The sequence below is a fragment of the Mugil cephalus genome, chromosome 8 (assembly GCF_022458985.1).
Source record: "Mugil cephalus isolate CIBA_MC_2020 chromosome 8, CIBA_Mcephalus_1.1, whole genome shotgun sequence".
NCBI classification, from domain to species: Eukaryota; Metazoa; Chordata; class Actinopteri; order Mugiliformes; family Mugilidae; genus Mugil; species Mugil cephalus.
In genome coordinates, this window is record NC_061777.1 from 15,412,555 (window position 1) to 15,556,733 (window position 144,179).

Sequence of the window (144,179 nt, forward strand, 5' to 3'; positions counted from 1 at the left end):
TAGTAGCGCTGTACCAGTTATCAGACAAAAGACTAATTGGTTAGCCTACTAGGTAGCACACATGGCAAACAGAATGCATAACTAAAATATAAATGACAACACCAGCACATCCAAAAAAGCGTTGAATAAGGTCAGCTGGACTTGTAGAATTTCTTGAAGACATTTCTTCGGATGAGTGGCGAAACGTCTTCAAGAAATTCTACAAGTCCAGCTGACCTTATTCAACGCTTTTTTGGATTACCATGACATGGATGACTGAGAACCTTCACAGACATAACACCAGCACAGCTAAACACCAGTCTGTTAACATACACATATAGAGACACACTGAAAGAGTCCGTCAGCCAAGTCACAGCAGCATGTTTAACACGGCCTCAGCATGCTAACTTAGCCACGTGGGGCATGCTATCTTGGGGCCCCAAATTGGGCAGCCAGACTGTAGACATTCATACGTTGTGGGTGATGTATGGCCTCCTATCCATCAGCGTAGCTGAACCTTTGCAAGACTGCAATATCTTTTTAATCTGACCTTTACTAAATCCTGATTGTGATGTGAAAAAATTGTACACCCTCATACTTTAAAATGCTGCCATCAACAAAATATACTTGTTTGCTTCTTTGCTTTTGGCTTTTCTTTCAGTTTATTTTTCGCCTAAGGCACAACTAGCACGCCTACTTACACAAACATGCAGTTTCAAACGCATGAGGTGCTATTTGGAAATTAGCGAGATATTCCTCCAGTGTTTTGCAGTAGTATGGATTATGGCCTCTTCAATTCTAACGACTCAAGGTCAAGGTGCTTGCACTGACAAAGAGGTATTCTTGTATGGCTGGCCTTTGTGTTTCTGCACTGTCATTTTTACCAAGCCCTATTGAGAGAAGAAATGCAGCAGAGAATGTGTTAGTGGCAATAAAGTAGCGTATAGGATGGTTTTGGAGACAAAGACAACTGGTATTTGTCCTCATACTCCTCATCATAGGTGCAGGATGAAGGCACACTTGTGTTCATATATCATACAGAAAGATCTCATTTCACAGGTCTGTCGGCATGTACTATGACATATATACGGGTACCTATAAAGGATGAGCAGAAAACCACTAGTTCGTGAAAATGGAGCCCTTGGTCTCTCGACAAGAATAATAATTTATTTCCTACTCTTCTTCCATCCTCTGGATGAAAATCAATGGATGGTGAAGTCAATAATCTCTGAGCCCTTTGCTGAAATATACCCCTGTTTCCCACCTCTTCTTAACTACCAGCTGTGAGTAAGTTTTGGAGGAACATCCGCAAATCACGGGATGTCAATCTGACACCTGGAATGACACGCCTCCTCTCTCCTCCTCCTTTCCATGTAATTGCTTGGCTGTGACTGACAGGCGAAGGGTACACCTGCACCCTCGAGTGTCTCCTTCCTGATTGGATGGATTCACCAGAGTTTCACATTGTAAAGGAAGTTAGAACAGGTTTACAGCTCCAACTGTATCTAAGGTGGACATGGATGGATGTATGGATGGATGGATGGATGGATGGATGGATGGATGGGATTTTTTAACACATAATATGCATGAAGCATTAAGTAAATAAAGTCAAAGGAACACAAATCTGACAGTAAACGTGATTAGTCTGATTAAACTGTGCCTCATTCAGCCATATTTTTCCTTCTCTTGTTGCATACATTTGCAATTAATATTATATATATATTAAAAAATGATTGCGATGCAAATTATTTCATGGCAAAGGTGTAATCACAAAGGTCTAATCTGCCCTGGGGATTTTTTGTAAACACAGGCATTTACCTTCATGGATCACAGTACATTATGCTAAACGGCGCTCCATAAAATATTTAAATTGATCACGACTGCCAAGACATTCTCCTGAAATTCACAGAAACTAATAGCGCTACATCTGAATATGGTAATTCGGGGAAAGAGAAGATGGAGAGACGTTGCCGGCCGCTTTTCTCTCCTTTTTCATTAGGAATGTAATTATTGCCAGTGTAGATGGATATGCTGATTAAATGATGTTATAGAGCTGGATTTCAGGAGCAGAGTGTAGCGCCTGCTGCATGGGAAAAGCTGACATGAATATTTTCTCTCGCGAGGAATGAACACATGCAGCAAAAATGTGTATGTTAAGGTTTTAATTTGAAATTAACCATTTTGTATCAGCCAATAATTTACTTAAAAAAATAGGCAATCATCCTGTACAAATAATTATTTCATGCAACACAGTTAAAATTTGCACAGTGCTACTTTGAATATATCTTATATTTTTTTATGGTGATGGTGAAGGAGCAATGCAAGAGGAAATTACAAACCCTAAAACACCATGTGGAATATGAACAGAATAAAAAGTCGGAGCTGTGTGCACACAGTTTCCAACAAATATTTCAGCCATTTATTGTGGTCGGTGTGCATGCTGAGCAGAGAAATCATGTATTTGAACGATGTAGAAGATTTGAGCATTCATTCCCTAATGTGTTCTTTTTTCAATCTGAGTCAGACTTTCCAAGTGAATTAAGCCTCGCAAAATAAATAATATGTGGCGTGACTAAACCCACGGTTAACTTATAATGAGTACAGTGCTTCTTTGCTCTCCACTCCTTCATGGTAAATGTATCGGAGCTTTGCATCTCAGTATAAATCCACCACAGGCGCTGTCTCTGAGAAAATCGTGTGATTATCTTTTGCTAAACTTGTCAACTTTCCACTAATCAGTAGCCAACACGCTGGAGCAATGTGCACAATGGCTGATGTTTACTTATTCAGTGCAATCACACCATCTGCCTGCAAACCAAGCTTGACCTTCTAACCGCAGGGTATCATCAACCGAACGCTTTTTTTTTTCTTCCAATGTTGTTTCCTTGGCAACAGACATTTGATATCCATGAACCCAAAGGATTTGAAGTTTGTTGGCTCGAGCTAATTGGCATCAGAAATCAACAGGTGTAAAAAAAAAGGAATCACGCTGTGAGCAGCGAGAGGTGAGAGTCACATGGCAGCTGGCATTTTCTTTCATCGTCCCCAGTTTGTACCGCTGCCCCTACTGACCGCGCAGCAGAAACATGTTTATGTGCAGCCTACATGTCAGCAAGTGCCACATTACCTGCTGATAATATGATCTGGATCTGGTTTGCAGTGAAACAGGCCCCAACGTGCTTTTTATGGAATAAGGAACGAGGCAAATGAAATGAAGGACAGTTCTTCCTTTGCGAGCAGGTGCATAATGCTCAGTCAGAACTATACTGCACTATAAGAAGGTCATTAATAATCCTCGTTGCCAGCCTGTTGACAGCAGCTGGTACGGATGACACTGGGGCTGGTAGGCTTAGTTTTGTTGAATGTGCAACTCTGCGTGTGGTCTCCGCATTTGACACGCTATTCTTAGAAATCTTGTCCTGTTTTGAAAACGGAATCGCGTGTGATTCAGGGGAGTCTCCTTCACTGGTGCGTCAGTTGCTGCCTGACAGGTTGGACAGAGCATCATTGGCTTGGTCTGAAGCAAGAAGAGGAAAAGCCACTCAGTGTAAACTATGTTTGACGCTGACCAGTCAAATAAACTGGAAGTCATTTAATGCTCCAATACACAGAGTGACATTAGATGAACATACATAAATTAGTTCAGCGTTACAACAACACATTCAAAAAACTATTTGTTGAATTTGCTTAATTATATTTATGTCAATAGTCTATCCTCCCATGCGTAAAATGTCTAACCCAACACCAGATTTAAAAACACTGTATACAGTGAAATACAGAGAGATTTACCGGGTGGTGATGGTCTTAATCGGCATTGTGTAAACTCGTCTGGCAAAGGCTTGAATGCATCTAATTATATGTAAAAGTTACACACTAAACCTTTAAGAAGCTCCCAAAGCAAAATGAAAATAGTTGAATACGCAGTTATTTGTTATTGTAAAGTGAAACCTTAGGAACTTTAAAAAAAAAAAAAAAAGATGAACCATCTACATGAATAGGTTGAACAAATGTTTTGTCAAGTAAAAATACTTAAGAAAGAAAAACAGTAGTCCACCACATTCAGTAAGGAATGGACATTTTCAACAACAGTGCCAAATCTTATGAAGTCGAAGTTAGTAATGATCCACACTGTCAGCAAATGTTGCTCATTTGTTTCTCTCATCCTCCTTTGCTACAACTCAATATTCGCCCGTCACTCTCCATTTCACACTGTTGAGCTCCCCTTCTGCAACAGACACATTTAAAAACACTCCATTTGTGTGGTTTTTTTTCTGCTATTTTCTCTTCCTTTTGTAGCATTTTTAAACATTCAGTGCATCCACTCTTCACAAACAGTTTAAACATGCAGAGCAGTTTTCTGCAAGAATCTGCCCTCCAAGTTTGCTGTGCTGCCCGGGAGCAAAACACTTGTCTAAAATGTTTTAGATGCTTTGGCACTTGGGCCTTCGTTGAGAGTTTGTTGCTAGCGTTAACCCTTGTGCCCTATCTAGCGCCATCACAAGTTTTTCAAATGTGCACCTCTGGTTTGTTGGATAGCTCAAGTCCAGTGAGTGCATGAGGCCAAACTAAATAGCGAGCGCATTTGCAGTGTTACCAAATTCATTGATTAGCTCTTCGATGATGATTCCAGCATCTGCCAGGCCGCCCGTGGGCTCTGCACCGTCTGTCCCCTCTAGATTCCCTGGACTGTCTGGTTCATAGCCTCCTGATTGTCTTCAACATCCTGAAAAGCAAAACAAATAAACCTTCAGTTACAACAAACACACCAGGAAAAAAATAAAAATTTCTCACTTATCTAACCATCAATTTTCTATCCTTCCAAGACTACATTTAATATTGTGTAATTGGAAGGATGGAAGCGTGGTCTGAATCTTACTGTCTGAACTAAAGTAAGCAGGAGGGCTGTGTTACTTTGTCAGGCAATCTGATGCATAGAAAGATGGATGTTGTTTGACGAAAGCAGATGTTAAGACCTTGACCTCAAGCACATTCAACACCAATCTGCGCCAATGGCACCACAAAATAGAGTTCGCACAATCGGCTTCTGAGGATGCACGATGCCCTTCCAGGACATTCTTAATGAATAGAGACGTGATTGTGCGATTCATTCAACAGTGTTATGTTGTGTTTACTTGTGCTGGCTTGATTTGCTTGAAAACGCTTTCATTTTAAGTTAATTAAGTGGACTATGTTTTCAAACCAAACACAGAAATGTTAAATTTAATATAGGTCCATTTTGTTTTTGATTCAGCAACTCACACAGTTCACGTTTTCGAGCGCGTGCTGAGACATTTGACTCTGTGACTCACAACCTGCCATCGCCTGCAGTGTTCGTGAGCAATTCAAATTTTAGTGTAGCTGCCAAGTGACTCACCACCCTCGCACACAACATGCCAGAGAACGAACGGAAAACTTCTCTATCTACATCACAAGTTTGGGCTCGTGTGTTTGAAAGGACTGTCCACTGACATAAAGCTCCTTACCCTAACCATCGCCTCTTAGTGTGGAAAGATGGCCACACAACATTCGAGTTCAGCTCATGCAACTTATACAACAAAGTGTAGCAGAAGGGATGCATCACTGTCTGTCTGTTCAGGTTTGTTGCTGTATTTTTTTCTTTTATTAAGTTGCTTACTGAGCTCTTCCCTGACTCTGACTCACATGTACTCCTAGCTCCAGTTTTTTGCGCATAACTTTCTTGCTGTGTTCGGCTATCGCCCGCATCCCTGTGGTGGTGGTATGAACTTTTCTGGTGTGACTGTTCCTAACTTTATGTTTTTTTTTGTTCTTTTTTAAATAGCTGTATAATGTCTCATTTAGTTTAGTTTCAGTTTCTTTATATTGTGTTGCTTATTTCTTCTTTAATTGCCTTCTTGTATTGATTTTGCGTACTTCTGCTAGCATTTTTTTATGGGATTACATAAGTAGGCAAGCTTTTATCTTATATAAAAAGTGTTCTTTTCCATTTGTTTTTCAGTGTGAGTTCCCATTGAATCTTTTATCTTGTGTTTCAGAAGCTGAGAGCTTCAAGTGGTGGTGGTTGGGCCTCCGTGGTGGCGGCGGCATCTCCTTCACCATGTGCTCACCGTTCGCATTCGTTTTTTTCCGTTTGCTGTGCACTGAACCCACTTAACACCTCGCCACATAATTCGAACTCCTATAAACAAGGACAGACGCGTACACCCGCCCTAACCACAGCCATAATCACTACTTACCTAACCATGAGGCTTGAATTAGGGGCATTAGCTGTCCCCACGACATGAGCAATACAAGCAGTGACACACAGCGTGGTGCTGATTGACTATTCAGAAGCGTTTTGTTAGAACTGGCACTACTCTGCCTCCACACGGGAACTTGATGACTTTGATGCTTCTGTCAGAAATCAAATGCATGACAAGTCCATCACCACTGGTGTAAAGACACAATGACACAACAGGACCTCTTATTTACAGGTGAATGAAAGATGACGTGGGCAAGCCAACGCGTGTAAACGCAATAAATTTACACCTGCTGTACATGCACGCAAACCTCCAAAACCACAAAGGCCCATATAGGTAACAATTTGCGATGTACTGTGGGTGTGCCCGTAACATGGCACCAGATCATGATGTGGCATCAGAAAATAGGAGTGCTTCATCCAGCAAGAATGAGTGCATCTCAATATTTAAATGAATAAGAGAAGACAGCACTATCATCCATATAGTAGATGAATATCCTTATACCTTTTATTAAATATCCTCCTCTGCTCCTAAAAACTCATTCAAAGGTCACAGGCAAGGCAAATTCACAACAAAGTAAAGATTCACAGAGATGTGAGGATGCAAAGGGAAATGCCGCAGGAAGAACCAGGAATTAAATGAACTAATAGAAAGACGTGCTGTTGTCAAATGAGTTCGTTAAAATATTGCAGAAGTAGCCAAGAATGATTGTACCATGCTTGTTAATTAGGAGGTTCAATTGATGCATTTACTATCATCATGGGGCATCGTTCAGAATGAGACAGCCGACTGAATCAAACTTCAAACTAAATTTTCCAAAGGCTTCAGAGTTTAAATTATGAATTCAATAAAGACCACAAAAACACACACAAGGAGGGAGAAATACGGTTCCTCTGTGAAGCTAATCTTACAAAGGACAAATCTAAAGAAAAGATAACTAAAACTCTTGGAAAGGTGTGGAAGGAAAGGGTGCTCGGAGGGAGGGCAGGCTTTAAATAAAGTGTGATCAGGTGTACTCAAAGGTGAGAACAAAAGCCAGCCAGAGATGAAGAAAGGACATGGGGTAAAGGAAGTGGCATAAGTGAGGAAGAGAATGAGAAAATGAAAGAAAATAAGGATCTTTACTAATATGGACAGCCTTAACTCACAGGTGTTTCCAAGTACGTTAATTACGTTAGCATGGCTCTACCCAAGACATACAAGATTAAGGGTCTAACCAGCTTGATATTTCTGTGTACATACTATACTATATCGTACTATTGGTAATAGAGCAGCAGTGTACAGTTCACATAGAGGTCAGTGTCATGTAATATGTAACAAATGGACAGTAAAAGGATGAGGCCATTAAGAATAGCAACATTTTTCCTGGGTATGTGATGAAATAAGGAAAGAAAGTGTCATCAAACACGTAATATTAGTGAATTTGAATAAGAGCTTTAGTGTTTACCACAAGATGAGGTTGTTTCCACAGACTATTAGATATTGAAGGCAGCAAGTGTAACAAGTAATATGGTTTCGGTAACATGGTGACAACAAAACACATTTTCAAGTTTCGTCGCAAAAATATCAAACTTTTCTTGTACATAATTTTATTTTTTATTTCATGAAAATCACACATATTTGCTTACAAAATCATCACATTTTAGAATTGCGTGAGTCTGACACGTAATGATGCAACAGCAGTGACGGTTAGGGAGTGAGTGAATGATTTTGGACATGGGAATACCTTTGTCATTTTCACAAATACAATGAGGGTTCAGCATCTTGGGACCTACCACAAACGCAAGGTCAATGACGGCTAATCACTGTTGAACACGAAGAATAAGTGGGTTGCTGGAAACAGGCTAACTGGTCTCACAGTGGGTTTGTCCTGAAATCAACCACGCTGATACCGACAAAGCATAACAAGCTCCATCACTTTTTGTGAGCTCCAGTGGAGTTTCAGTCAGGTTTCATCTTACTTAACTGACCATATACGCAACATGTAAACTCTGACTTCATTAGCCAGAATTTAGCCAAACTCCGTGAGCACTGTGTGATCTGAGGCTTTGAGTCGTTCTTCGGGATCACAGAGCGGTCCGGATAATAGTTTTAAACCCGTCCGAGACCAAAGTAAATCAACCTTGTAATGTGAAAGGAAAGTACAGAAATCTGGAATAAAATGGAGGGCAGAGTCATTTTGACCTTGGGTCTCTTGGGGCACTCGGTACTGCTTCTCTGTTATCACATCTGCGGGGCAAACCGGTACATATGGCCGTGGTGATTACAGTAAAAGATGCATGGAGGTCACGTGAAGGTTCTCTAATGAATCATTGATGAGAAAGTGCTGCAGGTTAATATGAATTCAAAAAGAAGCTGAACTAGGCAGATTTGATCTGATTTCTAAGGATAGTACATGAGAAATTTCCGGTATGTGGCAAGTGATGGGAGAATATTTCCCCCCAGGTATATACGGTGTGACACAGACGGCGTTGATGCAGATAGCGCTCCGCTGGTTTTTAATACATTTTGCTTGACAAATTCAAATAGACTGCGCCTGTGACAGGCTGTTCTCATTGGCCTCAAAGAGCTCAAAGAAGCCTATCACAGTCATCCCCCGGCTGGCTCTCGTTGATCTTTCTCAGTTTGCTAAGCAGTCAGGTTTGACAACATCTTTACATTTTGACAACTGCATTCTCTGAACTCAAATGGAGAATTGAAAATGAACATTGCGCTCCACATCTGAGCGCCTCTGCGTGCATCTCTGGTTCAGCGAAGCATCTGTCTGTCACAATCACACTGACAAAGGGAAACAGACAAGGATTTATTTATTTTTTTTCTATTTTTCTCAATACGTCCCAGACCCCGCCGGTGTGAAAGTGAATGTGAAAAGTTTGTCCGCGCAGTAGAACAAAACATATCTGTCGGAGTTACTCGCAAGCTAAATTTTGTTCACCCACTCAAATGGAAAGAAGGTGCGAGTTATCTGATTTCAGCAACGGCATGTTTTTCTTTTCCAGTTATAAAATGCTATCTTCATGGGTGTCTGGGGAGAACATTATTATTATTATTATTGCTGACATAATGACAAAAAGAGTGAAAGCCATTCAGGAAATGGAGGCATCCAAGGGGACAAACAGGTCAGCGGGTGTTTTGTATACTTGCTTCACTGTATCGCCGTGCACAGCAGGTGACATATACCCGCTATTTAACTTGAATATTGGAGGACACAACAGAGTGCGGCGTGTTTAAAGTCCAACCTCACTGGCCTCATCGCTTAATGGCTCTTTGAAAATAGAAACACATTGATGGCTGCGATGATTTCCACTCTTTGGAAATACCATTCTCATATCCTCCCACTTGGCCGGCTTAGCCGGGTGACTCATCACCGCCTAAAGACCCATTTCCTTCCATTAATCTTGGTGAAAAGATGATTACAAGGAGACACGGCATATGAAGATTATGTCCTCCTGTTTCCTAAATGTCACAGAGTAATAAGGACTGATGACCATCATGCATTTGTCTGATTTCTTTTTGGGAAAAAAAAAAAACCTGGCTGCTTACACATTAATGAGGAATCAAGACGTGGACAGTTTTTCAATCTATGGATTAGTTTATAGAGACTGGATTTCAGCCATCAAAAAAGGAGAAATTATACATTTTTTTCCTTTACCAAAATAAGATTATCAGCGAACGTTGTTGTGGACTTTTTTGTAATCAATTAAATTTGATAAGAGATAAGGGATGCCATGCACAGCCAGGAAACATGTGATCTAGGAGTTGTGTTATTCGACCTGGTCTACCAGTGAAGCCATTGTTCTTTTTTCCTCTGCACCAAACTCTGCACAACTGACCTGCATGCGGACTCTGCTGAGATTAGAAGAGTTGGATCAGTCTGCAAAATAATACATAAAATATTAATATCATAAAACGTGGACATAGAATTACAAGCCTAATATAGATGTCACGTTATTTCATACTATTAAACTTTTATTGCTGTGTAACTATAAACTATTTATCTCGAAAAAAAAATCTAATTGTTTGATAATGTTGCTCAAGGCATGTATATAATAAAAAGTTTTATTATTTTTTTGAGTTTTTTAGTATTACACCATTTCCTCCTTTCTTTCATTTCATATGCATCACATAAAATAGCTCCAATGTAAATGACAGAAAAGCTCCTGACTGACGTGAGTGGCACCGAAAGACTACACAGAACGCATTCATGAACAACATGTAAATACAGTATATCTGCTTTCTTATTCCACACGAAACAACACGTTAAAAGATCATCAAGCATTGGCTGCAGTTTAGAGCATTAACTAAATCGTTTCTAATCTGAGCCCCCTCTCTACTCGCCGACTATGTGTGTTTGTGTTTTTTTGCACAGCTCTGCCCTTAAGAACAAAAATCCAACGCAACAGTTACCTTATTAAATATTTAGGTTCAAATGTCGTAAGAGATGTGTGAAACATGCCCCAGCAGTGAAGGAATTATCATTGTTATTTTCTACCTTCAGAATCAATCTGGTTCCAAGCTATTGGATTGCACAGTTAAGGCATAGTGTGTCGCCTAACTGCCAACTGTAAATTAGGCTGCTGAAGAAAAACTGCTCTATTTTCTAATAGGAATTTCTCACAGTGCCTGGAATAAGGGGATCTATTTCTCCGGGGACTGATTTTTCACTTTGAATTACTCCTGCGGTCCATTTATCTCCCAGCCAATAAAGTCTAAGATCCTTCAGACGCCTTGTCATCTTGAAGATTTGGTGTCAGTCCTGATAAATTCCATTTCACCTCTCTGTTAACATGTTTTCGATGCAAGCAGCAGGCTGAGGCTGAACATAAAAGAAGTACAGAATGACCAAAGGTCAAGGGGAATTCACAGCATATAACCAGGGATGCGGTGATGGAACAGGAGAAAAGCACTGACTAATACGTCCGTTTAATTGTTTTAACTTCAGGGCAGAACTTACATTTGAATATTTTAAATAGGGTTATTTCTCTTTGCAGGGTGAATCGATCTTGGGTGTTTTGGAGCAAATGAAAGTCATTTGCTGACATAGGGTAATGCAAACTGCATTGCATATGCTCCTGATTTGTGACTGTAGTAAGAAATCCATCATAATGAAAGTTTCCTCTAGATGACTACATAGGTTATCACCTACTGAATACAATAACTGGGGGCAGTCTTCTATAGTGCAGTATATCCATATATTCATAGTATATCGCATACAGTTACTGTATATAGTAAACAAAAATTGCATTTTCAGGAGCGGATTACTGCTGTCGAACTGTTGACCATGTACCTCCGGAGTTAGTTTCTATCTGCTCTGCTACACCTCACTTACCCAATGGGCCAACAGCAACTTATGAGCACCGGCCCCTGCAGCTGTCGGACTTTCCTTGTCGAAGAACAAGATTACAGACTTTCCAGCTTGTTTCTGTTTCCCCAAAGATGTTAGTTTCAGCAGGGGGAAACCAACCAAACAGACCCAAAGGGGGGGAGGCGGGAGACAGCAACTCAGCCATAAAGTTGAAAAACAAATAAAAAGCCGGAAAGTTTTGGTTGTGACCAGGAGAGGATTTTTGTTAACAAGGTTAAGAGTGGTGTCAATACAAATTAAAAGCTAGATCTAATTAAACTGTTTAGGCTTGGATAGTACCTAAAACTGATTAGGACTGAAGCTTTTTTTTTTTTAAAACAAATCTGTGCAGCCTATTCACACCCAGCAAAGCTTACATTTTTGAGGAAGAGCATTGTAGCTTTCTGGGCTTTTTTGTACTGTTGTGTGTCTGTTATTCTACAGACATAATGTGTTTTTTTTTTTTTGTTTTTTTACTTGATTCTCCCCACCACCTTTCAGATTGTAATCATTACATTAATTAGCGCCGCTCATTCCAAGTGTTACGTTACTCTATAACTAACAGTCTTTACAGATTTTGAAAACAAAAACTAACAGACTGGCTTCTGCAGATTTTTGTATGACGACTGAAAGACTAGGGATCGCACACTTGACAACTGCGTCTGATGAGGGATCACAGAGTATGTGAATCGTCAACCCAACGCCTCAGGTGAGCGCATCAAACTCTTGCGAGGGCGACAGCTGCGATATGCACTGCAACCAACATTATAGTAGGTTTCCTTGCTGTTCCCGCTACTTCCCGTCGTATTTCTGGCTCCATGTCCTTTGTCCCACCCCCTGTTTTCCATTGGCTGTTGGTAACAGGTGTTCGCAGTTGGGTCAGTAGTCAGTTCATGTGGCCCGATTGTGTTCAGATTTGTCTCAGAACCTTCTAACATGTTTGAATGACTAAGACTGACTGATCAGGTCGCTCACACACTTGCAGATTTGTCCAACTGGGAACTGTGGGTAAATTATTGTAGCGCAGTCAACAATCATTGGAGTTCATAGGTTGCCAGTGATTTTGTGTAACTTTTCATCTATTTTTTGACTGGACCTACAGTTTTGATATCCAAATTGTCATTACAGAGTCAGAGTCAACAGTTCAGTTGTACAGTAAAGGCATGCATGCCTCAAGGCTGCGTGCACTTGCTGCTGTGCTAGTTTTGTTTATTAGTCTCTCTCAAGTTCTCCCATGCAGTCCCCAGAGATATCAACATTAAATTGCTTTTTGGTTCAGAAGCTACTCAGTTGCATTAGAACTTGTAATGGACTTTGCCTTGGTGAAGGCGTCAGGCGGCGTATTGATTGTGCCTTATGGGTACAGCTGAAACTGCTTCACACCTCTGAATAATTCATGTCTCTATTACAATTATTGTCCTAATTGTAACAATGTTTGGATGGCGAGCTGCGAGAAAAGAGAAAGAATTTATTTTGTCTTTCTCTGCCTCCCTCATATTATTGGAAAATGTGAGTAGTAATGTGATCATTTTTCATATAACGTTATGATCTTATCCATTATGAAGATGATAACTTGTGTTGCCTGAAAGGCAAACAAAGTTGTAGACGGATCACGCCTCTTAGTTTTAATTAAAAATCACAGACAGCTTAATTGCGGTTCAGTTGTGCTCTGCTGGCCCGTGATTGCTTCAGAAACTGAAAGCGAGATTCTGAGGGGGACTTCTGCTGATATTGCTCAGGAGTTCTTGCCCCAGTGCCCCTCCCTCGCTAAAGTGTGGACTTTACAAAGTTCCCCTATAAGTTCCTTATCACAGTGTAATGAAGTCGCAAAGACTTTGAGAAGAATTCTTTAAATTGGTGTTTGATAGGTGAAAACTACTGGGACAAAATGTCACTTGAACTCATTCTGTTTGCAGCTAAAAGTCAAGTGAGCCACTTAACGCTCATCCGCTCCTTGAGACTCTTTTGTCATATTTGCATCTCATGAAGCAAGCTGCTTCTGAAATGTACCTCAGCAGAATTATGGATTTCTGAATTAATAATGCTGATCTGTATTTCACTGCAGGCCCTCAACAATATCTAAGATGCCATACATATTTATGAAAATCTCAGCCCCTGGCTTCCATTCAGCTGATTGTGCATTTCCACATGCGGTCTGGTTTGGTCATAATCCATCATTATGTCTTGAAGTGGAGGCTGCCACAGCCCCTCACAAACCCCCACCTCCCCTCACCACATCCAGGGTGAATTGAATTAACACTGAACTTTATTGCAACATTAAAGGTTTGGGCAATTATGAGATGAGCTTATGAGTGAAACTTTCCTGAATGGGTTTAAATGTTGCTGCAACATTCAATACTGGACCTCATCTCGCAATAGTGAGTTTAACCGCAGCTGGCGAATGGAGTTTAATTTGTCCCAAAGAGATGTGAGTGATCCGGCAGGTTGAAAGCAGGTTGCAATCAAAAGTATCTCCTAAAACCAAACATACCTAAAGTAGTGTTAACTAGGGTGACCAGATTTGAGTTTGTGAAAAAAGGACCCTAAGGCGGGGGGACGCACACAGAGAAATGCGACACAAATTTGATGCAAACATGTTTGAGGCTCTAGTAGAACAAGTTTGAAATTGTTTCCAAGTCTTTAGGTCTCAAAAAGAGGACATGTCCGGGAAAAGGAGGACGTCTGTTCACCCTAGTGTTAGCATCAGCGCACACAAAGGCGAAATCCATTTGTTCATCAGTAACTTCACAGATTGCGCTGTTATTTGATACCGATGAAAAACAACATTTGGAAGCAAGCATTATCAGATTGCCTCAGTTCATGCGCATTTCATTGGGAAAAAATAAGCTGTTTAGAGCGACTCCAGCGTTTTTGAGCTAAGATTAAAAACGCGTATTGATTTCTCCATAACACCTCTGTTTTTTGCCCAGCCTGACGTCCCCTCAGAGCAATTTAGGACCAAATGTTGCCAGAGTATAATTTCCTTAAATGTCTTTGTCATCGACCGTAAAACAACCGCACAGTGACACAGCAACACTCCACTACTCTCAATGATATTCCAACCCCAGTGCTGTGACTTTAATATAATTGGCAGAGTGAAAATGCCCAGTGCGTTCATAACAACTCGGATAATATGATGTTTAGAAAATATTATGAAATCGATTAAGTCTCTTTCAGCTGATTTGCCTAGTAATACTTAATGGATTACTTTTAATAATGTGCGGTTGACATGGTGAAGCATCTTGAATGCCTGCTGCTTGGGCTTCATTGTCAGCACGCTTTTCCGTCTCTACGTTTGTCTCGCCTGTCCGCCTTCTCACCTCCCAGCAACTCTCCCCATTTATGATTAACAAGTGTTTTTATGAACGTGTCCAATTTAGAGTGTCTATTGACTTTAATAAATTTTAAAAGTGCTCATGTGAGTCACACTTGGCGTCCGTGGAATGCATGCAAAATTAATTTCAACAAAAATCCCGCGCACACACACTGCTTGATCATGTGAAAATATTGTCCACAGTTCAATGGCAAATCGGAAGCCCGTTGGTTTTAACTTCACCTATATGTGCACTGGTCCTGTTTGCTCTCACTTGCTCTTTTTGCCGTCGTCATCCTGCTCTTGCTCCTTCCCTTTCTCTCCGTCTTTGTGCTGTCATCCACAAGGTAAACATAGCAACCAAACACAATTTACTACCCAATAAAAGGCATAAATGGATCCATATAAACTGCCGGTCGACCAACATAAAACGTAATGTCATTGACTTCCTCTCACCTGAATATGGCTAATCTTGTGCAAATATACATAAGCAAACGCTTTAAGCATCACAAAACTGACATTTTCAGGAACTCGGGGGATGTCTCAGCATTTCAGTCGTCTATCTATAAATGTACGGCCACGGAGCCATATTCAGTCGGAATAAGAAGCTGTCACAAACTAAAATAATGATGGACATCAGTAGCTCTGTGGCTGCAGGCTGCAGACTGACATCTCAGAAAGCTAACATTAGCTGATGAATCCTAGAGACCAATCGCCAACTGGTGTTTTTCACTTTATTTTGAGGCCAAATACGCCCGAGCAACAAGTAACAGTGATGACGCCAAGTTATCCTTCAACACGTTCGCCTCGAACCTTTCATGTAATGTTTTAAAGCTGCACCACTGATTTAAAAGAACACAATTTGTGGCATGAAATTACCTCTTCTCCTTTCTACTGCGAGCAACACAAGTAATTCAAGGCTCTCCATGGCGCGTGTGAATGCACAATACTTGAGGAGCATGTCTAAAAACTGTCTGAACTTGCCTCTGGTCAGAAATATCCTCCAAATCCTATAATAACACCCCAGTCCACTGGTGTTGTCCTAATCTACATACTGTTCTGTTGTGTTTATTTGTAGGTCTTCAAGTTGGTGAATACAATGTCTCCATTCAAAACCAAACTGGAAGTGTGGTCACAGTAATTGGACGGCAGCGTATTTTCCCCAACATTGTATGGGAGGCTGGAGCGTGCTTATCCCAGCTGTCTTGTTGCTGGATATATACGTGTACGGGTATATACCAACTGGAGTTATACATTAAACAAGTCTGTGATTTCGATCTAAGCAAAATGAGTCAGGCATACTCGTATGCAGTCAACCTGGCAGAGACGAGTGACCTTGTTGTGGGAAAATAACACCTTTCAGCAGCGCAACACTATTTTCCTTTCGAGAACAGAAAAATGGCCCCAGCATTACTGTATAAAACTTGCTTTCCAGCATGTGGAAATTCCACAAGCGTCAAAATACTGTATGTCAAACCTGAGGAAACATCTACAGCTAAGTTAATGTAAGCTCCTGACTGTTATGAGTAATAGAAATATGCAACATTTTAATAGGATAACTGCCATCATCGTCTCTCATCTAATGCATAAACCTTCCTGACACTCCACACTGCATCAGTTAAAGCACAGGGCTGATCATTAAAACCAACCATCAGCTGTTACAGTATTGATTTGGATCATGGGTGAATCTTCAGATATGACATCAGTGACCTAGCATCCATCCAGTAGTTGATGTGTATATCCAGTTTGACCTTATATGTCATTATATGCACGTCAGCAAACTCAGTCGATTAAGACCCCCCAGCACATCAGTGTGCACACACCTGGTACATCTGGTTATCGCTCCTCGGGGCTGGAGCAGAAGCTGAACTGTAAAGCTGAGCCTGTGGCAGCTGCAGAAACACAAAGTGAGACTAAATTAGCATGGGGTCAGCTGTTTGTCTTTGAGTAAAATGCTGCTAAAAATGGGCGAAAACTTTAGGTCGGGTTCGTGCGCCGTTAATGAATTCCATGTCGGTGGATTTGTATAAACATGAGGCAGACAAGATGACTTAGAGTGCCAGCATAACAAGGTCAAGTCACTCGCCAGTTGAGGGCAGACTCTTATGCAACTTTATACGAGGTGAGGCTATTAGACATATAAAAGTGGAAACTACTTGCTTCAGCTATTTACTGTATATAGGCAACAGCAATTCTATGTGTTTATCCCATTTGACAAACTGAAAAGTCCAAGTCGTGAAAACTCCACACAACAACTAAGGGGTGTTTAAAAAATAATGACAGTAACCTGATTTCTTAAGGTAGAAAGTGCAAGCACACACGGTAAAGTCGGTACGTCGGAAGCTTTGAATTGTCATTGTGAGGATTAATAAGGAATGAGCTTCTTTAATGTTCCGCCTGAGTGAGCTCATAAAAGCCGACACGTAGTGAAGGAAGAGATGGAATACAAATAAACCAGGGCCCCATAAATGTCACTACTTTCCTTTTGTGTTTGCGAGACATGCAGGAAACGGGAAGCTTTGGTGTCCGGGATAGGAAGACAGGAGAAAGAGGCAGGGAAACAAATTTTTTTACAAGCCTGGCAAAGGGCATTGTAAAAGTCTCTCAATTTGTCAAACACAATTGACTGCATGCTTTCAGAGAGACGAGGGGAGAAAAAAGGAGAGTTTTCGTGTAACATCTGTGCTTCGTCTGATTCCACCTCATTGCTGAAAGCTCAGCGAGAATCCAGTTGCAGAATTGCCAGAGCGAGCTTTTTGTAAATGTGCAAAACACTTCCTAGATTCAGAGCACATTTGGTCTTTGTATGGCTTTTCTTTCTGCTAAACCCCACCTTCACCGCTGAGTTATTCACATATTCTGATTTGCAGTCTTGTACGCTTTGCTGATTCCATTCACTCTTGAGGCAGTTCTGCAACTATCTAGTGTCCAGGCTCAATAAGATTCTAATTGAAGAGCATACTTTTTACTTTTTTTTTTTTTTTGAACAAGGACATTTATAATTGTGCGTTTTCTGGTTCAGGTGAGGAGCCCACGAGAAAGAGTTGTCCAACTAGCAGCTGATTTTGAAAAGGCTAGTCGGTGTGATGAATAAAGTCTCCAATCTTGTTATGTAAAATTGGTTTGCAGAGCAGTTTTGTGGCCCGTGAGGGGGGTGGTGGTCAACCAAGTGCAGCGAAACCTGGTTCACACAGATTCCCTCCACATTTCCCTCCATATGAGCTGGGTTCTGCTCAAGGTTTCTTCCTGTTAAAAGGGAGTTTTTCCTTGCCACCGTCGCCCTCATGCTTGCTCTGGAGGTTGCAGGCTGGTTTTTGTGAAGCGTCTTGAGACGATTTGTATTGTTGACGCTATATAAATAAAACTGAATTGAAATGAAGTGAATTGAATTTCTGCAGTTATGTACCGGTTATTTGTTAATTTATTATGGATCCCCATTGGTCCTCATCACGGTGAAGGCTATTCTCACTGGCGTCCAAATACTCACACTTAAAACATAATACAATGAGATGCAATCATCACAATTCAAACATAACTACATCAAACTAAAATGATCAGAGAAACAAAAATATTTCATTTTACACACTCAGAATAGACCAATTAACTAAAACTTCCTTTCTGAAGCTTGCTTTGTTGTCTATCATAGTTAACTATGGTGGAAGTGTATGTTACTGCTATATCCTCATCTGACATAGCCATGTATAGTATTGGTGGGTCTTAATTATTACGTTTACCAATATCCCAAATGTTAAACAAAAGTGTCACCAGGCTACATGTCAGCCTTTGGTCAACTTTTATCCAAGGCAGTGTGACATGCATCCACTTGCTTACAGACCAACTCATAACTCGAGATACTGGAACTGAGCTGGAGTTGAGAAACTAGTCTAGTATGACTGGTTTGTTTCGCACAAAGCCATTTTATATTCACTTAACAGTTTCTGTGTAATGTATACAGTTATTTGCTGACAGAAATGAAAAGTTTCTCATACAAAATTGCGGTCCCTGTCCTACAGATTCTGCAGATACCCATCAGGCATGATATTATGACTACCATCTCAGTATGATATAGGTCTTCCTTGTGCCTCCCCTTAACCCATAGGGGGGTCCTATGGGTTAAGGGGAGGGGCCTCTGTGGATCAGGCTTGTTCCAGTGCATCCAACAGATACTTGATCAGTTTGGGATCTAGTGAATTTGGAGGCCAGGTCAACATTTTTTTATTTTTTTTTTAGTTGTTCCTAAACCGTTTTTGTGCATGACCCTGTGTCAGGCTGCATCCTGGGGTGGGAGTATCTAGACTGGCTTATGTTGGTGGTACATGTCTAAGTAACATCCATGCCAGGTCCAAACACTTCCCAAAAGAACATTGTGCTGTCTCAATACGGTCAGTGTTATTTATTTCACCTGGTCCTAATGTTGTGGCATGATCATGTATCTGTTCACAGAAATGAATGACGAAAAAAACATATTTTGGAAAAACACAAGTATATGGAAGCTTCTAGAAAGGTTTGTGAGCCATGCTATCTCTGCTATCAGTTTTGTACAGAAATTCGTGCCCGAGGCCAAGTAACTTTGTGATTTTTGTGAATCGTCTTGATAGCTTCATGAATCACTGTGGAATTTGCAGAGTGATGAACAGTAATGATTTTAGTGTCCTTGACTTTTCTCCAGCTCTATGAGCATGCACCATGACAACATCCTCTAAATAGTTTAGAGTATGTTCCCAGACTCCTAATGACTTAACTGATTCCACCAGTCACATTTGCGCTTTTCAGTGAAATGTCTCAGTAATTATTGCGCAGACTGCCATACAATGTCATGCATACATAGATAGATTTATTCATTTTGTATTTTTACTTCACTTTTACCACTTTTTGGCAAATTATTTTTCATCTAATGCCATCACCAGAGCAATCTCTCTGTTCTTTGGTTCTTGGTGAGCAGTAGCGTTAACATCATATAGTGCCTTCATCTAAATGCATCAATGTGTGCAGCTGCTAGCATTGCTGTTTTGTGTAGCCTTAGAAATTTGCAAGCTTTGTGAAGCACACATAAAGGTTAATCTGCATTTAGTGAAGGCCTTGTTAAACTATCAGCCCGCCCATGCTTTTCATATCCATTGTGTCTTTGAGTCAAAGCCAACAGCTTGTTGAAAAGAAATAGCTAAACTGTTAATAATGTGACACACACACACACATATATGCAGTGTTTCTCATTCTATCAAGTCTCTTCCCCAAAGGCAGGGACCATCAGAGAAACAGAAGACACACAGAGCCCTTGAGCTGCAAGGGCCCTGGGCCAAAAAGCAACTTAAATCAATTCCATTTGATTAGGTGCCACGGCATACACTACATCATTATAATTCCATTAACGCAGGGATGGATTTTCAATGAATGTAACTGCAGGCAAATGGTTGGGCATAATTGTGTGAAATGAAATACAGCATAGGTTAGGAATATGGGTGTGAATTTCTTTCTTTTCTCCTTTTACTCCACCCCGTTTCCAGATAAGGACTTTTCCCTCATCCTAATTCTGTGGTCTTTATCCGTTCCTTTTTGCAAATCGGCCTTTTCACCGCGGTGTCTTCAATGCTCAGTCCAAACTATTTCACACGTTATTGTGTCAGCTTTGGCTCAGACGGCCGGGGTAAGACCGCCGTGGAATTACCTGATTTAACCCTGAAAACTGATAAAGACTTTATCTTTGCCTCGTATGTATGTCACAGCAGAAAGATGGTAATCATTCAGGTTAAGTTGGTTCACTACTACTACTTCTACACACAACTACTTTATCAGTATTAGATTAGATACATTACAGCTACATTTATTGAGGGTTGGATAGCTTTTTAATGTAATTACACATATCACCCACGAAGCCAAGTGGCTGGTCCTTAGAGAACATCCTAGCATGAGTGGGGTGATGGTGTGATTTTAAAGACTCTGTAAAATATCTAAAAGGCAGTCAGTAAAAACTGACTGATTTACTGCATGACTGCTGCAATTTTATGCCTCAATAATCAACCTTTACCATATAGCAGGTTACATTAGGGATAGTGGGACTTGTGTTTAATGGCATTGGCAACTGTACGCTTAGGTCTTCTGAAACCAGAAAAAAGAATCTCAATGATTGCTTGGTACGTACATGCTTATTTTTATTGTCTAGTGCAGTGGGCAAACCCCAACTTGCACTTGGCATTTGAGTTGTTTGCGCGAATGTTAACCTCGGCTTTGGTATTTTGTTTTTGCGACTGCTGATCACACTCAGCTCAGAGTAAACCTTAAGCTGCTGCAGAGTTTGCTTCGGACACGCCAGTGCATGTATAATACAGTACTAGCTGGGGAGCTCATCAAATATTTGCGTCTCTCCCAGTCAAGCATCACAGTGCTTATGCTGGCTGAATGACTCAATGTCCCCTTGTCCCCTCACGGAAAAGTTGCACTGCGCTGAATGGATTCTGCAGACATCTGCAGTGACAGAAAGTCACTGATGAAGGTCAACAATCCATCACACCCTAAGGATGGAAAAAAACTAGCCCGGGCCACTGGATGAACATTTGAAATTATTAATCGATGTAGCAGATGAACATAAATCCCACAATAAATGCTGACCTTTTTTTTTTTTTGTAACATCAATATGCCTATACGTCACACAAATGTAATAAGCTGGACCATACTGTATGTGTTATATAAAATAATAATACACTGAATTTGTCTAACTTTGCAAAGTAAGTAAACAAGACTTGCATGCCTGTGCAAGAGAATTAATTATCAAAGTGCTTTGGCTGAAATCCGTTTCAACATGATTTGTTGGGGCACATTTGGCGAATGTTTGCAGCTGAGGATTTTCTTTTTGTCCCGAAAGCTACCAATTCACTCCTAGTCTCATGTTCTCACCAGGACAGGCGAATAAAACTGCAAATCCACTTGATTGGATCTCCGAATTATTCAACATTACAATAACAGATGAGCAAAACCGTACTGTAGTTTCACCACGGTTCGATATTTAGCTGTGAGGCAGCGGCTCTTGCCAGTGAGGGAACGGAACAACAGTACTGTGCCAGTTTATGTCGAGCAAGGGGAAATCAAGGGGAGATTTATGAGCATAATAATGAATCCTATGCCTGCCTCAATTACAACAATCCTGGTCTCTTTGAAGTCGGCTGTTGCAGCTGGAAATCATTTGCCTTGTGTCTGAGTCCTTTGCACTGAACAGATAAACATGGATCAAGTATTAAATTTGCATGTTGCTGTGCATTTTTAAATAATTTCCTCATATTTGTCGGCATCAGTGTTAACAAACTGCAGGAAAAGGAGCTTAATTGCCAGCCCTGCTTACATGTGTTACACAGAGAAAATCTGGGATTCACTTTGAGTTTCATTGTCTATTAGCGAAATCAAAACTGAACGGGGAGCTTAACTGGGTTTGTGAGATACATTATGCCATTAGCACCCCGTGAGTCACGAGCGTGGATGATTTCCTGAATGAATTTTGAATGTCAACCAAGCATCATCGAAAGGATGCAAGAGGAGCCACGCGCAGATGCTTTTCATCCTTGCCGTCTCCGACGCACCTGTCCCCACCGTATGTCAAGTGCTCCAGCAATTGCAGGCCGACCCAAACGAGGCAAATTGATCGAAATCAGTGCCAAAGCAGGTGTGTGACAGTTCCACCTGTGTTTCAGCAGGCACTCGCTTCTCTTTCTCGCGCCCAGATAAAGAGTCTGATCTCTGGCAGAATGAAAACGATCTGTCAGCTCCTGGCAGGAAAGAATCTAAAACACCCACCTGCTCTCCCTAGGTAATCCTCGGCTGATAACAGTTGTTTCTGATGCTACATTTGCCAGGAATTTTCATATTTTCACTCTTAGCTTTCCTCCAGTCGAAATTAGAAACTCCAGTCTGGAGAGGCATGTTGTCTTCTTTGCTTTAATGTCTTGTCCCAATCAAATGCTAGTGTTTGCTCAGTTTTTTATTTTAATAGTCGTTTCTCTTATATGCCTTTTGATTGTTCTCCAGTTTTCATACTGATTGGCTATAATCCTTCATCCTCAAAGAAATCATGTTGAAGTGTACACTACATAAAAGGTGCTTAAGGCAAACATGGACCCACTTTGAGTTCCAGCAAGAGCTTGGCATCAGCAAGGTGGGTTTGAGAAAGGAAGAAGTAAAGTGGATGAAAAAATATCAGTCAGGTTGGTGTGCAGATTTGAGATTTGAGGAATCAAATCTGCAAAAGTGTAGAAAAAAGAGCAGAGCAACCTTGTCTGGCCTTGGCTGCAATCAGGGGCGATTGTAGGGTCAAAGTTTTAGAGGTGGTTTAATGTCAAACTACTATGTCACAAAGCTAAATCTAACCTGTACCTCCTGAGTTATTGCCCCATTTAAACGAGAAGATGAAGTAAGTAATAAGTGCAAAACCAACTTAAAGATATGAAGGTGAATAAAGATAGACAACGCTTCCTAAGAGAAGGTCGTGACGGTGTGTGAAATGCCTGTTTGGCTGTGGTACATTGTGTGTGGTGACTTTGTATATTGATTGCTGTGTATTGGTTGTGTGCCATTCATGCCACAAGTGGTGCATTGTGTTGTTATTGTCGTCATGTTATTGTTTCGATCTTGAGTATTTGATATAGTGAGATCTTGAACATGGCTGTTTGGTGGCGCTATTGACATGATAATATCAAAGCAGCTCTGGATAATATATGTTTGCATTGTTTGTGTGATGGCATTATTCCGCTGCAATTTTGTTGCCACCTGTTTGTTGGCAGGTGCTGTGATCCCCTCTCACTTGCTACTGTGTTTTTTTTGTGAGGGTATTGATTATGACATTTTTGGATTGCATTATAAGATTTTCCTGCATGGACCTACCAGAATTTCCAAGTCAAAATCACTGCTGTAAAACAGTATCATGCTGAATCTGGAAAAATATGCTCTAAGAGCTTTTCAGAATCACATTAGTGACTCATCTGTGATGTTTAATTCATTCATGGTATATCCATATTTTTTTCCCAAAGAGAAATATTTAAGATAGATCTTTAAAAGTAGTTCATGCTAAAATAATGTTTTTAGCTGAAATGATTAAGCAAAGTTCATAGTACAAACAAACCAACTCAACAAATCTCAATACTGCAGAAAACTGGACGTGCAACATTTGGTGCATCTATTATGACATCTCTACCTCATCTCTACCTCATACGCACACCACATCTGCACATACATTCTGCTTAGGATTCTCAGTGTCTGCCTGACATGTGGGAACATATCTGCTGACTCACACTATAAAATCTTGGCACATACAATAACATCCTCGCACACACCGTCTGACAGCGAGGCTCCGCATACAGCTACCCGCACAGTGAAGATAAGCGGTGAATAGCGTGACCTTCAGCTCAGTTCATTACCTGCAAAATGTACACGCTGCCTCGTGGATGTAATTCTTAACGCTGTCAAATAGTAATCGAAATATCTGACCTCATTTATTTTCAGAGCATCTCCAAATGTCTCCACTTTGAAAATATCCAAAAAAAATGGAAATTCTCTTTATTACCACAGCATTTTTGAGGGGGAAATTAAATTAAACATAGTGGGGGAAATCCTAATTATGGTAGGATTTTTTTCCTTGGCATTCAGAAGTTGGATGATTTAGTTTTTATTTTATTTATTTAATTTGGACAACATGTGCCCAAGCCAAATATTTGTCTACTGGCTCAGCATGGGAGACTGCCTTGAGTCCAGAATTTAAAAAAAAATCATCATAATTTTGAAGTCAACAAAGTGAGATTAGATTTTTTTCCCCACTTGTATCTAAAGGGTTTCCTTGTTAATATTTGAGTAGACCATCAAATAAACAGTGTAAATTCCATTAAAGCCACTATTAAAAAAATCATGGTGTTATTAATACGCTTATTTTATATGCAAATGCTGTCTGTGCAAATTAACTCAGTCCTGGAGGTGTTACCACCATTAGAAGACAAGTGGATTTGCATGTAATAAATTTGGTTAAATTTCATATCTTTCTTCTTCTAAAAGGAGAAATGTCAAAACGTAGCCCCTGTGAACATGATTTCTTTATCCCCCCTTGTGCAGAAAGTGCAAGCAACTTTTCAGCGAACACCCTAAAGTGGACTCTTGTTTTTCCCAATTTATTTTTTTGTGTTTGTTTGTTTGTGAGTGTGCGAGTGTTTTTTTTTTTTTTCCTCTTGCCAGGAAGATTTTGTTGTTGCGGAACAAGGTCAGAGCCCCAGAACACTGCAGAGGGAAACATGTTAAGTGAGCTGAGAGGAGCCAGAGTGAGCTTGATGGATGCTTGGCAGGTTTAGAGTGGAGCGCCTTAAGACCTCTTAGACACACAAACTCTCTCTCTCTCATATGCACACACACACACACGTACACACTATCTACCACTGACTGGTGTGTGCTGTTCTTTTCAGGTGGCACAGGGTTGCATGGTTTGGCACGTGGCATCGATCAAGAACGCTCATGTAAAATTAGCGGAGCTGCAGGGAATTAGATTTTTTTTTTTTTTTTTTCTCAAATGGATTTTCTCTGGGATAAATTCGTTGTTAGATCTTTCTGGGCTTATTTAATGCTGTTAAAGTGGAGGGAAACTTCAATTACAGTCACTGAGCAACACTGGCCTCTATTGGCAGCCAGTGCAACAGCTCTTAACATGAGAAACAGCACATGAAAAGCCTAACTACATTATTAAAAATAACAAATCTCTTTCTTCTCCTCCTCTTTTTTATCCTTTTATATGTGCATCTCTGTTTGTATCCTTTGTGTGTCTTGTGTGCCTTTTTTTTTATTTGTTTGTGAACATGTCAGTGCATTTTTTTTGCTGCTGGTACACATCTGTTCCCTTTGTGGCTGCGTTTGTTAACGTCACTCAAGACAGCCAAATTGAAGGTGCCATTGTTGGTGCCGGAGGGCAACTGGGGTGCATTCGACAGCTTGACAGCTCTCATTAGCGTATTAGACACAAACAGTGGCACAGATGCTCCCGGTCAGTCCTTGGTCAGCCTAGAGGTTTGCTTAACGGACCACTGACAGGTGGCTTTGTGGCACTCTGTCTCTTGGTTGACAGGGTGGCAAAGCAGGAGCTCATCTTGAGTAGACTGCGGGGATCACCAAGGACGGAAGATAAATCGCACATATGAATACTGGGGGACTATAATTAAATGAGTCGTGAAGGTTTTACAAATACTGATAAAGTGTACAGAAAAAAAAGAAAGGAAAAAAGAAAAGGGAGAGCTTCTGTGGCTGTTCATGCATTTTTGTCTTTCATAAAATCTATGTCTGCAAGAGCAGCTGAATGATTTTGCCTTCAAGAAGATCTCTGTTGTTTGATAAGTCTATTACGACGCATCATCATCATAGCACACTGACAAGAAAACATTCATATATTTGTGCTCAGTGAAGTCAGTCCCAGGCATACGTACAAATATTGAAAGCGCTCTGGTCTAGTGGTTTGCTTCGGAGTCCGATTTTGCTTTTTACTGTTGCTGTTGTCATTTGTTATGGCACAAAGCTCAAAAGTTCCGTTCTCGCTTTCACTCCTCGGCAGCTGAAAAAAAAAAAAGAAAAAGAAAAAAGAAAATCGATGCCAGAGGCACAAAAGTTCTGTTAAACTGAAAGTTAAATGATTTTTTCCAACACACCTTTTGAAGTTTGTGTGCGATGCCTCAGGGGTAAAATAGCACAGGGCTTACGAGTAATACAGTGAGTGATAATCCTGTGCTGGCAAACAGCTTGAAAAAAAAAAAAAAAAGAAATAAGTGAAAGTGGACAAAATGTGGCAAAAGAGTGAATGCAGTTAAACAATGAGAAAGTGTAGCCTAGTGAGGAAAGTTTTTCTTTTTTCTTTTACTTTTCTTTCTGTATAATATTTGCACTTATAAAAAGCCTGCTCTGTGACCGTAATATAATTGAATAATAAAATAAAAAATTCTGAGATTGTTAAGATGGTTGAAATTATCAATCAAAGCAAAGTGGAAAAAATATTTGAATCTAAATTTACTGAGACACATTATCATTTTATCACATCGTGGAAAAAAAAGGGAAATTCAAGGAAGGATGCTGTTTCATGCCTCAAAATTTAACCTTCAAAAATGGACCTCATAAAATGCTTGTAATGATAGGGACTGGTGCAAGCTGGGGGCTACGGAAAAAGAATGATGAAAATTTGTTATGTTTACCTCTAGTCTCCAGAATAATTCTCCATCTAATTCTCTTTCCAGCCCAGCAGGTTTAATATAGAATCCAATCATCAGTGTCCATTTGATTTCAGAAGAACGGCGATGATGAAGACAGCGGGGAATAGGGAACGAACGCCTGTTTGGGGCATATTAAAATATCACCGCGCTTTGGAGGAACAGTGATGTCGCATGAACACAAATCTTACTAAGGGTGTTTGTTAGTTTGGAGGCCTTACCTTGAATGTATAAGGGCGTGTGTTAGTCATCATAAGGAGGCTAGGTCAGCTGCAGGTCTGTGCAGTTCCCTCTTAATCCACAAGAAAGATTTATGTCAAATGATAATGCTTTGAACTTCTATAGTGACCTAGCTGGAGGTTGTGTGCAGGTTGCAGGCTGCACACGTACACTTACCGGCCACTTCAATAGGTACACCTTGCTAGTGAAAGGTTGAACCCCCTTTTGCCTTCAGAACTGCCTTAATTCTTTGTGGCATACTTTCAACAAGGTGTTGGAAACATTCCTCAGAGATTTCAGTCCATATTGACATGATAGCATCACGCAGTTGCTGCAGATTTGTCGGCTGCACATCTATGATGCAAGTCTCCGCATCTGAAGGGTGCTCTATTGGATTGAGATCTGGTGACTGCCATCCGAATGTCGCAGCTGAAATCGAAACTCGTCAAATCAGGTAACGTTTTTACCAATCTTCTATTGTCCAATTTTGGTAGGTCTCAGTTTCCTGTTCTTAGCTGACAGGAGTGGCACCCGTGGTCTTCTGCTGCTGTAGCCCATCTTCTTCAAGGTTGGACGTGTTGTGCGTTCATAGATGGTAATCCTGCATTCCCTGGTTGTAACAAGTGGTTATTTGAGTTACTGTTGCCTTTCTATCATCTCAAACCAGTCTGTCCATTCTCCTCTGACCTCTCACATCAACAAGGCATTTTCGTCCGCACTACTGCCGGTCACTGGATATTTTCTCTTTTCTCGGACCATTCTCTTTAAACCCTAGAGATAGTTGTGCCAGTAGATCAGCAGTTTTGTGAAATACTCAGACCAGCTCATCTGGCACCAACAACCATACCATGTTCAGTCACCTAAATCCCCTTTCTTCCCTATTATGATGCTCGAACTTCAGCAAGTTGTCTTGATCCCCTCTACATGCTTACTGTAAATGCATTGAATTACAGCCATGTGATTGGCTGATTAGCTATTTGTGTTTACAAGCAATTGAACGGGTACAATTGAACGGTTGTACCTAATAAAGTGGCACCTAAGTGCGATCCCTTTACACCTTCTGGCCGTATCGTATCAAACAGAGTCACAAATTTAGAGAAATAAACAACAAAAGAAGTGGAAGTGAGGCGCACAGCCTTGAAGAGGAGATGAAGCCAACCAGATCAAACTGAGACAGACCAACATCTCCCACGGCGTTCCTTTGTTGCCACATGTGAACCAGAAATTGAATCGCATTTCAGTATAATGAAGAATTTCACTTTTCAGCCTCACGGTCAGCACTAAATGTAGCAGTGAAAAACAGCTCATTGTTTAATACCTATTTACTCTCCAAATAGGTGGAGCAGCATTGCAACTCTGGACAAGGAGAGAGATGCTGTTTACCTTGGCCGTCTGGCCTGGTATTCATCATGTGCTGTGGTTGATCGGTTAATAGCTACGAATGGCGAACCCTTTTGAAATTCAGCCATACATTAACTGCATTATGCGTCTATATTATTATGCATGCTCATGTACGCGGCTGATTAAAGGTTTGCTTACAGATACGACTGAGCCTCGGTCTCACTGAATGCTAATTGGCAGACTTAAAATGAGATCGTGAGTTATTATTTAGCACCGCCGTTCCGAGTATTTGTGTATACAGTATGTTTGCTCTGCTTTTCACACTAAGGGTCTCGCATGTCTATTGACAGAACACTCTGAGTAGAAAAAAAAAGAAAGAAAAGAAAACAGCTTTGCTCATAAGCCGGGGCAAAGTCAATAGCAGGGCATTAAGAAAGTCAACAAAAACAACAAACAGAAGACTGGCAGGATGGATGAACCGGAGTGGCGGGATGGATTTCAGGCTCGTGCCCTCAACTTTGCACGACAAGTACTGTATGTAATAGCATCAATATTTATGGCGGGGCCTGATGACAGTGTTTGTGGTGGGCACCAGGCCGCGGAATGATTCCCAATCCTTTGTTGCTTTTTAACAGATTGTGCTGACAAAGAGAGGGCAGATTCGTGGCAGCAGGCCAGGTGATGACCCCGCACTGATGGATGTGGTAGCTACGAGGGAACACACAACACCGAGGGATCATTCGCTTGGACTGATCTACTTACTGTGATACTAACACACTATATAACCAAAAAAAAAAAAAAAGATTTCACTCCATATCAATGTCAGATTCTGCAGGAAACTCTTCCTTCAGTCTGTTTTATAATACTTATGGTGAATGCCTAGATGAAGATCATTGTTTTTCCACAGGAGGAGACCTACTTCACTCTCTAGTCAAAATATTCAAGAATTTAAAAAGTATTCCCAAGGTGGACGTGAACAAACTCAAAGGATTTCATTTTGTTAACATCTATTGTAAGCGGCTCCGCAGTGAATCATGTATTTTTCAGCTCATTCATTACGCAGAGCGCTCCTCTCCGCTCTCCGCAATAAACGTCTGTCTGCATTTAGAAAGCGTTTTCAGGCCACCAATTGTGGGAGAGAGAGAGAGAAAAAAAATGTTTAAGTGATTCATACATAAAATTTATATAAATAGTCTGTGGCAATCTGGAGCGTGGAAGGCTTTGTGAAACTGATTTATTCCAAGTGATCCGGGAAAGAAAAAGAAAAAAAATGCGTCCTTACTGTCAATCTAAAATGGCCTCGTTGCTGGTAATGAATCACAAATTTTGAGAATTGTAGAGATAATCATTCTCATAACTTTTTTCCAGCTCAAGGCCTTTGCTAACTTTGACGGAAATTACAGTTTTTAAAAATTAAATAAATAAAAATAAAACAGATGCTTGTGTGTCTGTTTATATTCGCACTGTATCACTTATTGTCACGTCCTTCAATTTAAATACTAATCTACACGGTACAAGTGAGTGAAATCCTTTTGCTGAAAAAGACACCATTCTGAACTCTGAGAAGGCAGGGCTGTTTACTTTACAGTAGTGAAGGATGAATGTACTTATTTGCTAATGAAGAGATCGATACCGCACCCGTGTCTGTATATGCATCATTGTGTCAACACTGAGCAAATGTGACGCCTCACTTGATGTCTGAGACATAAGTAATTTGACAGCAGAAATTGTCTGTGTTACAGATCTGATGAGGGACAGAACATAAAACTGCTGGTTTGTATAACCTCCGGAGACCCAAGCATTTGTTTGGAATGCATCCTAATTTCTTTAAGACATTCTTTAGGTTTTGGGGATTAATAGGAACTAAAAAGTACATAAAAAAAAAATCAATCAAGCAGAATAAACTGGCACAAACCTAAGACATAATGTCCCCACACGAGGACACCGGGTCTCAGGAGGTTAAAGATCGTCTTTGAAGCAGAACTGCACATGTGCCATGTTTCTATATAAGAAATATATAAGAAATACTGTGAATGGTAGACGGGTAAAGTATATAAGTTCTTCTTCTCTTTAAAGTCAGTTCATGACTGCGAGTGTAGACCCGCACATAAATCAATGCACTGGAAACACACACACAGATACCCTTGCCTGGAGGTTGCAGTGTATTTCTAGCTCTAGTTAGGCATAGGCCCCTTTGGAAAACTTAAAACTATAAACACAGGTGTTCATCTACATTAATTATAAATAAATTCACTGAGCATGCTACAAAACATCAAGAAGCATGAAGCATTAATCAGTATGGAGGTAGTTACTAGTTTAAAGGACATTGTGATGTCCTCTCTCTCTTTCTCTAGGTATTTTGTCCTTAGCAGCGGCTTCTTTGCGATCAAGGCTAAAAATGTGAAAAATGCGGATAGCTTACTGAGCAATTATTTTTCTTTCTCCAGTGAACCTTACAAGCACACACATACATAATCAAGTCAAAATACCAGGTTTATGTTCAGATCTGTGTTTTCCAATGGGACAAGGCGATATTAGCCGGCTTGACTTCTTGGCCCCTATAAATTTTAAAAGAGGAGTTTGAAAATAAATCACCACAAAACACTGTCAATCACATATAGGGCAACAGATGTGGCCCGCAGTCCTTACTCATCATGTTTCCACATCGCAACAGGAGAAAAGGGGGGCCTTTGTTTCCTGACTGTCAGAGTCTGCCAAGGATAACATTAATTATACATTTAGCCTTGTGTAAGTGAAGGAATTTTCGCACACAGTGTGGGGCAGTTTTCTCCCAGGGCTGAAAGACCTCTAAGGTGATTGTGGTGTAAAATAAAAAATAAATGTTACACAGGCATTGTGTCCTATACGCAAATGCAATGAAAATGAGAAGATTTTTAAGATTATTGTTTTAACACGTACAACACGTCAAATTTAAACCTATGTCACTAATTAACACCTGATATATTCTTTGTGTTAACAAAACTCGCCCAGTAGCTTCCTCGACTGTATGTGGACTACATTTCCCACAAGCTATAGCTTCCTTTTCCTCCCCCATAATCCCTTGCGCTGCCCTACCGCTCATCACACATAACGAAGAAGGTCGCACGTAGTTTTGGTGCTGAGTCCCAGAAGAAACCGGGCTGCAATCATGCTAGGACAAGCTGTGAGACGATTCGCGACGTCTGCCGTTCGCTCTTCACACTACGCTGAAGGGCCAGGAAAGGTGCGTTTGTGTCTTTGAAGCAGCTCGACCTTTTAAATGTGATATTTGGCTGCGCGGCCTTGTCTGTATCCACAGCCTGACGTTAGCTAGCCATACTTGGAGGTCATGTCCTGCAGTTTGACTTGAACGTGATTGTATTGGTAGCAAAGTTAGCCACACACAGAGTTACATATATTTTTCACATAATAGTGGAATTAAACATTTTAATATGAGGACAAATCTATGGCAGCAAGTGGTTGTTTGTTAGCGGAAGTCCGGCATCGCGTTAGCTGAGCTGAGCTAGTAAGTTATTAGCCAATATTATATGAAGCTACTTTGCTGGTTTGCAAGCAACTTCAGAGATTACACATGTTTTAAACATGCAATACGGATGAATTAAGATAGTTGTACACCTACTGACGAACTCATTTCTAAAATTAGGTTATTTAACGGACTGTCCTCTAACTCGAGGTCAGCTTTATCTGAGGTGGAGGAGAATCCGGATACAGGTGCTGCTAATGTTGTTGTATTTCTTCCGGTGAACTATACGTTTGTAGTAATTTAACACAATCACGCGTGGATATCGGTGATAAACGGTCACGCATGTCCAAATACAAGCAGGGGCAAGTCCAGATGCCCTGGGTTTTTTGGATCTTCCACTAGATCGAATTTCACAACAGATGTTGTTTCTACGTTGGATTTTAATGTTAAGTACGAGACCTCATCCTAATTCAACTGCATTTATTTTTAATGTTTATTTTTGGTCACCATATTGTTAAATGTGATTAAGTGCCCTAGGCTGGTGCCATAATGTGAACTTGTTCTGACATGTAAATGTTACATACGTTTAGATCCACTTTACATTTTGACATCTTTTGCAAGTTAAAAGTTTGAGTTATAGTTTCACAGACACTTTAAATTTAGTATTTTAACGTGAAGCCAGCCTGAATTTCCCTCATATTTATACAGAAGTCCTGCATGTTGTTCACAAGTTTAAAGTCATCTGTTCATTGTGGGACACTAGTTCAAATGTTTTGCACATCGTGCAGTAGAAATAGTTGTGACTTTTCGGCTTATCCGGCGGACCAAATGACATTTCTTAATTCAGATTGCCCATGTTTCCTTTCAGTTTCACTTCATTCACTCTTTTCTTTGTGCAGAACCTGCCGTTTTCGGTGGAGAACAAGTGGCGTCTGCTGGGTATGATGGTGCTGTTCTTTGGCAGTGGCTTTGCATTCCCCTTCATTGTCGTCAGACATCAGATCCTGAAGAAGTAAAATGGCCCAGAGCTGTTAACTCAGCCTTCAAGGTAATTACACATGCCATTTTTATCTGGCATGTCTGCTTTTATTAAAATGTCAGGGTGATGTGACATTTACTTCAGCCTCAGTTTGTATAGTGACCTCAGACAATCAGTCCTTTACAGCAACTCTTTAGCCTTTTTTCCTCTGTGGCATATCTTAAATAAATTACCTGTGTGTCTGAGAGTGACGGTTACAAATGTCATGTTGGTTCATATTGCCTCCGCGTTGTGTAGATAAGCTTGCACTTTAGCAAGTTAATGCGACAGTTTATTGCAGTCATAGATGTGTATCAGTTGGGAGCAGGTCAGAATTGTTGTTGTCACATTTATCTTCGCTGGTGTTTACTCAGACATTTCATTTCTGACATCCGATGTGTGCAAGTCATCTCATTACATTCTGCCCTATTTTCCTGTCCTTCCTGCAGGTGTTCAGCTGGAACATGTTTATCCATCAGCGTTGTGACCGTGCAGAAGAATGGGAATCACTTAATTTGTCTTTGTAAATAAAGTCTCCTCAAATATAAACGTGCCTTTTCTTATTTCTTACACTAGCTGTTTATTTTCTGCATAAAAAAAAATCAAATATATTTATTAAAAGAAAGAAATTCCTCCATGGGAAAAATGTGCAGGTCTAAGCCATTGAAGCGTTTTATTCTATCGTATTGACTAAATCTTTTTGTATTTAATTGCTGTCTGAATATAGCTTACAGTGGTCGGCGTGTTTTCGTTTTGTCCCATATGGTGTCACAGAGAGTTGCTCTGCTCCAGATCTATAAATGCTGCTGCTGCTGCCAGTCTAAAAGTAGGATATATGCAACATTACACGGGGAGATTCATAAAATGTGCAGGAGTGTGTCTGCCCTCCCTGACAAAAGACTACAAGTTATAAAAGTTAATGGTAAACCTATAGCTGTTTAAATTGAGTCCCATTGTAGCGGTCCCTCACAGCCAATGAATGAAGGGGTAAATTGAAAATCGGTGGAAGACGACTTGCAGTGATGAAGCCAGTCCTCATCCGATTGTTCCCTCACTCTATAGTTTCGGCTCTTTTAGTTGAACTCCACTGAATAACCTTTTCAGTTCAATTAACCCTGTTCTTCTGGCCGTAATTATTAACGGATGAAGTACTTAATATATAAATAAATAAAAAATAATGATAGTGTGGCTGCTCCATTGATGGGGAGGGGGAGTTTAAAAGTTAAAAAGGTTTTCCATGCCCATCTATTGAAGGCAGCCCTAGCGACTCAAGTCTTTTTTTAGATTTGGCTGAGGTTTTAGTCATTGTAGAAAATATATGGGACTGGCTATAAGTGTGAGAAACAACCTGCTGTGTACTCTCAGTAACCCCGGCGCTGATTTCCGTGCGCACACCACTCAAAGGGACTTGTAAACCTGTCAGGTGGTTTTGTGTTCTCTTGCATTTGTAATGATGTTATACCGTAGGTGCCTTTGGGCTTCCTGGGTGGAATAGCATTCAGGTCGTGCAGCTCTTGCTAGGCGGTGATAAAGACATTTAATGGGGCCAGCAAGCGGGAGCCGATATTTCATAGGTGTTTTGTATTTTTGACACTTACAGACTGACCCTTGTTAGTAGCTTAAGGATAGAGAGAGACACCTGGTTCCTTCTCCGTTCATCTGTGAACGTTTCTTACTGAAAAATACAATTAACATGCAGACAAACATGCTCCTCCAGCAGTCTGATTAACACATAAAAATACCTTGAAGTGATAATGCAACTAAATACTGGAGGTCAGGGATGTTATTGTCTGTCATACCACAATGATGTTTGCCAATTACAGTGGTGTTTAGCATTTAATGAGTGGATAACGTCACTAATTGATCTCCTTCAGCCGCTGACATAAGGCGTGCTTCATGCCGACTCCTTCTGAGTGCATCTCAAACATCGTTCTGTTCTGCTCGCAAAGAAAGAATGAGCTTTCAAGTGGCATTACAGACAAATAGCCCTCACTGAAGTGATACTCCATCCCAAAGTCTTTCTTTCGAGGATCAAACGCTCTCCCCGGGCTCAAGGCGCAGGCTTTTTTTTTTTTTTTTTTAAAAAGTCAACTTCATCTTTCCTCGCATCCAGCAAGTTTCAGGGACTTATTTATGTCCTTAGAAAGCAGATCATTTTGCCCACTCAGTCACTCGTTTCCATCTCAATGCAGCAGTAAACATTTGAAAGGTCCACTTTCCTGCTCTGAACTCTTGACAGTGTGGCATTGATTGAATAGAGCTGCCAGAAGTGGCTTTAAATTTTCAGAAATGGTTCACTTCAGAGCAACGGTGCGCCCCGGCACTCAGAGTGCTAATTTGGGACTGTCCCCACCATTTGGACCCTTTAACAAAAAAGAAAAGAGATTACAAAGGGACGTGTACTTGCTCCCACTGAGAGTACAAATTTAGACTGGCACTGACACTTACAGTGATCAGATCTGAGAGGAGTGCTGCATTATCTGGGCATCCGAGAGTGAAAGACATGCACTAGGCACTAAGGGTTCTTTTTTTTTTCTACATAGTCATAAATGATCTATCTTCTTCCATTATGTGCTCTAACCGAAGCTTTTAAGATTCCTCCTTGATGCCAGGTTCCAACAGTGGGGACCAATTAGACACAATGGTGTTATCTGGACGGGGACCAAGCTGCAGTGCAGCACTGGCGACTTATGAAAAGTACGTGAGGGTTTGCTGGCACTGGGGTATATTGCAGGAGGGGTCCGATGGCGCGCGCAGAAGTCTGCATCACACATTTTTTTTAGACGGGCCGGCCACATCTCCAGTGCGTGGCGCTTTTGAGTGGCTGCAGGAAGGAAGCGGGGGGGAGACGGAGAAAGAATACATTACAGGAGGATTACGAGCCAAGCATGCCAAGTCTCTCGCAGGAGTTTGTCATGCCGCATTTAGTATGTTAAGTGCAGGGTGGGATGGAGGAGACAGGGGCTGCTGGTGTGTTTGCTGCTGTGAATTTACACCTTCATTATGGCCAATATCTGGTAAAGTCATTGCTATAGTAGTTGTCTTTAACTGCTTCACATTCCCCTGGCCCACGTTCACTAATTAAAACAAAGTGTGGCCATTAAAGGTGGAGTCCATACGGGCTTATCACCGCTCAGTGAACGTTCAACGTCACGCAGATGGCTGCTAATAAAATGAACAGGTTAACTGGAAATACTGAATCACAAACTACGAGAAAAAAAAAGCAAGGCCACTGCATTACAGCACCACTGTCTCCCCCCTCCATCCGACAACCCTATATACTTTCACGTGTTCTTGCAGATATGCAAATCGCCCTATTTGCAGTATTTGTGACGGGTCATCGCGGCCTCCGTAGACCGTTCTGCATCTCACGTATGGAATCTAATTATAGACTCATTTGCACTTCAGAGGAGGAGAAAGTAGGCTTTGCTCGGCGTAAAGCAGCCATCTAATGAAAGGGCTCGGCGTTTTATTGAATCCCCTCAGTGCGAGTCAAATTTCTCTCTCAGCCGCAGTATTAAACCATTATGTTTGCAACTAGTAGGTCGGCGTGATCGGACTCGGCGGCGAGTGGCGCTTATGCAAACATTTACTAAGTGAGAATGGGAGTGGGTGCTCGTCAAATATACTCCGCAGACTAAATTAGCCCTCTCCGTGAGGTGGATGAGTTCTAATCAGCGCTCACAAACACCGAGCCCAGCGGCGTTTTCATTATATCACCAATCACTGGGTTACGCAGGGACGCTCTCGATGCGGCCCACCCATCATATCAGCGTGATGGCAGTGAGAGGTGAAGGCAGCTGCCTCCAGTCCCCGAGCAACAACCTGACGCTGCGCTGTCACTCAGGCAAAGTTTCAAGGACGCGGTGAACCCGAGCCCACCCTCTCCACGAAGTTTCCCCCCCTCTTTCCTTACCTACCCACCTCCCCTGTTTACTGCTCGTCACCTCAAAGATGCTGACTTGCGGAGAAGCGAGGAACTGTGAGAGCGGGGAGATGAAGTGTGCATGCGCCTCCCACTTCGCGAGAGTACGTCTCCACCGCCCCAGCCAGGAGCTCCACACAATTAGTCCAGGACCTCCAGGGGATGGTTGCTCACAGGAGATGAATGCTCACGAGATACAGAGTAAGCTCACACTATGTGTTTTTTTTTTTTTTTTCCGTGAGATCGTATGTCACTGTAGTGTACGAGAGAGGAGATATGAAAGCTTCCCCAATCCCGGAGAGATATCAAAAAGGAAAATATCAGACGTTCACGTTGTTGCACAACATCCTGCCATTGCGCTCGGCGGCGCCTTACGTTCATTAGTGTGCCACATAAATGCGTGCTACCAACTTAAGGAGAACAGTTCCCTTTATTCCAACAGGGACAAAGCCGAAAGTGAGAGAAATATGTCATGTGCCAGATTTTTTATTTTTTTTTCTGAAACTAGTGGGTGCAGGGCTCCAGGTCGAGATCTGACACTGGTATAATCTCTACATTCCCTCCAGCCCATTTTAGATCTCAGAACAGGCTTCAGTTCAATAATGTAATGCTACACACTGCTTCAGTTAATAGTAGCAAGTTTTTTCGGTGGGCCGAAAACGTTTGAAATAATCATGCACCCTTCAGTCCATGCTCTCCGGCTTCCAGCCTTTCATTAATGGCTCTTAAGAGCATAAGGTGCTTTTTTATTTAATGTAACATAGAGTGCATTGTTAATTTAACTCTATTCCCTCTAAAAATAATTTTGTTTTTAGTTTCCATTTTACCGTAAGTCTTTTATTGCTTTTAATTTTTTAATTTTTTTTTTGGCATTCGCATCGACAAAGGCTTTTTGAGATCTGCGAGTGTGTATTTTGTTCTGTCCAAGGCCATGTGACTGAACACTGCATGATTTGGATGCGAAGGTCCTTCGTCTTTCTTTTCCTGCGAGTGCTATTAGAGCATGTTTAATTCAATTAGCAGAAACCAGATTGGGCAAATCTAAGTCCAGCTGTTTAAGTTTCCCAAAAACACCCTGTCCTCTGTCACCAGTACTCACCATAATATCAAATTCCATATAGTTTAGCTTGTCGTGCCCGCTCAGTAGTGTTCTATTTTAGACTTAAAGCAGTGCACGACGTCCCCCATATGAATGCATCGGCGGTTTTTCACACTCACTGTAAGCCCCCTTCAGCTTGCCTGGGTTCAATGCGATCTACACGCGCAGAAAAACTAACAGTGAAAGACATGTTTGATTTGAATGAAGCCCCTCAAGAGATTTCATCTGAGATGGAACCGTGTAAATGTAATGCGGGAATACGGTCTGACAGTGTGAGAGCGCTGGAAATGGAGAGTGGGAGGGATGGCAGGGTGAAAGAAAAAAAAAGTAAGGAGGCTCGGCTGATCATTTGTTGTTGTTTTCTCTGCAATGGGTTTCTTTCCTCCCACAGACGGAGAGAAAGTATTTGAACCTTCTCTCAGTCTGAAACCGTGTCTGCTGCTCTCCAGTGGTCCTCCCCTCCCTCGATGCTCTTGGTGAAACAGATCCAACTCAGGGCATTGCACACGCTGAGAGGCATCTGCTACAAACCTGCACACTTTAGAGTGCAGAGGAAGAACTTATAGTTGCATCTATTAGGCGTGTGCAGCTGCAGAGCTCTCCCTGAAATTGTGAAACATTTGCAGTTGGTTACATCCAAAATAGATCATTTATAAAGAGAATAGCTGAAGACAATGTAAATTTGTTTGCTCGCTGTACAGGCAGCTGTTCTCAAGACAGGAGAGCGATATTTGGCGAAGAAGCTGCACAGGTACAGGAAGTATATATTTACAATTGATCCCTATTGGGATTGGAATATGAGAGTCAGCACTTCAGTAGTTTTTGCAGCTCTGTTTACCATATTTGCAAGATTTCTGATGTAGCTCTGCAGCAGTCTCCCAGGACATACTAGATGCAGAGCTACTAGAGCCGGGGAAGCTGAAGACCGAAGTGCTCCTGGACAGCCTCACAGCTCCCCCATCTGGACTGAACTAAACTACCAGGCTGTAACATGCAATGAATCATGGGAGACTTGAGATGCTCGTCTGTGCCAAGGTTACAGCTGCTGCATGATGAGAAAATTGTTCTGCCGAAATCAACAGCCCCTACAGTTTTAACAACTTTTCAGTTGTTTTACTCCATCGCGCTCGTCTCCTTCCATCGCCGCGCGTTTCACATTAATCAGAGGTAACTCGGGCCACGTTTAACTCTCGGCGGCAGCACAGCGAGAGTCCATAGAAACGCGATTTGGTCACGCCACACAGTTTTTGTCAGTGTGTTTGTTCAGAGGACAGGATGCAAACACAATTGTTCCCTTTGAACGCAGGAATAGAGCAGCAACAGAGATACAAAGACGGGGCTGACTGTGCGGGGGGGGAAATATGAATGAAAGGCTTGTGTCTCGCAGGGATGTAGGCACAGGATGCGCACAATGGTTACTTTTTCTCTGCAAATAAGTTGTTTCCAGGATGTGGTTTAGAAACCACAAGTGTTGTGGCCTGGGTGTGCATGGGTTTGTCAGCTTGTCTGTGCCACTTCAAATGCCCACAATTTCAAGCCCCAAACAATCGCCACATAAAACGGGCTAACATGACGTTTTTTTTTTATCCTAAATATTTATTTTTATAAATTAGATGAATGTGACATGTAATCCCTCTGGAGTTTAAAATCTTTCTGAGCGTCCTCCGTACCTTCTTTCTGTGACGAACCTTTTAAAGTTCTGTTTGGCTAAGAGCAAAACTTTACTTTCAGAGCAATTACTCAAAGCCACACAAATTTAATTGCCTTCTCACTTTTTGCGAGTTCTTCACCCTCTTCCATCTTTTGCCATGAAGACTTATCAAATGAGAATGCAATTATAGATGCACACGACGCAGGACGAGAAAGACCCTTCGCCGATGCAATCATCGCCTGTGTGCGTGCGGAGGTCCGCAAAAACAACACTATCCCAAAGCACCAAAGCCTCCTCACTCCGATAGGAGAAGGCCAAGATATCCAATTAATAAGAAAGGTCAAAGTTGACTTTCCATGTGCCGGCCCAATCACAGCCGGTGCCTCGGTTAATTCGGTGAACCGGGGGTGGGTGGCCACTTAGGGGGAAAGCGAGGCGGAGGGGAAGGGTTGGATGAGAGGAAGCGCGATAAGAACCGAGAGAAAGATTGTGGCCCCCTGACAGCTCAGCTTGCGAGGCAAATGAGGAAGCTGACTGAACAAAAGCATTCGCTGAATCTGTAATGGGAACGATCAGCCCACTTCAGGTAGAGGCCGCGTGGTACAATGAAACCCAAAACAAACCCGCCGCAGCTACCAGAGCTGCAGGTTATAGTGCCTTAATGGAATGAATGCATAAAGTCTGCATATAAATGTTCACATTTTCATAGGTCAGCCTGGTGTTTGTTACCCAGCAGTGTGCTGTCAAGAGATTTTATCTCAGTCCTGTAGCTGTAGGACATGATCAGAAAATCTTTCCGATATGACACGTGCCTCTTTCTTTGTCAGAGTACCCACGCGGATACACAATCAAATAGCTCACTTGACTCTACCCGGGAATCCAGGGACTCTCCATTGTGCTAGGGAATTTCTGAGCTTGTAAAAAAAAGATTGATACCTACTGCCAAAGCAGATATGTATATATACACTCACATTGTGACTGAAAAGCATACATGGACGAGGCTTAAGCACATCCACTTTTTTTTTTTCCCCAAATTTATATACAGCCACTGACTGGCAGTTTTTCCTCGGCTGCCGGAGAAATATTCCCGTCTGCTGTCTTTTGTTTCTCTCTCCTCCACCTCTTCACCCTGCACTCCCTCACATCTCTCACACTTTGGTTTATGAATACGAGCCGACGGAAGGCAGACTTCTTTTTAAACTTTAAGAAAAGTCACTGTGAATAGAACATGTAGCCCTTCGGCTCTCGGGGGGGCTCGAAAACTCAGCACACGGCTTTCTTGAGTGGAGCCTTTCCAAAGTGGAAAAAAAGTCAAAACAGAAGACACACACACACACACATGCATATATATATCCCAACATTTCATACAGCGGAAACACTAGAGAGCACGGTATTAAGGTGAATTATGAAAGTTGGAGATAGTATTTGTTTAATAATAAAAAAAATGATACCTCACAGCACTTTAAACACACATTACAAGAGTTTCACAGTTGTTTCATCATTTCCAGTGGAGATCTAACCTATCTTCATAAGCTCTTAAAGAAGCCGTTCTCAGCAGTATTATCTTGACGCAATGTCATCGTATCATAAAGCGCGCTCATACTGAATAACTGTTTTCATCTATCCTTGAAAAGCGTCCCCTATGGCTACAGCATAATATTTCATTACTTTGGCGTAATTTCCAGGAATAAATTGAAGCAAGTGTGTAGGCCTAATTTGACGCGGCCACGGTCTTTTTGGAGTTCGAAATTGAATTTCACCTACCTTCAAAGTCTGCGAACACAATTAAGCGCAGTTCTTTGACTTTAAATGTGATTTTGCTCTGAAGTGCCTTTGTTCTGTCTATCTATTCTTAGAAGTTAATTGCATTTGCAGCGGGTGTTGTTCAGCGGCGTAAATTAGGTGTTTATGACACCTACCTTATATTTCCACTCACAGGCTGCCCTGTTGACAAGTACCTCCCTGCAAGGTTAAATTAATACGTTTGTATTTTTAACAGAATCAACCCTGGGTTGTAGCAGAGGTGTGTGTAAATGGGATTTTTTTTTTTAGTTTTGGTGCTCTTTCCTATGCAGCTAAATTGGATTTGTGTTTCCCAAAATTTCACAAGAGCCCCACCTTTTGTTAAAATGATTGTCCTGCTTTTCAGAACAGGAAAAGATTCTTCTTTCTTCTGTGTTCAACTTCTATTTTTTCTTATTTATAATGACTTCCTCATATGGGGGTGGTTTGATCTATATTCCATTTATTCGTGAGCATGTAAATGTGAAAAACATAGAGAAAAAAAAAGCTTCTGATGTAACCTGGGGCAGATACAGTGCGCAGAGTTAAATATTTGTTGGACACATTAATCGTCATCACAGTCAGAGGAGCCACGGCAGAGCTAACACCTTTAAAGCCACGTTCTAAAGACCTTTTAAGCCCAGCATAATGAGAAGAACAAACGCAAAAATCGGAGGAGCCGGTTGGGCTTTGTAAATTCATATTATAGCTGAGCGTCCGACTGATTACTCTTTGCAAGTCCAGCATCCCTGGAGCCTCCTCAGCAGCCATCTGCGAGCGATGCTGAGAGACTATGCGCAGGGGAACTCTGGAAATGCTGAATCAAAACTGCACAACCAGCTGCGAGAGGAGAAAAGTAATGTGCAGTGGCCGGGGAGTGAGAGAAGAAAAAAAATGGAAGAATAAGTAAAATGGAAGAACTGCTTTTTATGCAGTAGGAAAGTAATGCTTAAATGTTAGCGTGCCAAAGTTTCTCCACAGAGGTGAGACTTTAATAACACTTGCGAAAAAAGTTTGGAATATTTGCTGAAATCTGTCTTCTCTCTCTCTCTCTTTCTCTGTCTTCCTGTTTTACATCAGAAGATGGCGCAGATTTATAAAACATGCATGAGTATCGCCGGGGCTGGATTATCATGAGAGGAAAGCAATAAACTTTATGAAATGGTGCTACGCGGTGCTTTCAGCAACAACCGCGGCTGTGTCTTCTGAGCAAACTGTGCATTTTTTTTCCGTGCATTTGCATGCGATTGGGTGACCGAGCAAGAGTGGCGGGGTGGGGGTGGGGGAGGGGGAGGCGGTGGCGGTGGCGGGGTGGCAGTGGTGCTGGTCAGGGAGCTCGGGAGGGAAGGGATGGGCTTCTCTATCATCTCCACCCAGACACCGCTGGGATTTAGAGTGAGAGACAGTACAGTGCCGTGGAAAGACAAATCACTTCTCTTGACCTTTGAGAGAATAGCTACATACAGTAATAATCCACTGAGGAGGGAAGTGGAGCCGGCCATTATATTGAGGTTTTCACTCGACGGAGAAGTGCTCTTGCAGTGCACTGCTGGGGAAGATAAGACCGGAAGGATGGAGGCCCGGCCACTTTTGCGGAGTTGTCTACTAATACGTTCACAGATCAGCCGCAGCATTAGAACCGCTGACAGGAGAAGTAAATAACATTGACCGTCTTATGACAATTCAATGTTCTGCTGGGAAACCTAGACATGTAGCGCCCACCTAGACCAGACTATGCACCCCCACCCCATAGTAATGACACTCCTTCATGGCAGCAGCAGGATACAGCCTGACAAAAAAAAAAAAAAAAAACATAGGACCCAAAGGCCCCCATTAACAGCACCCTATAGCCAGACATCACAGGACACCCTCAGAAGACCCATATCCATTCTCTGATGACTGTTTTGGAGGCGCAACAGAGAGCTACACAGTATTTGGCAGGTGGTCATAATGTTATGCCTCATCAGTGTGCAATTTGAGGCTGTATGATCTCGTGGTCTTAAATCAGTGGTAATTATTGTTCGGTTTATCTCATAGCTTAGCACTAACCACAGTTCATCTGTGTGCTGTGAAAGCTCAAATCAGTTAAAAGATTTGTTCCAGCTGCATCAAAGTCTTCCTTCCAGGGCTCCTCCTCTGGCCTCATCATTCCCCCCTCCACTGAGGTCTTGAACACTCAGACTTCCACTTCACGCTCCTTCATTAAAGTCTAACTAGTGCTATAATTCCCCTCCCTGTGATTTCCAGAAGCCCTTCTCTGCACGTTTTTGCCATTCAGTACACGCAGAAGATGGCCTGGCATCGGTGTGCAAGCCATGTTGTCGCTCTACGGGCCTCCATCTTTATCATGAGCCACAGTAAAAGAGGTTAGCTTGATGGACTAGCGACCGGTGGCGCCTGTCACCATAGTGTGCACTGCAGTCTGATCTACATCGTTCTGGGCTTTAAGTACTACTTCACGCTCTGAGCAATTATGGGCCGGTTCAGCTGTAGTCTACCGGAGAGGAGGCTGAAGACGTATTGGTGGAAAAGGTAGAGTTTCTGCTCGTGAATTATTCATCTGTTACATTACCGCAGAAATGATTTAGACCTTTCTCTGGATTGCTTGATTCGCTTCTCACCTGTGATTTCAAACAACAGAGTCTCTCTCTGCTTTTAATATAGCTTTTCGTCACGCCACGGTCCCACTTCAGAGCACGGTATTAAAGAATTGGTATGTACCGGAGCGCGGGTAACTCAGTCAGTAGTTTTAAATGACACTTTTATGCTTTTTTCCCCCCTCACCTGGTCACACACTAAATGATTTTTATTCGCCACTCTTTCATCTGCCTTCCAACTAGCAGGGGCTTGATGAATGGATAGAGATTTAACGTTCATCCTCTTCTTCAATCCTATCACCTGTTTGCATTTAATGCTCAATAGGTGTGGGATATAGAGCTGTTGAGGCACATACCGCGGGACCATGTTTTACTTCAACTGAATAGAACAGGATCAGGCCCACCGGATTCAGCGGCACCTCATCACACAGACAAATTAATAACTGCCACGGAGACTCAGATGACTTATGAGGGTGTGAGAAAAGCATCACCCTCCCCCGAACGGCACGCTGCGCGACAGGGGATACATTTCAGGAGAGCACAAATACATGCCAATTTATTATTACAAATAATAAATGAACATTAGGCGACCGTTAATGCAGCCAATTTGTCTTTCTGAGGGTCGCTAATGGCGCAAAACAGTCGGCGCGAACCCGAACTTTGGATATTCCGGCGCTTTCCATTAAAAATTGAAATGCAATCAGCGTCGTAATCTTCAGCTGCGACTCTCGCTGGAGTCAATGGTGCTGAAACAACAGCCGAGCCAGTTCAATCTAATATCAATCAATCATAAGAGATTGTGCTCCCCGGATGAGACTGCTGAGACAGAGAGATGGGAGCGGGGTTCTGCTGCTGGAGTCGCTATAGATTCTGCATCCAGACGAATGTGAATCGATTGGGGAACTGACTAAATGCCCCCGCCCACAGCCCTGCCTTTGCATTATGATTTTTACAACAAATTTGAGTGCACGGTTTGAACTGCATTTGACCCTGCGTAAATGCATTTGCTCGTCCTGGGGACGTCCTTGTCTGCGCGCCCTGTTGCTCATTACATACAGTCACATCAGGTCACGGGGTCACGGTCACCAGGCTGAGGTGTCTGAGTTGTCTGTTGCGTGGAATACAAGACACGATGAGCCTGAGCGCCAGTCTGATGTGATTCACGCACACACACACACACACACACACACACACACACACACACACACTCAGTTCTAATGAATGAGATGAATTATTGCCTCGAGTTCCCAGAGCTTCGCAGAAAGTGACTTTAAGAGGAGCCACAATAAAGTTCTACTTTATATTCAGAGAGAGGGAGAGGGGAAGAGAGAGGACTCCGGGTTGTGTGTTCTGCATACACAGTCTAGTACAGTGCGTCTGAATACGGGAACGCGCGCACAAGGTTTCCACACAAACACACACGAACCGCAAGACCTCCCCCCTCCCCCCGATCCAGTGGGCCGGCAGAGCCCCGATGTCGTAAACAGGATTTATGTCGTTTAATTAAGCTTTTGTACAATTACCTTTATTTACAGCTGCATGAAGCAGGCAATGGGGAACTCATGGCGGCGTGAGCCAAACAGAGAGGTCGTAATTTCTGTCCTTTACTTCTCATTGTTCCCAAGATAGGAGAACGGCCCTCCTGAGCGTGTAGGCTACATGTTTTGTTTGGTGGCGCTGAATATTTACACGTATCATTTGCTCGTGTGCTTCAATAACCAGCTTGTCAGTTCGCTACACATTGCGGGCGCAGCTTTGGGTTGTGAAACACGCATGGCCGCCGTGCTTTTCCTCTCTAATGCGCTTGTTTCTTTCCCTTTATAGGCAACACGAGGTGGGTACGCCCCATAACGGTGATGTGTTTTCTGGCTTCTATCATGAGGCAATTGATTTTTTTTTTTCTTTTATTAGGTTCACGGACAATGTGTACATGCGTTAATCAGTGTCCAAGACGTGAGTAGATGTGTGCACCAGCTTTAGTGTAAAGATAATGTCCATCCGTAGTCTGAAAAAATAAATATAAAATATAGAACAACTTCCAACACGGACCCAAGGGACATACAAAGATCCCTATGACACCATGCCCTGCACAAAACACACAAACACCCCAATTTATAATGTGCTCCCAATGCGAGGTGCGAGGTTTTTGAAGGACACGTAGCTCAGCTTTGATGTAACAGTGCCATCTGTCGGCACGGATAGAAATGCTCCTGTTCCGGCTTGCCGCTGAAAAGAAACCCAAACACGTGATTGTGCGTACCACTGCTGTTTTGTTTCGCCGATGACAGAGGCCCTCTCTGACAACTGCTCCCAACTCTGTGTCACAAACTATCAGCGCGCATGGCTCACTGCCACACGGCACGGAGAGTCTGTGACTGCTGGCATTGTCGTCGCTCCAGGAGGACGAGGGCCTCATCAACGTGGGCATTGTGAAGCAAGAGTGAAATAAAATCATCACTGCAGATGCCTTTTTTTTTTTTTAAAAAAAAAGAAGGCATGACATTATCTCAGATAGAGAGAGATAGATGACAAAGCATGAAGGCTTTGTGAATATTATCTGTCATTCCAATTACTTTTTCCATATTTGGGGTGTTTGGAGAAGAATAGTACATTGATTTTTTTCTTTGTTTTATTTTGACAAAGAATCTCTTGTTTTTGGAGACGCACAATCTGACCAGGAGAGGGGGCTTTATCCACACTTTTCCATCTGACTGGGATTAGATGGGCATGGAGGCATGAAAATAAGTCACAATACCTGTCTACGAGCTTTGGGTGTACTAAATAAATGTAAAACCGGTCATGTCAAATAAATAATCACGCTGTTTTTGAAGATATCCTTTAAAGACGTTTAAAAAAGACTGCTTCCAGTCAGAGCGTCTAGTCCCTAATGGCGTCAGTGAACATCAGCATGTCTTTCTGCGTGGCCTTCTAAGAATAGCCTGCTGTTTGCTTTTTCTTGTCTTTTTCGTTTGTGCGTCGTGCCCTTTCGCAAACCCTTCTGAATAAGATGGGACACGAAACTAAGCTCAGACATGCAACAGGCCCCCGGGCCATCAGGACTGAATGCAGAGCTTTGCTCCTCATTATGGTACTCATAAAGAGGCTTTCGGATGCCTCTGGCCAGGGGAAGCTTACGGAGAAAAGTAAAACTGAGAAGAAAAAAAAAAAAGAAAATTAATAAGGAAGAGGAGGAAGGAAGGAAGACCAAAACAAACATCATTGAGACAAAAGAGAGATGATCTATTTTTCTATCTATCTGCACAGATGGTATCTGTTGCTTATAGTAAGTCTCATTAGCTGTGGCGTGGTGGCACCAATGCAGAGAGATATATATACTCTGTTGACACATTCACATTGCCTGAATGAATACAAACAAAATAAAAAAAAGTAAAACAAACAGAAAAAAGCACTTTATTCATTGTACTACATTCAATGTCTTAGGGCATTTTTACTAGTTTTGGACGACTGCAAAGGATGGGGTGCGATAAAAATTAGTCCCTGTCTCGCCTGTAATGATAAAACCATACCTCCTCTTGCGCAGGCTAACCTTCATCAACCTTCATTTGCAAAAACCAACTTCAAGAACTCTTGACCTATAATGTAAAACACACTTGAGTCTACATTAAGTGTTTCTTTGAAAGTTTATGATTTGTGAAATCCCAAGGTGAGCCGGTAGGCCAGCTGCATCCTCTGTGCATTAACAGTGGCATAAATAAAAGGTGATTACAGTTGCTCAGTGACTGTGGCAGGTGTGTGCTTTCGTGCGTCTTTGTGAAGAGTGTTAAAGCCCTTGCTCAATAAAAGCAGGAGATAGAGCAGTCATTAATTAATCACAGAACATGGTTTGCCCCTGAGCGAGAAAGAAAGAAGGAAATAACAAAAAAAAAAAAGGCTTTGAAAATACAAGCTCTCTGCTGCAGGCCCTGGTGTCAGACTAAGCGTCGGCACCGGGATCATTACAGTGAAGGCCAGAGAGGCAGCTGCACGGCTCAGTTAATAAAAACAGTTATATTGGCAAATGACGAGTTGAACCAAACAGCACAAGCAGCTTTATATTAAATTAAGGGGGCATCCCTCGCTTCTTTGTGTTGGACTTCGCTTGGTCGAGCACAGAAGATGAATACCCTTCCTCTTCCTGTGCCTCGTCCTAGATTTCCCCACCTGTGCCGCCCTTATTTTTCACCACGGTGTCCAATCTACCGTCGTTCCTCCGCTTAACGCAAAACAAAGCCTGCCACAGCGCTGCTATAGGCAGCCCAGGGGAGCTGCTTTGCTGAGACCCAACTTCATCACACTGTGAGTAACGCGCTTTTTACAACATCCACTCCAATGAGAGGATTATGCATATATAGACAGCGGGCGCTCACCTCTTGCCTCTGAGCACTCAGCTGATTTATAATGCATTTTTTTTCCATAATCTAAATTTGTTTTGCGTTATTCATGCTTGAATGTGATTTTTTTTTTTTTTTTCAGAAGGATAATTTGCTTGATATTGAGCAACTGGATTATATAAAGATGGAGCTTTACACTGTCACGGTTGTAAATAACATTGACCAGCTTGTGACAACACAGTGTTCTGCTGGGAAACGTTTGGACCTGGCATTGGTGTGGATGTTGCTTATAGACATGTAGAGAAACAGCACAAGGTGTTGACCAGGCCTCCAAATTCACTACATCCCAAACTCAAGCATCTGTGGGATGATCCGCAGAGGACCCTCCCTTCAACCCATAGGAACCAAAGGCCCCCACTATCAATATTCTGTTGCCAGACACCACAGGGCACTCTTGTCTGTTCTCTGATGAGTCACAACTGTTTTGGAGGCACAACGGAGACAATATTAGAAAGGTGGCCATAAAGTTGTGGCTGATTGGTGTATGTTCCGTATATTTGCAGTAATGATTTATTATGTCTATGGGTCGCAACTACGCACTGCGGGCCGCGCAACGGATGCGCTAAGGCAGGAACAAACCATTTCATGCAGAATCACGGCGGTGGTTAGGCTCCACTAGCTGCCACAGGGAGGCAGATCAAGCAGAATTAAACAGGATACACCTCAGAAGTGAAGGGGGAGGGGGCACACATGTGTCTGTAAACACAGTTAGCCTAAGTAGCAGATTTGCTGAACATGGCACAGATCAATAAGCACATGGTGTTTCCAGGTTCTCGTCCCCCAAGAGGTTTTCCTATGTTGATCCGATCAAACTGTGGTTGCACCTGCTTCTCCGTCTCCCTGTCTGTCTCCGTCTGACATAAAGAATTTGAATAAATGTGCAACGTGACACATGATGAGCTATAGGGAGGTATTACTTTAAGGCATTTTTACCTTATACGCCAGACTGTCTCACATCTGCATGAGTGAAATGGTAAAAATAAGCTACATATATACACGTCTCTTCAGCATTTGAGCATGAAATACTGCTGTTGTCACTAAGAAGAAAAAAGAAGAAAAAAACAGCAGTCAGCTAAGATTTAAGGCAGATTCTGTTCTATTTATTTTCTAGCTGTCACGGTGTCTATGTGAAAACGCTGAGCCCATAACTGTTTTGTAGTAAGTCAGAGGAGAGCTTGATCCCTGAAAAATTGATCATGTTTCAGACTAAAGAAGACACTCTGATGCATGCCCATTTATTCCTGGATCTCTACGGGATCAGTCCTCTGCGCTGATCCATCCTCTATTGATGTCCATAGAACAAATATCCTAAAGCTAGACATGTGAACAGGACAAAGTGGGCTTTTGCTGTGTTTGAGGAATTGCTCGGCTATGTTTAACAAGCCCATCGCCTTAAAGACCTGCCTCTAGTGAGAATTAACTGAGGGCCCTGCCTACTTACCGCTGCCATGATTTCTCATTTTGCCTCACAACAAAATCGATCTGTTCGTCCTGTTATGGGATTTAAGAAGGGATTTCACAAAAGATCATTGATGGAATGTTGCTTCAGTATTACCTCTGCTGTGAAAAATGCCAATAAAACGCCCAGAGGTGATCAATGGTAAAGATTTTAGCAGCGGGAGAACGTTAGCGCTTTTTTTCATAAATGAGCCTCAGCTTGTTTTAATGGATACGATAACTCACCATGTCTTCTATTGAATTAATACAAGTGCAGGGTGATGGTAGCACACGTTAATTTAAAATGAGCCTTTTGATTCTACCGCACAATACAGGTGAATTTTTTTTTTTTTTTTTTTTAATTTACTCATTTATGACTTTTCTTTAAAGGACAAAATGTCCCTGAGGTTAAATGTGGCACACAAACCCACAGTATGTGCTTATGCGTATGACTGCCTCTCCCGCAACAGCACTTCCTTTTCACCATATGTGTAAAAAAATAATGTCATGAGCACGCCATATGTGTTGGAAAGAAAGCAAGACACGGATCGTTGTCCTCTCATCTCCATGGGAGCGCACGGTGCACCGCTGTGACAGTCGGCATTGAGCACGTCTTTGGGGATGTTCCATTATTTACACCGTGCCTTCCTGTGGCCCCGATGAGACATGACAGGAGCCACAGGAAGCTCATGAATTAAACAGAAGGGCCTAAAAGCACAAGAGGAGGGTACAGGGTGATGGGGAGGCCTGAGGACACAGACGCAGAGCGCTGGGGCTGCAGATTGCAAAGCACATGTCGCCGCAGCCGCAGGGGCTGGAGGGAGGTGAGACAGCCAGGGAGGAAGGGAGAACGGGAGATTAGAGGAAAAGTTTTTTTTTTTTCCCCCCTCAAAGATCAAGATACGATAGAAAAATAGAAAGAGACAAGAGAAGAAATATGGCGGACAGGATAACTGACGGAAGAGACAGGAACTCTATCAGGCAGACGGAGGACAGAGAAACGGCGCTGAGAGCTGCATCGGTCTTAATTTAGCCAGAGAGAGACATTAATCCCTTACTGATGTATATAAAATACAGGAGCGAAGATGATGTCATGCATTCAGCGGACAGGCAGTGGGGTGTGTGATGTCTCAGCTGTTGCTCAAATAGGCCGGGCAGGGCGAAGCTTCTGGTGTCAGCCTGCATGTCCGACTGGATGGGATAACCTCATTTAGGCTGTGACTCATCACCTGATGCAGGAAACCCATTCACAGAAGCCATGTATAATAAAAGGCTCTCATAATACCCTTCCTGTTTTAGTGATGTGATACAATTTGACTAATGGGTATTGAAGTCACTGACATTTGATGATGAATTTCCTGCACATACTGTATTTACGTCTTTCTCCGTGCCATGTGTGTTGTGTGTGTATAATAGTAATAAATCTGTCTCCGGATTAACCCAAGCTGCAGATTAGTACGATTTTATATAAGTAATATCTTGAATACAGAGGCTATTTGCTTGATAAGACCATCCCTTTTATTATTTCGCTCTCTCTTGCACACACGCACACACACTAGTGTGTTTTATGGGTCTGATATTTGTAAGTAACTTTTTACAGGAAGTGCCGCTAATGACAACCTCTTTCACTAGCCCCCGGGGAGCTGCTGTCCATCTCTCATGGCATCCCCAGACGGGAAAAGGAACCGCCCAGACCACTGGTGCCAGGGTGATATCATCTGATAATCAACCTCAAACATGGGCGCCGAGCCACGCAGTGCATTTTCATATAGTGAAAGGTCCTCATCCTTCACTTTCGCCTTTTATGCTCAGGTCTTTTTATACCGAGGTCTTTTCTGCAAATATTGATCCTGCAGAACAAGTGAAATGGACTTGTCATATAAAATGGGAAGCTGTGAGCGTTATATATTTCTGAATGGGTGCCAAGTAAATTAAGCTTATTAACTCGAATCAGTAAAACGGTTTTTAAACCTCAACCTGAATGTAGCTTCTCTTATTGATGCAGTCCATTAGTTGTAATAGTAGTCTGTCTGTGGAGTATCAGTTGTCATTCTACTTGCGCCTGAGTGCTCTTAATTCCCTCCAGAACCCATCTGGACAAGCATCTTTTCAAACATGTGAGAGACAAGCATCAAGCATGGTGGACTTTTGCACCGCCCTTGTCAGTTATTTCTAAGTCAATACCCTAAATGCGCTGCGGTGCATTCAGGCTATTTAGCAGTGCATGATTATGCATTTTCAATGTGAAATCATTTCAAAATCTGGTCTAAATACATGTGTGAGTAGGTGGAGGCGGTCGGTCTTTGCCAAAACTGGAGCTGATGTGTTGCCTTATTTTCTCTCTTGTACCACAGAAACCTTAACAAAACCAAAAGAAATGGTATGCTTGAGTCTCAAGATCACACAGATGATGTTTAGAAGTCGGTGGCAGTGTGCTCTCAAAGAATCCCCGTCGTGCGCAAGTAGTTAAGTTCGTCAGATATGGCACAGCTTGCACTCAGAGCCAGCGTCTTCATTTTGTAATTTGAAAAATGGTGCGTGCCCCGGAGCTGCCCACTTCCTATCCTACAGCCGTCCCTCTCTCTCTAAAAGTGTGACTGAGGGGGCCATGTGCTCTCTTGCCCCCTCCACCCCCTTCGCGCCACCGCTCAGCCCATATGTGCATTCGAGTGGCAGCTGCAAACTCCCCCGCTTGCCCTATAAAAAAAAAAAAAAAAAAGAAAGTGAAAAACAGCCCTCCGCTCTCTGGCAAAAGGAGGAGAGCTTTTATGGTCAGCCTGTGTTTGGCAGCCGCTTGTGCGACTGTCAGGAAGAAACAAGCAGAAAAGGAAAGAGAAAATGTTTGGGAGTCTTCCGTAGCAGAAACAGTAGTTGCGTGTCATTGGGAAAGCATCTGACAAAGGTATGCCCTGTGTACGTAAAGTCTTTATTTTTATATAATATACGTGAACACCGCACACACACAACTTGGAATTATCCATTAAAAAGCACCACAGTGGCCTATTCCATCTGACTTCCCCAACTCCTCCTGGGACTACAGGAGGTGTGGGCGAAGCAGGCACATGTGGGCACATGCAGCGTTCAGGCAACTCTCAGGCAGAGGAAGTCTCATCAAGCACCAATTACACTATTTCAGGGAAGTGGGCAGGCAGGGAAACAAATGCAAAGCTGCGCTAGACGCAAATATGCAGCAGGCCTCACATTTTTGTCTCTTTCACACAGTCTGTTTCACATACCCCACAGCACTCAGCAGAATGTCATCTTTCACGTGCACACAGCATATAAGCTCAGTGACAAGTGTAAAAGAGGAAATTAAGTCACGTGGAGGCAGTAAACTAAGCAGAACATGGAAAAGGAAACAAAAAAAGTGCACATATCTTAACTTCAAACCTTAATTTAAATCGCTGTTGCTGCCCAAAAAGTGGACCAAGCAAAAAGTATTAAAGCTGGTAAATAATATCGCCGGTTCCTGGTTGAATAAATCTAAAATATAATGGTTAATATTTAAAATAATAATAATAAAATAAAAACATAATCCCAAAAATAATTCATAATCCATGTGGGTTATAACACAAGGTAGATTCTAATTTGTGCTGATGTATATGTATTAGAAGCAAACAGTACACTACATCCTGGCACGAAGAAGAAGAAGAAGAAGACGGACATATCCTCAGCAATGTGCTCACTTCTTATGAGATGACTACTAAAAGTTTTATGCCGTCGTCGCCATCTAGAAATCCACATTGTTAATTCACGCATGACATTAAATGTTAAGCATGTGGTTGACACTGGGCATGCAACGTGTAGGTTTCATAAATCCAGTGAAAGTAATGTCGGAAAAAAAAAAAAAAAAAAAACAGGCTCCTGCTGCTCACGCCATCAATCCATGTGTCACTCACCCCGACTTTTTAAACTTTTATGTTGATCCGGTAAATTATTCACACGTGACCTGATGTGACTGCGAGTATCCCCTCATTGAGAGGACTTGACTGGGAAGTCGAGAGGGCTCGTGCGCCGACCCGGGGACATATTTGTTGTGCGTACTTCACTTCAGACTTTCGCCATCTTATCACTTGGATGAGACAGTGCGGGGTCAAACCGTTGAAGAACTAAAGAGTATTTATGCTTGCGTGAGGAGGGTTAAAAAAAAAAAGCTGAGATTGTGATTCTATGTGCATGTGTAACACTCACTGTCGAGGTGCAGTTTAAAATCACATGACTTTTACCTCAGATATGCAAACCACACGAGTGGAAAGGTGGGCAGCGCACACTCCGCCGTCTGACACTCTGTCACAAGTGGCAGTGAGGACAGAAATAGTTTCTCGTTGCTCGAGCTAACACAATCAACAACCAAGGACAGTTTGTAACAGACACATACCAGCGTTAGGTTATTGCCATGACATTTTTAACAGCAAGGAAGCTCAATCTTATAAATTAACTTGCTTTTCTATTTGCCTACAAGTAAAAGGAAAACAAATATACAACAGCTTTCGAAGGCAAACCGTGCTGTCTTCGAGGGGAATGGAGCATTATGATAATACGACAGTGAATATGGATGAAAGGCTTCGGTCGACACCCAGTCGGGCTTCCGCGGTAGTCACATCAGTGCCCATCCTCATGTCTGACAATGCAGCTAGGGTGAAACAGAGCAGAACCGCCAGGCCGCCCTGCCTTTCTCCTTCACGTGCTCTTCCTCTCGTTGGCAGTCTGTCAGTGCCAGCCCCCACCCCGTCTCCCCCGGTTACACAGACAAAGACGTGAAGGTGTACACAGACTTGTGCAAAATCAATGACTTGAACCGTTGAAGTTTGACTAGGTTATTTCCCCTCTACATGACTAAAGTCACCTTTCTCACACACCTTGAATTCAGACCAGGCAGGTTTGAAGCTGACCCTTTCATGAGATGCGCCTGCCAAGGCTAAGGTGATTAGCTGCATCACGCCTGCAATCTCCTTACGATCAATCTGGTAGGATCCATGAGACGCAGCCGCATTGCCGTTCAGAGACAGAGGATGATCCCAGTCCTCCAGATCACGCCACCCTTTCAGGCTAAACAAGGAGTATCCTCACAGTAAATACACTCCGAATAATATCTCAGTGAATAAAAGAGCGGACGCTTAAAGAGTGCTCCTCCGCTGTGTGATTAAAATGATGTATGTTTGTCTTCAGCTGAGCGCTCGTGTGTTTGGAGATGAGTGTCTGAGATGGTTACACGACAAGTCTATGTCAGCCCTTGGATTTCACAGTTCACCGACCTTCTGTGTCATCACAGGGCTCTGAGAGATAAGCTCCCTGAGTGACCAACTGGGGTGCAGGGTGAGCCTCCTCCTGTGTGACATAGCTGTTCACACCCTGACCTGTCAACCTCATGTTAGAAGGCATTCATCATGCATGAGAGGAACAAGCAAAGAAGACAGAGGGTGGAGGGGAAGTAAAGGTCAGTCTATCTATCTATCTATCTATCTATCTATCTATCTATCTATCTATCTATCTATCTATCTATCTATCTATCTATCTATCTATCTATGTTTTAATATTTCACAGAGGAACAATTTTTTTTCCTAAGTGGAAAAAAACATTCCATAACTTAGCACCTTTGAATATGCTTGAGGACTGACCTCTGCTAGTATATGCTCTGCCAGCATATCCCTTTTACAGCGCCAGTTGCTCAGAAAAGGATCCGAGCGGAGGTGGGCCACTGACGGCAGCTGCCCCGAGGGTCGTGGCTGGAGATGGTGGGCGGAGAACAACAGCAGCGTGCTTAATACTGAGTGAGCTCTCTCAAATCAAGGTTAGCCCATGGCTAGAAATCAACATGCTAGCCTGCAAATATTGCCATTTGAATGTTTCTACCTGCCCCAGATTAGAATTTAAATAAGAGATCAACTTCACTGGGCTCTATCTAGATGCCCTTGGGACAGTTTATGAGTGCTGTTTGTGTGCAATTGCTAATTACTAAATTCTTATAGAGGTGTGCAATTGCACGTTCCCTTATTAAGTGCTCTAAATGAAACTGTGTCAAAGTGTATTTGTGCCAAAAAGGTTTCCAACTTTGAAACTTTGTGCACTACACTACTGTAGACATTTTAACCTGTCATAGAGGGGAAAGCTCATGCTTAGTGTAGCTGTATCCCACCTAGGGGAAGTCCTTAACTTGAGCATGCCAGCCCACTGCAATGTCTTACTGGGACACTTAATGGAAGTGTGCCACCATTGTTTCCAATAAAAGGTCTATTGCTCCTAATTGACTGCCTGCTCAGACATGTGACTTGTTCTGGGTTTTACAGCGGATATTTGTTGTGTTGCGTGGTGATGCTCAGCCAGGTCTGACTGCAGATATACAGACTCGTGTTTGTTTTTATCACTGAACTGAATGAGAAGGTGTTTTGACTGGTAGTGTATTTGTCTGGTTGCGTGTTTGACAGGCAATCAGCTGTAAACGTATCACTGCTCCATGATAACATGATACTACATAAGTAAAATTAACTATAGAACACACACATGCCCTCTTCTCGATTCAGACTGCCTTCAGCCGTGTGAGACTGGAAACTCAAAGCACACACTTGAGTACAGGCATATGACGAAGAGTGGAGAATGACCGGCACTGCATACACAAGGTCATTTCACCTTGTCATAGCAGGAAAAGCACAGGCTTAGCCGGTCTAATCATGTCTGTTGCGGGAAAAAAAAGAGAAAAAGTCTATTCTTGAGCTAAAACTTAGGAATAAGGTGCAATATCGATTATGTTTTAATTAAAAATAAACAACTGAAAATTACTCTTGATGTTCATGTGCAATGATGTCATGTCTTTCTATTACACATCAGAACTATGTCACTATGTCACTGATCGCACGTGTCATAATAATATGCACGGGGTAAAATATCTACACACGAAACATTTTTGCACGCATGCTACCTGTCCGTATTCTCCGAATCTATTATATTTCTACCGAACCCGGATTATCATGAATTAAGATATCTCGGGGAGTGTGATTGAAGATGGCATGGATTGAACCCGTGCCGCTCTGTGCTCACTTAGCCGTGTCTGCTGGGCTACTGGAGAGGACTGGGAGAGGGAGGAGAGAAAGAGCAGCGTAGCAGCGGGCACCACACACCACCACACCAGCCCGAAACCCAGAAATAAAGGCGAACTTAGCTTGTATACGCACGATTTTTTTTTTTTTTTTTTTTTTTTTTTACTTTGGTCACCGACATGGCTGTTCGCGCAGACCAGCACAGCGTCCCGGGGATTTAGGCGATAGGGCCGGGTCGTTTAGGGACTCTGCTCGACACGACTCGAAAGTCAGAAGGAAAGAAAACAACAACACTGGGAAAAAAGACGCGGATTACACACAACAGTGACAATAAAACAACGCTCCCCGACAAGTGGTCCTGCTTGGAGCGGAGCGTGAAGTCCGGACAAAAATCAAAACGGGAAACATTTGGTGAATTTAATATTGTCTTTCAAATGTTGTTAATGCTCGTCTCCAAGTGCCGTTTCGGTGTGAACTTTAAACTCAGGAAACAATGAAGACATAGCGAGGAGCGAGGACTCATCAAGTGTCTCGAAGCTGTTAGCCGTCCTGGAGCTAAGTTAGCTGTCGGCTAGCCTTAGCTGCCTAGCTCAACGCGTTTCTGAGAAACTTTTGGTGTTGTTTCCCTGCAGCCCAAACGCTGAAGGACTGTTGTAAGAAAGGAGGGGGAGGGCAGGTTCCCTTCTGGACTTTATCCCCTCTACGTATTTTCCTAATATGATGGCTGCGGAGGTCAGCGGGGAGGATACGGGCTCGGTCTCGGCGGGGACGGTGGTGGCAGGCGGAGGAGGCCCCGAGACGGCCCCTTTCTCCTACTATCCCGATCCAAGCAGAGTGCTAGTCACTGATTTGGGACAAAGGCCAGCACCGACGCTCCGCCAACATTCAAACACCTCTCCGGACTCTCTTCCCGACATGAGCGTGATCTATCCCGTGTCTAGTAGTGGGGACATGGCCGGACCAGTGATGTTCGCAACAGGGAGTGGCGGAGCAGGAGGTGGATATTTGGTTTTTCAAGGAACAAGCTCAGGGACATCAGGCAGCATGTGCTGCTCGCCCACTTTGGAGGGTCCGGCTATCCGGATTTCTCCCACATCAACCGGCCCGGACGGGTCCACTGCCTTCCCCCCACTGCCACCACCTCCTCCGCCCCCTCCAGGCTGCGGGGGGCTCGGAGGCACCATGGATGAAAGCGACATGCAGGATGGGCCGGAGTACGAGGAAGAAGAGGTGGTGTTCCCCCTCTCTGCACCTCCCACTAACCAGTAAGTATACTGCGAGTGAAATGTTCATTGACACCTACAAATTAACGTTTTCAAGCATCCTGTACTTTTCGTTGTGTTCACTTCCTTCCTGCTGCTATACACTTGAGGTCTAGTAGTGTTGATTTCTGTAGTCACTGGTAACTTGTGTTTCTCACAGTTGTTTTCATCTGGTGAAAAAACCTTGCTCCGAGTGCTGTGGATATATATATATATTTTTTATAATAATCAACAAGTGTAGTTAATGAAATAATCCCACTGTTAGAAGCCATTGAACCCACAGTGTGTATCATCTTTTTACATTTGCAAAGTTGTGCATATTTTGTGCAGCATTACTGGGAACAGGCTGACATGCCAATCTGGACACAGTTTGATAATGTGTCGAGTCAAAGTAAGGGCAAAGTGACTGAATTGTCACACCCTCATACAAAAAGAAGTACCAACTCTAATGGATCAGTGATAAAGTCTGTTTGATATTATTACAACCAACACCATTAACCTTATTGTGCTCCATTTAGAGTAAGGGTGCCACCATACGCGTCGTCTTGTATAACACATCTCGTTCTCCACCGAGTGAGCAATATAAAAACTATAACGAGCGTACTAAAGGGCAGCTGTATTTGGACATCAACAAGGACTAGTTTCACAGAATCACCTAAGTAATTACCTACGTATGCACAAATACTTTATGAATCAAGTAAGAGTAATAAAAAAAATAACAAAACAGCTTCTCGTCTATTTATGTTTTGGAATCAATTCAGGATTTTGATATTACAAGGCAGTTAAAGCAGTCGTGTTTCAGTAAGCTGTATCAGGTTGAGCGTCTTAATGGGCTGTTGTGTTCTGCTCTTATTATTCAATAATATCCACTCATATCCACCTATTAGGCGTTTAATTTTGAGAATGTTTTCACTGTAAAGAATCTGGCCACTTCCATAAGAAACAGTTCAGCAGATCAACAAGTGAAGTGTTTTGATGATGACTCACGGGTGAAATGCACTTACTCCAGTCCGGGTGAAGTCAGCGCATGTCATCTTGGTTAGTAACATCCGCATCTTTGCCTTTCTTGTTGTGACAAAACCTGTTTTGGGATGCCTGCATCAGGGGGGTTTGACTCGCAACTGCTCATATTTGCATGGAGGTCAGCTCGATTCCAGGCACAGAGAACTCTTGCATGAATGGGCCTGATGAAGGACTGTACATTCCTCTTTACATTTGTTGTCTAGTGTAAGGTTATGAATTTGGGTTTTATCTGCCTTGTGATTAGTTCACAGTGCTGCCCAATATTTGACAAGTAGTGATATTTAGATTCCCACTGATATGATTACTTAATACTTAAGTGGTAATTTTGCAAATTCAAGCTTTGTCACACTGATGAGTTTTTTTTTTTTTTTTTTAATTAAAGCAGTGATAGCTGTGGTTGTGGTTACCTTCATTGCCTTATTGTCTGTATCTTTGGTCAGAAGTCTGGGAAGCTCTGTCACAGCAGGAATCACATCTGATGCCAAATCACTGCAGGAGCTCACTTGTCTGGTTAACTCCTTAAACTGAACCAGAACAGGTAGCCTGTTTTCAAGAAGCGTCCGTGGATGAATAGTGATATTGTCAGACTTCGCCTTCACGTCCAAATATACACCCAGGGCCCTCTTCTGCTTAACGAGAGACTGTAACATTAGGCTACATGCTACTAGCTTGTGTTACGTGCTGATCTACCCGCTCTGTACTTAAGACTATAAAAAGACTTATAAAAAATCTTTTTATAGGTTGATTGATCTGCACCTGCATGTCTTTCAGGTGGGCGTAGCCTAGTTGTTTCACCCCGGACTGCCGAGGGCATTAACAACACCTCTGAGTCAAAAAGCTGCTGTTAACAGTTAGAAAAGCTGCAACTGCTGTGTTGCCACTATTTGCACCTTTTAGCTTTCTGCACAGTTAATGAGAAGTTAATGTCCTGCCATTAAACTGTATGGTGTGTGGCATTACCACAGCTGCTCTCATGTATAAGAACAGGGCTAATGTACCAGATGGGTCTGTATTGGTGCATACTTCCAAGTATGGCACTAAGAGTCTTTTTTTTTTTTTTTTTTTTTTTTTTAGTGAAGTGCTTAATCATGCGCCATGGGAAATACAAATTGGCATCAACAAAAACAAAACTACACAAATGTTTCTGCTTTGCTGCACGATTGTCTCCTTGCTGCCGTTTTCAGTCCTCAGGCATAACGTCGTGTTTTTATCATTGAAGTCAAACAAGCATAAAATAATGTTTATGTTAACTTCCTCTATTGTACCAATCTAAAAAGCACTGTATTTTACACTTGTGTTTGTGGTTACAGGTATTTTCTATGAATTTATCAGGCGTGCACACGCGTCCAAACCTGTGTGCTGATGTTGTAATAACCTAAATACAGCCCTCCATTTGTTATAGTCCCATTAGTGAACTGCTGAGCTCTGTCATTTGCAGCCCTCATACTGTGAGATATGAAGTGACTGGGCTCGGAGTGTGGATTCAGCTCTTATTTTAGGAGCCACCCTATATCTCCCTGTCAGATTACACAGGAAAGGGAAGGCCGGCCTTTTTTACCAATCGCCAGGCTTGTCGGTTGTGGTAATGAATAACCCGAAAATCGAGGTTTTTAAATAAACCTACTACTTCTGTGGAAGTAAGAAATACGGTCATTTTCGTGGATTTGCATTGGGATACCATTTTACCAGAGAGGCAGTAGCAATTTGTCGCTTGTAAATAAATGCTCTTGGTTTATTTTGGCTTTCCGTGTTTCACAACGAGAGATACAAAGTCAAAGGTTTATCCGCTGTAATAACAAACGCACATAAATTCGGTGAGATCCGCTGTGCCCGACACTCCGGTGTAGTCTCTGTTGCCTTACTTAACTGGGTTGTTGGCGAATAAATGACACACTTTTCCTCTATTTGGGTTTGTGGTTTTGGTGAATTGCTTCTCGTAGTGATGAATGGTGGAAAGCTAGACCACATTTATTTAAGGTTTCTAGTTATTATTAAGGTATGTGAAAGTGCTTGCATGTGGAACAATGAAGGCACGCTATCAAAAAGGCCTGCTATTTTGACTTTCTAAACACTGAACTTTGTCCACATCAAGCTGAAATATGTAGGCCGGTAGACAGAACATGGTTTCAGAATTACACCCGAGTAGTTTTGCATTTCTTAAAACGACCGTTTCCAGAAAACACCTGGTTAGAGTTCAGTTTTCTGAAGGTACGTATGTGCTTATATGAAAGCAAAAGCCAAGGCAGGACGTGGGATTTCTTGACACAGTCGTCATTCATGTTCTCGTCCTTCAGTGGATGCCTCTCAAGAACAGAGATATTAAAGGTTATATCCTTTTGTTAAAGTTGACCCTGTGTTGGACCTTTCAGGATGTAACAACTGGTAGACAGAGCGGATGTGAGCGTGATGTAATGAGTGATGGAAATACTTGATCTGGTAGTGTATTTACTGTAGATGACACATCTATTAAATAAAGATTCATGAAAAATGCATCGCAGTCACGGACGTAGTCGATTTTTCTGGCATCGAGTCAAAAAGAAACTCATGAGCACACTTTATGGCATAAAATCAATTTATCTGTACGAGAACATCCAGTCAGCATGTTAAACTTGACATGACAAAGTGGTTTTGTTTTTGGTAATGGACCTTCTTCCTGCCGTGCCCGTGATACCATGTGTCAGACGTAAATTGCTATTGGCAGCTATGAGCACTATATTTACAGCTGACTGCCCTAACAACCCCGAATGATTCCGAGTCTTACTGGGTTTGCGTTCTGTAGTCAGGACGGACCTTGTATTCCTTTGAGTTATATCAGCACTCTGTGAAGTTCATGTTGGAGGAGTGATCATGGAAAACTTCCACATTTCTGGAAGTAAAAACCGTGTTTGAGCGCACCGGAGTGAAAAACTAAGAGTGCGAGAGAGGCGAACAGCAGTCGCGTACATTCACACATCTGTTCGTAAATGGCCGCAGCGCCGCGTTAAGAATTTCACACCGATGCTTGTTTAACGAAGAGGGAAGAGCGACGATGTCAGGTGGTGCTTAACAGCGTGTGTGCGTGTGTTACCTTCAGAAACCTCTGGCCGTGTGCCTGAGCTTAAACAAACAGCACGTTGGGAAATGAGTCGTTGATTTTGAGTTTCCACGAAGATTAGAGGGGATTTTAAGTCATAAAGGGTTTCCCTGAGGAGGTGGTGGTTGGAGGAAGGAAGAAAAAAAAGGAAAAGGAAAGTTGGATTTGAAGATCAGTGGCTGTGAGAACGAGTTTACCAGATTTAGCAGTTGGCTGTGGAGGCATATTTGTAACTGTACTGTTCATTTAGCACCCGCACTACGTAATTGCCCTTTGGAAAGGGTGACAGGGATGATGGTATTGTGAAATGACAAAAAGGACCAATGTCACATGGTATAAATTGGTTATTCCTTGATGAAGACTGTCCCCAAGAGCCAAAAAGTTTTGCAGTCTAAGTTTTAAAGCAGCGTTTTATTAATGATACTCGATCCATCATTACCAAAGTTTAGATTACTGCTGAGCCCAGCCGCAAGTGTTAAGCCTGTAATGTCCTGTCATCTATTTTTTTTTTTTTTTTTTTTTTTTAAATTACTGCAGAACTCTCGGTCGGAGAGCTGTATAGACTAGCGCAGGCAGTATTAAACTGTGTTTGCACTTTGCCCCACAAATACAACCTCGGTCTCTCAACCATTACACCAAAGGATGGATATACTTAGGGCTGGTTTCGCTAGACCCGCTGATTGAAATAACACTTCAACTTTTATTAGTGTAAGATCTGTGTTGTCGATTGATAAGGTAAAGCCTATGGTTTCCATGCGTTTCCAGTCCGTTACGCAATGTCCTGTCATGCCCTTCCAATACCCACACTGCCCTGCCTTTTCTCTCCAGCATCCTGTTTTCAAGACTTCTGAGCCATTCATTGTGGCCTTAACAGGATCCTCAGAAGCATTTCAGTCGTGTTTGACAATACCCAGGATTTCTGATTTGAATGACTTTTCTCTTTAGTTAGGTTTGCTGAATGATAAGTTGTTGACTGAAGTCTTACAGTCCAGCGTTAGATTAGGACTGTAGCTCTGCTGTAGCTCTGCAGTCGCGACCTGTGCTAAATGGGAAAGCCGCAGTAGTTTTGCAGACGCTGCTTTGATTGACATGCGTGATGTCATATTGATATTTGTGTCGCTTTTATGTCTTTGGGTAGAAGATTTTCTTACCCACATGCCGCTGCTTGCAGAAATCAAAACTTAGGGAGGGAATGGTGTTCGGGCAGATGAGGGTGAAGCCTATTATCACAGGTGTACTGATGATATTTTAGGAAGGCTGATTCACACTAGGAAAGCTGAGATGTCCCTATGTGTCAGACTGGGCATTAACATTATGACAACTGGTCAGTATTCATACTGAGCGAGGCTGAGCATGCGTACGCGGCCCGTTCTCTCGTTTCTACGCACCGGTATGTGGTTTAGGTCTGCAGCAGTCTGCTGTCCACACTTTTCCTTGTCATGGTTTATCATGTAAAGCATCAGATCTCGCTGAATCCAGATATTCCCACATTTCTTTCCTTGTCCTGTATTTAAAGACAAACACAATGAGGTAACTGTGAGAGAGTTGAAATATCAATTTTGCGTTACATTTAATGTCACTACCTCTTATTGTGCAGTAATAGAAGCTAAAGTAAAAATACAGCGGCTAAAACGTTACCTAAAATGCTAAAGGTTACAGAATACAACATTAAGTTATCAAACCGTCAACATGTTGAATGGCGGCTGTAAAAAGATGTGTCATTTCCTGATTTGTCGTACGTACACTAAAGCAAGTATTTTGTTTAAGCCTGAGGTCACAGAAAGTTTTGAATGTGACACAAAGCCAGCAGGTGTAGTCAAAGGACCATCGCTAGTCATCTCTAGTCAAAAGACAATTGCGGATTATAACGCTGTCTGGTTTTATTCCACAATGCGTACGTGTGTATTTGAGCATTCATGGGCAGCACATAAATGTGTATTCACGACTGTGTGTGAGCAGATATGCCACTCCCTACACTTGCTGCCCGGTTGCTCGAAAAACCAATAGGCAGCGTGCTCATGATGCGTGGTTTTATGAGGGAGAGAACGGGGGAGAGAATCAAGAGAAAGTCAGAGGAGGACGAGGTGGGAGCAAAGACCACAGGATTACAGTCTGCCTCAGATGAAAAATCAACTTGTGTAATTCATAGGAACATTGAAGGATAACGGAGCCAGAAAATGATCCTACAATCATCATCATCATCATCAAGTTGGTTCATCAGCTAAATGCACGCGAGTCCCGTCTATTTACGAGATCCCGGCCCCGGGAGATGACTGAATCAGGGCGGCAGCAGGGTCACATCATCATGCCTTGTATGGATTTAGAGCTGCATTCGCTCTGCTTTCCACATCGGAGCGCGCAGTTTTTGCCCGGCCAGCAGCGGTGTCGGTGGAGCGGGCGCAACTTGTGAGGCCACGGGAGAAACGGGAGGGAGATGCAGCAGAGGGTGAACTCGGCGTAAGTGGGCGTCAAATCACCCTGCGACTCTTAACTTGATTTTCAAACATTGGTCTGATAGAAACAGTTGACCTCTTTTGCTTTTCAGTTATTAAATGTTGTAGAAATACATTTTCCCCCCAATATTTAATGCTGAAAACTTTGTTCTGCAATTATTGATGTAAACATTGAGAATATAAGACCCGAAGAGTGAGCTTTGTTGGTTTTCAAGAAATCTACAAACATCCTCCACAATTTCTTCTTCAAAGAAACGTTTGCGTTAAGGATGCTTAGTATGCACAGTGAGAACATTTATACCACCAACAGGCCCTTTGCAAATTGTAGCTTTTGGAAAATAAGGTATGACAATACTTAATTTTCAGAACTAAAAGCTGATTCATTTGATTTGCTGACATGATGATGATGAAGAAAGTTGTATCACAGAGATTCCACTGCCTGAATGTGTCATGATCACCTAGTGGTTTTTCTATAGAAGACTCCTGACATTTTGGTGCCGAGCACAGGCTTTGATGTGAAAGTGTGTTTCCGCACCAGCATGTTGAATAGAAGTGAGAACTATGGTACGTGTCTAGTGCTTTGAGCTCTGCTAAGTAGAAAAAGCAGCCCAGCTTGTCATTTGATAAATTTGCCTTTTCATTAAGTGGCCGTAACTGAGTAGTTTTCTCTTTATTAACACTGTGAATTTATTGCAGAAACATCTGGCTATGGTTACATCTACATATGCCATTATATTATTTTTATTTTTTTCCCAATTTAATTTAATTTTGTGGTTATATGGTTGCACATGTTCATGTTTAGCTTATTTAATATTATGCAGGGCATCATTCTTTGTGAGAACCCTCCTCCAGCTCTGACCTTTCTGTTGGAACATCACATAAACATCACTGATGATCCTGATGTGTGCTTACTGCTTAGGGAAAAAGTGTTAACCGAATACTCACGGACTTGGAATTGATGATAGTGTAAAATGGCACTTCACACACAATCTGGAGAAAAAGCCTAATGTCAAAAGTTGACCCATGTACAGGAATGTGTAGGGGTTTGTTTGCGGGGTTAAATTTGTGTGCATTCAGTCAAACGTCGCACTCGTTGCCCCTTCCGCCTGAGCCTGTAGCTCCTCTGAGGCACGTTGCTAATGTACAGAAATGCAGCATTTCATTATTTTTTTGATTCTGATGGGACCTGACAGCATGTCTGCAGAGATGTTTAAGTATAACTTCGTGCATCCATCTTGACAGAAGAAGATGTATAAATGAGACGTCCCCTAGAGAGAAATGGCTCACCCGGAGATCTTAATGAGAGACAGACTGAGAGAGAGGCAGAAATCAAACTCGCTCATGTCTCTCCAGCCCAGGTCTGTCATGTTAGACCCACTGCCCCCACAGGGTCGGCTCAAGCCAACGGAAAAACAGCGAAAGAAGATAACATTTTATTTTATCCTTCTAACGTGGTGACGAAAAAACAGACCATAAAGCGTTAGATGCTAGTATTAGAACCTTTGCCTACTTTAGATCACTATTAAATGTTAAACATCTCCGCATTACTGCACTTTCATATGGGATAAGGTACGGCTGCCTTTACCAGGGCTTATTAAATGATTATACGCTGGGTATCTTTGCTCTTAAAAAATCGTTTTGCTTGGGTGATCTTGGTCAGTAGAGTATGCGATGACCTCATTTTTGGGCTCCAAATTTCTCCGAAGACTCCGCGCCTCCAAACAGTCGCTATTTAGTGGCTGCACTATTTTTAGTTATCAGTCCACCTTTGGATGACATCAATTCCCAGAGAGAATTTCAATATTATTGTCCCTGCAGATTTGACTCGGATCAGTCTGTTGATGTTATTGTCTGTCGTGTTCTTTATCCCTTTTTAAGTCGCTGGTTGATTTGTCCCATGGGAGCGCATAGCTTGGTTATACTGAAATGTCTGCTGTCTTAAAATATCTCAGTTATGAGTTGAGTGCAAATTAATGATCCACACAAAGCGAGCTGCAGTATTTACTTTAGCCTGCGGTTTCTGTTTACTGCAACATTTACGTTGCTCTATTAAGTCATGTTTCCATGGAGCAGCTGTTGCCACTTTAATTAATACAGTTTCATAGATGGAAATGCTTCCATATGTTTTCTTTACGTTGTCACGGCAGTTAGGGCTCAGGCTAAGCTAATCGTATTATATTTAATTTCCTAAATGAGGCGGCCTCATCATATAATTGTACAATTAAAAGAAAGTGTAAATATTTGACTGTAATTTGTCCAAATAAAGCACCTGGATTCCCCCCCCTGTTTAATACCAGTCTTTTATTCTGCTTTGCAAAAGTTACATCTCATTTAGGAAAAGGTCGTTGGCTTCTTGGTGGTCCAGGTTGTTTTTAAGTCAAAAACCAATTAACTGTGGGGCAACACTACACACATAATACAATACGTTTGTAGCTGCCGTCCTGTTGGAGCTCTTGTGATGCAATATTTTTAAGGCTTCCAGCCACATATTTTGTCATCTTGCCCAACCCACTGTGCCAGGGCATGTTCAGTTGTAGCGCTGTGCAGTGATAGCTCCAATCCATAAAACTGATTACTTACAGGTTTACTAGCTCACAGAAACAGGTTTTACCTCTCAAGTCACGGTAAAATGATTGAGAAGACATTAGACGTTGTGGCTGAGACATCCTGCTCGTGGACATCGACAGTTTTAAATATATTTTCTTGTGGTAGTACCACAAAGACGTAATTGTGACTTCGTGATTCTTTAGCAGCTACAGTCATTTGCAATGCGTGTCAGTTGGTAAAATACCAACGCAGTAAAATGCCGGGATACAACGCTGTAATTTTAGTATGGAAGCATTTGCATTAGTCAGTCAAGGGAGAACGGTATGCAAAAAGGTAAATGCCTCATCTTGAGTTGAGCGTCACTTGTGGAAAGAATGAAACGTCATTGTGCCGCGTGCTGTTCGTGTACAGACATGACGAGGCATTCCTGAAGCTAATAGTAGCGCTGTATCGTATCACCACCGCCATGGCTGCGTTACCTTAACGCCCCACTTATCTGGCTTCTCCAATCACATGCAGCGTCAGCACGAAAGCTGCACCACACACACATGAGTCGTTTTGGCTGAACCTGTAGGTGGGTACGCGAGATGTAAACTGTAAAGCAGTTTCACAAAATATCAGATACTCAGAAATTGTGGCAACGCAGAAATTGCTGCCTGTTTGGAAGCGAATAAAGTACACACATGCAGCACGTCGCAGGAAAATGTTTGTACTGAAAGCTGCAAATTACACTTGATCTTTGCTCTTTGTGCACCTGTTTGATTCAGCGACCCAGCGAGTGACAAAGCAGAGTTTGTATTTCGATCCGGGCATTTGATGCTACTTTTTTTTCCATCCACGTTTGGAGTAGATTCTGACAAAAACAAAATAAACGGAGAGTATTCAGCTGTAAGAGAGCTTCTCAGTTCAATGTGTACGATGACAAAGGTTCTGTTTTAGCTTACAGCTCAACATTTTCCAAACCCAGGGCCAAAAATAATAATTCTTGTTAATGTCATAGGCAGGTTCAGACCTTGCATGATGATTGTTATAGTTATTATTTGTTTTATCTCATTTCTTGGTTGGGTGGGTCACTGGTTCTGGCTAAAACAGGATTTCCGCTGTGTCATAACAAGTCTCTGATAATCCCGATTTAAGGCCTTAAAAGGTCTTAAATCCGAGTATATTTTTCATTGTAGGTCTTAAATGACACTTAGTCACGTCTTAAATCATTACGTCCATTTATTACCGCTTCATTTGCAGCATGACCTCCTCTGGCCCCGGCCTATTATGTTTCTCTTCCTCATTAGTGGAGCCCACCCCAGGGATGTCCTGAGTTGAATGACAAAAAGTTTAGTTATTTTGAAAGTAATTCTCGGTCTCAGATTTTCTTATTTTTTCGTACTTCTCGTAGGTCTTAAATTTAACCCGTAACTGTCTTAAAAAGTCTTAAATTTCACTTTTTCACACCTACAGACATCCTGTAAAACCGTGTTATGTTCAGATTGTTGACTGTGGTGAGTTTGGTTTGCAGAGTAACTTGTGAGCACTTGTGTTTTCCTCGTTTCTTAACTGGTTCTGTTCATTGGCATGACTGAGTCATTACTTTAGACAAATAACAACTTACAGAGTCCAAAAACTTAAAATCCAGATAACAAGCTTAATGTTTATCATCATTTTTGATCTTTGCAAGGTTTTTGTGCCTCAAGGAAGCATAAATACAAAACTTGTAAGCAAAAATGCAGGCTCACTTATCAGAATGGGATTTTCCTGTGTGGGTCCTGATGACTTGCAGATGATGCAACAATGTATATTTTTTTTCTTGGCACTCAACAGAGGAACTGAACCACTTGAGTAAAAGCACCTTTAGAAATATCACATCCTTCATTCTAAGGAATGAAGTTCCTTCTCCTCTAGCACTTTTACCATTAACTCGTAGATGTCACACTTTGCGTGGTCACTTGTCATAAAACGGCATACTTTGCTATTTTTTTATTTTTTTTTTTATTCTTTTGACTTTTATCAGCCCTGAAAAGTTTGGCTGATGCAGTTCCTGTCTGCCCTGCGGCAGCATTAGCAGGAGGCCGTCTGTCAGCGTGATGCACGGACCCGGGTTGTTAATCAGGTCGAATCAGCACATTTGCTTGTTTAACTCGGCCGCCTTATTAAAATGAGAAAACCCTGTGTTTAATTTCTAATGTGGTAACACGTGTGCTGACATTAAACTTCTCTAAAAAAGGTCTTGAATTGGTTCTGGTACGTGAGATGTGGATTTTGAAGTTGATATCAATGTAGCTGGAAACACTTTATAAGAGCAGCAGCTTTGGAGATACTCAGCTCTCCAGCCATCACAGTTTGCCCACTGAAATGAGCAGTCGGTCATAATGTTATGGCTGAGGAATGTATTCCTTTCTGCCGTGTTCGCTGATCTTGCCCCCCTTTCATCACCACCTTCCCCCAGCCCCTCGAGGGGTTCTCGGCCCTACTCTCCAACTGCTCTCAATCGCCCTCTTCAGTTCTCTTATCGCCACCCTCCCTGCGGTCCGCGCACAGACGATCTCCCTCACATCTTCAGCGAGAGCCTTCCCCGGCCGGCTGCACGCCGCAAGACTTCATCACGTTTCCTTCACAAGTAGAGACTTTCACTCCTCTCGTCCAGACGGGAGCCGTTTAGGTCTCCTGTGAGAAAGGAGCTGCTGCGGCACCTCATTCATCCTCTCAACGCCGAATGTTTTTCCAGTCGCTGCCCTCTGTTCAGTGAAGCACCAGTGGCCTAAATTTGGAAAAGCACGTTAATTTTTTACCCCGGCTGGCAAGGGCCTGTCAAGCACAGCCTCACCTGCTGAAAATTTAACCAGTGCTGCGCCGAGGAGAAGGAAAAGCTTTTGCATTAAAGCGCCCTCCATTTTGTGTTCGTTTTTAGAAAAGACTCATCAGCAGATTTGTTAAAGTTTATTTTCATCCTCCATTAGTCCGTCTTTATTTTTGGTAGAACTTGTTTGCTGAGTAACAGGTTTTTGGTTTGAAAATGGAAAAAAGAAAATGTTTCATGGTCAAAGTGGAAATTGACGAGAACATATGACATGAAGTAGATTCAGTTGCTTTTCAGCGTGATTTGACAAACCGTGGTCTCAGGAGACCAGTGTATTTGAATTTATATTTATATATATATATTTTTTATTTCACCATGGCATATCAATACATCTCCATTCCGTTTGTGTAGCTGATGTGTGCGGCGCTCTAACTCATTGTCTGTCTTCTCTCAGGTGGTACCATGGCAAGCTAGACCGAACCATCGCTGAGGAGCGTCTGCGCCAGGCCCGGAATCCTGGCAGCTACCTCATCAGGGAGAGTGACCGCCGGCCCGGTTCATTTGTCCTGTCTTTCCTCAGCATGACCAGCGTGGTCAACCATTTCAGGTATGACGGCAACACCAAAAAAAAACAAAAAAACACTAAATCTCAGATGCTGGGTTTCAGTTACCCCTAGAAATATGCCAAACCTAAATATCACAATAAAAAAAAAATGGTAACGGAAACACCCACATTACAAAAACCCTCCCAGATATATCGCTAAAACACTTTTACGCTCTCATGAGGTGGTTTTTCAGACATTTCCGTATAAAAGTGTATCAGCAAAAGTGCAATGGAAACACTTTTTCTTCGTATCACGGTCACCCAAGTTGTGAGGTGACCAGTTCTTTGAAGTCCGTCTTCCTCAAAGTGCGAGACTAGACTTAATGAGTGCTGCAGCTCATTCGCAAAACACCTCTCAATGACAAGGAACGAAAAATGAAAAACGGTTGTTAGAAACACAGCTAGTGATTGGCCCAGTGTGTGTCTGCAACCTCTGCTGCTAATAAGATGCCGTGTCTGAAGTTGTGGCCTACACGCTGCAGAGAAACCCATTGTCCAGTGACGTTTTTTTTTGTAATTGTCACTGCAGGAATCACGTGAAATGGTTTACCATCACGGCGATATACACTTGTCTAACCTGTCCACCGCACATCTGGGAGAGCCCTTTTTTCGGTGCAGTGGTTGCATGCATGTCACCCTCAAGTCGAAGACAAAGATAGGGGAACTACACGACTTGTTCATTTCCTGTTAACCAAAAGGGCAGAGAGCCACAGGCTGCAGCAGAACGAGGAGAAGTGCTCAGAACAGGTGTTGAATGTTTCGGACTGAAAAAGAAGCGTTTGGCGGCCTAATGTGTCAAACATCTTCAGAGTAATAGAAAGACTCTTTTTTTTTTTGCTAGTTTAATAAGGTTTAATGGCGTTTCCCCAAATTTGCCACAGACTGAAGATTGAACCGATTCGTTTTTGAGCCGTTTTAAAAACACACTGATCATTACTTCATTAAGTGTGGTGCTTATGAGGATCCTATAAATAGAAGTAGTCTAGAAACGTGCTCGCAGTGGGGGGTGGGGACGTAATTTACTGGCTTGAAGGCAAATTTGTGCGAAGCATCTACGTATTAGAATTTGCTGCATCTTTGCAGCGGCATCCGTATTTGGACCTTTTTCCACTGTGATGGCTACAGGGTTTTCAGCCTTATTTGCCAAAAAATTTCACCTTGATCGATGAGCAAAGTCATTCAGCCGTGAGGTGGTGATTCTGGTTTATAATTCATACCAACATGCACGCTTGGATGTCTGCTGTACTCTACCACTGCGTGTTTGTCTTCAGGTCTTCATGCATTCTTTCATGCAGTGTGTGCGGAAAGAGGAAAACGGGCTGCTCACTTTTTTGACAGCAATACCTCAGGGTATTTTATAGTCAGTAAAACAAGATAAATAAGACATTGCAATCTGTTCTCCCCTTCAGTAATGTGTTATTTTCAGCATGAGGATACATAAACCCTGCAGCCGACATGTAAGCGACGAGCGTGTTCTCTCTGAGATCAAGGTCTGCACTTCAAAAGATAAAACAAAGAATGCGAAGATGGGATGTGACTAAGTGGAGATGGCATTATCTACTTGACTCATTTTGGTTTATTATGGGCCGTAGACTCTCAATCAGAGATCTCCTGACTTTATTATCATCACACTTTGCTCAGATATGATTTTTTTTTTTTTTCCATTCAAGTAACTCTTTCCTGAGATTAATCGCAGTCGTATTAACAAGCCGCACCTGATTCACACCCGATATCTGTACATGCGCAGAGAAACAAATTCCATTCCGATCAGCAGTCGCATCATAGCCAGAGTGATCCAGTCAGGGTTCAGTCTCCTCACGCTTTTATAATTATACTGTCACGCAAAAGACGTATAGTAGTCTAGAGCCAGATACGCGGGTATAACCGGATGTCGCTTACAAATACGATTATGAACCATGCACACAGAAAGATTCGGTTGAAAAACCCAGCTCGAACATTAGGGCCTTTTTGGCTCGATCAGACTTCCTGTTTACATCAATAGTTACAGGTCTCTGGTACAAACTCGAGTCTCATTTTGTTAAATGAAGCTGTGAATTCTATGCGTCAAATTAATTAAAGGTTTTCTATTTACTTAACCTGCATTTTTAAAAATAACCAAACGCGTTCTTCTGTTTTTATCATGCTTGTATCATACTCTCTGTCTGCAGGATCATCGCCATGTGCGGGGACTATTACATTGGTGGGCGGCGGTTCTCTTCTTTATCAGACCTGATTGGTTACTACAGCTATGTGTCGTGCCTGCTGAAAGGAGAGAAGCTGCTATCGCCAGTGGCGCCTCCAGAGGTAAAAACTAATTGTCTCCTCTTATGAATAAATTCCATTTACAGTACATATTTGCAGCACTCCTCACCCTCTTTTCATTAGCTGTATGATGTGGCATTAAGTGATGTGATCTTTCATCACCCTATCTTGTTATTATTAGAATAAATAGTCTACATACTCACTCTAATGATGTGACTAACTTTAGGTCACGGTGTCATATTTGAACTAAAATAATACACCACAGAACAGCGTCATTGTAACGTTTGCTCCTTTGAAATAGAAATCTGTAGCTTAATAGAAGCATTTGACGCAACTTCTTGTCCATCCTCTGTCACTTTTTTTTTTGTTTGTTTCAAAGTGAAACTCCTTACATGTTCCTCAGCTGTTCTCTGATCTGATCATATGTGTCTGTGGTTTGAGAAACGTATGTCAATGTGCACTTTTTTTTGTTTTTAAATAACTCGAAATCAACCTTGACGTTTCGAGCCACTTCCTCCTCGAACCAGAGATTATTTTCACATCCTCCTCTTCCCTCTCGTCTTTTGCCTTCAGGCAGCGTTCTGAAAGAGTTTAAGCCCAGGCTAATGCTAATTATGCCTTTTCAGCCGAGTGTGATGTCTCCCGTTGGGAGTCGTAGCAGAATACTCGATTTTGTCAAATAATTAGGGGATTTGGCGCGAGTGTAATCCTGGAATGAGCTTTTGTTCTTTGCGCGCATGTTTCCACAGCCCGTGGAAGACAGGAGGAGGGTCAGGGCCATACTTCCATACACCAAAGTGCCAGATACTGATGAGATCAGGTGAGAACCTGTGTGGGAATGTGAAAAATAAACTTTGCAATAACAATAACGTCTTCTAACCAGTCACATTCCTCACATTACTTTTCTTTTTTTTCTTTTTTTTCTTTTTTTAAAGAAATGGTCCACAGTGGTACAGGCACACACAAGCGCTGATTATGTCTTAAAAAATATCAAATTTTCCTATATTGCTCACAAAGAGCAGCCTGGTTTCCTTCTGATTTATGCCACGGCCGCCTGGAAAGCACATCATCTGAAAAGCAGTCCTGTCCCTATCATTAAGCTACAGTAGGCACCCTTACCGATGATCCCAGCCATCCCCGGCTTCCTAAATCTGATAAACATCTGTCTGAAGTCAGCCTGGACTCGGAGCCTGCCAGCGAGGCACAGGCGCAACTGAATAGACAGACATGCAACATTTACCTCAAATGTTATGAGTCAAAGGAGACACCTACTGGCTCTGCTCTGGTATTATAATCCACGCTAAAATAAATATCGCACGTCTACGTACTTACTCCGTTGATCCCAATTTCCCTTATTCACGATCACCGTCACGGTAGCTTGATACAGCAACAGTTTGAAGGTTTTTCTTAATATTTAACCTATTTTAGTGCAATCTACTGCCTTGAATTGACTTGTCCCTTACGCCTGCACCTCCAGCTTCCTGAAAGGGGACATGTTTATTGTTCACAATGAACTGGATGATGGCTGGATGTGGGTGACTAATGTTCGCACGGAGGAGCAAGGACTCATTGTGGAGGATCTGGTGGAGGAGGTGGTACGTACGACACATTTTCACAATATGAGTTGTCTACAATGCATCATACCGTAGCAGAAGCAACAGAATAGTTCTCCCGTACTTGGGAGTTAATATGTGAACATACGGAATAGCAAATAGTCATTGGTGTCTTGTCTGGTTTCTGTTTCAGGGCCGGGAGGAGGATCCACATGAGGGAAAAGTGTAAGCTGACTTTTCTTAACGTCCAGCGTCTGATCAGTGGGAAAATTACAAAACAGGATATGACATTCGGTCAATGAATTACTACTCGACATTATCATGTGAAAGTGGTTGCTGGTATAAAATGAGGCCACATGTAATTGCAGGACAATAACCACCTTATCAGTCGAGTCTGGTTGTTTGTTTCCACAGACGCAGCCTTGTTTCCTTAACACATAAATTATGGTTTGATTTGCCGTGACCAGCAGAGCAGCACGATGGCACGCCATTTACCGTACGAGCCACTGCCTAATCTTTTATCATGTCCTTCGGCTGTGGCTACTCCTCACGTACTACAAGCTCTTCTTCTTGTGATACATTTACACACAGTAGTGATTAGTTTTACAAACACCACACAGTCAGGTTAGTTTACTATGACAAATGTCCCCAACAGAGACTTTTCGAGATTTGAAAGACCTGAACATGTGGTTTGAATGAGTTCATTCAGTCATCTTTGTTTTTCTTCTGGTTCTCATCCAGCTGGTATCATGGAAAAATCACCAAGCAAGAGGCCTACAACCTCCTGATGACAGGTACCATTTCTCTTTTCCTTTCACGAGGACAAAGTTATTAATCACTCAAGACATTATCATAACCTCTATGTCTCTTTGTCCCTCACTCTGATATTCCTCTGCTCCCTCTCTCTCTCTCTCTCTCTCTGATGTCACAGTTGGCCAGGTGTGCAGTTTTCTAGTCCGGCCGTCAGACAACACACCTGGGGACTACTCCCTCTTTTTTCGCACCAATGAAAACATCCAAAGGTTTAAAATCTCCCCCACCCCCAACAATCAGTACATGATGGGGGGGAGGTACTACAACAGGTACGTATTCAGTGAGAGCTACAACAGATTTATATGAAGAAACGACGTATGCTAACTTTTGGTTCATGTCCTGCGCCTCGTTGCTCCGTGGCAGTGTTGACGACATCATCGACCATTACAAGAAGGAGCAGATTGTTGAGGGTTACAACCTGAAAGAACCAGTATCTGTTCAGGTAGGCACAACCCCATACCATCATTATTATTATTATTATTATTCTCCAACGTTTATGGTGGTAAACGATGCACTAGACTTTCCTTGATTTCTCCAGAGTAACACTTGGGTAATTTAAAAAAAGAAGAAAGAAGAAGAAATGTAAAGAAATGTAAGCAGGACTGATTTATTTTTCGCATTTCCTGTAGCAGCAAGAACAAGTGCTTACTGACACAGTGGATGGGAGAGAAATCTATAACACTATCAGACGGAAAACAAAAGACGCTTTCTACAAAAACATTGTCAAGAAAGGCTACCTCCTCTTCAACAAAGGTAAATGTGTCTCGTATGGAACTTTATAATAGCTTCCAGTCGCGTCAAATAATACGTCGCCGGTCTTTTATCATGATCAGGTCAGTCTAAATGTCCACATTTCTCTGGCTTTCCTCAACTACAGGCAAAGGCAAACGGTGGAAGAACCTTTACTTCATCCTGGAGGGGAACGATGCTCAGCTCATCTATTTTGAAAGCGAGAAGAGAGCCACAAAACCCAAAGGGCTGATCGACCTAAGCGTGTGCTCTGTTTATGGTGTGCATGACAGTCTGTTTGGCAGGTGAGACGTCAAAATATTGTTACCGGTCTGAAGAAATCTGTCAGAAAACTCAGCTGTTAATGTTGACGCCACATTAAATTGAAGACTTGAGCAGTGTGGAGCGAAGTGATGTAAAAATCTTTTCTTCCTTTTTACTTTTTCAGGCCAAACTGTTTCCAGATTGTTGTTCAGCACTTTAGTGAGGAGCAGTACATATTCTACTTTGCGGGGGAGGCTCCAGAGCAGGCGCAGGTAAATGATAATGGGTTCATCAAACGTTTATTTTATTTATCGGATCAAAGCTAAAACAGCAGGTTGTGTGTTAAAAAGAAATGCTTACTACGCTGTGAACTGTTCCTTCTATTTGTGTTGAACCTCAGGTTTATAACTTGGATCATTTACTCCCTGCCAATTTTTTAAAGCACCTCATTCCTTCTTATGCTGATAGAAAGCTTTTTTTTTATTGAAAATGTTTATGTTAACCAATGTAAAGTGATATAACACCCACAGTCTGGATATAATATTTAAATTTACAGTAAAAATGTGTGTGGAGCGACTAATGAAGTCGAAATGTAAAGTATTTTTAAATAATTAAGATAGTGTTTCTGTTTAAAATTCTAGCGGCCGGTGTTGTAGTTTCCAGTTTTACCTCATGGTGGCAGTGCTGTCTCACTGTTGCAAAGCCTCGACCCAGTCACAATGTCACACATCTGCTCATTTTATTGTCAGCGCATCATGCAGCTCAGTTACAGTTTTTGTTCAGAACAGTAATTATTTCCATATTGGTGACAACACGTCTGCGAATGAAAAAGTACCCAAGGCTGCTGATGGTAACACGTTAATAGAAGCCTCTGTTCAACTGAAAAAAAAAAATAAATAAATAAAATCAAATGTGCTAGCTAATTCAAGTTTCCTATATATAGACAGAATGTATAAATGTAACTTTTACACGTGCTCGGTCACAATTGCATTTCCAGTTTTCTGTCGCTGTTTTTAACCCTTTTTAACACAATGCGAACAGTTTACAGTGTTGTGGGGTTTTGGGGAGTGTGAGAGCTCATGACAGCAGCAGCCTTCTCTTGTTTTTACAGGACTGGATGAAATGCCTTCAGACTTTCTGTAGTAACTTAAGGAAAACCACTCAGCCCACCTCCAACAAGAGGCTCAGACAGGTACGCGCTCCATCAAACAGTGTGTCTATGTAGACAAATCTGGTCGTAATTTCTGACAAAATGTGCACAATTGCAATAGACTATCAACTAATTATTAAAGTGAAGATGTTCGTTTCCTTTAAAGTGGTTTCACATTATATCTTATTTCCTTTAGCATGAGGCAGATGGATTTTTTTTTTATTATTATCATAGGAGCAGACGTGATCAGATTCTCCACACATGCTGTTTTTGTTTTTGTGCTAACTCATTCATCTTTCTCTCAGGTGAGCAGCTTGGTGCTGTATGTGGAGGAGGCCCACAAGTTGCCAGGGAAGTATTTCACCAACCCCTACTGTAACATCTACCTGAACAGTGTCCAGGTCGCAAAGACGCACCCAAGGGAGGGTCAGAACCCTGTCTTCACGGAGGAGTTCATCTTTGAGTAAGTCTGTTACTCCCTCTGTATTTTACCCTCGTGTTTCCTGCGACCTGTTTTACTTTCTAGACACTTTCCACTTGTTTGCAGAATTTCAAAATACCTTTATCTGTTGTTTCAGTGACTTGTCCAGTGAGATTAACAGATTTGAAATCAGCCTCAGCAACAAAACAAAAAAGAGCAAAGAAAGTGACATCTGTAAGTACATCAGCGAACATTAAAGCAAATGAATTTCTAAGTTTGCCTTCACGTTGCTTCTCACCACTTCGCCCCGCTCTGTCCCTCGCAGTGTTCATGCGTTGCCAGCTAAACCGTCTGCACAAGGGCCAGATGATCGACGAGTGGTTCCCTCTCAGCTCCCACGTTCCTCTGAAGGGCATCGAGCCGGGCTCCTTGCGCGTACGCGCCCGCTACTCCATGGAGAAGATCATGCCCGAAGAGGAGTACAGCGAATTCAAAGAGGTCCGATCCGGCGAAAACGTGTTGTGATCGCAGCTTCTGTGTGTATTTGACTCAACTTCATGTCGTTGTCGCATGTTGTTCCCCTGCAGATGATTCTGCAAAAAGAGTTCCACGTCATCTACGCTCTGGCCAATGTGTGTGGTCAGGACCGCTCCTTACTGGCAAGCCTCCTTCTGAGGATCTTCAGACATGAGAAGGCTGAAGCCCCACTACTCAGGACACTCAATGACAGAGAGATTAGCATGGAGGGTAAGAGTCACCGCACAGTAGTAACAATTAAATCTGCAGCTGATGCATTCTGATAACCTTCCTCTCCCTGTGCACTATCACCAGACGAGGCCACGACATTGTTCAGAGCGACCACCCTGGCCAGCACTCTGATGGAGCAGTACATGAAGGCCACGGCCACGCCCTTCGTCCACCACGCCCTCAAAGACACCATCCTCAAGATCATGGAGAGCAAACAGTCCTGCGAGGTAAAGTCCTGCAGGGAAGCGTTCGGGGTGCACGGAAAACCTGGCACGTCACCCGCACGGCCGAGGTCTCAAAGCAGCTGCGTGTGCGCTTCAGTGAGACGTGACGAGATACGTTACTTAAATAGGGTTCGAGTTGAGTTAAATGCAGCACACTCTGAAATTAGACGTCAAGTCTTTGGACTCAGAATTGATATGTTGAGATTCCTGGGAATCTCTGGGTTGCAGCAAGAGAGGCACCTACACAGTATTACACAGGTATTCACAAGGCTGGGACTGATCAGTGTTTTCCCCAAAGGTATTCAATGATGACAGATCACATGTCGGAAATTTGAATGAATTCACCTTCATGTGCTTGTCTGCATCCCCCTCACTATCTTTCTTTTTTTATTTTTTATTTTAGCTGAATCCTTCCAAACTGGAAAAGAATGAGGACGTGAACCTGAACCTGGCTAATCTCCTCACCATCCTGTCTGAGCTAGTGGAGAAGATCTTCATGGCTGCGGAGATCCTGCCACCGTGAGTTAACACGCTCGCATACATCTACTCCTTGTCACTTGTACCAGCACATAGTGACCCAAATACTGAGTCTTGTATCTCTGTGATGACCCATCCAGGACGCTGAGGTTCATATATGGCTGCCTGCAGAAGTCTGTGCAAAAGAAGTGGCCCACCAACACCACCATGCGGACGAGAGTCGTGAGGTAAGGACGCCGCTCCAGTCGCTTTTAAAGCGTTTAGGTTTCAACACGTTGCTGCCGCTGCTGTCAAACTTCACCGCTCTCGTTCCCTCTCCAGCGGCTTCGTCTTTTTAAGACTGATCTGTCCTGCCATCCTCAACCCCAGAATGTTCAACATCATCGCTGGTGAGCATCCGCCGCAAAAACGCGCACAGTAACCTTCCTGTTTGCCGCGTCACGTGTTAAGATGTGTGCGATTTGTTTGTGCAGACCCTCCTTCTTCGACGGCGAGCAGGACCCTCACCCTGGTGGCCAAGTCTGTCCAGAATCTTGCCAACCTCGTTGAATTTGGTGCTAAGGTAGGAACTCTCTGAAAACCGGGACTTCAGAGCCCAAAGTGTTTTTTTTTTACGGCAAAGTGCCTTCGGAGTGTGTGTTAGCGTTCAGCAGACGTCTCTCTGTTCTTGAACAGGAACCCTACATGGAAGGTGTCAACCCCTTCATCAAGAACAACAAACATAGGATGATCATGTTTCTGGATGAGTTAGGGGTGAGTCACACTTTTTCAACACAGAAAAGTGCTGCTATACTCCGATAATTGAGTCCAGACATCTTTGGCCGACCGAGGAAAATTTCAGCTCACGCAAATTGACAAAAAACTATTTGCTGATGAATTCTCCCCCGTGTCCCCAGAATGTCCCTGACCTCCCTGAAGCCACAGAGCACTTTAGGACAGACCTGTCCCGGGACCTGGCCGCGCTGCACGAGGTCTGCGCCGTACACTCGGACGAGCTCCGGACGCTGAGCAACGAGAGGGGCGCCCAGCAGGTCAGAGGCAACAGCCGTGAAACGCGCGACGCAATTTATGCACGTCCACTTTTAGGAGACCTTTTTTTAAAATTCCCGTTTCCTTTTTTTTTTTTGCAGCATGTGTTGAAAAAGCTGCTGGCCATCACAGAGCTCCTGCAGCAGAAGCAGGCTCAGTATGCCATGTCCAACAGCAACAGGTAGTACTGCACTCCTCCTCTCCTCCCATCCTCCCATCTTTGCGCCAAGTCTCCTCCGCCGGAGTGCAGCCCAGAGGAGACCTAGCATGCTCTACCCTCATCACCATGGCAACCCATCCACCACCCTCCGTCATGTCTTCCTCTGATAGCCCCGCCCATTCCACCCACCTACCTAAGTACCTGCCATCTTGTCTTGTTCACCACAAGAGAGCTATGCAACAGCAGCAGCAGCAACTGAGTACAACAAGCGACGCAGTTACTAAAAAAAAAAAAAACAGAAAGAAAAAAAAAACTTGCACCAATGACTGACAGACAGCTGTATGCACAAGAAAAAGATATCCCCCCCCCCCCATAAACTTTTCACGATTCTGACTTGGGTACATTTCATTCATCACGGGGGGCCAAACGTTAAGAGGTTTCTCTGTACCCGCGATTGTGTTTTCCACAGCACAGGTTGCCAAAGTGTGTCCCCCTCCTCCCGCTCAGTGAGAGGAAACTGACATGAAGAAGCTAGTTCCCTCAGAGCCCTTTACTGGTAACTGGATTATGAGTGAGAATGCTTTTTATACTGTAATTAGTGACTGATTTATTTTAAGGTTGTGACAATATCTGCAAAGTGCTGAGACGAGCATTTCTGTCTGTTCTTTTTGTTTTGTTTTTGTTTTTTTTTTTCTTCCTTTGTTTTCTAGATTGGAACAAAGTCTATCAGAAAAAAAAAAAGTATGGTTATTTTATATTAATAAATTCTCTTGCTGGAATCATGAGTATATAAGTGAGATGAGCTGAATTTTTTTTCCTCCAATTGTATCAGCCTTTTTTTTTTGATTTCATTGAGGCTTTTTTTTTTTGAACTTCTCAATGAATGCCAGATGAGACACATAATCAGAGAAACCAAGTAAAATGAAAGTGTTTACAGCAGTAATTTTCTTTTTTTTTTTTTTTGGAATAGTACAGACTGTATCAGACATGCATGCACTTATTATTAAACTGTTTTTGTAAAGTAGATTATGGAGTCGTTTATTGTCAAGGTGGAGGAATGTATGCATGTACGGCTTCGGTTGTTGCTTTTTAAGGAATATTTTTAATCCCCGGAAACATGTATGTAGAAAAATATCTTTATTTTTTAGTACAGAATGAAAGGAAAGATGACCGGTGTATCGTGTGGAACGTAAATATGGCACGCACACTTACAAATGGTGCCGCTCCATTGCATTTCTGTCCTGTGACTTGACAGTTTAAAAAAAAAAAAAAAAATGGAAATGAAGAAGTATAATAACTTAAAGCTCGGTTTGTTTCCACAGGCTCAAACCAGATCTTCGTCAGTCCATTCCTGAAATGAAACAAAAGTAAATTTGATTAAAAAAAAAACAAAAAAAACAAAAACAAAAAGCAAACGGTTGAACTTGGAACAAACGCGTCCAGTAACCAATACGAGAACAAGGTCTCACCTCTTCTACCAAACGAGGTTCTTTTGCCACGTGGCCGTCTTCTTCATATCCTCTCTTCCGTTTGCTGTGAAAAAAATAAATAAAAACATATTAGCAAACGTGCATGTGAATCACTGTTGGTGAACTCCCCCTTGATGTCCATTGTCCATAGTCAGCGCTCATTTAGGTAACATCTAGTGTCCACCGCTCCTTCATGACACCATCAGTAGTCGTAGTTTCCTGTGTCTCCTCATTTTCAACTGCTGTAAGTAATTGAATTAGTCTGCGTTTTATTAGTCTACAAACGTGTCCACTTTATCTTACAGGACTGAGTGCACCATCATGTCACTGGCCGCTGCCATCCAGGTAATGTGAGTTTTACAGATTTTCCACCGGGGAATCGAAAGTGCGGAACGCGCAGCCAGCCAGCCAGCCAGCCAGCCAGCCAGCCCGCCCGAGTGAGGCCTCGTCCTGTGAGCCTCACAACCGACAGACCAAACTGAGTTTCTGCTTAACACGCATGTGGCCTAGATTCCTGGCAGTGCAAATGCAATACGGCCGTTCTCCGTGGAAAACCACTTGCTGCATATCTGAACACTGTCCTTCCAAAGCCCTTTTCCAAAACGTGTGCGGACGCGCGGCGCCTCGCCTCAGAAGGCCGAGTAGAAGAAGGGGGTTTCTGGGGTGGCCTGCGATGCGCCGAACTGTCTGAACTGCTTTCACCCCGGTTGTTCCCGCCGCTCCCCTCGAGAAGCCTCGAGTGGCCGGCGACTTTCGCCGAGCGCCCTTCTCGGCCGCTCCTAAAAACTCGCGGGGACGTTAGAGGGGAGGTGATCCAAAGCATCGAAGTAGCGTTTTCTGCTGTCATCAGGGAATTTAAACATAGCACCTCTATCCAAGACGACACAAGCCTTAACTCCCTTTCTACTCACCGTCCTCTCCACCCGATTTTATGATGAGCTCTTCCTCAGAACCATTCGACGTCCACCGTCTTTCAGCGTAAACTTCCACGCAGCACGGGAACCACTTGTTACATTTTTTTTTTTTTTACATATATAAATATATATACACGCTGCTTTGTTTGTCGGTGTTACATACTTAGGCTTGTATAGAAATAAACTGTTTGTGTATGACATAGCTGAACAGAGACGAAAGATAGTCCAAGACCCTGTAGGAGATTACTCGTAACCTGTTCCGTGCATGTGTTAACCCTGAATGGATCCTTCTATAGTGAGTGGGCCTACGTATATGCTGCTCTAACAACCGTCACCTGAACTCCCTCTATGCCTTTTTCTCCCCCCTCTCCCCTCCCCCGATGTAAACGAACGCTTTCACGCCCTCCGCACCGACTGTTTTCATGTAGATCCACTCTTGAGAAGTCATGCCACGCACAGATTTGCCACCTCCATCGGGTCTGTGGCGCCGGCGCGTGCCTCCTCATGAGTCGAGCAGCTGCAAAGTCTGAATCTGTGCCTGTCATAGCTTAAACGTTTACCAAACTGTTTACTGTAGTTGCACTTAAGATACCACGGACCTCACCAAGTGTTAAAACGGACGACCGGCGACAGACGGAGGTGACGAGGAACGAGTCGAAAAAAAAAAGTCTCCGCATCCGCTGCGGGTGATGAAGGTAGTAGCATTGTGAGAAGCTGTTGCGTTTCTGTGTGTCATGCAGATGATGATGATGATGATGTGTTCCTTTTTATTTTTCTACCTGATACTGAACCTTGAACCTTTTGCATCTTAGATACGAGACAACCTGGCTAAAATAAAACTGTTACTACGAACGACGAGTGGACACCTGGAGTCAGTCATTGGGTGCGGGGCGATGGAAATCACATGTTTCATATTAGGACCAGTGACCACGCTTAGAGGTTTCTAACGTAAACCCTGTTGTGTAACATCCTTTCTCTTTCTAGTTTGGCAAATTCTCACATTTCTTTGCACTTATCCAAAGTCTGAGACTGATCTGGATTATAAGAGTTGATAGCAGGACACGTCTGGTAAAATTGCATCAAACACCCTGATGAAGTGTTGCTGGACTCTTGACTTTTCTATGATGGAATGTGCGAAATGCATATAATACTTCTCAAACAGACTTATTTGCAAAACCTCGTTGATGCACTTAGCAAAATGATCAGACGTGTAACATGACATATACCAGACCAGACCAGCCACCTCCACCTCATAGCAATGACACCAGTGCCTCCAAATTCAGTTGAACTGATCGAGTAGGGATCCACTGGAACAAGCCTGATCCACTGAGGCTCCTCCCCACAACCCACAGGACCCAAAGACCCCCACTAACAACCATCTGTTGCCACAGGAAACCAGCCGAAGGCCCACGTTCATTCACAACTGTTTTGGAAGCACAAGGGGAGACCTACACAATATTAGAAGTCATAATGTTATGCCTGATCGGTGTATATGACAGAAAATAGGTCCCTTTTAAAAAGCGGAGTAGATAAAGCAGGGGTGTCAAACTCACTTTAGTTCAGTGGCCAATTTGACCAGTATGATAACAACATAATAACCTTAAAATAACAACAACTCCAACTTTTTCCATTTGTTTTAGTGCAACGAAGAAGACATAAATTTGGAGAATGTTTACATTTAACAAACCATCCTTGAAAAAAGTGAAATGTCTTAAGACAAATAAGTGCAATTTGGGTTATTTTCATTGCACTCCTCTATGTGTTTTTTGCTCTTTGCAAATTCATGCGGCGGGCCAGATAGGACTCTCTGGTGGGCCGCATGTTTGGCACCTGTGAGATAAAGGACTGATGGTGACAAAGATTCTTCAGCTCCACGATAAAGCCACACATCCTGACTTTTATGCGCGACAATACCAACACTGATAAAAACTTGAGCGGGTTGCTTCTGCTTACTTGCTTGAAACGGCAAATTCAGCGTGAATCCTCTCCAGCCTCTGTTTGTACACATTCACCTCCTCTGATTTGGGCAGTTCGTACTTCTTCAGGAGAGTTTTCATCCCTGGGTGAAAACAGGAAACACATGCATGTCAAACAAGAGCGCTCAGCATCGCCATCTTGTGGCCGTGAAGCTGAAGGTGCGGTTACTCACGTCTCATTGACTCATACATCTTGGAGAGAGTTTCTTTGTCTTCTTTCAGCCCGAGGCATTCAGTCAGGTAGCTGGTAGTCACAGACAGTGAAGAGAGGGGATTGTTTACAATGAAACAGGAAAAAATTATCCTGTTTTTTTACATTTAACTATGTAAATTCTATGTTTAGGATCAAGTTTCATCATTGAACAAAACTAAAATGCTGCTGTTGTTGTTTTACCAAAGTGCAGGACATATAATAATATTTCAACTCAGCGTTTTAAAAGTCAAATGGGGCACCGTCACCAGCGAGTGACCTACCTCTCCATGTGAAGACCGGCTCTCGAAGCGCTGTTCAGAATAGACGTCAGAGCGATCTGAGAGGGAGAAAACAGCAGCCCCGCGTCCGTCATGGTTGCCTGCGTCAGGAAGTCATCAGCACTCTTCCTCAGCATCTCTGGGTTCTCCAGCGTAGGGTATCTAGTCTGAGGGACGACACTTCATGAGGACAAGGCGAACAATCTGACAAAACTACTAAGTAGGCTAGATCAGTGTTCGGGATTGACAGCCCTCCAGGAGACCCCCCACCTTGAGATCGATGAGCAGACCCTCCATGGGTCTGTAGGGGTTGTGGACCACCAGGTGAAAATTGAGCTGCTGTATTAGCAGCAACTCATACTCCAGGATTTGCTCCAGAACTCTTTCCTGTCCTGCTGGGGTCTCCTGCAGAAGGTTGCCTACAAACTGGGTGCTGGACACGTTGAACTCGTCCACTTTACAGGATAGGTATGCGCATGTCAACCTGAAACAAGAAGGGGAGGTTGAAATAGTTGCTATATGTCATATACTGCAATGTGACATGGTATGTGATGTCAAATGCATGTTTACATATATTTGTTACCCCTCAAATATACAATACTCACATGATAATCCTGGGGTGATACTCCATGATGGAGTTGTTCAGGTAGAATCTTCTGAAGTACATGACTGCTGTACCCTGCACAGATGAGACACGCGCGGATCAGGCGTCTGCGAGGTCACATTATTCCGATCAAGCCAAAAAAAGAAACCACATACGTACCACAACAGACTTCGGCATCACCGGCTTAAAAGCATTGCAGAAGTCCACCAGTCTCCTCTCGTAGTGTCGAAACAAAACGTCCTCCTCGTGGCGCTCCAAGAACATGGACCCGCTCACGGGCTGAGTCAGACAAGAGGAGGTGATGTTATTAGGTAATGGCAGCAGATAACTCACCTGTGGTAGAACAGGTTCATGGCACTATGCGCTGCTTTTTATTCCTTATCAGTCTCTCATATAACATCACTAATCCTACGCTGCACTTGTATCAAGATTAGTTTCAGCCATAACATTATGGACACTTGTCTAATGCTGAGTAATACAGTGGTTTTAATGTTGTGGCTGATCGGTGCATAAATAAAATAGAATCTAATTGAATTTAACTGAATTGAGGAAAACGGTCAAAAAGCCTTGGTTTAAAAACAATACTTAATATTATTTATTCTGTCCCACCTTTCCACTTTCTAGTATTTTGTTACGGAACTTCTGATTGGCCTTCAGCCTCATCTGCTCAACTTCATCTTCACTCTTGAAAATCCAGAACTTTCTCTGTGAGCTGTTGTGGAACATGGCGGCAAACTGTCTGTGGGTAAGGAGGAACAAAACGGTCCAAATACCAGGTGGAAATACAAGAGCACACACATAAAAAAAGTTAACGTTAGCCTACTGCTAAAAGTGTAACCGATGAGCGATTATATTAAGATAACTTACGTTTTTTGAGATGGAAATGTACGTTAATCCACCCGCATCGGTGGCGCGTAGCGGGGATAGATGCCTATGTACGAAATAGCCTTTTTAATTTCTCGTGAAACCTCAGAACCGTTGCTTTAAAAAATCAAATAGCAGCAACAACAAAATCAACCACCGTCTCCTTCCTTTTGCGTCAACGCTGTGGTCCCATGTTGATGATGCATGGCCACGGCCTACCGTAATGTAGGGAGCACAGCGCCTCCTAAAACCGCGCTCTCTCCGTCTCTCTCTCGCTCTCTGGAAAATGGAAACAACCAACTTTTTTTTCATATCCTTTGATTAAATAATTAAATATTTCATACGGTAACACATTAAATAATATTGATTAATAAAAAAAAATGAAATATGACATGTATGGACTATAGACTGTAGAAAAACACATTGTCATACATGTTATTTATTTATTACTGAACAGCAATAGAAAGCACTATACTATACTATACTATACTATACTATACTATACTATACTATATCCATTTACATGATGTAATAAGCCTATATTAAATCAATTACTCTAAATGTCTTAATTAAACAAAATTATATAGCCTATACATTAATTTTATGTCCTATATAGCCTATAGCATAATGTGTGTATTATTACTAATTATTGTTAATTAATTATAAGGACTTATAATATTGGAATCATTTTACTATAAAATCCATCTCCATAGGTGTGCTGCACACCCAAGAAAGCCATAGTAAATGTGCACACAAAAACTGTAACAACACAAAAATAAATAATTAGCTAAACAACTGGTTTATCCTCAAAGAGGATGTGTGTGTCAACTTTTCATATTAGGCCTACAAGCCCCTAAACCCACATCCATGAAAGTTCACAATATCGTTGCTGGTTCATGTTGGTCAAATGCGCAGATTTTGATCATTTTAGATGGAAGGGGGCAACACAAATTGAATCACACACATGAGCCTATGTTTAGACAGAGCCACTCAACCCCCACCAGTGTTTCCGTATAGGCTACCGTAATTTGCATAAACATGAGTAATTTATGAATAATAAATGCCCTTGCATTCAGCGGGAGCTGTTAATTTGCATATCACCACAGCTACAGTTTTATTTCCTTAGTGCGGTGTTGTCATGAAGAGCCTTCAAGCCTGCGTAAAGCAAGAATCAAAGAGGGAGAGGGGGAAAAAAAGCCCGAACAGGTATGTGCTGAGGACAGTTGTATAATAATCTCTTTCTCTACAGGCTGTAAAGATTTGAACTTTTATGTCTGAGCTCTGTCTGTGATAGGCTTGGGAAGCGCTATAGGTTCAAGTGTGCGCCGGGGCTACAGGATCCGCGGCTCGGTCTTGCCCTGTAAATTGCATAAACATGAAGTGCCGATGCATTATTGATGAGACCATCGCAACGTTTACTGTATGTGTGCACGTGCGCGCGCGCACCGATCACACGTACGGCGCTCGTGTGCGTGCGCGCGCGTCTGTGACAGTCTAACACCTCTCTCTGTGCTTTCTCGCGTAATTCCGCAGTGTATGATGACTTATTTTTTTGCCTTTCTATCTCGTGTTAGACTATCTAGGAACATATGCTTTTTTTTTATTTCTTTGTGTTGAATTTTATATTTATATTTCTGGTTGTAATGGGACTGTCACTGCAGCCTGCTGCTTTATTTGCACAGGAATGCTTGTATGCTTTATGTGAAACTCTGTAGTGTGTGTGTGTGTGTGTGTGTGTGTGTGTGTGTGTGAGTGAGGGGTGGTTTTGAAGAGAGACAAAAAATTTTAGGTCAGGCGTGTGTGTCCCTGTGAGTAAATGTTCTTCCTATATAATCTGACAGGCGGTATTTTATGGGAAATCAGACTCGGGTGATTTTGTGGCATTGCCAGATCAACTGAATGATCTTTGAGCCTCCCTGATCAAGTTACTCTCATCCTCCCGGAGTCAAGTCTGCAGTCCTGTCTGTCACATTTCAGCTGCATATGAAAACCTCGCCTGGCATGCTGAAATGATTGCGATTCATGGGCACAAAGTCAGCTAAAATTCAGCCGCTGATGCTGTGTGAAGCATCACCTTGGCTGTACACAGCTTTGTAAACTATTCATGATGATGATAATGCTGAGGAGGGAGAGGAGGAGGAGGAGGAGGAGGAGAAGCTGCAGGAGGATTATCCCCACCCTGTGGCCCACCTTCCCACCGTCTCATATGTGAAGTTACTTTCTTGTGTGAAAGGAACTAATTTGGCCGTAACCTTGAAAACGATGCAAATGATTTCTTTGACCAATGAGTTCACTTAATCTCCTCCTTCCCGCCCTGCTCCGGCGTCCCCCCCCCCGTGTTTGCTGCACCGTTCAATCCATTTCGGCTTCACACGCCAACAATTAAATCCTCGTTCGAACTGCCCGCATGTGCATATTAATTTTCTCCCCCTCCATCCTGCGCGAATGACACAACCCCACCTCCCCAGCCATTGGCACTGCCGTTGCCGTGGCAACCGGTGGTGGGGTGGGGATGCGGGGAGGGGGGAGGGGGGGGGGTCGGTTGCTGATGTCAGAGTCTCCTCCAAGGACACTCATGCAGGCGCTGGGTCAGGTGATGCGTACTGCTGCTGGGCATCAACTCACACCCGAGAACAAAATGGCCGCCATCGCCCTCATATTTGTTTGTTTTTTTTATTTGTTTTCCTTGTCACACGGACCTCTGAACGCACCCGATACCTTTCATTGTTGTTTTTTTGTTTTGTTTTGTTTTGTTTTGATGATATGTGTGATGTGGATGATGTGGGATATTCTCCTCGTGATTGGTGTGACTGAAACGCATCACGGAGCTGAGCTGTCTGAGCCCCTCAGAGATCAGCTGCCCGTCTGAATTCAGAATTTAGGAATCCGCCCGGCTGTTTGAGTGCGTTCACATCAGCGTGTGCCTTTGTGTTCGAATGTGTCCGTACACTGGTTTTCCTCAGGTTGGCATTAAGCAGCTTTTTCTTTTTTTTTTTTTTCACCCTCCCCCTCCCCTACAGACACTCAGCGCTCCCCCACCGTCTCCTTCCCTCTCTGTCTCTAATTGAGCTTTGTGTCTACCTCCATCTCCATTCAAATCCAGGCTCATTTGCATACTGCCGCTGCGTGCTGGACAGCTCCCCAGCTGTACAGTACAGAACTAAATGAGGAACACAGACCCACTTTACGTGACGTGAATACTAAGCAGCCAGGATAGTCATTTTTTCTTTCCCTGTTTCCTGAAAATACAGCTACCTGAGAGATGAGGGGTAAATAGGAAGGAGTACGGCTGCATCAAATCAGTGCATTCGGAGCGAGACAGGCATTACCAGGCTGAAAGAGATGCTGATGTACAGACGGAGTTTATTATTGTTAATAAAACGAGACACTGCAGAAGGCATCATATGCTCTAATTCGACATAAAAGCTGCCAGATATATCGTGAAGTACAAAGGAATTTCTTTTCTGAAAGTTTCCATTCATGTCATGCTCCGATTTTAAAATTTCCATTTTGGGGAAAAAATTCCGCTTTAAGCTTACACATTCTGCGGGAAAATGCAGGATTTAAGCGGATTTTCTGGCACCGGTCACGTGATAATTGCTCTAGTTTCAGGTTTAATTTGCTGCTCCTCCGCGTCCCTCTCCCCCTCGGTCCCGAAGGAGGCCCGATCCCGACTCGCTTGTCTTTCAGAAAGTTGCTAAGCATCGAGGAATTTTTGGGGACATTTTCCCTGAGTGCTCAGAGACACGAAATTATGTTGTATTTTTGATGCACTCCAGCCACACTTAACAGAACGTGTTAAGCACACCCTTAATGGGAACCTTAAAACCCCAAGGCCAATTTTCATTTCTAGCACACTGGTAGAGATTTGTGACATTTCAACTCATTTTAGCATTCAATCAAAGCCGTAGCTCTAGGGAGAGCAAAACTGGCGTGCTCTTTACTGCAAATCCAACTGTCCTTGGTTCCCTGCGCGCATTCGACATCTTCTTCCACAGTCGGGCCTTTGAGGATTTGATCAAATTTGATGACCCATTTTAACTTCACCTTGAAGACAAATGCAAACAGTGCAAAAACGTCTTGTTGTTGTTTTTTCTCCCCCCTCCCCCTCCTCCTCAGCGAGTTAAGATGTAAATGTTTTATTTGGCAGACAAAGTCGCGTGTGCATTTGTAAATGGTTTTAAATTACCAGGGAGTGAAAAACACATTTGTGCTTCATCATTCTGAGCCACGTGGAGACGGGGCGACGCTGAGACAGGCGCAGTCGCCCCGGTACGGCGCTCCAACAAGTCCTCCAAGTGATCCTTCACGTCGATGTATCGGTGTCCTCGGACAATTTGGGCGAAATGCCGGGCAGGTGGAACCATCTGTGACGCGCCTCCTGGCACCGTCCTCTTTGTCTCACGAGAAAGCTGCTCTGTGCGTGCATGCATGTACTGGTTTGCGCGTTGTTGTGCCGCATTTATTTTTATTTTACTTTTAAAAATGTGTAGTTTAAATATCTAAATCGTTTTCGAGGATAAAATTCTGTTTTAAATTAAAACTGTGCACGTAAACCTTTATGTATGCAGTGAATACAACATTTAACAGTCACATTAAAAGGAGATATAATAAAAGTAGATGTATCCTTCCTCCTAATATTTAGAAATTTCTTTTGATACGTCCTCTAAAATCTGCACTTTTTTTCCCCGATTTTTAACATGCGTGCAGTGTGTGTGTGTGTGTAACTCTAATCCCTGCATCAGTGCCATTTTGCTTGTAGTAAGAGGGGGTTATGCATCTTAATCTAATTAAGAAATGAACGCCTGAATATAGATGAAGAATTATGAGCTTCAAATTGGGGGAGGGGGAAGCAGCGTTTGATCAAGGCAGGTTGCCCAGCAACCTGAACCATTTAGTTCAGACGAGAAAAAAAAGAAAGAAAAAAAAAGAGAAAGTCCCTCTAAGATTTAGGATTTAATAATCAGGCTTGTGGGCATTGAAATGCAAAGGAGGTCGGCAGGCTGCACCTGAAGGACACCAAAAATTAGGCCGGGTAAATTCTCGCCTTACAGGTGAATCGGTGACCTTCCGGCGCCCGTCAAAACAAAGCCCGCGAACGCCGCAGATCAGCCCAAACAGGCCCTCAGATGCAGCTTGTAAAAAACCGAAGTCGATAAAACTGAAGCGTCACGTTCACAAATGAGTGTGTTTTACTCATTTGGAATTCGGTTAATTGAGCACGCTCAAGTGAGTCCAAACGCACCCGTTATAAATTAAAGGCAACGTTCACCTTCCGATTTGTACTCACAGGTTCACGGTTTGCATGCTTCATTTGTTCCTGGAATTGAAACCAGATACAATTAAAGCAGATGACAGACAGGAAGAAAAAATAAAATAATAAAATAGCATCGATTGTGGTACAACGGTGATGCGGGAATACGCTTAAATGAGTGAGCTCATTATTCTTTTCCCTGACTATAATCACAGCGTCTTCATAAAAACATATTTAACAAATATTAACCAGAATATTGTCTGACACCCCTGGCTTCTCTAATTGACAACGCAAAAGCCGGGTGTTGAAGTGCCCCTGCAATAATCACCGGCACCCTCCCCTCTTTTGTTTTCCTAATTGCCCGCCATCCCCTTTGTTAGAGAGCATTCTTGTAAGTGCATCAATCCCTGCTGGAGAGCACTAAAGGCTTCCTGTGGACTTCCTGTGGACTTCAACAAAAAGCCCTGTCAGGTAGATCAGCCATTAGTCACCAGTCTATATTGTCTCCGACAAATCTGACGTTTAAAGTACACGCATAATTCCGAAGCACTCTCCGTGCTGCACAAATTGCACACGCTCCATCCTGGAAATGTCATAAACGCCGGGGTTGAACTTTTACAGAAAACATGTTGATGTGAAATGCTGATGTGGATTATTTGTTCAGATAAATCCCATTTTGACCAGTGAACGCCAGCGGAAAACATATGAATTGGACATGGTTTTAAATAGTGATTGTTATGATTTTTTTTCCCCTCAAAGTAGATTTTCCAGTTTTTGTCTACACATTTTTTTGTGTGTGTGTGTTACTAAATAACATTTTCTTGTTGTCCTGAAATGTGATCTTCAGATCTTCAGGAAAGACACCACCACCACTGACACTACCAGTAATAACAACAATAATGATATTAGTGATAATGATAAAAACTCATTCTCCGTTTTCCTTTTTTAGGTGAAAAAGGTGGGAAACTGTACAGATTTCCTTTTTGGTCTCACCTGAAGTAAACTGTGCCACAGGAGTATTAATCAGTCGATTAAATAATACCCCATTCATTGTGGCCTTTGCATGAGGAATATTGAGGTGAAGCTAATTTAAAACGAATACAATCAGCAGCGCAAATAAACCTTTTTTTCCCTTTTGTTTAACCTCCAGGTAGCCTCATATACTCACATCGCACTCGTGAGTCACGATTGGAGCGTTGATTTTTGTCGAAAATGTGTGTTAATTTGGGTGAAACAACACGAACAACTCATCTCTCTCTCTCCCTCACACACACACTCGTACACACACACGCACACACACTTTCTTGTGGTTGATGTGAGTTACTCTTTCTTTTCACTAGATGGTGTGAGAGCATCATTTAATAGGCTTTGAAAGTGAGCAAGCTCTCCCCACACTGCAGCTTTGGAAATGACAATTCCTTCATAAAACACCACTTAAATTCAACACACACACACACAGACACACACCCTTCTTGAACTCCAAGGCCTGAACTTACATCACCTTTACGAGTTACGCTGGAGAAGGTGTTTTATTTTCCCCCCTTTCGAGTTTCTTCACACGCTCCGCCTTAGCATATTTTCTAAAGTGCCTAAACACAAAGAAAAATCTGAATACCCACAAATCCTTATATATACACAAATTTCTGTCCTGCTTTGTTTTTCCCAATGTACTTCGCAAACCGGAGTGGATTGGTTGTGCGGATGATTTGTCGAGCTCGTGCTGTAGCCTGAGTAGACCTACTCTCTTTCTGTGTGTGTGAGTGTGTGTGTGTTTGTTTTTAACAAAATAACTTTCTGGAAAAACACATCTTCTCGCTTTACAATATTTCTGTATCTATTTTAGATTTCGTTTCATTTCTTTTCTCGTGTGTTCCGACTCTCAAAATTGCGTTTCTGCGCAATTCATAAAGTTTTTTCCGCCCTGTCCTCCCTCTTTCCCAGTGCCCCCCCTCCACCCCCTCCACCCCTCCACCGTCCCCTCTCACGCTTCCTTCGTTCATTTCAGAGTAGCATATCATTAGCTCATGGTTGTGTTATGGCCCGCTGTTGTTCGCCCTGGCCCAGCACCTCGGTGCGTCTGAATTGGCATGGGAAAGAGAAGGGGAGAGCTTAACCAGCAGAACTGTGGGACTCCGTGGAGATGACAAGTAGCTCCTTGATTAACCCATAGGCCGGTGGAGCAGGCCCACGCTTTGCCTGTGTTCTTTATTCATTTCCCTTGTCCCTTTTCTTTCAGAAAGAGACCCAATAAGGCCCAGCAGGTGAATGTAAAGAAACGCGAGAGGACTCCCCTCCGATCAGCCTTTCAGACCCACACAATGGGCGAGCCCACCTCTTGTACGGCCGCATTAAGACCCTGATTAAAGCTCTTCCTGTTAGCGATTGATTGAGGATGCAAAGCTAAAACCAACAAAAACCCGGCACTGCTGAGGCCTGATAATGACCGGGCTCCACCTACAAAGTGCAGGCTTCAAATGATTAGTGGGGTTTTGTTTTCTTAGTAGGTGTGTGTTTGTCAGTGAGGGAGGGAGTGTGTGTTGAAGTAAAGAAAAAAAATAAAATGAAAGAGAGAGAGAAGGGTGAGGGAGGAGAGGTTGTCTAAGCGCGCCAGGAGGTCTTCAGACAGATAGTTCTTAATTAAGCAACGGGTTCCCTGAAAAAAAAAAAAAGAAGGAAAACGCTTCTTTCTTTCTTTCTTTTATTAATAAGGCCGTGTTTGTCTGCCATGTCTCAGAAGCTTGATTATCAGACAATAAAATAAACCGCACTATGGATTAAATGTATTAAATACAGATACGTGCTTTTATATATGTTTATTCAATTTTTAATAGTTAATACTTTAATACTTATCATAAAATGTCAATGTAATTAAAATATTGGTTGAATTATTTCAATATAATTCGTTAACCTCAGGTTACTAGAAAAAAAATATAGTATATAAACTTCATATAGTATATAGTATATATTCTAGTAACGGTGGAGAAAAAAATCAAGATAACGCGAAGATATATAAAAAAACAATTCTCTTCATAGTGGCAGTGGAGAAAAAGACATATAAAGCTCAAAGTGGATTTTATTTCTAAGATTAGAGTTAAAATCCACTATGAGCTGGACTGTTGAAGCGATCAGTGGTTCCGTAATCACCAAAAACACAACGGGCAGTGAAAGATTATCAAAATATTCCAGCGTATGCCTATGGGGTCTGCTGAGGCTTTCACACGCTCATCATAATCACGTTTTCAACTGTAGATTTTTAAACACTCACTCTTGTCATTGTTATGTAAACAGCCTTCTTTTTTTTTTTGCATGTTAATCCTTTTATGGGAGAACATTAGCGAGACGCATGACGACATGGGAAATGATTTGCAGAGAAGATGCAGGGAAGACTTGAACAATACGCATCTGTGTGTGTGTGTGTGTGTGTGTGTGCATCTAGAGAACGGCAGAGACAGAGAAAGAGAGAGAAAAGGAGAGGTTCTTCAAGAATCCATAAATATTACATTTCTTTGTTTGACGGATGTTTGACACATTTTCATGTTTCCTCAACAAATTCCACTGTCACATTTTCCCTTTTGTCAGTCATCTTCCAAACAGCAGATCCTGACAATTATCCCAGAGAAACTCCTGATCAAAACGCCCTTATTCTCTCTGCTGCTCTGCTCCATCACACACTGATTCTGCATCGCTCTCCTCCTCTTCCTCCGGCGCGCAGCCCTCGTTCGAATACGCGCCCGTACGTTGCGGCGCTCATCAGTTCGACTCCAAGAGGGAAAAATTACATTTACAGAGTGTTTGTGTCATCTGCATTCCTCTGACTTTAAGGTGTCTGTTTGTCGATGCGCGTGAGTTATTGCGGCGGCCGTCGGAGGGGCTCCCCTCGCCGCGCTGTAACGAAGCAGCTAATTTGCAGCTTCAGCAGAGGAGGCCTTTGTTCATTTCACTTCATTATGGGTTTTGTCTTAATGATGGACGTGTGCTTACGCTGGCTTAAAAAGGTCTTTTCAGAATAATTTAAACTTTTTGAATTTGCTCACTCCGGAACAGTTGCTTAGGCTTAAAATCAAGAGCGATAGGACTAAAATGTAACCAAATATATTTGTGGTTATTGAATAATTTTCCCAGTTTGGGCCACATTATGAGCCCTATCTTTTCACACACACCAAATCTAAATTAAATAACATAAAAACACTTTTGGAACTCCCAAGAAAAATAGTTTTTTATTCAGACATTCCTGGAGTGTTTGAATAACAGAGAGCGAAGAAGAAGAAAAAAAAAAGAGAGACAGACAGACAGGTAGAGGAAGGCACCGAGGAGGCCCTCAGGCTACGGTGAGGGTCCTCACATCCCACACATTTATCAGAGTAGGGTTAGTGTACTACAGGGCGACTTACACTTACGCTATGCGCACACACACACACACACACACACACATTTAGACCCAGACCTCCGCCCACAGTGAAACCTTACAGCCTTTTTCAACTTCTCTCTACACCTCTTCCTCCTACTCTACCGTTATTAGCCTCACGCAATCAGACATACCTGACTCCACCTCCCGGTACGTATATGAGTCAGAGCGACCCGCAGCTCTGTTATTTTCAAGAGCATAATTGCTCCGTGTGTATTGTGCGAGCGATGAATTTGTCACTGTGGAATCAGAGAAATGGCGCAGGAAAAAATGACCTGGATGAGGTATTAGTAAAAATTTATAAGACAGTCTGGTCAATGGATTCTTTTGGAACCATGCAGTAACAATTAGTTCCAATGTGCTGGAAAGGCACACTGTGCGGTAGGTGTTTGTACAGTTATAGGAGCTTTTATTCTTGCAACTTAAAGCCTTTGCAGCTCAGCCTAAGACCTACGATTTTTTTATTTTATTTCTTATGGTCGGGGAGTCTTATTTAGTCTTACGCGAAGGCAACTGTGGCCTCAGGCTCAAGGGAAGGAAATTCAACTTCTAACTCGGAGTCTGTATCTCTCTTTCATTTGCACCTTGTACATCTCTTTGCACCCAGGGACTTTTTCGCTTATAGAAATGGACATTTACCATACCTGGCAGGCAGCGAGTGAGGATAAGGGCAGGGGGCTGTTGGTAAATCCAGACGGGTTTTTTTTTTTTTTTTTGAACTCTTAACAACGTCCACACCAAGCCCCCGGACTTAAAAGCTACGAGATGCTGTTTCTGTGTTCCCCCTCTGTTCTGCATTCACCCCAGTGATTTATTATAGATAGGACACAGTGTTGCTCTGACTGGAAGTCTGCTCTTCCTCTGAATTTGTAGTGGACCGCAGGAATTACAAAGTGATGGGTAAAATATGGATGACTCCGGTAAAAGTAGTCCGTGCTGTCCAAAGGAGAAAAATTAAATCTGTTGCATGTACAGTATCTTTATTCGAATATTTAAATTCTGATTTGTTTGTGTTTGAGGACGAATCTACGAATCAGTGTGGAAATTAAAATGGCGGTTTCGGGTGGCACGTGCATCCATGCCCCGCGGCAACCGCAAAGACTGGCAAGTCTCGACACAACCCCTTCCCCCCAGCTCCGACCCCCGCTGTTGTCCTCGGCCCCGCCAACCCAACCTTAACAAACCGTAGTCCTCCACAGCACAAACAGCAGCTCGTTGTCACACACTCGACCCCCGGTGACAGCGCTGGGTCACGGAGGCCGATGACGGGCCGTGTGTACCATCAAACACACATGTCATTGTGAAGGACTGCCAGATTGTCAGTAACTCTTCTCATCCAAGCCTAAAATCTCACAGTCCAAAACACACACACACACACGCGCGCGCATGCACACACACAAATCACAAAGACTGGCTCAGTATCCTGGTCTCTCTGACCCTGGTGGATGTGGATCAGTGCAGAGGCACTGACAACTGAGTCTCTGGCATGCCAACATGTCTAGTGTCGATGAAGTGGTGCTTTGAATTAAAAGTGTGTTAGATGCTAAAGATGAGCTAAACCGATTTGACTGGCTAACGTGATTTGAGTGAGCTCAGACAGAGATAGAGGGCTGCAGTGTGAGGAGAGAAATGGATCCCTGCCAGCCCGATCTGCTTATTCAGTCAATAATGGAAGCAAATGTGGCTAAATGAACCCCGAGGTTCAGCGTGGAGCTAATCTGAAATGCTAACAGTTGGCCTTGCATTGGTGCTATTCTAGGTTTTATCGCTATGGTTATCTAATAGCCCCTGCTAAATGCTCTTGAGCATTACAAGCATTTAATGCGGTGATCACCGATAGGCTCATTCTAGTGCGTTCGCTGATTTTTACTGTCACTCTGCAAAGGCTAGAAAACCAAACGTAATCCCAACACAATTAGGTGTAAATGTTTCTTGCTTAATGATTCATATTTTTGTTCCCAGCGAACATTTGTGCCTGTATGTGTTTAACATTGGATATACCCACTCTAGAAATGGTTTTCTCTCACCCGTGCTGTGGCTAATTTTGTTGGGAGAAAAGCTTTTGATGAGCGAGGCCAGGCTTCTGGGGTGTTCTCAGAGGTGAGAGTGTCAGTAATGGTGTGATATAAAGTGCAGAAGCGTTGATTGGGCCGAGGAGGGTGTGTGTAGAGATCTGGGATTTGAATATTAGGATGCCCATTTAGATTGATGTGTCTGAATTATCAGCAGCCCGTGTACTTTTCTTCCAACTGCCTGCCTCATTGTTTGCGTTCGTTGTTCGTCTTTTGCTTTGTATGTGAAGAAGGAGAGGTTCAGTGCTGCAACCCACCACCCCGTCTTTAAATATCGTTAATCACTGGTTCACAAACACAAACAAAGACACGGTGTCTATGACTAGCAGTCTTTCGCCCCACAGTGAGAAGACACAGAGAATACTCAGGACAAGGTATCCAAGAGATCCACCCTACGGGGAAAAACAGGACTTTCCCTCTCATTAAAGATCAGCTGCTTGGCTCGGTCTTAACGAGATCTCCTTCTTGAAATCTAACAAACAGGACAAGCTCTTACTCAGTGAGAACAATTACATGTAAAAGAGGCTTCACACATTGTCAACTCTGCATCTCCAGACTCACTGCTGTCACACTTGTCAGTGCACATTGTCGATATCTCTGTGAGGTCAAAGGAAGGTCCCTGGAGGGAGGCGAACCAAAGCCGGGCCTTCTTCTGCTCTCCTCAGAAATGCCTTCATGATCTCCAAGCGCGAGGCCTTACTCCTGAAGACCTACTCCTGTTGGCCCTCTAATCCTGTCTAAATGAACCAAGAATATGGCTTCTCCGCTCCATCCCCGACCTTTGGGTCCTCCGACGCCTCCCAGTATGTGAGGGGATTAGTAAAGCAGGCCTGTAGCATCCCTGCTGTCTCAGTGTGTAGCTGACCCTGCAGCCCTGTGGCCAGGTGGAGCTCTGTGATGGGTGGATACCTAGGACTGAATGAGCATGTCTCTTCCTCTCTAAATGAGGTGTCTTGAGGGGCGCCAGGTAAGATAGGTCACGAGGGGTCACCAGACCCCTGTGGTCTGGCACAAAAAGAGGCAGAGGATCACCTGCCGCTTTCCAGATCAAATGAGGGCTTAAATGGGGGCTCCTCTCTTGTCAAATCTCTCTCTATGAATACTCAGGAAGCCCAGAGACTACTGTATAGCCTCCCCCAGCCTTGGCCTCCTGTAGAACCGAGACCCTGTTGACTGCTAACACCCCTGTACTTCAACCCAGGTCCCCTCACAGTAGCCATCAAGCTCTTAATTCCTACTCTCAGCCCATCACTAAGTACTTTGTGCATAATGGACCTATAATCAACCCCTGGCCAATGGAGCCTTTTCTCTCAGCATGTCTGCACTCATGTTGAGCTTGCATGTCGAGCTGCAATGAGATGCTAATTAGACTTCATATCTACAGGGCTAATCTGTGTGTTCACATTCAGGTGCTTTTAATCCACTCCATAGCTGGGCAGCTTGCTAATTTGCAGGTAGCATTACCATAGTGGTCAAGGGAAAAGGGTAAAATTATCTTATGAAATATTTTGATGTCGACATGTTTGAAAGGAGCTGCTCGGATTTAACACAAGGCAGCAATTTCCAAGCCTATGTACAGTGCGTTCTGTGGCTCTGAGGTTAATGGTTAGATCCCGTTCTCTCTACCAAATAACCTCATCAAACTGCACTGTATGACAGGGTAAGTGAGAGGTGTGGCGATCTAGGTGCCTAACACAATGCCCCTTGTCAGTCAGCCTCATTCCTGGGGGTGAAGAGGGGAGAGGGAGGGTGCAACGGAGGCAGCCACAGGCCCTTGGGTCTCTGCGATTGGCCTTAATCCGCCAGCTAATAAGTTCAGAGAGGAGCCATATGCTGCAGTGCAATGTGTGGGGAGGGGAGTGTTGCCTCATGTTACTTACACCAGGCCGGCGCTTTCTTAGGTACCGCCCTCCCATGGTCTGTTCCTTTGTACTGGGGGATCAGCCCTCTCCACGCTGTGAATGGTCCGAATTGATTAAACCCCACCGTATAATTGTCAGCAAATCCTAGCGAATCATTTCCCATCCATTTGAAAAATACAATGTGCATTTCTCTTTTTCTCCTCGCCTCCTTTCTTCCTCGCCATCCCCACCCCTCAATGTCGTTCCCTTCCAGTTTTTTTCTTCTTCTTTTTTTTTTTTTTCTTTTTTTTGTAAGGTCTCAGGTTTGTCTCTGCATGCCACTCTCGGTCCCCTGCATGAGAGAGAAAGCAGAGGCAGGAGGAAGAAGAGGATAAGGGGAGGCAGGGGTAAGGAGGCACGGGGTATGCTTGGCTGGACATTTGGCCGCAGATGAAAGTGAAATGGGCAGAGGGGAGACTTGTTTTAATCTGTAGCCCGGGCGAGGTGCTTATCTGAGCTGGTACCTGCCTGGGCGCTGCCAAGGCTGAGTCTGAGCGGCTCAATGCCAGGCATTCACGGTCTGAAGGAGGCAGAAGAAATGGAGCCAGCATCGCTGCACTGAATCTTATTATTTTCTTCAGCTGAGTGTCCTCTTCTTTCAATCAGATATTCATTTATTATCAAGTGACAAGGAAGGAGCAAAGAAGACACCCGGTGGCCGAAAAAGTCTACAGGTCCGGGTTGGGGAGGGTAAATGGGTGAACAATACCTTGGAGAGGGAATATGTTGTCCCATTCCTATTTCCAATTGTGAACCCACTGGTAGTTTATTGAAGCCACAATTATTCCCTAGCTGTGGCCAAGTAGGTATCATAATGACTAAATGTGTTCTCAGATCATATCTTCTCTTTGCCAAAAACTGACCAAGTATTTTGTGATGACTAATAAACGTCTTTGTCACATGATGAAATGGCATTTTACACCACTCATTTATCGTGTCTCATTCAGCTCATCTTAGCGAATTCGTAGGGGTTGTCTGCCATTTGTTTTGCTCCCATTTTCCCTCCTGGTCAGTGTGTCAGTGTCAGTGTGGGGAGAGAATCATTTCAGGCCTTTTCCGTGAGGCTCTGAGACAGATTTTGTCCCTTCTTTACATATTTGCCATATATTTGATCACTTTTTGTGTAATAAATGCCTTATCGCACACTTAATGTGGGATTGTGAATATGCTTAGTATCCATGATCTCCAAAAAAAAAAAAAAAAATCAGAAGACTTGTCGTTGAGGATGCTTTTTCGTTTAAAATGTTCACATGTGAACAAGCCAAAACCATGCGCATCAGTGCTTTTGTTTTGTTTTTGAGAATTGTTCTCACACGGTCATCAGAGACCAATCAACCCATCTGACACTCGTTCTTCCTCTAATCCATCCACATGTTTAACAGACTTTCATTGATCTGAGAGGTCCCTAGGCAGTGGTTGAAGACTCGTTGACCCCAGTCATTTAACCCTTGACCTCAGCTAAAAGCTGAAAGCATGTCCCAATCTGGGCATTCTGTTGATTTCATCTGACCTATGCCCAGCCGAGGGGTCCTCAGCGTCTTCCTGGACACGCACTTTGCAGGGGCTGAGTAGATTTTCCAGTGACTTTTGTTTTACTCCAATCATTTGACCCAGCTGGATCAAAGCATCTCACTTTGTTTCGTATCAAGATCACTTGGTGATCCTCTTTACATAGGGGATCATATTCATACACGCAGGCCGTGTCACGAAACCCCTATCCTGACATTGATCTTCAACTTTGATGCTTGGCTTTCATTACTAGCTGAAGGGCGTTGTTTGTGAGAGTGATCTTCATGTAAAGTGCTCATAAACGATCACAGGCCATGCAAGCAGATTTATGATCATGGGGGTTACAAGGAGACGCGGGACAATGCAGCCTCTCATCTGTGCTCGTAAATTGTGTAGGTTTGGAGTTTGTATGCGGTCATCGCGGCGGTGGTGGGTGATGATGGCGGTGATGAGGAGGAGGCAAGAAGTTGTAGTTATGGATGGATGATGGAACCCCAACCGCGTTGGTGCTAATTCAAATGAAAACCTCATGCTGACGCACATATGGATACAAAACACATATTAACATGCTAATCCCGAATGTGGCTCGTGGTCAGGAAATGCTGCACCCCCGGACCCTTATTTCCATGCAGAATAGTTCACCTTGAGATCAGCGGTGGAAAATGCAATCCTCAAAGACGGTCCCTAAAAGACCCCATCTAGAGAGTTAATTATTGTTTGCCGCTCACGGTTCTGCATTGTTAATGACTTGCAATGGATTTTTTTTTTTATTCTCAAACTAAGTTCTTTCCATCATTGTGCTTTACATTAGCAGCTGCAGTTCACAAAATACAATGTTGTCTTTTTCTTTCTTTGCTTTAAATTAAAGCGCTGTGCCTGCAACACACACTGGTCCTATTGTGAATGACAATGGACATATACAAATTGTGTGATGCAGTTGTCGCATTGAGAGCTTTAACACATTCATGTGAATGTATAGCTAGAAACTCACGACCGTTTGCAAAGTATTTTTGGCTTTTGGGCATAATTCTGTCTGAATGCTTAACAACTCATCCGTCCAGGGTCATTAAACCTTCGCTCTTCCAGACCTTAATGATGTCCTCTAACTAGCACGGGGAGTCCATCAGCGAGAGTCTCCTGGGAATGAGGTCATGGTGTTTGGTTTGCGAACTCTGACCTCTAGTGACCACAGTGGTCTGACCCGCACATGTGCTCTTGTAGCAATGAGGTCATCAACAGGACCTTGTCAAGGGCCTTGAGCAAATAGTTTAAGACCATTGTTTGTAAATAGGATGACCAGCTGCCTCGCTGCCCATCGCTATAATTAGTGACCCGTAACAAAAAAAACTGGGCCCTCAAGTGCTGCTAAGACCCATACAGGGGAATCGCTTCGTGCAGTGTGTCATTTCATTCATTTTTCTTTGCAATAATAATTTTTCACATGAAAAGGGGGAATTTTTAGAAGCTTAAATCTGGTAATATTTTTACACAAACCAATAAAAACAGCCCTTCAGATAGATAGATAGATAGATAGATAGATAGATAGATAGATAGATAGATAGATAGATAGATAGATAGAAAGAAACCGGTCATTGCCAGGGAACCTGGGGTTAAATCAAACATTGCTTAGTACCAATCAGTCCCTTGTTAACCCCCTCTCTACAACAAATTGCCCCCCTACCATTACACAGTAGCCACCGTGCCTGTGTCCACCCAGTGCTTTACATCCCCCCCAAACCCTTGGAGACCACTGCATGGCTGACCATATCCTCGTTTGACCTGCTTCTCCCATATGGAGGGAGGCCGTGCACTTGTTTGAGAGGACACTGGCAGGAGGTCAGAGGTTAAATGACCAGGACTGTTTACAAGGCTATGGGGAGTTCCAGCAGCAGACCCTTGTCATTTCTTTGTCCTCAGCTTGTTAATGGCTCCATTAAACACTACTGTGTACTGTATAGTCTGTATTTATAGGAGTGGTGCTGATAAAGAATGCTAATTTAAAGAGGCATAAATTAGCAAATTTATGAAGTGTGCTAGTTTGTAATACGTGATAATATAGAGAAATGCTAGAAAATAATGGCGTAGTGTACATATTGCTAAAATTCACTAGTGAATAAATGGCCAATTTGGCTTCAAACCTAAGTCTTCCAACGTAGCCCCATACATTTTCTCACATGGGTTATGAATCTGATTAGCGCAGGGTTTACATAAAGGGGCCCAGTGGGACCAGCCCTTAAGGTCAGGGGGTCGGACCTCGGTTGTCAGAGAACCCTGTGACATTTCTTTCCCACGTTTCCCGGCAGCCATTGTCCGCGGCGAGGAGCCCCCTTTAACGTTTGGCCCTGGGAGGTAGTGTGGCGTGAGAGGGAGGCCTAGGGGCATTGGACCCTCAGCGGGTCCCTGGGAAACGGGCGTAACCAGGCGGGGCTGAGGCGAGCAGGGACAGCATGGGGTCATTTTCCGGCTTGCTGCCCCTCTAAAGGGCTTTGGAGCAGAGTATTGGCCCCTAGAGGAGTGCTGGTGGAAGATGGTACAAAGGGCTTTGTTTGGGTGTGTGTGTGTGTGCGTGTGAGAGAGAGAGAGAATGCGTGACTGACTGCACACCTCAGCCGGTTTGCCCGAGTATCCAAATGATTACCTTACCTGTTTGCAATAAATTCGGGTCTGTGGTTTTATGATTAACTAATTGAGTTAACTGCCAAGAAAACTGAATAGTGTCACCGTTCTGTTAGCTTAACAGCTCAACAAGTGCTGCAAAAACCTTAAAAAGATATTTGACTGCAAAATATGAGGAATACAGTATAATCAGTGATGTTTGGGACTGGCCTCCGTGAGTCATCGGGATTGTCTTATAGTTTTGGATCATTTTATAATTGATATTGATATAATTGATTATAATTAATATAATATAATTAATTGATCTGAATTGATTTCAGATGTCATAGGATTAGGCAGAATGATTTTTTTTTTTTTTAGAATAAACTTTTTATTTGGTCCATACACTACAGTTGAACTGGCTGCCGTTTATTTGTCATTCAAATTACATTAAATTGGTACATTTTGTAAATATGCCCCATGTTTCTTTTACAGTATGGCTTTACAGTATTCTTTCTTCCTTATTTCTTCCTTTTTTTTTGCTGGTTTACATTTTGCATCATGTTGTCTTATCGTCTGAAGCTGACACTCTGAGCTATTGAATAATAACCAGACATCAGCCACATGAATAAATAAAACATATCATCCCACCATTATCACCCCTTTTCTCTGCCTACATGCAACAAAACCAGAAAAAAAAGAAAGAAAAGGAACCCACGTTCGTACATCTAATGAGGTCATCCTTTTTTTAATGCTAGCCCGCTCGTACCGTCGGGGGCCTCTGACGGGGTTTTCAGGAGTCTAGTTTTGCGGTGGAATCGACATGTACAATAATGTGCGACTGGGGCTTTGTTGATCTGAGAGGGGTGCGAGCTTGCTAGCTTTCAGAGACGGTGGCACAGAGACAGAGAGAGAGAGAGAGAGACTCCCTCCACCCCGGCACGCACCAACACAACACACGTATGCTCTTCCTGTGGAGAGCAAAGCTAGAAAAAGAAGCTGATCTTGAGGGAGATACGGTCTCTGGTGTATAGCGCACAGAGGTTCTCTGCGCCAGTTTGCTCCTCTTGGTACAGGCTGCATGTGTGGTGATGAATGGCAGCCATTTTGTTTTTATGCATTAACTATGCTCTGTGCCCACTTCACATCTCTCTGTTTTTTTCTGAGGTCATATAACACATGCAAATAAAATCAATAAACCTTTTTTGTTCTTCAGTTTTTTTAATGTCATTTCACGCTTTCTCATTAATCATCTAATTCATTAACTTTTTTTCCTCCGTCATTGTTGAACATGCCTTTTGCTCAACGACGGTGGAAATAGGCAGAGATTGGAATTTTTTTGTTACTCACGGAGAAAAACCGGAAAGCACAGTTTGTTTGTCTCCAATAGACCGTGCGAGCTCCTGAGCGCTACATATAAAAATTTCAATAAAATGCCCATTCATCCCATTGTAAGTTTACCTGGGCTGAACGTATTACCAGTAGCATATCAGCCACGAGAACGAGCCTGATAGAATCTCTCCACTCTTCCGAATCGCAGACAAAACATTGCAATCTAGTGGCTGATTGCAGCTATTTTCTTGCTTCTCTCTTTAGCAGAATTGTTTCCTGGCCCCTTTCGAATTGAGTTTATCAGGTGTTGAACAATGGAACGGGGATGGTTTATCGGGTGTTAAACAACTGAATGGAATATTGTGGGAAAGGTCGCAACTTTTTTTTGCAAAACTCAAAACCAAACTTTGTTTCAATTTCATTGCAGGAGAGAGGGCGCAGAACCTCTAGATCTGAAAAACGTAAGTCCTGGTTGCTTTGGATGCACTGCAGCGCTCGCACACGTCTCTTGTCGAATAACCCTGATGCGTGGGAGGGTGCCATTTTATTTTTCAAATATATTTATTCATGGGTCTGACATTTTAAACAACCTCTGCATGCCTGCCGAGCTACAAGCCAAGCTAATTTTCTATCATATTCCATACGTCTAAAGCTCCATCAAATTCCATAGGCTGTTAGATCTGAGCGCCGCTGTCTTCCTCTGTTCCCCTCCTGCACTGCCAAAGCCTGAACCTGAACTTGGGAGTACAGGCAGGAGATTTATATGCATGCCCCTCCTTTGATGACAGGGTAAATATGCACACAGAGAGCCAAGGTGCCCCCTTCATTACCCATGTGCTGTGTGTTTGCCCACCAGTTAAATTCTTAGGGGTATTGTTTGGTGAGATGAATGGGGCCAAAGTGCTGAAGGACGTATCGGAGTTCAGCAAACAAAACCTCCCCTGATTGGCTCAGCAACAGCTCGGTCCAGTGGGCAAAGTTAGCAGCGAGGAGGCGAGGAGGAGGGGGAAACGAGCCGTTGTAAGGTTTTGCCTGTCAATTAAGGCTGCTGTGAATGGCTGGGAGGTGGAGAGCGCCCGGCTGTGCTCGCCGTCTCCCCGGTCCCGTTGGATCTGCGGAGATAGCTGAGGTGCCGTTAACCTCACATAGGAAAAACCCTGTCAATATTCATCTATTTAATAACCCTGTATGTGCTCACGGTGCCTTTTGAAGACTGTGGGGTCTGCATTTCCCTTTGATGTACTTTCATTGTCAGACTCTCTATCTGAAATCTTCGAAGATGGAATTGGTGACATTTTCTCTTTTTTCATTCATTCAATCCAGCCTCAAAGGTTTCCAGCTGTATTTCTCTAGTCCAAGATGCTTTGTTGTATTGGGGGGGAGAGGGAGGGCATTCAAGTTGGCTGTAGTTCCCCACAAGGATTTCTATCATGGGGTAATAGAAGACCAGGAGATTAAGGCAGGGATATTACTGACTGAAAATACATACACACACACACGTGCGTATTTAGACTTATTTATTTATTTTTAACATTTCTGCATAAAAATGACTCAGAACATCAGCAGATCTTCCTGAAAGTAGAACAGGAAAAGCAAATTACACAAAGGAAACAGAAATATTATGGTTTTGTGCTCGTTTATTCAAGAAAATTAATCATTCACGGATTTGGCCCAAAAGTAACTGGACCCTTGTTTTCAGCATGTGGCGGACTCATGGACCAATTAATTAATGGAGCAGTGAATTCTGAATTATATCAGGAAATTCTAAGAGAAAATGTCAGGACATCTAGGAAAACTGCAGCAAGACGGCGACCCCAAGAGCGCAAGTCGCTCTACAAAAAGTGGTTAAAGGAAAACAAAATGAATGTTTTGGAATAGCAAAGTCAAAGTCCTGACCTTTATTCAATAGAAATGTTGTGGAAGGACCTGAAGCAAGTTGTTCATGTGAGGATATGAGACAGTTCTGTACAGCACTAAGGAACAGGCTAAAATTCCTTCCAGCCGCTCTAGACGACAGATCAGCAGTTACCGGAAACGTTGGACACTGAAAACAAGAGTTCACTTACTGTTGCACCTCACAGATCTGTACAAATGATTCATTCATGCATTCATCTTAATTAAAAAAAAAAATACAGTGGCATGATGTTTCTGTTTTATTTGCTTGATGGGGTTCTCTCTGTCTGCTTGTGTGAAAATCTGTTAATGTTTTTGAGTCATTTTTATGCAGAAATGTAGAAAAATTTGCAAATGGTGAAAATTCTTTTAAGCAGCAGTTATATCGTACGTCTTGCTTAGTTGTTCAACCCTTTGTTCACCTCTCACACTGCAGCATACAGTAAGAGTTACCACCATGTTGAAACAGATTTGTAACTGCGAAATTGGAAAAAAAAATTATTTTATATATCATATATATTTTATGATTATTACGTGGGTAAGGTTTTGAGAGCTAGTGTCGGGGCATGACGAAAAGTAATAAAATATATCTGCAGTGTATATTAATTAGAAACCCACAGGTGAGTTGTGAAATACCAAAAACCGCTGATTCAAAGATTCTGAACGTATTTCATCACATCACTAACACAAAGAAGAAGCAAGCGCAGCCTGGGCTCTGTGAAGTCGGTCAAGGTTTTCCTCCTTCCTCTATTAAAAGCGTTTTTTTCCTCTGCATTTTATTGAAGAGGACACAGATTTTGCTTGTTTTTTTTTGTTTGTTTGTTTTTTTCTCCATTTCCTGTGCAGCTGCAGCCCATACATTCAAGCGGTAGCTATTTTAATTTTTCGCGTTAATGTAAATTTCACGGCAGTTAAATTTAATCTTTTATCAGTAACGTCTTTTTCCATTAAAAGGTCTCACGTGCGTCTAAGACCAAGAGGCTATTTTCAAGGAAATTTCCAATGTAGGTTACATTCATGGCACAGCTGGCATGTCACAAACGTAGAACTTGTAAAAAAAAAAAAAAAAAAAAACGCGAAGGCACTCCAACATACTGCGTGCACCGGCATTGAAGGAAGCGTCTGCCGTGATGTCCTTTATTTCACAACAGTAACTGTAGAAACGCGTTTGAGAATGACGCCCTATGTTGAGATTTTCCTTGCGGTTGATGCGGCTGCCTCAGACACAAATTAAACATCGGCCTGTACGAATTCGGAACAGCTGCGTTTTCCTAGCAGTATATTTCAAAAGCTGTGTTTCAACTGCTGGCAAGTCTCGCATTTTTCTGTGAGGAAAATCACGGCGCTCACCTGGTAAAGTCTCCTCAAATCCAAAGCAATTCAAACTAATCTCACTCCGTGTGGCTTTGGAGCCACTTAAACCAGCCAATATACTTTATTTCAAGCATTTGTTGCATGTTTTGAATGTAATGCCACACCAGTGCGAGCGACTCTATAGACTATAGATAAGAAAAAAATCTGCCAGTGAATTGAGGAATAGCATAAACAAGAACACACCACAGTCAATTATATAAATTCCCTTTTGACTTCAGTTTGATTTCGCTCTCACCTATGCAATGAGAGCTCCAAATATACATATTTTGTATGTATAAGCATGCAGAGGCAGCTGTGATATAGAGTCTGCGTATTACTAGTGCAAGCAGAGTTCCAGTGAAATGAATATCATGGACTTTTCATCACTATAAAGTATCTTTCAAGGTCTGTCTGGAGGAGGACATAACTGTAGAGCCCACGCTCCTGTGCATGCAGCTGTAATGTCTAACAACTTCCACCATTTCTCATATTCAGCTAATTTGAGTCTTCCCATCTCTCTGTGGTGCTGTGTGCTCTATACATCTTCACCCACCATCCCCTCGTATTTTCGCTCTGTTCACTCTCACTCTGGAGGACCTATACACTCTCAGATAAGAGGAAATGAAGTCTCGTCGGCACAATTTGAAGCGCTGCTTTGAAGCTGAATGTGAAATAGCAGGCTCCGCTCCTCTCCGCTCCTCTCCGGCTGGTAAAATAAGGGCCCTCTCGTTAAAAGCACTTTACCTGTGCTCCCTCTATGGATCATTGCTCTCATTAAACAGATTTGGGGTTACATTCAAATCACAATTACTCCGAGCACCCACTGTTAATGGGCACAAGGGTGGAAAGATTAAGAGAAATGTTTCTGACATTTCTTTTTATATCCCTCTTTGAGTCGGGATGAGAACACATCAAAAGGTGGAAGGTGAGGCATAAACTAACCTAAACCAGAATGAGGATTCATTTCAAAGATGTGCTGCATTGAACTGTAACTGAAATCCCTGCCAAAAAAAAAAAGAAGAAAAAAAAATTCAACTTTGAGCTAGATTTTAATCTTCATCTCTGCTGGGAACCATTTCTTAAACAATGATTATGTGTTTAAAATATAGAAAACGTTTTTTTATATATATATAGGCTGAACTACTGACTGGAACACATTTTTGGCCTTATGTGACCTTTCAGCACTTACTGAGAATTTTTCTTGAATATGTAGCACACATTACTATGTGTGTGTGTGTGCGCGCGTGTTTGTCTGGGGAGTGTTGTATATGTACCAGACTGTCGAGAACACCCCCTGGGTCCTCCTGCACAATGCCAAGAAGAGTGCAGGCAAGATACTTTCATCTGCTCACCACAAAGATCCTGCTGGGGTGTGTGTGTGTGTGTGTGTGTGTGTGTGTGTGTGTGTGTGGGTATGGTGTTTTTCTGAGTGGTAAAATAGAGATATGTGTCACCTTGGGCACTGCAACACCGATAGGAAACAGGTTTTTATATATATTTATATATTATTCCTGATGCAGCATCTCCTGTATTACTAATTTGACACATGATGATATAAATTTCCCATTTTTTAAAATGAAACTTTTTAACTCCGTTGCACTACTTCAGAGAGTTTATTTATCTAGTAACCTGCTGACTGCCACAGGAAAATAAGACTTGCATCAGACTTTGTACTAATGACCAAAAACAAACAACAACAACAACAAAAAAAAGACGGACGCTTCCTCACGAGTGTATTTAAGACAAACAGAACAGCGCGATTGGTGCGTGCAGGTGAACACTGGCGCCGCGTGTGTTTGTTCGTGCGGTTTCACTGTACCGCGCGTGTGAGGGCCTCTCCTGGTGACTGCCTAGGGCAAGAGCACAGGATGTAATCCCTTGTATGCCTCCAGTCTCTTAGCTGCCTGCGTAGATGTGGAGGAACGTTTTAGCCCCTGCAGTGTGCCGTAGGGCAGAAGTGCTCACCCTCCCGCGCCGCTAACAGACAGCGGCTGGCTGGTGCGGTGCCAACACACTCTCTCTTCCCCGGCTCTCGCCATTCGCGCGTGACTCTTCCCGCGCTCCACATCCGTGTGGCACAGTTCAATTTGCAGGAATGAGAGATGGCTTAAGGAGGGGGAAATTGACTTTTGACAGCCATTATATTAACGTGCGCATAACACTTTCGCAAATTTTGTGTCTGTGTCTGCAGGTGAAGAGGAGCCTCCTGCCTGGAAATCAAATCATCTGCTTAATGTATGGGCTTATCTTGATTGGCAGATGGCCGTGCGAAAGCGGAGACATATAGTAAGTAAAACACACTCCCAGAGAAGCCAGGTGTCATGCGGGCATCCTTAGAGCTCAATTCAGGCCCCGTGACAAGCAATCAAATTTCATTTGACAAGGAAATATTCTGATGTGAATAGCTTTGTTCAGTGGGTGCACAGAAATCAGATCACTTAAAATAGCATCAAGGGAAATTATCCAACCTTCAGCTGTGTTCTTAAAATAGCTGAAGAAGATTTTCTCATATAAAAGGAATCCATAGTTTTGCGGTAAATGCATTCTTCTGCTGAGTACTGGCGACTTTTGTATGCAGCAAATAGAAACTCAAGGCCTACATATTGGAATATGAGCAAAATAGTCAGGGAAGCTCTTATCATCCCTGATTCGCGTGGAATACTGTGCGTGTGGTGTAATGCGACCAATGCTCTCTAATTCGCAAGTCACCGGACTCGACTATATGATACAAATACCTTTACCCTGGTCATAGTTCATAATCACCCAGTCGTGCTGAGGTGACAAAGACATACGTTCAGTTTACACCGCCACGTGTGCTTTTACCATTTCCTGTGAAGCCTGTTTTCTTTGTGTCCTCTTCCTTTCCGCTGGTTTATTATTATCATGGCCTGGCCCCCCCGCGGTGTTTATCGACGGTTCTGATGAGGTTCTTGAGGGAGGCTGGGGAGTGACAGGTGGTCTTCATGATAACCACCCATCCGCCGCCTCCTGTCACACCATGGTGCAACCCTCAATCACTGATCTCATCACCGTTGTCCGCGCAGGACACAGCAGAAAGGTAGATCAATAGACGTCATAATCGATAGGTCAGAATGAGGATTCGCCGAAAGGTCGCCGCCCGATCGATTGCCGCGTTATTGCACTGTAACCTCTGCGCTGCCGTGTGTTGATCAGTGTTCGTTATTAACTATGAAACCCCGCAGGATACCAGCCCCCCTGTTTTAATAACATCAACTAATCGTAATTATTAGTTCCGCTCCGAGTGAAGGGGCAGACCGTGACATTTTCCTCATCTGTGTGTGTGTGTGTTAGTGTTACGGTACGATATCTGACCGGCCCTCACACCTCTGACCCGTCTCTCAGTGACTGTTCCTCGTTAGGAGGAAGCCAGCTCGCCCCCTGCTGCATGCAGCCGCTGCCATACAACCATCATTAGTGAGTGACAGTGGTGTATGCGGTTGCCGCGCCGCGAGGGTCTTTGCCCGGGAATTCTTGAACTCCAGGAAGGTATCCCAGAGCTTTTGCCGGTTCCAGATCGCGAATCTTGCACCACTCAGCTGAGTGCAATTCCTGGTCCACCGTGGAGCTTAGCGAGACGTCCACCCTGAGCTCTCAGCTCCGCGGGGGGAGAGGACGGGGGCCAAATCTGATTTTCACCTCTGTCTCGGCCGGTGTGAAGCCATGATGGAGTTTTGACAAATGCAGTGTCACGGGGGTGACGAAATGAATGTTGGGAGTAAGCTTGGGTAAAGAACTGTGTCTCAAGGAATGCTGTCACGAGTGAGCAGTCGTCCTCCCAACCAAAAAATGAATAAAAAGAAAATATTCATTTTTTTTCTTCACATTTTGTTACCTTGAACACAACGCACAAAAGAAAACGCGTTTAATTAACCGAATCGGTGTTGAAATTGAATTAAAGGACTCTGCAGTATGAAGGGAACAAATTGAAAATGAGATACTGACATGCAACTACACAGCTGCTTTTGACCCTCTGAGCCCGTTTTGTCCAGCACCTCTCCCCTGAAATAGCATTAGCATAAATCTCCAGCCCATAGAGGTAATGATGGCGTGAAATTATGGCTGCCTCAGCAGACCTTATTCCCCTCTCCGCTCGCCCTCCCTCTGGGTCCAAGGCCTCAGCCTTCAACTGAGACCGTCTCCCATGCCTTCCTTCTCTCCATCCTCTCTCCTTCTTTTGCCTCCCAGTTCCATTCAAAGGGAATCTGTAACTGAATTTGAAATTGAGTGCCCCTCTTTCAAGGACCACGGCTAATGAGACGTTTTGCCTTGAAATCCAGGCTGGATGGGGGAGACCCTGATGGGCAAGGCCTGGAGATGATAGCCACCCTGTACGTCAGGTGTAAGGTTGTCCGGGTCTCTCACCGCTGAGAAGGGGGAAAGGTGGTTTCGGAGAGCGAGAAATAAGGATAAGCCCTCGCAGAATGAGCTCTCTTCCCCGGGTCACCCGGGGCTGCCATTGTGAATCCGAGAGCCAACCTGAAATAGTACGCCTGTGTGATCTGCATCTATGTGCAAAGAGAAGGCCAACACCAGCCGGGCCTCCCCCTTTTGCATGCATACATTAGGCGCTATTTTTGAAAAAAAAAAAGCCCATGAGGTCTGTGGAGAGATAGGAGGTGAAGTGACAATTAGAATCAGACGGAAGAAAGTATGCTGTAGTGGGTCTGAGTGAACCTGGGAAGGATGGAGGGTGGAGAGATGGAGGACAGAGTCAAAGGGATGGAGATAAGGTTGGTCCATAGAAACAGGTATACTTGACAGTTTGCGGTCCAGGGATCATCCGAGAGGCTCTGCATGGGTGCGGTGATGAAAGGATTTGGGAGCTTTGCGTCCTAGGGGTTCTCCCTTTAATCAGGGGCCCTGAGGAGAGAACCTTGCAGCCTGTGGGCCCCTGGCCGCTGGTAGCCACTGTCATGCTAATGAAAGAGGCTCAGGGTGTGAATGGAGAGGCTAGCTTGTTACCAGCGTGCTAATTAATGCATGTGTCAGGAGTGTGTGTGTGTGTGTGTGTGTGTGACTGAGGGTTTTATGCATTTTAATGAGGTGTCTGTGTACTTGTGGGAGTGTGTGTGTATGCGTGTCAGGATGACAGAGATTTGAAGCGTGTATTGAGACGGACGGGCGACCAGGTTTAAGAGTGGGGCAGCAGGGGCGGAGAGCGCAGCGGAGAGACCGAGAGGAATTTGTACCGCTCTATAACGAGATTCCTACCTTTACCCTGGGCGTGGTTCATATCATCAAATTACAGTTAAAAAACACACAGTTTTATTATTAACTGCATTTATTTATGCATAAAATATCCCTCGGCCGACACCTGCGCCGTCCCTCGTTGTGCGGGGGAAACAACTCATTTACTTTCTCGCGACTAGCCACGTCACGCTAACTGCTGTTTAACAGCGCTCTTGTGTCTGGCAGGGCCCAGACTACACGACAAAAAATGATCCTCAAATATGTGTTAATGGTCTCGCTCCAGACGACCCTCTCCACGCACCCCGCGTTCCCACGGACAAATAGACGGCAAGGTGGGGGGGGGGGATTTGTGGAGGGCCACAGGCACAGCATATGGCCCTATAGGCCGCAGCATTGTCTGAGCTGTTTGGATAAGATTAAAAGAAAAAGCTGCATTGTTGCACGTGTCACTTAGACAAGACATAGGGGCGTGTGTCAGGGCAAAGGGAGAGCCATCACAGTCTGTGACCTTTTAATTTGCCGGTGGCCTCTCCCACAGACCTCTGCGTCGGCCGTCCATGGCCTGTTCTGGGATTTGGGAGTATATCAATCTCACTGGTAAGGACGTGTGGGATTCAATTTGACCGATTTAACCCAGGAGGAAACTTGTGAGAGTAGAGATTTGTCAGAAAAGTCTTTATTGGCACATGTGAAACAGCATTTCCGCAAGAGAAAAGTTGGGTTAAACAGTCCGAGGTCACGGCCTGCAAGAGAACTGCGCCTGAAAATTGTAAATGTAAACTTTGAATAATTATTTATTATTAACGTCAACATGATTATATCAGAGAATGTGTCCCGACGTGGAGACGATAGACTAATGAAAGATGCTCTGCTACTCTCCATCAATCAGCTCTTTTGGACGTGTTCAGCCAAAGGTCTTCTTTTTGTCAAATGCTTTAGATTTGATAAAACAGAGGAGTAAACGCAGATACATTTATATTTTGTTGTACAATAAAATTCCTTTTAATTTTGAATTTAAGCACACCTGTGTGCTGAGTGGCAGAGCACACTGTAGGTGACCGTCTTACTTCATGAGAGTGAGATACACTAGAGGTCCTTACATTTTGTTCCGCTAGCGCTGCCTCCCGTGCACCGCCCTACCCCCAACCTTGTCCACCCTGTAAAGTGCCATTATAAAAATGTCAAGGGGTCCGTCTCTCTCGTCCTGCCTGTCAAAATCATGTGCCATTATGCAAATCGCTGTGTGAACACACATTCTCCGAGATTTACATAAGCTATAAGGGCTGTAGGCAATGGTGAATTCAGATGATTACAGAATTAATCTCAGACATACACACTGCATATATGAAAATATGGGGAAATGTCACGTTGTTAAAAAAAACAAAAAAACAACACAACCCAATGACGTACAATTGTATAAACTTATTTGCTTTTGTCCATTGTACAAAATGTGATTACTTCACTTTTGAGAAATGAAGCATTTTATAAAAAATTTGAGTTGAAAAAACTTTTTCAAAAAATTGAATGTAAAGAAAAAAAATACCTGAATGTGTTTGACTTCCAGTCCTTTTGGAGTCTCACATGCTCATGTCTGAATATATTCTTCAAGTCGAGAGGATTTTCAGTCCCTGATGCATTTTATTGAAAAGATCATGCAAAATGTACCACACGGTGCAGCCTTCAATTGGGTTTAAAGTGATTTTCTCAGTGACTATTAGATGGAAGTGCGTGTGTGATTTTATCCCTTTTACGCTTCTTAACTCTTTCCCTTTTTTTCGCCGGTCTTAAATGTCTGTGTTTGAATTGTGGTGTCTGGAGTAGCTCTGCGCTTCTGCCGAAATGGAAATTGTGACTGAGAGAAAAGAGGGACGTAAGAGGTAGAAAGATGTCATTTTTGGTGAAAGGCATGTATGTGCCTGAGATGGAGGTCAGCCCTGTGATGTGCCCATTTGGAGGTTGGATCATTAAAGCCATTTACCATGAGCTTTCACCGCGTTGCTTCTTAAGTAACGACAGAGGTCCTCGCACATCGAGGAGCGGGGGGAAAGAGCGCCGCGGCTCCCTCCGCCGCACCTGCGCCGCGCGCGCGACGTCACGTTCCAGAAGAATCAAGAGGGGACGGATAACTTCGCCGCTCTGTGACACATCAGGGTATCCATTAGCGGCGGAAAGAGCACGGGAGGGAAAAAGACGCAGGGAGAAAGAGAAAGAGAGAGATCGGGCCTTCTGTTTTGACAGCCGTGAACCAGAATGTTGCTCCATTGTTTGTTTCTCGGAGACGAGGAGTCATGGATGTGGTTTGAGTGACAGTGAGTGTGATGCACGCTGACACGTAGAGCTGCTTCACATTTCCTCTAATTGCTCCGCATTGCCCGAGCTTGGCACACATGTAGAGCATGGTAAGAGGCGCCTCTTTTTAGGTCGAAACAGGGGGTTGCTGTTATTTGGCATAAAAAGAGAAAAGGAGGCGCGTGTTGGTGGTGGGGGGGGGTGAGGGAGGAAGAAGAGCAGGTGGAGGAGGAGAAGGGCTTGAAGAGGAGGCATTCTATTATTCCTCGTAGACTACTCCGAAGGACAGAGAGGTGATGGCCTTGTTTGTACAACTCTGTGGCATAATAACCTCCCGCTTTAAATCTCTGGCCAGTTATAGCGCGGACGTCGTCGGAGCTGTGACGTCAGGTGCATTCTGCCGGCCGAAGTGAGCTGGTTCGGTGCAAATGCAGAAACAAAGAAGGGCATGTGAGGGGGTACAATGCGCTGGCAGACATGGCGTCACGTTTTGATTCACGGCGCGCTGAGAAGCATTGAGATTGGAGGAAATCCTTGCATGGGAGAGGGGGTGGGGGGGGGAAGCCTCTATCCTCGCTGATGCTATTTTAATTAAATAGTTGCTAGGTTACACATTGCAGAACGACAGAGGTGGGTGGCGTGGCACAGGCGCCTGGGCAAGGGGAGCAGTGTAGTGTGTGTGCTGATGTGCATGCATATTCGCGCAAGTGTGTGTGTGTGTGTGACGGGACGTGTCCCTGAACAATGAAAGCACACCCCCCCCACCCCACCCCATCCTTCTTTTTTTTTTTTTTCCTCCACACCCAATCTATAATAAGGATTTCAAATGTGAGACATATTGACATGAAATACAGTGAGAGCGATTTTACGCTCTCTAAAACTCTCTCTAGCTCCCTCCCTCACTCTCTCCCCATATTCGTCTGTCTTTTTCATTTTTCTCTCGCAGATCAGAGGACGGGGGGAAGCCCCCTTTCATCTCTGTGACAGTGCTTTTCACCTTCACTGGTGACTGGTGCTCCTATTGCACGCTGGGATGCCAGACAGTGCAGAATGCCACGGGCCTGTGTGCCCTGGCAACCGCTCCTGTTTTAGATGCCACCCCTCCCCAACGCACTCCGGAATAAACACAGCCTCCTTCGGCTCGCCAATCCGAGCCTGCGTCCGGAGCTCTGACCACACAGAAACCCAGACAGGGCACTGATGGATGGGGCTGGAGAGAGAAGAGAGTCCCTTGATGTTGGAAATAAATCTGACAGGCCCTACTGGATAAGGCCAAGCATAATCTTTCTCAGTGACTTCATGCTGAAGGGTGTGTGTGCGTGTGTGTGTGTGTGTGTAAGGGTTCGTCCTTTCTTTCTACACCATTTTCTTTATTTTCCGCACCCTCCCTCGTCCCCACCTCAGCCCTTCTTTTCTTCCCCACTTCTCTCCTCCGTGGCAGCAGAGATAATGCCATAATTTACAGCTATGCATTGTAGAAGATGAATGATAGTTGCTTTTCTTGCTTAATATGCATTCACCACCGCCAGATAATAGTCTTTTTGTAGGAATAATAAAAGAAATACCTTCAAAAGAAATTGGGCATTTTTATGTTATATTCTCCACCTAATGTGCTAAAAGTGATATATAATTTTCAATCTTTCATTAGAAGGGAAATTGATAATGATGAAAGTGCAGTGCGTTATATATATATATATATATATATATATATATATATAGCTGCTCCTTTTTCATATACTTTAGTGAAATATTGCAGAGTGAGAAAAGAAGTTTGCTTTTTCCTCCCCATAGGTATTCTCCTGAGTGTACTGTATATATGGAGCTGGCTTGAGGAAGGAAGGGGGGGGGAGTGGGGGGGCGGGCGGACACGCACATAAACAGATGCACAAATAATTTTGCAAACATCTTCTGCAAAAACATCCACTCTTGATGCACATGCAGCATAAATATGTATTCCATGTCTCAGTCACAAGCAGCCATTTCTCTTGTAAGTTCACACGACCGTTGTCTCCCCTGCAGGCTGTGCGGCAAAGGCGACCGGGGCTGGACTATGTGCACGGGTCTGGACGAAGAGAGGCCAGGGAGCGGAGGGGTGGTGGTGGGGGGCCCAGTGTCTGGGGGCCAGTTTCCCCTCGGGACCACTCGAAAGGACTCCGGCGACCTTCCGACTTCCTCCTCCGGCAGGTCGCGCCGAGAGGTCAGGGGTCGTTTGAAGCAACAGGGTGTGAACGTGTTACCAGACAAATGGGATCAAACAACAACTGGACTCTCTTGAACATGGAGGTGGTTTGAAATTCCCTAATTCGGAATGTTTTGGATCTGACCTCGTCCGTGCTTATTTAGTGTTTGAATCCAAGAGGACATGCAGAAGATGATTTAGTGGGAGAGAAACAGCTTCCAAAGTTGAACACGCTGTACGTTGCACGATAAACGTCTCTCAGATCTCAGAGACACGTCGGCCACTCTGTAACAAAAGCGAAACAACAAACCCACGATACGGACGGTCTCGCACGGCATCAAGATTCAACGCATGCGTGTGCCACCCGAGCCGATCTGTATTTACGCTGCCGGCTAATTGACAGGCTGCGAAATAAATGTCTCCCTTTGTCCAGAACAATGTTCAGAATTTGCCGCCTTCATTCCAATCAGTTTCTCAGTTCCTGAAAAACAGCGGCGAGTTACATTGTCTTAATTAGGAACATAGGCTCGCTTTACAGCGACGTGTGGGAGGACCCGGAGGTTGAAGTGCTCCGCGAATGCAATGTGCATCATCATCCTAATAAAATATAACCCCTGAAAATTAACTCTGCTCGACCTGAGGCACGCAGAACGACGGGGTACAATGATGCAGGTTTCGGTTGCGTGTGTGCGTGTGTGCATGCTGATGTGTGCGTGTTTCTATATAAGTGCATTCGCAAATGTGAAGCCACAAAGGAAGCAATTACGGAAACAAAATGTTTGTTATTGTATTAATTCCGTTATTGGCGAGGAAAGGAGAAAATCCCACTGAGGACGAAAAAAGCAAACAAACAAACAAACAAAAAAAAAAAAACGTGATGCAGCCTGCAGCTCCTTTGTCCTAAGTCTGAGCCCCACATTGGCCCAAAGTGCATCAAAGTGTCAGCTACTCAAACATGAAAAATGGATGAAGACAACGGTGCAATTCTCACATTCTTTCTAATAAACTGTCAATCAAGCGGGCGCCGTGAATGACGCTAATATCATATGAGGCAGCATCCCATATCAAAGATCTCATCGATGATCATTCCCCCCATGGCTCAATCTGAGGCCTGTCCTCCCCCTCGTATTATCGCCATCATCATTTGGACATGAAAGGAGAGAAACAAGTGCTGCGCCATTGCCAAGGAGAAAACCTTGATCTCGGGGCATTTGCATTCGCCACCTTGTCCCGCTGGATGTATGAACGAGTCGCCGAGGCGCTCTGTGATTGGACGCCGGTGCAAAAACACTCTGCTAATGCTCAAAACAAGCAGCCCCCCCCCCCCCCCTCCGCCCTCCTCCTCCTCCTCCCCTCCCCCTCCACACACTGTCACACTCAGCTGTGCACTAGGCAAGTCCACTCCTGTTGCTTTTTTATTTGTGGTGGCTAGAGGCATATCTTTTCATGTAGAGGATAGTACTCATCAAAGGAAATGGGACACAGCAAGATTTTTTTTTTTTTCATATATAATTAATGCATTCATCGTGCAAATTCCTTGGAAAAAAAAAATCTGTTAGGATTCTGAGAGCCTAATGTGCAACGTTTTCACCGCACGACATTAAGCTTTTGCGCATTAATTTGAAACGCACCATTCATTTTTAGCTAAGCATATATTTATTTATTTATATATATTTATATACATGTACATATGTATGTTTTTATATTTGCCAGATTGTGAATTACATGAACAAGATGTAAGTTCCACTTGTCGTGGTGGATGTGAGTGTAATTTAAATGCATTTGTGTGATATAATACGAGTAAATCGATGCTAACAATATCAGATGGCACCCCTTTAAAAAAAATAAATGAATAAAAAAAGAAGTTCTACGCTTAATAATAGGCAGGGCAGGGTTTCCTGACACGCTTCGCTCCCGCCGCAACACATTTCATTGCAGCTAATTCTCAACAGCATTAAAAAGGCCGATACGCTTTAGAAATAATACCACTAAATAAAGACCGCATTGATTAATAAAACTGAGGAACGTTGCAGTTATTTCACATTAAGATTCAAAGAGAAGCAATTAATATAAACTCCTAGTACGTGGACACACACACACACACACTCTCTCTCGCATGCTCTCACCCTCTTCTGGAGGAGCTATACTCTGTGTCTGCTAATTAAAGGCCTACAACAATGAGGCATGGAAACCCCAGAGGAACAATGTTCATCTGAGATGAATTAATGTAAGAGCAGTGGTGATTACCACGAGGGCAGCCAGCCATTTCACATTTCTCGCACGAGGGCGGTGGACCTGAAATTTTAACCGTGACCAGATTTAACTGTAGTTTACATGGTGTGGGGATTATCACTGTTTCCCCTCGCCTCACTTTTCCCGCTTTTTAACTGGTTACAGTCAGAGAACAATGAGTGCGCGGGGCGTGACGGCGGCCGGCGCGTGCGTCATTGGGAAAACAGCGGTGCTGCTACCTCTTGAATGTTTCCTTCGCGTTTTGAGCACCTTTGTTGCGTTCCACGTCAGAATCCATCGCCGCTTGATGGTACCCTTGACCCTCTACGATTTCCTGACTTCGTTCAAGTGACATCCTTCTTTACTCTTCATTCATTTTTTATGCACACTGAAACTTTCTGACTGTCGCCTCCCAACGCAGGTGTAGTCTGTCTGGGTTTCTTTCACAAGTGTCGAATAAACCGCGAACTGATCCTGTGTTTAGTGCTTTCTAACAAATTGTGCTCACTTGTCAATAAAACTGTTGTTCAATCACAACTGGAGTCATTAATGGTCTCTTAAAAATTGTGGAATTCAAACCTCATTTTGCTTAAATGTTATCCTGTTATCTTGTTTTTTTTTGTGTGTGTGTGCGTGTGTGAAATGTCAGCTGTAAAAAAAAATTTAAAAAAATTACTCGCATGTGGCATATAAAGACGCCTAAATGTTTTTTCTGCTACCGTTTCGGCTGTTGTCATGGTAATGAAAAGGTGATAATTGCATGTATTGCTTTTTAAAATGATCGCTACACGCTGACCTCAGTCAACCAATCTGTAAACTGGCACTCAGATCAGCGGGAATCCTTTGCTGTTGTTTTCTCATAATTTGCACATATCATTGTAGAGAAGGCAAAATAAAAAGTGTTAAAAAGAAAAAAAGAAAAAGAAAAAAGAAAAAGAAAATGGGTCAGAGGAGGAGCCGGAGCAGAGCAAAGCCCTCTCTTTGAGGCCGTTCACGGTACAAGGTCGGGTCAATCAAGTAAGTATGGCCGCTTCTTCTTCTCACAATCAGCTTGAGGATGGGATCACCCTTCTGTGTTGGAGAGAAAGCTCACTATTATACCGCCCTCCCTCCCCCTTTAGAAGCTTCTCAGTTCTTCTGGCTGTGTCAGGGGGGTCTCTGCAGCCCGTCCTGAATCAGAGCTCCACGGCACTCTATGGAGAAGGGACCTCTGTGAATAGGCCCCACTCAAGAGGAATAAAGGAACCTCTCCACTGGTTTGTTTTGGAAGCTGTCTTATTGATCTGTCTACCTATGAATGAATGCATTGGCCCAGTTTTCCCGCTCATGTGCACAATGGCAGTCGAGGCCTGTATTAACCGGCCTGATGTTATTCCCAGAGAATGGCGCGCATTAAGAGGAGTTTGGGAGCGTTTGTCATCTCATCCCTCCATCTACTCCAGTAACCTTTCCCACAAGAATAGGGACGCCGAGGTAAGAAAAGCAAATCCATGGCCATTGACTGCCCGAATCAATGCCGGTTTGCACGAGGACATATTTCATTAGTGGAGTGATGCTGCGACACAATCACAGTATTGCAGAGCGCCCGTCGCACAAAGAGCGTTGGGGGCCCGGCGTATAAAAGACACAATTTGAAATCTTGTTTGAGACCTTGAAGATCCAGAAAAGAGCCAGGCAAAAAACAACAACAAACAAACAAAATAAAAAATAAAAAAGTTGAGAGAGATGCATCGATTTGGGAAGAGGATCTCATGCATTTGTTGTAGAAGTGCACAAAAGTGCGGTGAGGTCTTGAAAAGGGACATCTGCGTGGAGTTTTTTTTTTCTTTTAATTTAAACTTAGGTTACAGTGCTTCAAGTGTGAGATTTACCTGAAGCGCATGCAAGCGCGGGATTCCACGACAAGCCCGGATCACACAAATAATCAGCTCTGCAGCAGAAACCAAGGAGAAGGTATACAAAGACAACGCCACTTTATTCAAGTCATTTAACAGCTTTTCCACTCTTACTCAGTATAAAAGCATCTTTTTTTTTCTCCCCCTCATGAAACAGAACTGTCATTTGCCTGTTTTTCCTGAAAACACAGAGCTAGCTAAACTAATCACACAGCATACCAAAGAGGATCACATTTATAGGACTGAGGCTGGCATGATTTGGAGGGTGACACTATTTTACAATGAAGTCTTTGGTGAGTCGTCACTGTACTCATTCGCTACAAACACGGCTAAAAATTCATCAATATCACTGACTTGCTGTCATTTTTTTCCCCATTATAATGAATATTCACTCTCTTTGGCCATTTGGGAATCAAGTGCCTGCATTAAAAGACTCACCAACAAATCTAGAGAGTCCTTCTCAAGTTTGTTATACGAAGTCAAACCTTTACGAATGAGTCCATCTTCTAGATGCGTCGCTGTTGAGGTTTCGCACGAAGCCAGTGAGCCAGTGAGAATAAAATAAAGAACATAATTTATTTAAGACAAAATCTAAAGCAGAAATAAATACATGAAAGAACAACAATGTGTGTTATTTACTTCGTGAACCCAACAACAAATGACAAACACTTTCAGTGGTAACAAACTGAAGAAATGACGGCCGATCAGGCTAATACAACTCTGAAAGTACATCCCAGCTGTTTCTTAAAGTTTCATCTGTAACTGATTTGTCAAAACACATCTTCAAATTTTAGCCATCATGCACTCAAAAAACAAACAAACAAACAAACAAACAAAAAAAAAAAAAATGGATTTGCCGTTAACGTTAGAAATGTTTAGAGGCCTCAACACTTTTAATAAATAGAAAAACAAAGACTGGTCAATCAATAGAAATTGTCATTAGGACAAATGAGATTATCTGATGATATTAGACAAGTTCAAGAAAAGCCGGGGGGTGGGGGTGGAGGGGTTAAACAAACTCACCATACAAATCATCTTCATGAAAACAATCTAAAAATTAGGCAGGATTGATACATTCATTATGTGCATATTCCCCATAATTTAACAAGAGACACAAACTAAAGGTAAGACTTTCAACATCTGGAGTTGTGTTGATATGGTGCTGCTGGTCTTCTTAAAACGTCTTCTAAGCGAAACTCTGACCCGGAATTGATCGATTGCAGCTCCTCTGGAACGCGATGATGAAATGACGTGGCGGAGAGCTGCGACTACTCTGGTTTCAGGTACCCTACATTCCTGAATAGGCCGGACAACCTCGTCGGCCGGTGTCATCAGCGTAACGACCGTTTGTGCGTACATTTACCTAACCATGAATTACAGTACACCGACACACACCGATGTCCTTTTGTGAACTGGAACAAGTGAGACGGATCTACAGAAAACAGAAGGCCGCAGAGTTGTAGTCCAGATTCAAACACTAACAGACATTAAACCTGAAGCCACAGGGACAGACTCAGTTGGCACCTTTTTTTTTAAAAAAAAAAAAGAAGAAAGAAGAAAAAAATCAGAAATTTTACACATCCACAATTTGATCAGTTAGAAAAAAAAAAGAATACAAACTAAAAATTGTTCTCGAATGAGTTTAAAAGCAAAGGGTAAACGCAGAACGCAAAGGCGGTAGCTTATCAACAGTAGTTGACTTCATCTCTTCTTGATCACAATGCCCTTTCTTGTTACAGCAGAGATCCTTTACATGCACACGCATGGACACTGAGCCCAACGCGCTGTCCTCCCTTTGACTAGACCTCTGCTTAGCCACCTCTCTCCCCCCTCTTCCCAAAAAAAACCCAAAAAAAAACTTCAAATTCACCCACAGCTCCTAAAATGGCTCAGTTAACACCAGGAAGGTTACAAATGCAAATGATAACATCACAAATCTACTGGAACGCCTTTCATTTGAAAATCTTAAGTTTGTTTCAGAACGTGTCACGTTCACTTTGACAAATTCGAACACATCAGCGTCAAGTCAATGACACGTCTCTCTGTGAGCTTAACAACAACTCCCCTTGCTCCGCTTGCAAGTGTTTGCCGCTCTATAACCCCGGGTTGGCGACCGGCTCCTCCCAACCCCAGGCTGCCTCTCCCTCCACCTCCATTAAACAGAGCCTCACTGGTCCTTACAGCAGGATTTTTAAGACTGTCAGACACGTTTTGAGAAAAACAGGCCACTTTGATTTTTAAAAACCCACATTATTCTTTATCAAGAAACAAACGTAGGGCCCAAATATGGCAGTTATTAGTTTCCCCCAAATTGTGTGTAGTTTCTATACAAGATTAGCACCATCTTGGACATCTTGGATGGTTGCAATGACTTAACGCCAAGGCTCCTGGCAGCATGTACCCAGTCATGCTGAGTAACCCCAGAAGTGGTGGATAACTGCCAATACTAGTTTTAAGGAATAGTCCGATTTCAGAATCCTACAACATGCACGAAGCTGTAAAGAAGCTGCATTTATGATTAACCAGAATATAAGATCACGATGAATCTGAAGTTGTCGATGGATTGAACTCGTAGCGCGTGCTCCATAAATATCACCGATTAAAACTCTCGTCATTAGCGCCGGTAAATATATCGCAGAATTGAGCAGAACAGACGCGCCACGTCTCGAAACGGAAAAATTAATTCCGATCAGCATGTCAGACACAGTATTTCGCCTCGCCTCATTCGGATTTCCAAATGAAACCGGAATAAAATTGTCATCACTGCGTTCGTACAAGTAAAAATAATAAAGAGTTCACAGTCATCTGTGGAGGAAGCACTGGAAGTTGAACCAGGAGCTCTGATGATATGATCAGTCTTTGTGAGGTGGTCGGAGGGAAGGAGGAGAAGTGGAGCAGAACCCCTCCCCACCTCACCCCACCCCACCCCACCCCACCCCCCGCTCAGTCCTTTCTGATCAGGCTGAACATATGGTAGCGCCGCGGGGGGACGGGATGCCACTGTTGGAATGGTGGGGCTATGCTGCCATGAGATACTGATGGTAGAAGAGGCCAAAGAGGGAGGTGGAGAAGAGGCAGGCAGCGATCCACCAAGTGAAGAAGGAGAAGAGGCCCCTGAAAAGTAAGGGGCTGAAAACAGTCTGCAGGCCTCCCAGGGCTACTGACAGCTGGGCGACCGACGACCGGACTCCCGCTTCCACCACTGGAGCTGGTGTTGGGGCCGCGTCCATCACAGAGTCAGAGTTCATTTCGTGGGTGCAGGGCAGGTCTTCGTCGAGGTAGACCCACCAGGAGTGACCACCTGTGATAAACGGGGCGGAGGAAGAAAATAGCTCAGACTCTGGGCAGGGAACAAGACATTCAACAGCTGCAAAATAACCAAACAGAGGACAACTCACCTAAGGTTTTTAGCAGCAAAGTCGTGTGTAGCAGCATCACCAGGGGTGCCACATACTGTAGTGCGATTACACACAAGTAGTAAAAAACACGCGCAACCTGGGAGAAATCAGAGAAGAGCAACTTTAAATGTTTAACAAAACATCTTTTAAGATCTAAGATCACCATGTAGTGCAGGAATCCAACATAACATGAGCCTAAGCTTTAAAACGGCTATTATACAAATAACGATGATGGATCGCTGTGCTGCGTTTTTGCAAGAAGGGTGTACCGGTATTCAACATTTGCCTCACCATCTTTTGCAAGTCAACAGTGCTTATCCGTCCCGCCTCCTTCTTCATCTGGTCCACCCCCTTCTGGGCCAGGTTGAGGTAGGCCTGCAAGTGATGTCTCATCATAGCTAGCCGTAGCACACATATCAGTATGATGGCCCATAACCGCAAAGTATCATACGTCTGTTCAGTCATCCTGACATTAATAGAAAGAGAAGAGGTGAAAGGATGGCACCGTTTTCTGGTCCGCAAACTCAACACATCATGTACCCGCCGGATCATCTGGACGGTGAGCAGCGACGGTGAAACAGAACGGAGAGATAGCAGGAGCAAAAAGAGTCATAAACAATTCAGAGGGAAAAGGAAGAGGGGGTGAAATTGAGGTGTGAGGAGGTGAAAAGGGGGGAACTGTAACATGAATTCAGACATAATCTGGTTTGACCTTGATGGAATCACAGTCAACAGCAGAAGGAAGTTAGACACAATTTGAATGTATGAGGAGACGTAACAGATTTTCTTCAGGTATGACTACATTTCTTTACAGTCCAATTTAACAAGCAGACAATGTGTGTAATGTTGTCACCTAAAGAACAAGCTGATCCATTCTTTATCTCAATGCACTGTTCTTAAATCCATTCTTTGTACTGCTGTTGCTTTGTTTACATGAACGTCAGTGCACAAAAGCCACAATTACTTGTATTTTCAAAGCTTAATAATCTTGTTGTGTCCCCAGTTTTAGCGGCAGGTGATTAGCTCATTAGATTTCTAGGACGTACTTCATACACTTCATACAGTTAACTTTTTTCTACATTTAACTCGATATGATAAAATCAACAAGAGTAACTTTGTTTGATTTTTGAGAATACCGTTTGACACTTCTTGATGTGCCAATAGAAACAACACTACTCACAAAACACACAACTTAAAAAAGATTTTTTTCTGATTTGTCTAGACTGATACTGCGTGCGCGTGATGTATACCAATTAACTATTACTACTTACAAAGGCACGCTTTCCTTTCCCAGAGTGGGGTTCATTATGTAGTCCTTGGTAATGGGCTTCACCCACAGCAGGACCATCAGGAGAGGGGACAGGAAGTTGATATGAAGAAGGGTCCTAAAGATAAAATGACAGATAAATGAAACAACCTGCTCCAATGTTTTCAGAGTTATCTATGAATTAGTGTCTTGAGGGAATACAGAGTGCCTCGCAGATTATATCACTTCTTAATCTCAAACTGATGTAAACAGAGAGAAAAAAAAAAGGTCCTTATTATTAAAGCAACTTTACCGGAGAAAGATAATCTCTGTTAGTGACAGGGTTTGAGGAAGTAAGCTCATGACACTTAAGAGGAGAAATGGGAGAGGAGGCCATTTTGGAGAGCTTGCTACGCCAAAGTGGATTATCTGAATGGGACGTGGTCCCTGCTCTGTACCCCCATCATGACCAGAGACAAGCCACCCAGTGGGTTCTGAAATAGAAATCTGGCCCACGTGGGAAGTCTTGACCTGACTCGCATGGCGCTCCTTTGTTACTGACACACTCTGTACAGTAAGAGACAAGCACCAGTGAGGCACACGTGACTTCTCCATAGACAAGACAGTACATGTGTTAATTAAGTCTAGAATGACATACTGTAGATGAGAGTGTCCTGAAACTTATATATCACTGAACAGTTCATTCATTTTCATGGGATGAATTTAAGTTATACAGTTTACTAAAAAACTGACTACACCCATGTGCAGTTTCATCAATACATTAATTGATTTTTCAAGTTAATCTGTAGGGAGGGGGTCTTCAGGATTGTCAGGCCAAGGACCCCCGGTAGGGATCCCCTACCGACTATATGTGTTCAATATTAAACTCAGCCAAGTGCTATTTTAAAATATTATTATTAGCATTTTACATACAATATTAAGCGATTAAAATATTACACATGTTCAAACATGTGCACTAGCAGGGAGGCTGTGCCAGAAAACTGTGGGAGAAAATTAAAAAATGTCTAATCAACTAAAGATTTTGCTTTTGAAAACTTATTCTAAATTAAATTTAGAATAAATTAAACGATGAATAAATATTCATCGTTGACAAAGTTAATACTTTGTAACCTAACGTTGTATGTCTGGTGATGGTACCAATTCTGCTAAAAACTGTTGAAAAATATTCTGCCATTCTTCACAGGTGACTCTTTTCAGGTGCTCTTTGCTGGAAACCTTATGTTGCTGTAACTTCCACTTCAAAATTCTCATAATGTTCTACTGGATTCCAGGCGGGTGAGCCTGTGACCTGGCCAAGTCACAGTTTTGTTTCTTCTTTCAAAAGCATATGTGATTGTTGTAGTGTGTTTGGGGTAATTGTCATGTTGGAAATGTCCTCTCAGGGCTTTTGAGACTGTAGAGCAATCTTCTTATTCAGTGTTTGGGTATGAAGACTGCATAATCGTTTGCATAGTGCCGTTTATAAATATCAACTCCGGTCAGCATACTCCTAACGCATGTTTCTAGCTCTCAGTCACCATGGCGATCCTTGGTAGGGCGACGTCAAACATGCTGGACCCCGTGTGTCCTAACAAAATTTATTTTGGTTTCGTCTGACCAAAGAATGTGCTGTCAATGTGTCAGGCTTCTTTTCATCCCTTTGTGTGAGGACAAAACTTTGTCCAAAGCCAAAAAAAAAAAAAAAAGAAAAAAAAAAAGAGATTACCAAAGAAGCATTGCATGACTCCCAAAAGTAAAAGAACAAAATATAGCAGCTGAAATTTTAGCGACCAGGAAATTATCTAAAATAATAGTAAAGGCTGCAAGGTTGGTCGTACCAACCTTTTTATTAAAGAAGACTCTAAATGTATTCATTTAAAAAGACATCAGTAAAAATAAGTGACAATAATTACAACAGACCACTCACTGTGTAAATTTGGATGTGGTTAGATTGAGTGCATCTAGGTGCATCTGGGCCAATCGTAGACCAGGAAAAGTTAGGAACGCTCCAATAAATGCGCAGAGCAGAGCCAGGATCAACTTGAAGGTGAGTTTGGATATGGGACCCCTGTGGAGAAGAAAACGCATGGTGAGATGCCACCGTAGTTTCAAGAGAGAATTTATTATTTATGACAGGAGAAAAAGCAAAAAAAAAATGATACCATGAGAATAGTGAGATTGTACTTACTGGGACTCTAGGCCCTGGTTCTCCAGAAAGTGTTGCGCGCTGTCAGAAAAGTTTGCAAATCCTAAGAAAATAAAGAAATGTTCAATAGTGACTCACTGGGGGCGAAAACCCAACACAATTTTGTTGTTACCATCACAGCGATTTGCGAGAAAAGCATGGCAGAGCACTGACCTGTCTCCAGACCAAACTCCAGGTAGTTTTCAGTGACGATGAGAATGGCCATGGCTTTGACAAAAAAGAAGAAAGCGAAAGTAATGCAAAGTGAGCGCTCGCCTCCTTCCTCCAGCTTAAAGTAGTGGGCTGTTAGAGAGAAAAGGGTCTTGCTGTGGGGACAGAGTTAAGGAAAAACATCTCAAGAGGCACACTGGCATTAAAAAAAAAGCAAACCCAAACCCAACCTTTGCAATACCATTATGAAGCTTCTTTACAAATCCACGGGAATCGGATAACTATCCATGAAAGGCCAGTAAAAAAAAATTAGTAACCCACTGCCATTTTACGCAAAATGGTTTCTTTTGTATCCTGACAAAATTGCGTATATTCAGACCCTAGTGTAAACCCTCAGCCCCTTAATACTGCGCAAACCCTGAAACCTGTGTGAGCTGAGCTTTGGCACCAGCCGCTGCCATTGAGGTCACGACAGTATTTTACTCTCACCAGTGATCTGGTCGCGTGGTAATGAAACGCTCAGATTCTCCAGCATTTCAGGTGACGGTATGCATTTCATTCACTTTCGGTCCAATTCAAGAATGGTATTCAAGGCAGTGTATTCTTTTTTTTCTCCTTCTAACCCTCATTCAGTGCTGTGAAGACAGCTGTATAAACATTGACTAGCATGAGACTGAAAGGGAAATAGTTGTGTTTGAGCCACCATGTTAGGGCATAATATCCAATACACTACCATGCTGTTCTGTCAACACCTGCCAAACAGGGAGGGTATCCAGTAATGCTGATAAATTTCAGTAAACAAGTGGGGAAAAAACGAGGATGTAAATGCGGTTAAGCACACATTTTTGAAGAGCGTCAGTGTTTCAGTGTTATAGGGAAAAGGTTAACAGAGGAGTAGAGCTGATTTCCACAGCAGAGGCCTTAAACATGTCATCATAGCCGAAATGGGAAAACTGAAATCAAGTGTCCCATTAACACATATATTGGACCAACACATTCCCTCATCTTCATAGTCTCATTTCATCAGTTCCCCAGTCCGTCCTTTTTCCAAAGCATATCACTCAGTTGGGGCTGTGAAAATTGGGCCTCCAATCTCCAACATAGGCAGGAAATGACACATCATTTGACCACGGTGAGCCAGGTCTGACCGGTAGAACTGGAAAGATTGATCCCCTTGGTCGGTGCCAAGGATAATGTATATTATTTAACCATCATTCAGCATAGTAAAATAGCAGGGGGAGGATAAAGGCAAAGACAGCCAAGGCAGTGGGTGCTTTAACTGACATAATATAGCTTCTCACTGCCGCCGCTGTATCTACACAAGCTGGAATGATTTGGTTTCTTATAGACAAAAAAACACATTAACTTGTGATGTACATACGTATCCCCACACACACATGATTTGGACACCTTCTAATTTAATGTTTTTTTTTTTTGTTTTTTGTTTTTTTATTATATTTTAGATTCTCAATGAAGGCATCAAAACCATGAATGAACACACATGGAATTGGAGCCAAAAAGTGTGAAATAAATCAAAACAGGTTTTGTATTTCAGATTCAAAATAGCCACCCTTTGATTTGATTACCGCTTTGCACACTCTTGGCATTCTCTTGATGGGCTTCATGAGGTAGTCACCTGAAATTATTTCCCAATAATCCTGAAAGCAACGCAAGCTCACACCATCACACCTCATCCTCCATGGGAACCATGCACGTAGAGACCATCCCTTCACTTTTCCTGAGTCGCACAAAGACACGCAGGTGGAACCAAAGATCTCAAATTTGGACTCATCAGACCAAAGCACAAATTTAATGTCCGTTCCTGGTGTTTCCTGGCTCAAACAAATCTCTTCTGCAAGTTGTTTATCCTAAGTAGTGGTTTCTCAGCAGCTATACGACCGTAAAGGCCTGACTCACTCAGTTGTAGAGATGTGTCTGCTACTAGATCTCTGTGTGGCATTTATCTGGGCTCTAATTTGAGGTGCTGTTAACTTGCGACTTCTGAGGCTGGTGACTTTGATGAACTTGACTCTTGGTCCTCCTTTCCTGGGGCGGTCCTCACGTGAGCCAGTTTCATCATAGCGCTTGATGGTTTTCGCGACTGCACTTGGGGACACATTCAAAGTTTTTGCAATTTTCCAGACTGACTGACCTTCAGTCGTTAAAGTAATGACGGGTTGTCCTTTCTCTAGACTCAGCTGATTGGTTCTTGTCATAATATGAATTCTAACAGTTCTGACAGTCAAATAGGGCTGTCAGCTGTGTACCAACCTGACTTCTGCACAACACAACTGATGGTCCCAACCCCATTAAGAAGGTAAGAAATTCCACAACTGAACCCTGACAAGGCACATCTGTGAAGTGAAAACCATTTCAGGTGACTGCATCATGAAGCTCATTGAGAGAAGGTCAAGGGTTTGCAGCACTGTCAACAAAGCTAAGGGGGGCAACTTTGAGGAATCTAAGAGATATTCAACAATTATTGATTGCTACATAATTCCATATTCTTTGCTTCATATATTTGACGCCTTCAGTGTGCATCTACAGTGTAGAAAGCAGTAAAATAAAGAAAAAACACTGAATGAGAAGGTGTGCCCAAACTTTTGACTGGTAGTGTATATGGTCTGAAAATAACTGAAACATGTCTGTGTGCATGACAGCACTGTCCTACAAACATAACATCCTACCTATTTTTTAATATTTTAAAAGCATTATCAGATCAGAGAAGGCTAACCAAGGTGTAACGAGCACTGTACGTAAGGATACACGACGAAGGCCAGCACCAACAGGCACCAGACCACACTGATGTTCATCTCTCCTGAGGGCTGAGCGACGCTGTAGTAGAGCTCCGTTATCAGATAAACCACAGTTGCCGCCACAGTGAAATCCACCAGCCACTGGAACTCTGGGAAGTAGTGCAATGCTGGGAGCACAAAAGATATAATTAAATCTAAATGCTTAATTATTAAATACACCACATGCTTCAGTCTTTACAAACCGTAGAGAGTGTGTGAGTGAAAGGTCAGGTTTAACCCACATGCTCTTCGTAGGTTTTTACCTAATGTGTCGACTTCTGTGATGCATTTCGTCTCCAGCTGTAGGTCTATGTCCTTGGGAACTGTTAGTGGCTTACTCTCTATGTGACCGTTGTATTTTCTAGAAGAGGACAGAGCAGCAAAACAACAACTCAAGTTAGAAAAACAACTCCAAAATGCAAGATCACAGTGTTTTCTTCCTGCCGCCCGGATAGTCATTGAGGCAGTAAACCCATCAAAGATAAAACGTTTTCTTGTTCTGATACTTAATGCAGCTTTGTGATCTGATTTTTTATAGTTGGCAGAGGCCTACTTACTTTTATTATAACTAGTACTATTGGAATCTTTAATAACACACAAGCAGCTGTTCCTTAGGGTTGAAGAAATGTCTGGTCGGCCATCTAAGTTCTGGACTTTGTTTAGCCCTGTGGGGGCCAAACATGGTCTGGACAGATTTCATCTCTGAGGCACCTGACAGGAAAAAAGGGGCTCAGCATCACCCCTGACTGAGGAAGTCTGACGGTTAACAAAGGGAGTGGAGCTACATGGCACGAGCTGGCAAAAGGACAGTGGTCCATCTTTTTCTTCAAGGGATTACTGAGCATGTGGTGCTGCAGAGTCTCGACCTGCCTCACACTGGGTCGGAGAAAGGGCTGCACTACAAAACAGCTTCACGTGGAACAGTGAGGATTAACTTTCATTTGTGACTTTGTGAATTTAAAATTCACATTTAAAAACGAGACCGCAAAGGCAATGAATTCATGTGGTCGACATATGGATCGACTTCCACCTGGAACCATAAAAAAAGAACAGCATGTTTTTTTTATATATATATTTATTTCTAGTAGGGACATGATCTCCCACAATCAAAGCCTGACCTCTGACCACTTTGAAGATATAACACTCATTGACAACTCAGATTTCAAAGTGGGCGCGATCTTTTTAAACTGTCATCCCCTAAAATAGCCTGAATAGCAACGGCCCCAAAAAACATCCACCTCACATCCACTAGACGAGACCCCCTCTACGCAGAGCTGCTTTTGAGCCCCAACGAAGAGCAAATAAAGGAACAAAACAACAAAAACAGACTTCTGTCTCCTCACTTCAAACAGGCCTTAAATGACTCACGTAAACACATCATCCTCATCTTTTTGTCGACATGCCTGTGGTCTCCATCCATCTCAAACATCTGCTTCTCATCTATTTCCTCCCTGATGAAAGGCTTGCCTTTTTTGTGCTGCCACATTTCCCAACTCCCAAACAATAGGCCTCCTCCGGTTCTGCCCTCCCTTCCAACCTACCTGTCTTTCCTCTTCTGTCCTTTTTGTTTCCCAGCTAAGCTCCTCAACTCATCTTCCGTAGGGTGCTGATACCACCGCAGACTGCGAACAAAGAAAAAGAGAAAGATGAGGAATCAGACTCAGACATACAGGGGAGTAGAAAGAATGAGAACAATAAAGCAAATATTTTCAAGTTGTGGACACGGAAAATAAACTGACAGACTGCAGCTGGATTTGGTGTCCACTAGCACATACAAAATAAAACCATTTACGTCGATGGTGCAGCCTGGAAAGTGCTGCTAAGGGATTTGGATTGAAACGCAACATGTTCTCTACAGTCTTGTAAGAATAGTGGGATTTAATTTATTGTTTAAAAAAATAAACTGTCTTTATAGAAATATTAAAAGAATATCAGAATGCTATCTCGATCCTCCAAGCTTCAGTTTGCAACAGCTCTGAGGTTTGTGATTAACGTAACACACAAAACAAATATTACTCGAAGATTTACTTTGTGAAATACTTTGATATACATCTGAGAAGCACTTATGAGGTTTCAGATCAGCAAGGTTATTTGTCCTCAAGCTTGAAGAAAGAGCTTATTTAAGAACGTCCGTTTGAAGACAAATATTCTCCCTTAATTCTGTTTAGAGCCCCTCGTCGGAGCATCTTGAGAAGTGGGGTAGAAAGAGCACATCTTGTTTTTTTCTTTGTATATTTATTTATTAATTACGGGAAATCAATTAATAAATATTCCGAGGGGACATGCCAGGCCTATAGCTCAGGGCAAAAGTTTTTGAAAGTGTTTCAGCGGGGGCCTGAAAAGAAGGATAAATTATTAATCGTGTTCCGAGGCGCTGTTTACTAAAAAGCATGTGTGGCACTAATTAGAAGAAATGAGGCAAGAACTCTGGGGTCATCCGAATATGTTGATGTCCTTTGGTCCCGGCAGTATGTTTTTGATGATTCTGTTTCTTCTTCCATCCAATCCTTTTTGATTACTTTTAGCGAACGTTTTGATCTGCATTGTTCTGGACTCTTTTTGGAATTAACTCCAAGAAGCAAGTAAGGAAATAAACAGCAGCATTTAGACATAACTATAGGAAACAGCATGGGGAAAAGATTACACATTACCTGCCACTGCAGAGTAGCCATCTTGCAAAGGAATAATGAGGTACGATTTTCTGAATTACACTGGCCATTACCATGGTAACCACGAGCTGCACACCGATCACACCCTGTGGACATAAGATAGTATGTGTAAGCAGCATTTAAATAAAGTGTAGATTTATACAGACAATGCATTATGTCTTCAAACAGCGCCCAGTATGCGTTTGATACACGATTCATATTTAAAATTCTATTTGCAATCGCGGTTCAAAATTTCGACATCTTAATAATGCTCATCATGAGTTCAATAAATTCCTTTAAGTGTGCCCTCGACAGACCAACGCACAAACTTGCTGATGGACATCATGTTTTATTCCAAACAGGGACGACAAACTCTCAAGACCGCAGTGTACAGAGGCTTATCACACTTTATTTAGCTTGACAGATAGCATAATCAAATACATATTCAAACGGTGTACATGTATTGGTTACTAAAGGCAGACTCTTAAACACTGCCGCCGGTGTTTCCGAGGACTCCTCCATGCCGGTGTAATGAGTGAACGAGCTTTGAGCTGATGGAGATTAAACAATGTTGATCATAATTTTTATACGAACATGGCCTAAGATGTCTCAAGGAGACAACCTCTCCTCGTCTCTTTCCTCAGCTTAGATATTAGTAATTTAACCAATAACTTAATCTACTGTTTTTTCAATAGTCCCCCCGCCAGTTGTGGAAGATTAGGCTCCACAACCTTGATTAAGACCTTGAATTCAAAGAGTTTTACACAGAGTGTGTTTGTTAGAAGTCAGGAGTTTATTGCCTCTGTAGACAAAAAAAAAGAAAAAAATATGCTGTGCCAAGTGTCTCAAAACAGTTCTTGTTATTTTCCCATTTTACCTCAACTGATTATGTGTGTGACAGGTTTCAAGTTCAAAGCTAAGAGCCTGATGACCAATGACAATGTGGCTTTCTTTCACACAACCAGTATCAAAATATTTTCTTAAGTGATTTAACATTATTCACACATTGATTCATATGACTATGCCTCTAAAGTTACCCCCCACGCATGACCCCAACAACTGTTACTTGCCCACTAATCAAAATTTGAGAAGCCAGAACTGAAACCCTGTGATGATTGCAACTTGGCAACTAGTGAAAATATTTTTTAAAAAATATTGAAGAAATATATGAAATAATCAAGTAATCATTAATTATTAACTAAACACATACTGTAATTTTGAGTGAATATAGCGTGGCATAATGGCGACCCCCCCCCCCCCCAAAAAAACAACAACAACAACAACAACAACAACAGTCATCACTTTGTCATGTCTGTGTGGCCACTCCGCTCCTGTTCTAGGTACCAAAAAGATTGAGTAACATTAGGAGCTCAATATCAACCCTGCACACTTAGATCAATATTCACTTAGGCTTAAGAGGCCAGAATCATTCCCCTCATGGCGCGCTTTTATCCACTCACTGTAGGCTACAATCTGTGGGTTGGCCTCTCTTTGCCAATCAGTGGGAACCATTGATATCTGTGTCTGCACACACTGGAGCAAATAGAACCTATGGGCAAACTAATCCCCCAATAAAGTATGTTAACCTTCACTTGAAAAGTACAGCAAAATATCATGCAGTCTTCGGTGTTTCTTCTATGTAATATACGTAACATACTACACAATTAACTAAATAAAATGTACCCAATAGAGTCTAGATAAACCCTAAAGGCGTTGTAGAATGCAGATATCCTCTGCATGAGAATCATCTTTCCCCCCCAATCTTCAACACTTTTACTTTTCTGTTCTCATGGTAGCCATGTTGTAAACTGCCCAAATGTGATAGGGCCAGGGTGGTACATCAGACCTAGATTTTGGATTGGTCATGGGATACCCAGTGTGACCCAGCATGGGGTAAGCTCCAAAAGCTAAAGTCAATACCTCTTCCAGAGTCACATAGGGGAGAGTGGGTGCCATTTATTTGGCAATTATACTCACTCAGATGTGGTGCGTGACCGAACACAACCTCTCTGACTCAAGACTTTTCTCCATGTGAGTAACGGTCATGCTATATAGGTCAAAAGAACACAGTCTTAGCTGGGTGTATGCTGACCCATTCTCTGTGGGGGACATGCAGGGATCTCAGGCCTGGGGGAAATTGAGCCAGCATGGACTCTCTTATCTCACCCAGTCCACTTGACCCCCTCAACACAACAACCAAATGAAATCTATAGGGGGTGCGGAGTAGGAGCTGCAGTGATAACCCCTTCCATCCATTAGAGCCCAAACACCTCACTGTTCCTTACAGATGAAGCCAACTTGGAAGCAGTGAAACCAGATATTGACCAATACTTCCCCAGTTTTCTTCGTATTGGCAAGGCACAGGTATATTTAATTCTCATCCAAGTCAACAATTAAATTATTGAGTGCTGAAAGCTTAAAATTACATTCTTTATTATAAATATTGCAGCTGTAGTTAAAAATTGACCATACTCTATTTACATGAATGGGCCCAGTAATTATAACTGACAGTTATACAGTGATGATATCAAGGATGTTTATAGGGGAGCTAGTGATGTAACTAGTGGAGAGAGAAGCAGCTCACTGGTTTGACGTCTTCTATGTCCACAGCTTTGGTGAGGATGCTTTCTACTCTCAGAGAGAAATACAGAGACCATTCCTTGTATGTTTACATATAACCATGGCAAATTAAGCTTATCATCCTTAATATCAGGTACATAGACTGTGCTTTTCTTTATTCTAGTATGACAATATACTATTGGTATACATAAAATAAACTGGAACTGTTCGTACTTCATCTGATTCCTTGAAGTGCTTGATTCATTTAAGAATGAATAGTTCCATCTCCCTGACAATAATTTCCAAATTCTTTGAAACTGTTTTCTTCTTAAGTGTGTCACTAACACAAAACTGTTAAATGTTGCCCCACCTTCCAGTTTATCACTGTTCAACGATGCCAACTGTGTTTTTGAGGTAATCAAAGAGCGCCATTACAACATAACATTATCATGGGCCCAGTCAGGGCTGCTCATACACTGACCACTGCATGTACAGATGTAATGTTTTAAATTGATTACACTGGTGAAAATGTGGAAAGTAGCCCTAACGTGTTAATTAGATTTTACGGGTGCATCCAAAGCTTAGATTTGATTAGGATACATTTAAATTAAACTAAGAAGCTCTTTTTAATGCTATGTTTTATTAGATACAATTCAAGCCAGCATGTCTTTAAATTGAACTCGTTCTCTTGTCATAATTTGAACACTCACCATCATCCAGTAGTCAAACCTTATGGCCCTTCATCAGTAGTTCCTATTTTAGTTGCCTGTAGATCACTGATAGGTGTTACTGGTTACATACGACTTGCTTGTTAAATTGAAAATAATCTAAATTCACATCAGTCCCTCTGCCTCCCCGAGGGCATCCTAAGGTCAAACTGAGGAGGTCAGATGTGTGAACACACCTTGCTTCTTACACAGGTATCCTGGAGACTAGCTAACTGCTACATTGATGTGATTCACACAGGCATATAACGTTTATTCGACATTTACTTATCATAACTGCTCGATGACAATACTACTAAACGCTGCATTAAAGTAGGCACCTCTTAAAAATGTAACTATTAGCATCACTAGGCAACAGTTAACGTTCAATTTTAGCTAACGTTAGCTAAAAGGCTACACTGACCTGGCTACAAGCTAAGCTAACGCAGCACTGCGTTCAGAATAACAAACAGCTTGCAAACACAAACTGACCGGCAACGCCGCAGTACAAATCTACTTGAAAACCCGATGTTAACACTCTTGTGGCGTTGTGATGTGGGACAGAGAAGATAAAGCGCAGCATTCAGGTGCTCGCTGTCATACTCACCATGTTGATGCAGTGCAGCTAAAACTGACTCTACCCCAGCAACACTAAGCACCCCGAGTCGGAAATCAAGCGGCGAGGCGCACATAAGCCCTTTTTGCGATGGTTGTGCACAAAACGAAGGGGGTTGTCATTCAAAGTGTCACCGTATCCTTAAAGAGATGACTTACATCGTCAAAAAAATCAATGGGTATACAACCTCCGCTCCCAAGTATTTTCAACTGCAGTAGAGGTCACTGTAAAACTCTGGGTATGGAGGCGTCTTCAGATACGCCTGTAAAGTGAGAGAAAATAATAAGGATTTAATGATTAATACTCACATAAAATGAATTAAATACGTGGCAACGTAAATATAATACATATATGCATTATCTATATTTTTTAGTTTTTGTTAAAATATATATAAAGTTTGTAATTTTATATAGGCTTATGTAAGCCTACTATAAGCATGCATCAGGACCGCCCCAACCGGAAAAGCTAAACGAATCACCGCCACACATGAGAAAGCGGGAGCAAGTGCAGGTGCTTGTTAGTAGGCACTAGACACTTCACCGAGTAGAGGGAAATAACACAACCCCGGTTCTGATTCTGGTGGTCTTCCTCTCGGATTGACAGCACACATTGTACTTTGTACCTGTGTCAAATGGTAAATGAATCGTGCACCACAGACTGCCTCAATTGAGGTGACTTTAAATCTGGCCTCAGACTCCAGGACTTTTAAAATCCTGACTGATGCTGAAATTTGGGTTGCAACACGCACAGAAACTTTTCGCTGGTTTCAAACATGCACACACTGTTTGAGAATAATAGTGCAACACAAACTGCAGAATATTTATTTATATTAGTACACCAAGTCTGGGAGTAGTGAGTGCAACACCCTATCTAATGATGATAGTTGGTGCAACAACTTGCTAGATCTAGTAATACTTTCCACTAAAGTATACAGTATTCCAAGTATAACATATACCTATGTGCGAATGATAAAATGTTTGCGGAAATGTGGTTGACATGAAGGGACTTTTCCTCACTAAGAACAGGTTGTTAGATATTAAATAGTATACTGGCTTAGATAACACTCTACTGTTTGCAACCTAGTATGCCAAGTTAGCATACTTATGTTGCCTTTAACCTCAAGGGCTAAAATGTTTACCCGTTCTTGGCAACACTACCAGCTGCTCGGTGTCCCTGTAGACTGGGCTCTCTCATTGGTACACTCATACTCACACTTTAAATTCTAATTTGGGCCGAACCTCTGTACCAAGCAGAATAAATTTTCCTCTGTTGTTGGGACGGGTGAGTCCAGGGATAAATTCTCCCAAAGCTCATGTAGTCTGAGACCAACTTTAACCCTTTTTAGGGCACTCATTCAAATACTTGGAAATTCTGAAGTTCAACCCTAGAGTGTTATCGTAGGATGTTAGAAAACTGCTTTACTTTTGTGAATTTCCCTTGAGAAAATCAAGATGAATACATTTAACATATACGGCTCTGTGTCCTTAAGTGGTATACAAATGTATACATGTATTAAGCTAAGCTACTTTGACCAGTTAATTTTCATTGTGGGCCATTAAAGTCTGCCTTAGTCTAAGAACATAAGTGCCGATTCAGACATTTGTCAACATTTGCATTATAACATTAGAAAACATTAGGCCACTTCTTCATGATACCTAATAAAACAGTTGCGCTCAGCGTTCACGCAGAGGTGGACCTTGCAGAAGACATCTGACCCTGATTTGACCTGAGAATGCTGTCTCGATCTTCTCTGATTGGCTGAGTGAAAAGCACATGCTCCTAAACCTCACTGAGAGGCATAGCTGCGCAATTAAAATGTGTGCCGAAGTTACCAAATATGGTTCGTTGCACCATAAAGGGTTAAGGAATCTTTCTCAGCAGACTTAAACACTTTGATACTGTTAATAAAAAGCACTATATATATATATACACACACATATATATATATATATATACTAAAGGTTGGGCCCTCTTGGCTGTGTGGGGCTGTTGATGGCTAGGGGGAAAAAAATTAATCAAACTGAATGAATGAATAGGATTTATATTCCGCAAACCTGAATTTGTCCAATGGTATCACTTTTATATTTCAAGCTTTCGGTCATAAGACCTTCATCGGAGCACTCACAGTATAGTGAGCAGACAGGTACGTATGTGGTAGCTAGTATGAAAGGCCAGAAAAACTTTGAGAACTTCTCACATAAATTTGTTGAGCACTTTTAAACCAAACAGTTACAATGAATTCTGAGGATAACTAACCACTGCAAGGTCTTATATTTTCTGTGAGCCTTCACACAGCCAGTGGGAATGCTGGAGACACTAATAACCAGCAACAACAAATGTCACAATAAGGTACGATAGATCCCTTCAGATAAGAGCTGTTCATTGCCATACACTTACACTGATCAAGGTTCCTCTTGTCCTGAAAAGTACATAACCCCAAGTAGGATCAATAAACAACAGTGAAAACCTTTTTTTCCAAGAATTACGATTGTTCTCAGTTTGTGGAGTATGGACATAAAAAAAAAAGAGGTTTTCCTTTTTTTCCCCGAGAATTATACGTATTATGTAAAAGTGACCAAACTCTGAGGCGTAAGCTGGAGATAGTTATCTAAATGAAACCTTTTATAAAGACAGAAGTGCAATCGGTGCATCGTTACATTTGTGTTCATTGATAATCACAAAGACTTTACATTCATTGTTAGTATTTTAACATCCGTGATCACCTGCAGTAATTGATTGAGATTTAAATAACTAATAAGAGTGGGTTCATTTTGTCTGCCCTCCAGCTGAGATTATTTTTTTGACTAGCACCGTTTACTGTTACAGTTTCATAACATCACGCTTGGTAATATTGTAGGCTTCTGCTTGCAAGGTCACCTGAACCTTTGTCTTTTAAAATACAGGAGGACTTTTTATTTATTTATTTATTTATTAGTTTGAACGCTTTCTCCATTTTAAAGAGATTTGGTCTGTTTTCATAATGCTGAGTTGGAAATGAACAGAAAACAGAACAAAATAACCCTGAATTAGATATTATGTGTTCACTAACGATTACTGTCAGTGGCTTTGTGCACAGCAACACAGAATTCGGGAAAGGGAACAGCTTTCGCTTGTTATTTCAGTATTAGATGCAAGTTTTTTTGTTCCTCACATTTAACCATAAGGCATTTGACACGAATGTCAAAACACTTTTTAAGGATAGGATTTGATTTTCTTAAGGTGCATTCTGTCAACAGCTTGGCTCACAACATGATCAAATGGTGAACACGGGTTCACACGGGTTGTGCATTTCAGTTTTTCATATGTGAAATGCCTTTTACGTCAACATGTAACTATGTAAGGGATGAGCTGTATTTGCACATGCGCATATATTGGCTAAGCCCTCCTCTCTTATTGCAGGAATGCCTACCACACCCCCTTGATGCATCCTGCTGGCCCCCCTCATGGTACGTACATGCACACACACACTGAACACGCTGCAGGAGTGTACTTGCACACTAGCTCAATCTACTGTTCCATATTTTCCCAGTTTAAAATTAGCATTTTGCCCTCAAGCCCCGAGACTTCTCTTTAATCCCGCTGTTTACTAATGATTACTGCCATCAATGAATGTAATTAAGATAAAATACTGCATTGATTCACATGAGGGGGAAAAAAGAATAGACTAATGAAATGTTGAAAACAGGATGTCATTTCACAAAAGCGGCTCTAAGGAGACATAGACAATGTTTCATTTCAGAATCTGGGTTATTCCATACATCTCGCTGATTTCCTTTTCATTTATAATTGAAGGGAGTCTCATACTGTACATTCTCCTCGTTGTTTTCCGTATCACACTCGGCACTATCAGTGGCGCTGTTTGAACTCTGTTCTCTCTGGAGCTCGTGTGTGTGCGTGTGTGTGTTTTTTTCTTCCTTTTCTTATTCAGTGTTATCTGTTCTTTTTAGTCGGGCTTGTTATTTTTAGATGAAACATAATAGCCAGGATCTTCAGTGTACTGTGAGAGTTTCGCACCCTTTCCTAGTGTTTAATCCATATGACATCTCCTCCGTGCCTACTGCTTCTTTTGAGTTTCAACTCGCAAGCCTTACAACATAAATAAAGATGATGAGAATATTACAGTAAAAACCTCAGCCTAGTCAATCAAATAGACTCATTGTTGGATGTCACGATTCATTTTTAATGGCAGGCTTTTGTGCGTGAGCGCTGGAGAGCATTATACATTGTTTCCTTTCTTTTATTAATCAAACAACAGTTTGAAATGTGTGTCACTGATCTCAGCAGTGTACCTCCGATGCAGAGGAGGAAAAATAGAACAAAAATTCATGTCAACTCCTCACCAGCAGGACTGAAAATGGTTCAGAATGCAATTCTCTTTGGTGCAGCGCCTCCTTCTTCTCCTCCTTCATTCTCTGTAATCTACAAGAATGCAAATTACAATGCAAATGCAAATACCACTGAATAATTTATGTGTAGCATAGAGTTCCTTTACAGAAACCGGCAGCTTTTTTTCCTCTGCTTAAGCAGAATAATGTGGCATTCTGAGCACACATTTGGTTAACCACACTATAGAAATTCACTGTGTATAAATTCAGTTCAACAATTTAGCGAATGTTTTGCAGGAATCAGGATTAAATAAATAAGATACCCCGTCTCTCTTTTAGAACCTTATAATGTGGTCCTCTCTGTCCTCCATGCGACTGAAACCTGGCCAATGTGAAATCGCTCAGTGTTTCTTTTTTGTCATTGTGGCAAAACATTCAATTTAATTTTACGCCATGATCCCTCTTTCTTTGTCATTTGGCTCAATTTGAGCTGACGATAAAAGGGAAACACTGCA

At 42.8% G+C, this 144,179-nt stretch overlaps 3 protein-coding genes and 2 long non-coding RNA genes across 9 annotated transcripts; 3 read left to right on the plus strand and 2 right to left on the minus strand.

The window, feature by feature from the left end:
- Nucleotides 1–31,692: 31,692 nt before the first annotated feature.
- Nucleotides 31,693–33,096, plus strand: LOC125012332. The gene is made up of 2 exons (XR_007113271.1): nucleotides 31,693–31,843; nucleotides 32,983–33,096. It is a non-coding gene; the product is annotated as an uncharacterized LOC125012332 (long non-coding RNA).
- Nucleotides 33,097–56,975: 23,879 nt separating this feature from the next.
- rasa1a (RAS p21 protein activator (GTPase activating protein) 1a) lies at nucleotides 56,976–83,837 on the plus strand. Of its 4 annotated transcripts, XM_047591564.1 has the most exons (27): nucleotides 56,976–57,933; nucleotides 57,988–58,282; nucleotides 70,621–70,773; nucleotides 72,939–73,074; nucleotides 73,782–73,852; nucleotides 74,510–74,627; nucleotides 74,779–74,810; nucleotides 75,327–75,379; nucleotides 75,517–75,667; nucleotides 75,762–75,840; nucleotides 76,028–76,151; nucleotides 76,276–76,432; nucleotides 76,576–76,663; nucleotides 77,503–77,583; nucleotides 77,847–78,004; nucleotides 78,120–78,196; nucleotides 78,288–78,460; nucleotides 78,550–78,709; nucleotides 78,794–78,936; nucleotides 79,337–79,452; nucleotides 79,551–79,637; nucleotides 79,732–79,799; nucleotides 79,884–79,972; nucleotides 80,086–80,163; nucleotides 80,307–80,441; nucleotides 80,541–80,620; nucleotides 82,374–83,837. In XM_047591564.1, exons 1-27 carry the CDS (start codon nucleotides 57,735–57,737, stop codon nucleotides 82,420–82,422), a joined length of 3,150 nt encoding a protein of 1,049 aa, XP_047447520.1. In that variant the 5' UTR covers nucleotides 56,976–57,734; the 3' UTR covers nucleotides 82,423–83,837. The 4 variants fall into 4 exon arrangements, with proteins under 4 accessions (XP_047447520.1, XP_047447518.1, XP_047447519.1 ...); XM_047591562.1 differs by having other exon boundaries at nucleotides 56,980–58,282; XM_047591563.1 differs by having other exon boundaries at nucleotides 57,003–58,282; nucleotides 76,031–76,151.
- On the minus strand, nucleotides 80,882–87,102 carry ccnh (cyclin H). 2 transcript variants are annotated; one of them, XM_047591568.1, is made up of 10 exons: nucleotides 86,901–87,102; nucleotides 86,643–86,768; nucleotides 86,193–86,312; nucleotides 86,035–86,108; nucleotides 85,700–85,913; nucleotides 85,433–85,596; nucleotides 85,132–85,202; nucleotides 84,936–85,041; nucleotides 82,069–82,132; nucleotides 80,882–81,950 (listed from the first exon to the last, which is right to left on the minus strand). In XM_047591568.1, exons 2-10 carry the CDS (start codon nucleotides 86,757–86,759, stop codon nucleotides 81,924–81,926), a joined length of 957 nt encoding a protein of 318 aa, XP_047447524.1. In that variant the 5' UTR covers nucleotides 86,760–86,768; nucleotides 86,901–87,102; the 3' UTR covers nucleotides 80,882–81,923. The 2 variants fall into 2 exon arrangements, with proteins under 2 accessions (XP_047447524.1, XP_047447522.1); XM_047591566.1 differs by having other exon boundaries at nucleotides 86,643–86,772; nucleotides 86,901–87,101.
- On the plus strand, nucleotides 86,748–120,243 carry LOC125011989. The gene is made up of 4 exons (XR_007113242.1): nucleotides 86,748–86,809; nucleotides 88,024–88,103; nucleotides 111,403–111,497; nucleotides 118,731–120,243. It is a non-coding gene; the product is annotated as an uncharacterized LOC125011989 (long non-coding RNA).
- Nucleotides 120,244–123,876: 3,633 nt separating this feature from the next.
- Nucleotides 123,877–139,559, minus strand: tmem161b (transmembrane protein 161B). Its single transcript, XM_047592747.1, has 12 exons — nucleotides 139,331–139,559; nucleotides 135,464–135,567; nucleotides 134,354–134,434; nucleotides 133,076–133,173; nucleotides 132,784–132,940; nucleotides 130,021–130,172; nucleotides 129,850–129,910; nucleotides 129,589–129,729; nucleotides 127,687–127,800; nucleotides 126,707–126,881; nucleotides 126,416–126,512; nucleotides 123,877–126,318 (listed from the first exon to the last, which is right to left on the minus strand). The coding sequence occupies exons 1-12, from the start codon at nucleotides 139,331–139,333 to the stop codon at nucleotides 126,035–126,037; spliced, it is 1,467 nt and encodes a 488-aa protein (XP_047448703.1). The 5' UTR covers nucleotides 139,334–139,559; the 3' UTR covers nucleotides 123,877–126,034.
- Nucleotides 139,560–144,179: the final 4,620 nt, after the last annotated feature.

Excerpts from the sequence above, each read along its gene's own strand:
- rasa1a (XM_047591562.1), top strand. The coding sequence starts at position 57,735 with ATGATGGCTGCGGAGGTCAGCGGGGAGGATACGGGCTCGGTCTCGGCG. Across the intron at positions 78,197-78,287 it reads GAGCAAAGAAAGTGACATCT|TGTTCATGCGTTGCCAGCTA; the intron begins GTAAGTACATCA and ends TGTCCCTCGCAG. Across the intron at positions 80,621-82,373 it reads GCCATGTCCAACAGCAACAG|GACTGAGTGCACCATCATGT; the intron begins GTAGTACTGCAC and ends TTTATCTTACAG.
- ccnh (XM_047591568.1), bottom strand. The coding sequence starts at position 86,759 with ATGTTCCACAACAGCTCACAGAGAAAGTTCTGGATTTTCAAGAGTGAA. Across the intron at positions 85,203-85,432 it reads GCCGGTCTTCACATGGAGAG|CTACCTGACTGAATGCCTCG; the intron begins GTAGGTCACTCG and ends TGTGACTACCAG. Across the intron at positions 85,042-85,131 it reads GATGTATGAGTCAATGAGAC|GGATGAAAACTCTCCTGAAG; the intron begins GTGAGTAACCGC and ends GTTTTCACCCAG.
- tmem161b (XM_047592747.1), bottom strand. Across the intron at positions 134,435-135,463 it reads TGGCTACTCTGCAGTGGCAG|TCTGCGGTGGTATCAGCACC; the intron begins GTAATGTGTAAT and ends CTTTGTTCGCAG. Across the intron at positions 126,513-126,706 it reads CTGTTGACTTGCAAAAGATG|GTTGCGCGTGTTTTTTACTA; the intron begins GTGAGGCAAATG and ends GATTTCTCCCAG.